Source organism: Pelobates fuscus, chromosome 2 (genome assembly GCF_036172605.1).
Source record: "Pelobates fuscus isolate aPelFus1 chromosome 2, aPelFus1.pri, whole genome shotgun sequence".
Taxonomy (NCBI): Eukaryota; Metazoa; Chordata; class Amphibia; order Anura; family Pelobatidae; genus Pelobates; species Pelobates fuscus.
Window position 1 is genome coordinate 216,981,239 of NC_086318.1, and position 144,179 is coordinate 217,125,417.

General features: G+C 42.0%; 1 protein-coding gene across 1 annotated transcript; it reads right to left on the reverse strand.

Moving 5' to 3' along the window:
• Positions 1-13,691: 13,691 nt before the first annotated feature.
• Positions 13,692-90,091, reverse strand: HEY2 (hes related family bHLH transcription factor with YRPW motif 2). The gene is made up of 5 exons (XM_063443179.1): positions 89,802-90,091; positions 78,077-78,155; positions 46,963-47,046; positions 32,727-32,808; positions 13,692-15,161 (listed from the first exon to the last, which is right to left on the reverse strand). The coding sequence occupies exons 1-5, from the start codon at positions 89,882-89,884 to the stop codon at positions 14,485-14,487; spliced, it is 1,005 nt and encodes a 334-aa protein (XP_063299249.1). The 5' UTR covers positions 89,885-90,091; the 3' UTR covers positions 13,692-14,484.
• Between the last annotated feature and the right edge of the window lie 54,088 nt (positions 90,092-144,179).

Sequence of the window (144,179 nt, forward strand, 5' to 3'; positions counted from 1 at the left end):
ACCAACTACTTGGATTGTACCCTTTCCATACCTGAGTAGGCACATGCGCTAGTTTAACCATATGGCTAGTAAGCTCAGCTATTGCTTGCCCTTCGTCATCTATTTGAAGACAGCAATTGCTCAGGTTAAACTTCCCACATACACCTCCCTCTACTGCCAAAAGGTAATCCAAGGCTAATCTATTTTGGTAGACTGCTGTCCTCATCCTGGTATTATGCTTCGCTAGAAGATTGAGCGCTTGTGATGTCTCGTTAGTAATAATCTCAACCACCGCCTGTAATCTTATAATACGGTTGAGCATATAAATAGGGGTTCTATAACCAAAGGTACCATCTTCTGCCCACGTGGCTGGCCCATAATAATCTATAATACGCTGGGGAGGCCATTCATTATCTTCCCAGGCGCCTATCTCTATGGGTCCCCTTTTCTTCCTATGATTCACATCATACACTTTAACACCTAAAGTCTCACCTGTTTCAATAGGTAACAAGAAGAAGGATGGTTTGAGCATACCTAACACACATGCCCCTTCCCAGTCCTGTGGCAACTCCGAATAGGCTTTCTTACCACAGATCCAGTACAAATTTGCTGGGGCTCTCCAGGTAGATGTGATGGATAAATCAAACCACACATCCTTTAAATTGGCGTATCTAGCAAACGGGTTAGATGGTTCTGAGACATTTGAAGCCGACCACCAAGTTGTATTCTTTGTATCATCATCATAAGCTTTTTGCCCTAGACAAGTTAATTCTCCCACAGAAGTATTGTACATTATTCCTTTCCTTGCTATGCAAACATAACCTATGATGGAGGTCTTTAATCTCCACTCAGATTTACCTCTAACACTCATATGATAATCGGCTTGTGTAGATATTAGTTGGTCAACTGCCTCAGAACCGGACATTACCTCCTTTGCTTCCCAAGGCCATTGGTCTCCCATGTTAGTACCTCCACACACATAGCAGTTGGTAACATTAAGACTACCGGCAATACTTTCAGCTAAATCAATGAACAGGTTTTTAGCATTATGGGGGATCTTATTATCTATACTCATCTCTTCATAAAAGGAATGGTATACTTGATGAGTTTGGGAGGATACCGTATCAGTCTCTATCCCTATAAACAATACTGTCCCAGGATCTAAACCCGTCCCATATATTTGAAACCCAAATAAATTGCCATACTTGTCTAAGAACTTGTCGGGGTTATTTATAAGTATATGGACTGGATTGCATTCCATAGACTTATAATATGGGCTGGTAGGCAACTTAGTCACTATCATGTCTTTGTGTACTGTCTGTCCCCAAGTCGCCCACCCCACACAAGACCAATATGGGCAAAAGTTATAGTCTTTATTTGGGCATCTAGGACTCACATATTTATTTTTACTACTGGGACAAATATATTTATCATTAGACCCATACGTCCTCTCCCATCTAAGATCCCCACATACATTCCACGGCTTTCTACCACTTGATATCGCCTTACACGCATCAAATAGCAGAACACCCGAAGAATGTACGGATTCTAACACCGTCTTATTAATTAGGGTCCCCTGAGGATCTCCATTCCTGAGAGTCAACCAAATTGTACGAGGTTGATACTCCGGACTGAAGCACTTAGGTTCTCCTACTCCTAAATGGCACACACTATATTCTATATTAAGGTATCTACATCTTGATACATCTCCTTTACACTCGTACTGTGAATGCCAAATTAGGGTTTGGGAAATATGGTTACCTGTTCTTGTAGTCTTAATGCATACCTCACAGCTAGGAGTGTCGGTACCTCTACCTTCCTGAATATAAAAATACACATAAATAAACATTATCAAAAACACATCTTTCGCCGTCATCCTCAGTCTTCGTCCGTGCGAAGGCACCTCAGCTTCCAGGATGTAAGGGCTGCAGGGAATGGAGTTCTGCTCGTCTTCACAGGAGTCCCTTCAAGACTTTCCCTGGCTTATATACTATACGTCGGTGGGCGGACAGGCTTTATTATGGCCCTCTCACTCACGCACCAAATCCCTGAAACAATAAAATTTTGTAATCCACACAAGTTCCTCGTTACTCCGACTGAGTCGTGCGTTTTAACCGGATCTTGCAGGGATTCTCTGGATCTGCTGTATAAATATTCACAGGTAATCTATCTTGTACCCATTTCTGTACCTCCTCCATAGTCTTACCCAACTCTACAACCTGCTGCCGGCTAATTCCTTCTCCCAACTGACTCAAGTCCCCCCTTAAGTTACCAAGTATGGGAGGTGGTCGCCCATACATGATTTCAAAAGGAGAGAGGCCCATCCTTCTGGTAGGGGTACTGCGGATTCGCAATAAAGCTATGGGTAAGAGAACGTTCCACTTAAGTTGGGTTTCCTGACACATTTTAGCCAACTGATTCTTAATAGTTCTATTCATTCTCTCTACCTTACCAGAACTCTGGGGTCTATATGCCGTATGAAGCCTCCACTTTATACCAAGCATATGAGTCAGTTGTTGTAGGCACTGATGAACAAAAGCTGGACCATTGTCCGATCCTATAGAGCAGGGTAGTCCATATCGGGGTATTATTTCTCGTAACAGGAATCTCACAACTTCTCCTGCTTTCTCTGTACGAGTAGGACATGCTTCTACCCAGCCTGAATAGGTGCACACAATTACCAACAGGTAACGATGTCCACCCGATTTAGGCATCACTGTATAGTCAATTTGTAAATCGGACATGGGGAGTCCCCCCATAAACTGGACTCCTGGTGGCTTTACTGGTCCTTGTCTTGCATTATTTTTAGCACACGTTACACATCTTCGTACAATGGCCTGAGTCAAGTTGGACAATCTTGGTATGTAGAAATGTTTCCTGAGCGATTCTTCTGTACTGTCTCTCCCAGAATGTGTCCCGTTGTGATAATTTTGGACAATTTCTACCGCTAGTGATGCTGGAATGACTATTCTTCCATCTTCTAACTGATACCATTTGTTCTCCAAATACTTTCCTGGTTCAGTCTTTAACCACTCCTCTTCTTGAGCTGTATAAACTGGAGTCCATTGAGACAGTGGAGTTGGTATAAGGGCAGCTATATGCCCCACATATTCCTGTCTTCCTGATTCAGCGGCACGCTTAGCTGCACTATCTACCATCCGATTTCCCTTGGTTACATCACCATCTCCTCTCAGATGCGCTCGACAATGTATGATACCGACTTCTTTCGGCTCCCACACTGCTTCCAATAGTTGTAGGATTTCAGCTGCGTACTTGATTTCTTTGCCTTCTGAATTCAATAGTCCGCTTTCTTTATACAAAGCTCCGTGGGCATGAGTGGTTAAAAACGCATATTTGGAGTCCGTGTAGATATTCACTCTTAAACCTTCAGCCAATTGTAACGCTCGTGTCAGTGCTATCAATTCTGCCTTTTGTGCTGATGTTCCTTTCGCCAGTGGCCGAGCTTCTATCACCTTGTCTATTGTTGTTACTGCATATCCTGCATAGCGGATCCCTTCTTTCACATAACTACTGCCGTCGGTGTAATATTGAACATCGGGGTTCTGGATGGGAAAATCACGAAGATCTGGTCTACTTGAGAATACTTCATCCATTACTTCCAAACAATCATGTTGACTTTCAGTAGGTTGTGGCAAAAGGGTAGCTGGATTTAAGGTGTTTACAGTCTCTAAATGCACTCTTGGGTTTTCACACAACATTGCTTGATACTTGGTCATACGGCTATTACTAAACCAATGATTTCCTTTGTAATCCAACAACGTCTGTACTGCATGTGGGACTCGTACATAAAGTTTTTGACCCAGAGTGAGTTTATCGGCTTCAGCTACTAGCAGGGCGGCTGCAGCTAAGGCTCTTAGACAAGGTGGAAGTCCGCTGGCCACTGCATCCAATTGCTTAGACATGTAGGCAACAGGTCTTTGCCATGATCCCAAGTACTGTGTCAATACTCCCACAGCCATTCTTCTTTGCTCATGTACATACAGGTAGAATGGTCGTGTGTGATCAGGTAGACCTAATGCTGGGGCACTCATCAAAGCCTTCTTCACATCTTCAAATGCCGTTTGCTGTTCTTGAGTCCATAAGAAGGGGTCGTGCTCTGTACCTTTGATAGCTGCATACAGAGGTTTTGCCAGTATCGCGTAGCTGGGAATCCATATCCTACAGAAGCCTGCTGCCCCCAAGAATTCTCGCACTTGTCTTCTATTCTTGGGTATCGGTATTTGGCACACAGCTTCTTTTCTCTCTGGCCCCATAATTCTTTGACCTTCAGAGATATGGAATCCCAGATATTTGACAGTTGGCAAACACAACTGAGCCTTCTTTCTAGACACCTTGTATCCTGCCTTCCAGAGAATGTGTAGTAGATCGTGCGTTGCTTGCTGACATATTTCCTTTGTAACTGCTGCTATCAACAAGTCATCTACATACTGTAACAATACACACTCTCACAATACACACTCTCCTGGGATGGACTCGAAATCCAGTAGATCTTGACTTAGAGCTGAACCAAATAGGGTAGGTGAATTTTAGGTAAACCCTTGGGGCAGTCTTGTCCAGGTCATTTGGCGTTTTGAGCCCGTTACAGCATTTTCCCATTGGAAAGCGAAAATACATTGACTTTCTGCGGCAATTCGGAGGCAAAAGAAGGCATCTTTGAGGTCTAAGACTGTAAAGTAAGTAGCCCCGCCCGGAATTAAAGCAAGCAGGTTATATGGATTGGGTACAACTGGATGTATACTAACAACCGCATCATTGACTGCTCTCAAGTCCTGCACAGGTCGATACTCATCTGTACCGGGCTTTTGAACAGGCAGCAATGGGGTGTTCCAGGGGGAAGTACAGAATTTTAGGATACCATACCGTATGAACTTATCCAGATAAGATTGGATGTTCTTCTTAGCCTTCTGCGGGATGTGGTATTGTCTTAGGCTCACTGGATAAACCCCAAGTTTTAGTTCAATTTTAATAGGTGGAATATTGCGGGCCAGTCCTGGTGGGTTTTTCTCTGCCCAAACTCCTGGTATGTTGAATAAGGACTCATCACTCCTAGGGTTTTGGCTAGTCAACGCTGTATAAAGTCGCCACTCTTCTTCCTTTGGTACGGATAATGTCATAATACCTGAAGGTCCATTAAACTTTAAGGATGTTGTTCCATTTGGTAGGAACGTAATCTGCGCTTGTAATTTAGATAGCATATCACGTCCCAGCAATTGGACTGGACATTCAGGCATATAAAGGAATTGATGTTTTACTACGTGGCCTCCCAATGTACAGAGTCGACTTTTAAGAACCGGTTTTTCAGCACTTCTTCCAGTTGCTCCTATTACAGTAATAGTCCTTCCAGATGGAGGAGCAACTAGATTAGTCACCACTGAATGTTCAGCACCAGTGTCGATCATGAACGCACTCCTTTTTCCCCCTATTGATACATCGACCATAGGCTCCGCTCGACCAAGGGGGATGGAGCCCGGTCGGTATCAATAGTCCTCCATGACCGTGTCAGCCAATCCTACAAAGTCCCTGCCTTCTCTATCGCGGGACCTTTGCGCTGCTGGGAAATACCTATCTTCCCTAACACTTCCTCTGTTCCCATTGCTCCCTCTATTACCATTACTCCCTCCGGGGCCTCCTCTACCTCTCGCTCTGCCTCTAAAGTTTCCATAACCTATCCTAGGTCTGTCTCTCTCACACTGTTCTCTTCGAGGACACTCATTTCTCCAATGCCCTTCTTCCCTACAGTATGCGCACTGATTTCTACTTAGAGGTTCCTCATTCCACTTACTATCGCCTCTATCTGGGCCCCGTCTATCTACGCCTGCGATCGCTACCGCTAGCATATCTGCCTTTCTACGCATCTTGCGCTCTTCCTCTTTCTTACTTTCTGTTTCCCTGTTCATGTATACCTTATTCGCTACCTCCATTAGTTGGGTGATAGACATACCTGCAAACCCTTCTAACTTCTGTAGCTTGCGCTTAATATCTCCGTAAGCTTGGCTGACAAAGGCGGAGTTCACCATTCGGGAATTATCTGCGTCTTCCGGATTAAAGGGGGTATACAAGCGGTATGCCTCCAATAATCGGTCATAAAAGACACTGGGCGCTTCATCACTTTTCTGAATCACCTCAACTGTCTTCGACATATTAATGGCTTTCTTTCCTCCAGCTTTCATGCCAGCAATTATAGCGTCTCTATAGGCTCTGAGTTGAACCATATCAGCACCATTTACATTCCAATCGGGATCGGTGTTGGGATAATGTGTTGCGGCCCATGCTGATGGATTGGCTTGATTCAAAGTACGGGCTTTATCCTCTAGCGCTTTAATGGCCGCTTGATTAATTCTTGTCCTTTCCTCATTGTTAAACAAAGTCATTAATAACTGCTGGCAATCAGCCCATGTCGGGTTATGTGTCTGTACTATTGAGGTGAACAGATCAGTCATAGCTTGTGGTTTCTCAGTATACGAGGAATTGTGGGTCTTCCAATTCAAGAGATCGGTTGTCGTGAACGGGACATATACGAAGACTGGGTCAGCATGTGCCATTTGACCTGCGGCATCGATATAAGCTGACCCGGGATTCAGACGAAGAGGCATCTGATAATGTTTTAATTGTTGGGTACCAGTCAGTTGTCGGGTTAGTATGGGGCTACGTAGAGGGGCGTCAGTTAGAGGTTCCGGTCGGGGGGTATTAGAACATGAGGATGTGGGAGCTTGGTTTTGGGAAAAGGTAGTAAATAAAACACTTCGAGCCGAGCTAGAAGAAGCTTGACCGGAAGTCTGAAGTGGCGCCAAATCAGGATATTCGGATCTAATGGGGGTTGGCTCTGGTTCCGGAAGGGGAGATTCAGTACGAGAGGGGGTGGATTCTGTACTGGAGGAGGAAGCGGAAGTGGATGAGGGCAATGAGGGAAGGGTTGCAGGACTTCCTGCATTTGCGTCACTTCCTCTTAACGGAAAGTAAGGGGGCGGCAAAGGGATCTCGGACTCAGGGGGCGTGTCCAAAATGGGCCTAACACCAGTCCTAGTGGACAAACAAGTCCTAGCCACCATGAGGCGACATTGCTCCTCGTGGCATGTCTGAATCCATTTTGGCGAGTCATTTACGGCCTGTCTCCAACAATCAATATAAGGAAACTGCCCGTAAAGTTCAGGCCTACCTGATACAGCCACGTGTAAGCGCTGTACCAGAGTTGGATCCAAACTGCCACGTGGCGGCCATGCCGCAACCAAAGTAGGCCACTCCCTAGTACACAAAGTGACCAAACGTACAGGAGACATTTTAACCCCAAAATCACAAGTTTTGAATCCCTTTTTAAAATTCTTCACCATACAACCTAAGGGATCCGGAATCGTTGACTGCGACGCGCCCATACTTATCAATGGAACGTCGTTGACAACGAATACTATGCACGCGTACTATTCAACAGTCACACCCGTTTCCTCTGGCAACAGCACCACGTGGTACGGTTACCAAGTGAAACGTACACAATAACACAATAAACACTCAGGGAATTCCCGTACACACACAGCTGTTACACCAGTCACTAGATAATCAATATTATGCCCTTTGGCGAAACTATACAGTCACCCACGCTATAATTCTCTATATACGAATTACCCGTCTATAACACACCCCAGTAACATCGTCTTTTACAAATAGCGGTTACAGTACGGTTAGCATAGGTCAAAGCACAAGTTAAGGTCACAATACAATTATTAGTGGTTATGGTGTTAAACATGCAATAGACGACAATGATTAGTACTTATATACAGTGTCAGTAAATATACAGGGTTATGGTACCGTGCACTATAATACAGCAACACACTATTAACACTCTCGCTAGACGGCTGAGCTCGCGCTATCTAACAAGATATACACTTTACTAAACAATCTTTATCACATTTACAATTCCCAACTAAACTATTGGCCAGTACCTTGAATGGACTACCAAAAACAATCTACATACGTTTTGGTTAGCCACACTGCCCAAGCACCACATATAGCGAGCTAGAGGACCGAATTTACACAGACGCCTCTTAGTCGATTACTATCAAAAATCTAGTGGGTTCCAAATTTACACGCCTTCCCACTTAGCCAAGATAGGTTGAGAGCTAGCGAACCGAATTTACACAGACGCCGCTTAGTCTCCCGGTCCCTCCGACCTAGCGAACAAAATATACACCCTAGAACGCTAGTCTAGACAAGACACCGGTGTCCTGCTAGGGCTATTTACACCAGAGCCCCGCCTGACTAACAAAATCAAACGGTCTGACTAAAGAGCGTTCGATCGAGCGGTGCGCCTTCGCTCCTTCCCTCCGACAGAGGGGGCAGATTCCATACACAATTCAAACCCCTGATGGGCCTACCGCACAATCGGTATACCCCTAGTGGGTCTGCCGTCTAAAACAGCAGTTGTCTTACCTCCTCGTTCCTGAACCTGAGTTCACACTCATCGACGGGGACACCCCAGCACTTCTTACGTAGAGGCCGATGATCTCCTGGACAACAGACCAGTTGCGCCGAGACGAAGGGAGGTCCACGCAGAAGTTCAGGGGTGCAGCCGTAGAGAACGTGGGCAAAGATAGACCGTCTCACGCCTCTGCCTCTCAGCTACCGTTGAACGATGAGTTTCCCGGCCAATGCACCAAATGATACCGGAGAAACTGACGGAAGCGAAGCACAGAGAGATGGACACAGGTTTCTTCAGGAAGGAAGAGATTCTTTATTGGATCACCGATCGGGACTCAGAGGGACTAACGTCACCAAAATACAACAAGTTCTGAGCCCCGGACAATAGTGCAGGCTTCTTATATAGGCACATAACTCCTCCCATATTAAGCTCCACCCGCACATTCTCTTGACCAATCAATACAAATAAGAATTAACTTCCTGCTTGACCGCATGGCTTGTCCAGCACAATGGAGGAGGGGAATACTACATCCTGTATTCTTGCACATGCTCCGTACACTACTGATCGTATCTTGCCTCGTGCAACCAACTGATCGATACGTCAGCATATGCACGTACACATGCCACGTGGTAATCTCGGCCTACTAAATTTATTTTTACCGAGATTCCACCACAGAACAGATAATTGTTATGTCCTGGTATGTAAAACCATAACATTTAAAGAGTGTGTACTTTATTTTTCGCATGACTGTATAATCTCCATATATAGTCTCAAATGAGTAAGGCTTACTCCACCAGTGTCTATCTTTGTGTCTCTATTTCCCGAAGGTGTCTCTTTAAGACTCTGTCTATCTCCATGTTTATGTATTTATCTATTTCTTTTCTTGCAAGGCTATTTTAACCCTAATTCTCTGTATATTTCTCCATCTCCCCATCCTCTTATTTTTATGTCTCTTCCCCCTTTTTGACTTTCATCACTAACAATGTCTCTCTATAAACCCTACGGTTTCTATTTTTTCCCCTTGCATGTTGCTCTTCTTTTTTTGGTTTTCTTCTCCTAGAGTGTCTCTATCTTCCCTACATTGTTCCCTATATTTCCATGTTTATATATCTCTCCTTCCTAAATAAATATATTTAAAATAATCATAAAGTCCCTTACTACATAGACATATCATACTAATGGTAATGCTGGCTGCAACGTCTCAGTTGAGTAAACCTACTCCATGTTTAATAAGTGATTCTGAGATTATTTTTCAACTACACTGGCATTACACAATGTGTAAATTACCGTTGGTATTTTTAAGTGCTTAGAGATACAGTTTTGAGATGTGCCAATTGCTACCGGAGAAACCTACATGACAAAAAAAAAATGCCACCAAAGTAAAATATACAATTCAAACGGAAAAGGAAACCGCTAAAGGATTTTGTGGTCAATTAACCATTTGTTGTTGAAATTGGTATGTGTCTAGCATCATTGTCTAAACAGAAGATGCAATGGTCAATCTCCTGGCAGATATATTTACATCCCAGAAAGTATAACTTTTTTTTTTTTACTGCATATACATTTTTTTTAAAACACAAAATCTACTTTGATTCCATCTAACAGCAAGTATCACGCATATAATGGCATGGACCACACTGTTGGTTGCTTCCATTAAATACTTTTTCTTGGAGATCCTCTGAAATTGGCTGTTGAGAGTGAGATGGGATTACATTGTTGCATTGAGACATGGTGATCCAATGATTCTAAAACTGGCCTTGCTCCTTCTTTGCCTCATAAGCCATGTTCCTCACTTTCGTGGCAAGATGTACCTGGGTACTCTACCAGATATTTTTACCACTGCAGTTAATTATGGTCATTAACTACCTTAAGGTAGCATATGAAACGGGAATTAATGGAAAGCTACAATACAGTTTCTTTAACAAAGAGATGCTCTTAAACATAATTACATATGTGTTAACATTTTACTGTTACAAGTGTTTTCATATTAATCCTTAAGGTACCAATAATTTTGCATTACTAAGGATTTGTGAAAAGTTAAGTGTACCAAATCTTTGGCCAAAGTATGGTAATAATGTAAATCTTGCCAAATGAAAATGGCAATATTTTTTTCCAACTGTACTAAAGCCCAGAGATGCCATGTATTTTAAAAATAAACTACTTATCTTGAGAAAACTAAGAAAATGTACTTGTTTACCTGATATAACAAGCTGATTTCTCAACATAACAAGTGGTTTTATGAAGAAGAATTCTTAAATTTGCCTGACAAGATTTCAATCAGGTAGCACACACATTTAAAGAGAGAATAGGTTCCGAGACTGTCACATGAGTCTGAAACCTGCTACCTAATATCTTCAGCAGTGTGCAGGCAAATGTAAGATTTTGAGTGGAAAAAAATATTCTTCATAAATCAAATTGTTATGTTTAGAAAACAAGCTTGTTGTGTTTGTTCTTTTTGTTTTAAAGAAAACAAGTAGTATTTTCATCATAACAAGTCAGAATAATAATAAAAATACATGGCCTCCCTGGGCTTTCGTACACCACTGATATTCTGGCATATTGCAACTGATATTCTGGCATATTAACAGACTGTCATTTGGAACTAATTTCTTAAGAAATAACTCAAACACACAAACATCACAACAAACAGAAACAAAAGCTTAAGCACAATCAAATTTAGTCAGAAAACACTTCCTTTAATTAGTTATATGTAAATATTTTTTTGCATAGAAAATAGGTTACAAAGTAAAGAACAAATGAAACAACTAATTACTAGTGTACTGTATTTATAAAACAAATATTTTTAAAATATCGCTTGCATAATGTTTAACATTCTCAAAACATTTATTGCTTTCTCCACACAGTAGAGAAATTACATGTGCATAATGATACGTGCTGTGTTTTTAAATGTAAAAAAAACAAAAACAAAACAAAACTAAAATAAAAACACAAACTCCGAGTAAAATAAACCATAGCTTGCTTGATTACTGCATCCACATTACCCAGGCATTTGGCAAACAGAGTCAAAGTAAATCTCCCACTTAAGAGACCTTTCCAATAATCAGTAGAAAAAGCTCTAAAAATCAGTAGAAAAAGTTATTATATTGTGGATTAGCAGATTTTAATACTTTACCTGCCCTGGTAGAAAAGAGTCCATGTGTTTGTCAATTATAAAATACAAGTTTCCTACTGCCCTCTAGCTCTGTCTGGGTTTAGCTATAGGATTATTTTTATATTTCAAATCCATCCCAGCATGTATTAAGCATTGAATGGCGACCTGTGAACTACTAAGGACAACATTTCCAGGTACACTCTACTGAACAAGGAACTTGGGGCAATTGATTAAATCTTACATACAGGTACATCAGAATTTCATTAACAGTGTGCATTTCATTGTATGTTTGTGATTTTTGTTGATTTCTTTTTTCTTTCCTTTAAGAACCAAGTCTGAATTACTCCACAATGAATGAAGAGACTGTAGGGCTGAGCTGCAAAACATTGTAAGTGTAGTATATTTAATGAATTTGAACATTACTTGCAGCGTATACCAGTGTCAGATGGTTATCTGTTTGGAAAATGTAGTTTTTTTGCGAAGCATAATACAATATTTATTGTGTGATTTCACTATTAAGATCTAAATGTGGTACCATGGAAACAAATGGAATTATCCCAAATTACTAGTCCAAATATACAATTTTTATCCCAGATTTACACTTGCTTACGGTCTTTATGTTTAAGAAAATATAGTCTCACATTCCATTTATAGCAAACAGAAAAAATATTGTGATATCTTTTCTAAACCGTTGTCCCCTTAGGTTGGCTAATGGTTTAACAATGGCTATTGGAAATTATCTCAACAACCATCCCAATTTGGTTTAGGAGCCATGCGATTGCACTAAGATTAGGAAGACCCAGGTCAGCATGTGAACTATAATAGAAAAAAAATTATATATTTGCTTTTCTACTTACACCTCATCTGAGGGCAGCCCATGTCATCACATTACAGTCCTGAGAGCCTTCACAAAAGCAAGTTTTATCCAACTTATTTAGCAAATCTATGAAGCCCTGATAATACTGAATGAAAAGGACATTCCACATTAGTGCATGGTCTCTTACCGTAAATAATCAGTGGTGGTGATGTTACTATGGTCACATGACTACCACTGTTCCTAAGCAGGTGAATGAAGACCTTTTTGAGTGCATCATATTTGTCCATTAATTTCAGATTTTGTTGGCACAATATATTTAGGTTTAATATAAAAGTGTTAATAGTCTGATTTAGTTTTTTACTCAAAAACTTATACTCATTGTAAGGTATTCTATATATAATCTGGTTCTATGCAGATTTGTTTTCATTCCAGAGGCTAGTAACAAGGTTGTAAGCATGTAATAGAAAAAACACACATTTGTCATACTAAAGGACAATATAGTCAAGTTAAAAATAACAAGTAAAGTTAATTGACCCCCCAAGCCTGCTGGCTAGCATATTAACCCCTTAAGGACCAAACTTCTGGAATAAAAGGGAGTCATGACATGTCACACATGTCATGTGTCCTTAAGGGGTTAAGGGAATAAGTTATATATTTATTTTATATGCTAGTGGGACAAACACATATATTAAATGATGTAATAAAGAAGTTAAGGAACAAATCAATTACATAATTCAAGATGCCAATGTATCTATTTAATGGCTATAAATTAGTTTTCCAGTGTAAAGGGGACAGGCACAGCCATAGATGCGTGTACATACCAATCCTAGGTTGCAATTAGTATAGGATGGCTGTTGGTGTTTGTCAAGCTCTGATGTAATTACAATGACTGTATTTGTAGATCTAAGCAAATGTAGGGTAATAACATGTCTTCTGACACTCCAGTGGCATTGGCGGCATTGAAATGACTGGAGAGAAAAAGGACTTTTGGTATTGCCGGGTAGATGTGTTAGATGGTAAAAGTAAAGTGAATAACAATATTTTATACAATCTGGGACTCATATAAAACAGAATGAAACAGACACCATTTAAAGCTGTGTTTTACATAAATAGAAGAGGACTGATTCTCTAGAATGCAAAATTGCTACCAAATGTATAGATCATAAGTTATGCTTTTAAATATACATGCCAACGCACCAAGATCATCTGCAATGCAGTTTGGATGAGATTAGGGCAAAACCTTAAGACTATAACAACTTTAAAAAAAAACTTATGTACAGTTTTGTGTACCACAGAGTTCAGAGCAAAGAACCATGAGTTATTTTAAATAGAATTTATTGAGATAAAGTTCTATCTGTAGGAACGTTCCATTTGTTTCTACGTTGATCACTCTGCTTTTTTCAGGTTTGTCCAGGAATTGCACTTTATACATAAGCCCTCTGTGCCCAAACTACAGATAACAGACTGTGGTCGTATCCAGCTTCTCATAAACAGTAGGAAATCTTGACAATCTGTGTAGTCTACATCAAACCACTAACTTATCATAGACTACCCCAAAAAATCACCCAATTAAGGGAGTTTTTTTTTTTTTTTTTTTAAACAAATACTTGAGAAAACCAAAACAATATAGAACTTTAAATAAAAGTGGGTTGGCAAAATCTTAGGGAGTATCTCCTTAAGTTTGGCCACCATATCAATCGATAGGCCATTGCCCGTCAAATTTCTTTGATGCGCACACATATAAGAGTCAAGTATAACTCGGTTAATACTGGTCTGCGTACATCCTTATCAAACTGCAGAAACGTTACCATGTCAAAGAGAGATCGCACCAGAAGTCGTATTAATTCAGTTGTAACTGGGTCTCCCTGTGGATCTTTTCAGGTATAAATATTACATTTGTTCAACTGAAGCTTGCCAAAGGTGACTGTAGATGCATCCATATATTCTGTATACTTTAGCATGGATGCAGTGATCTGACAACCCACGTGTACAAACAATATAATTAAAGATAGAGTTCTGACATTCTCAAAATCCACTTGTATATTTTTCAGCATGAAGTTTTATATATCTTTACAAGGTATGCACGTCCCGCACACCGTTTAAAAACAGACAACAAATAAAATGAGTTCTCTTAAAGACAGCAGCTTAGAATGCTCCTACTTCAGTTCCCCATGGCCTGTAAGGCTTACTGTTTGCACCACTGCCAGCCTGCCGAGGACTGGAAGAGACGGACAAAGGAGATGCAATGGCTGTGGCTGCAGATGCTGCCATTGCTGCTGCTGCCCCTGGTGGTATGACTGGGAAAGCTCCAGCAAAGGATAAGGGAAATCTCTGTGCAGCGGCAGCAGCTGCAGCATGTACTGTGGCTGAAAGGGAGAGCAAAGAGGTAGAGAGAGGCGGAACAGCAGGAGCAATGCTACCAGCTGAGGGCACTCTAAGTGCAGCATCTGCATGAGCAAACTTAGCGGTGAGCAAGGCTGAGCCATGCTGTGGTGGCAATTCTGTAGCAGTGGAAAGTCTGCAAGGAATGCTGTCAGAGGATGTAAGTCCATTCTGCTGCAGCAATGCTGTAGGTAGATGGTGGAAAGCGGCTGCCCAGTGATGAGGATGCAGAGAATGCTGATGTTGAGCCACCGAAGAGGTCATAGCTACTGCTTCCCTTTGTGAGGCACATGTGCTAAGGTGCGAAACCAGGCGCACCCGCAGAGGATCTGACGTGTCCATGCCTTCAACGGAACTGAGGTATCTGGCAACTTCGGTTAAACACTCGCGGAAACCAATGCTCATGAAATCCATAGCTAGAGCATGTGCATCAAAATAACCTTCAAAAGAAAGATAGAAAAACTGTGGTTAATGCCAACCAGAATCTTTTGTATAGATTGCTATTCAGGGATACTTAAAAAATACACAATTACAACTACGAATGCAGCCATTAACTTTTAGTTACAAAGGATGCTATAGAGTATGGAAGAATAGCGAATGAGTGGTAGCCATTTACAGTAAAGCAGAGGGGCAAAATGTCAAAGAACGTTACCAAATCAACTAATTTGTGACTAAAATCTTCATCTTAGCTTTCCCTTTAATAAACGCTATTTTGTTTCGGTAAAGTATTACTAAAACTATATATTTGATTATTTATACAACTAACATGGAATGTCACTTCTATAATCAAGTTCAAGTGTTCATACTACCACAATACTGTAATAGTACAGTCATTTGTCTATGTTGTGTTTTCTGCTCAATTATAAGAAAGAATTATGAATAAGTGCTTCATTGACACTCATCTCTAATTAGCCTTTACTGCCTTCTTTTTTTAGATTTTTTTTCTTATTTCTAATGAGCTTCTTGCCCATTTCCTGTCATTTTTCAACAACGTGGCCATTTTATTCTCTGCTAATTCTCTTTTACTTTCGGGTGGATGCTGGGTCACTCAAAAATGAGTTCATGTAAAACTAATGGTCTCCCTTTATAATTATTTTGTTGGCAAACACATAGCAGCATTTTTTCCAACACCATGCTTTTCATTACACACTTTGACACCACCAATCCTTATAGTTTGTAGTAACAACAAAGTCTCCTCTGCTGATCCCCCGTGTTGCGTTCTCAATCCTGAATATCTTATAGCTGCATGAAATGTAACTGGGCTTATCACCAATTTTCACTACTCTATTTCTAAAATTCTACAGGCATAATGCCATCAGTATATAATGGCATTATAACCATTTCAACTTATAGAATTGGTTGTAGTGTTTGGAGTCCTGTTGCACTGTTCCTCCATTCAGTGTTAAACAATTTTCAAGCAGTTTAACGGTGCATGACAGTCCCTGGCTGCCCACAGTGAATAACTCTGATAGTGTAGTTTTTGAAGTTAAATTTAAGCACGACTTTCCACCTCTTGGTTTCTAATCTTCTTTTGTTATGTTTTTGTAAGTTTCATTTTCATTTTTTCTCTAATGAATTTCAATTTAATCTGGGACAAGATGGAAACACAAGCAGCAACTACTTACATTGTGGTAAGTATGAAAATATATTTCATTTAAAATGATTTTAATCAATTCATCATTGTACCAGGTACAAATAAATATTTAAAATGCCAACATATGTCTAACTTCATGATTAAAAATAGTTCATATCTGTTATGAGCGCTGGTATTTTAGATACCCATTTGCTTTCGGTTCCTTTCGGGTGTTGAATCGAATGTTCTCCAGAAGAAAATGCAGCATCCAAGTAAATTCTCCAAGCAATCAGACGCATACCCAAACAACAGACTAAACTAGATGAAGGGTACAACAGGAATGAATTCAGGCCAACTGGCCGGTTTACATGCAAGTCCCCAGGTTTACTGTGACATATTCCAGGGGCATTACTCACTGGAGATAATTATATCTCAATCTCTAAATTGAAGATTAAACACATACAGGAGGCTCTTGCAGGGTCTAGCAAACTATTAACATAGCAGGGGATAAGAAAATGTTAACTAAACAGAACTTGCAATAAAGAAAGCCTAAATAGGGCTCTCTTTACAGGAAGTGTTTATGGAAGGCTGTGCAAGTCCCATGCAGGGAGGTCTGACTAGGGTTCATAAACAAAGGGATTTAACTCCTAAATGGCAGAGGATTGAGCAGTGAGGCTGCAGGGGCATGTTCTATACACCAAAACTGCTTCATTAAGCTAAAGTTGTTCAGGTGACTATAGTGACCCTTTAACTTTCTTGTCCAGTCTTTTTTAGAATCCACTTAGTCACAAACACTGGCCAAAATTGGCGTTCAAATTAGCTTTTTGCATTTTTCACACAGAAACAAATCTTAAAACTAACTTTGGCCAGTGTTTGTGACTAAGTGGCTACTAAAAAAGACTGGACATACCCGATTTGCAATACCTTGGGTTGTCTACTATTGCAAATGGTATGCCATCATGGGGGTAATTCTCATTCCTGGGCTACCATATGGTCTCAAAGGCAATGTAACCAATCTGGCGAATTTCAATGTGAAAAACCTGAAAAATGTAACATGCCAGGTTTAACACTGTAACTTTCCAAAACACCATAAAACCTGTACATAGGGGGTACTGTTTTACACGTGAGACATCGCTGAATACAAATATGTGAATGTTATTGCAGTAAAAGCAAACAGTATTATTACATTCACAGTTAAATGTCATGTAGAACAAAAAAAAAATAACAAAATGTCTTATTTTCGCCCTTTTTTTTTATATTTTATTCATATTAAATTATGTTTCATAGCTAAATATTTGATTTTAAATGAAAGCCCTGTTTCCCCTGAATAAAATGATATATAATAAGTGTGGGTGCACTTAATATGAAAGAGGTGAATTACAGTTGAACAGACAAATAGTCAAATTCCAGGTTTTGTTTACGTTTTGTTTTGATCACAACGTGTATATTTGGCTCAGTCCTTAAGGGGTTAAAGATATACTCTAAGTAAAAATAACAACAAAGTATTTAAGGTACATTCTGATTACTCTGGTTTCCAAGTACGTCCTGGGGATGTTACTTTTGCCCAACATCCAGGTGATGTTACTTTTACCCAATTTAATGGTACTCATTTTATCTACCATGGAGGGTTGTGTGTGGATGTATGTGTAGATGTGCATGTACATATATTTGGGCATTTGGTTGTATTTATATGTATATTGTATGTACAATATCGACTGCGCCCTGCAGCGATTAATCAGCGCTCACTCGTGCCGACCAATCAGGAGAATGGCGCAAACCCAGTTTGAATGGGCGCTCCTTCTCCCATTGGTCACCACGAACTTCCAGGCGGCCAGCACGACCTCTGTGGCTGCGTAGCCAACTCACAGTTCCAGGGATTCCGCTGGGGTTCGCACCTCTCTCCGCTTAGGTAGCACCGGAGAGAGAGCTCCTTGGGCATCTCCGAGCGTGGCCTTGCAGCTCCCGTGGGAGTAGTGATTACAGCTCCATTAGGAGCAGACAGGATAATCCGAACGACCAGTACTCCAACAGTGTTCCACCCAACTTCAGGGATCCGTTCGTGGAGTTTCTGTGTGAAGACCCTGCAAGGGAAGCGTATCCTTTCGGGATACGAATGCTCCCCCGGGTAGCGTGCACCTATACAAAATGGCAGCCACCCAGGGGAGCACTCAATAATTACTTCCCTTGCGGTTTTACACTTATGTTGCAGGTGCGAATGTTCTGATGGATTGGTGTGAACATTCTAATGTGGTACCTGACCTGGTTTGAGGTCCTCTGTTCTCGTGGCGCATCACTTGGAAAAGCCATTTCACACCTCTACCAATACTTGCTGACTAATCCTACCTCGGAAAACAACACCTTCAAACGCCACTGGGAACGGGCCATGGGTGCAACATTCACTTCCGCACAATGGGACAAAGCCTTGATATGGCAACACAAAAGCTCCTCTAGCTCCCATTATCAATAGGTAAACTATAAGTTACTTTCCATGTGGCATAGAACCCCGGCACTGCTCCACAACATTTTTCTCGATACAGCACCAAAATGCTGGAGGTGCCAGGACGACAGAGGGACTCTTCTACACATCTGGTGGGAGTGTTCACATATCGTCCCATACTGGGACCAGATCAAAGCCGACATTCAACTGATTTTGGGGGATGACATATCTTGGTCGAAATAACTAATTTTATTACGCATCTCAACACATTCGTTATCCACATACAAAATGTCCATCCTACGTCTCCTACTAAATGCTGCAAAATCGCTTGTGCCTGTATATTGGAAGAAAGTGGACATTCCCACCCGGGAGGAATGGATCCACCGAGTAGAGGACATCAGAGCAGCTGAAGCCCTGCAGGCAGAACAGGCGGGCAGGGGTCTGAAATGTGCGGAACTTTGGGCTCCGTGGTTTGCCTTCCGCGCGCGGCGGTAGAGGGGTGTCGGTGGGGAGTCAGAGCCGGGCGAAGATACGGGCCTCGTAGCATACTTATCGCATGAGACGCGCCCTATACTGGCCCCCTAGAGGTAGCGGGTACTGGCGGTACGTTCTGCAATCCGCCCATGCTAAAGGGGAAGACAAAGGGACACACCTAGACAAGACGAGCAGACAAACCAATAGACGCGCACGAGAAACATACACGAACAGGAATGACCACCACAACTGAATAGGATACCACTACACGTACCCGTGAAGGGAAGATGGGGAGCAACAAACCCACACACTACAAACAGGGATCACAGACCACACCACCTGGTAGGCGCTACAGTGCCCAAACTCGGACTTACCCTGACTCGAAATAGTATGTCTTCAGTGGTTAGATGCGACACCGACGGAACACATGACGAGAGCAGAACAGGAAACCCCAAATCTGGCCTATGGACATGTACGACGGCAAAGAGACCCCGCACCCCCCCCCCCCCACACACACACATACAATGCCGCTTTACAATGCATATCACAATCCACACTATCCCCACCCCAACTGAGTAGGGTAAAATACCTAACTGCATTTCTTACCCACTGCTCCAGGCACACTGGTCCCTGGCGGCATTACACTGAACTGGGGAAGCAATCTAGACATTACATAGAATAATAGACACAGGAGTGACATTACACACCAGAGAAGGGCGCTGACACGCCTCATCCACTCATAAATGGCGCCCCTCGGTAAGGAGGTAACGACATGTTGGCCCAACCACAACTGACGGCAGATAAAGACAATGGAGACCCGGAACTCAGAAACTCAGTACTACCTACACCATGTCCGGGCTATCACAAAATATGAGACCCTCAGTTCCCTTCTCCCCCACCACCATTAGTCTCATGCAATACTGACACCATACCACGACACATGCATATTACTCTGATTGAGTCACCACACATCTCCACATACAACTCCTCACTGCCACCATTAAAGATTCTTAATGTGTAAGGGTACCGCATGTATACCCACAATCCTTAAATGGCTACAAACTCTGCTATGCCCGCAGTTCCCTGATTAACAATAGACATATCCGTCCACACGGGACCACAATATATCTACACAAAGCAACCATTTGTATGAAACGATTACGATTTTGTTTATTGTTACCGGATGTAAACTGACACGGGAATGTAAATACTACTGTATACCACTGTGTCCTGCATGCGTATATACCCGGTTTCTGTGTTATTATTTTACATCTCTATGTTGAGATGGGCCTGCGTGCCCAAAATGCGCTCCACTTTCTTGATAATAAAAAAATTATTAACAAAAAAAAAACATTCTAATGTGCTACCAGGGTGGTCCACATTCGGGAGATGAACGGGTTCTGTTCGCATGAGCACTCCCGAACGGTCAACAGGGCAAAATACATGAAATACAAGGGGAAACGTACAATACACAGGAGAAAACACATGAATGAGCAGTGGACATGGTACTCAGTGACGGCGGCCTGCCACAGTAGCTAGGGCTGCATAAACAGAAACAAAAGAGGTTTAAATCCTAAATTGCAGAGAACTGAGCAGTGATACTGCAGGGGCATAATCTATACACAAAAACTGCTTTATTAAGCTAAAGTTGTTTTGATGCCTATATTATCCCCTTTAGCAACCCCCATCCAATAATATGGCATAAGAGACAGAGCAGAAGAAGGGGCACACACCAAAATTATTTATCTATTTCAGGACAAGATTGCGAATTCTGAAGTTTCAATTTCTGAGCTAGTGAGCACCAAGTAATGGATAATTTTGATCAAGTCTAAGTTTCTTTTCTCCAGTTGAAATGAACTCAAAGTGTATGGTAGTGTGAATTTTAATGAAAGGCTCTGAAGTTCCCAAAACGTAGTACTGCAAATTCTACTTTTAATCTAACCTTTAAAAAATATCACCCTTAGTGTCTGATTGAATAACATAGAACATATGAAGATTCTATTCAAAGAAATACCACTTGCGTGAATACACCTAGCAACTCCTACTTAATCTATGACTACATGTCAAAATGCCAATCATTGAGACATGTCCTTCACACATTTAAGTGTTTCTGACTAAAAAGGATGGCAGGTTTTACCAGGTGTTACATTATAGTCATTATTCTTATATTATTATATGTAAAACCGAGCAACGATAATCCAAGTATAAAAATGAATGATTAACTCATTAAAGACCAAGGACTGCTCATTTAGACATAATACTATTTCTCCAAGAACCTAGTGTGACATAGAATTGTCTAACCATTCTGCAATAGCAAGGCTTCATGTGACTGCTGAAGGTAAGCCAAACATTTAACGGTCTTTATAGGGTCTGTATGGAGCAGGCTCTTATGACTACATGCACTGCCTTTGGTTTTAAGTTTTTTTTTTTTTAATTTCTGAAAATAATAATCAAAGTAGAAAAGTTGCATCTAATGTGGTTATTTATGAAAACCAACACAATTAAAAGCGGCACTGTCAGTGTTTGGGGACTTCGTTGAATTTGAAAAGACTCCCGACTGTGAACCAAGGGTTGTAGTCAATGGAGGATATTCGAAGCATGGGCTTGTCACCAGTGGGGAATGTCAGAGATCTGTACTTGGACCCATTCTCTTTAATATTTTTATTAGTGATATTGCAGAAGGTCTTGATGGTAAGGTATGTATTTTTGCTGATGATACTAAGATATGTAACAGGGTTGATGTTTCCTGTATACAAAAGCTTTGAAACACAACTCAGGAAGAGATGCAAAGTCAGTGAACCACTCATGGATAGCTGTTTCGTTGTTAATGCAACTCATCAGCATGAGGTGGGTTACTGGCACACAGAAGGTTGAAAGTGTGGATTTGAAAGAAAGGTCAGGAGATACACGCAAAGGGATGAGTGAGTGCGGAGCGACACACTATTTTAAAATTCAGGTGATGGATGCCAACATACCTCAGGTGCCAAGTGACCAAGCTGCCCTGTGGCGTAGTGGTGAGCTTCACACAATATGGCCATATGGTATAACCAAATCTCCATATTTGTTGGTAAGGACAGGAAAAAAAAATTTTGTGTGTGCGCGCTGTTCCTATCTGTATGTTGTAGATATTTTTATCTTTACAGCAGCACCACAGCTGAGAAGAGAATTTTATGAGTGTGCCCCCCCGCCCCCCCAATTACCTTCTTTTGTGTGACTTTTTTGAGATGGCAGTTTGTGTCTGTTTTTGTTGCGGTCACCGGCCCGCCGAGCCTCACGGTCGTGCCCGACCGGCACGACCGCTCCGACTACACGAGCTTACCTGCTCGTCGGCGAGCCGGGAACCGCGCACGTAGTTCTTCCGGGCATCACGCCCAGATCCAAGATGGCGCCGACCGCGTGGTCGCGTCTATTGCTAGCCCCGCCCCCGAGAATTATACCAACGTGTGCGTGACGTCACGACGTCAACGCACACGCACGTTTTGGGGTCAGAGGTCGCCCTCTGACCAATCATAGCCTAGAGAGGGGTATTTAAACCCCTAGCTTTCCCCATTACTTTGCCATGTCGTGGTTTCAGTTTCCTGGTTTCCTGATAGTGCTATTCTCGTGTTTCTGATTTCCTGGTATCCTGATCCTTGGCGTTTCCCTGGTTATTCTGATCTCTGGTTTCCCTGACTTGGCTTGTTTAATCGGTATTGAGTATTTTCTGGCTTCCTTGACCTCGGCTTTCCCTTTGACCATTCTCTGTCTCTAGCGTATTAGTCCGGCCATTCTAAGGTCCGGTTTACGCTCTATCCTATTATTTTCCTTTTCTTACTTATGTATATGTTTACATAGTTTCTGCGTGCTGGACCACATTACTAGTCGTGACATTACGACATGGCCATGGATCCTGCAGAACTATGCAAGCATATGATCGCATGTGAGAGTAGGGTGGAGGATATGGACCACAGGTTAGACCAATTTGCCCAGGCATTTCAGACCTTGCTCCAGAGGACTGCCTATTTAGAGGTCCCTCCGGTACCACCTGTGGTTCCGCCACCTGTAGTGGTTCCCGTACCACATAAACCACCGTCCATAACCTTGTCACCGCCCCCTCGCTATGGAGGTGATTCTAAGGAATTCAGAGGTTTTTTAAACCAAATTGAATACCACTTTGAGGCCTCCCCAGGTTCATTCCCAACAGATAGATCAAAAATAGGCTATCTGATGAACCAATTAACTGGAAAAGCTTTGACCTGGGCTAACCCCTTATGGGAAAGTGGTGACGCAGTAGCCTGTGATTACAATACTTTTCTTACGGCCTTTAAAGCTACATTTGAACCTAAAGGCAGGGAGAAGAACGCTGCCAAAGCCCTTATGCGAATCAAGCAAGGCAGTCGTTCTGTAGCCGATTATGCTATAGAGTTCAGGACATTAGCGTCTGAGGTTGATTGGACCAATAGCGGTCTGGTGGCTGCTTTCTCTGAAGGTTTAGCTGAGAATATACAAGATGAGACTGCAGCTAGAGACCTTCCGGTTAATCTTAACGAGTTTATTGCCTACATGATAGACATTGACAACCGGCTCAGAGAGAGAGAGAAAAACAAACAACGTAACAGACGCTCTAATTTGTCCATAGCTCCTCGTTTCTCTAACCCAGTGGTGAGTAGCCAAACGCCTCTTCCAGAACCTGAACCCATGCAATTGGGTAGTGCTAAACTCACTGAGGCAGAGAGACAACACAGACGTAACGAGGGGTTATGTATGTATTGTGGCAAGAAGGGGCATCTAAGGTCATCATGCCCGGTTCGGCCGGAAAACTTGCACACCTAAGGCACGTACGGGGACCGACCTTAGGTGTGATGTATATGTCCCCTAAATTGACTAAGAACCGTTTCCTTATCAAAGTAACCTTATCTTTCGAGAACACTACTGTTCAATGTGAGGCTATGATTGACTCTGGGGCAGCGGAGAATTTCCTAGACAAAGAATTCTCTGCAAAACATCTCCTGCCCTTAAGACATAAAGAGAAACCTATAGCAGTCGAGGCCATTGATGGAAGGCCTCTTACCCAGCCTTTCATCACACACGAAACTCTGCCAATCACTGTTTCAGTGGGTATTCTCCATTCTGAAGAAATGACCTTTCAAATTATATCTTCACCTACAGTTCCGATAATACTCGGTTTCCCTTGGCTCCTTAAACACAATCCACGTTTGGATTGGATTGAAGGAGAGATTGTGAGTTGGGGTGAGAGATGCAAAGGTGTCTGCTTTAAGCAAATCCCACAACCTATTGGCACCATTAATGTTCCTGTTACACCTCCCTTGACCACACAAATTCCACAACAGTATATGGATTTGAAAGAGGTATTTAACAAGGTCCAGTCAGAAGGGTTACCTCCTCATAGACCTTATGACTGTACTATAAACTTATTACCAGGGACTATGCCTCCCAAGGGAGGAATCTATGCCTTGTCCCCCCAGGAAAATCTTTGTGTAGAGGAATACATTAAGGAGGCTCTCAGAAAGGGTCATATCCGTAGGTCCTCCTCACCAGCCGGGGCTGGATTCTTCTTTGTCTCTAAAAAAGAAGGAGACCTACGCCCTTGTATTGATTATAGGGGTTTGAATAGGATTACCATTAAAAACGCCTACCCTATTCCCCTTATATCAGAGCTATTTGACAGATTGAAGGGAGCTCGAGTCTTTACCAAGCTCGATCTCCGAAGTGCATACAATCTAGTCAGAATTAAGGACGGTCACGAATGGAAGACCGCATTTAACACCAGAATGGGACATTACGAATACCTGGTTATGCCGTTTGGATTATGTAACGCTCCAGCGGTATTCCAGGATTTTATTAACGATGTCCTAAGAGAGTACCTTCACATGTTCGTTCTAGTGTATTTGGACGACATTCTCATCTATTCCCCAGACCTAGAGACACATCACGAACATGTGAGAATTGTACTGAAAACCCTGTTACAAAACGGCCTTTACTGTAAACTGGAGAAATGCCAGTTTGACCAAACGGAGATACAATTCCTTGGATACGTTATATCTCCGTCTGGTTTCCAAATGGATCCTCGCAAACTGGAGGCAGTCTTACAGTGGCCATTACCCAAGGGCCTTAAAGCTACTCAACGCTTTATAGGTTTTGCAAATTACTACCGCAAATTCATAAGGGGATTTTCCGCCGTGATTTCCCCTATAACCAATTTAACAAAAAAAGGAACAAATTGTATATCTTGGCCCAAAGAAGCAAGAGAGGCATTTGAACAATTAAAATTTTTATTTTCCTCAGCACCTGTCCTGACCCATCCTGATCCATCCAAACCATTTATCCTAGAGGTGGATGCATCAGAGACAGGAGTTGGAGCCATTCTGTCTCAAAGAGAAAGTCCTGATACGCCTTTACATCCCTGTGGATTTTACTCTCGCAAACTCACACCTGCAGAGAGGAATTACGACATAGGGAATAGGGAACTTTTGGCCATTGTACTTGCCCTTAAGGAATGGAGGCATCTCTTGGAAGGTTCCAAAGAGCCACTTTTGATCTTTACTGATCATAAGAATTTGGCTTATATTGGGGACGCTAAGAGACTGTCCTCTCGTCAGGCTAGGTGGTCATTGTTCCTCTCCCGATTCAATTTCGTAATTACGTACAGGCCTGGTACTAAAAACACCAAGGCAGATGCACTTTCTCGGCAGTTTGAGACAGATGAAGTACCAGAACAGGAGATATATCCTATTGTACCTCCTGAATGCCTCATTGCCACTACTGTTTCCGAAGTGTCTTCTCCACTCTTCTGTGCCATAATAGCAGATCAAACTCAGGCACCTGTGGGAAAACCTCCGGACAAACTGTATGTGTCACCTCAGTTTCGAAAGAAGGTACTAGATTTGTTCCATGACAACCTCACAGCGGGCCATCCTGGAGTCCATAAAACTCTCTCAGCCGTCTCCAGGAGATTTTGGTGGCCTGCTCTTAGAAACGATATCAAAGATTATGTTGGGGCATGTCAAATATGTGCAGTTTCTAAAGTTCCTCCTAGGTCACCTCCTGGACTGTTACAACCACTGCCCATACCTAGTGCTCCATGGACCCACTTGGCCATGGATTTCATTGTGGATCTACCCAGTTCAAACGGGTTTAATACAGTCCTTATGGTTATTGATAGATTCACGAAGATGGCACATTTCGTCCCACTTAAGAAATTACCATCTGCTCAAGATCTTGTTCAAATATTCTTGAGAGAGATCTTTCGGTTGCACGGTGTACCCAAAAACATAGTATCTGACAGAGGTACCCAGTTTGTTTCTAGGTTTTGGCGTTCCTTTTGCAAACAATTGGGCGTCGAACTCTCCTTTTCGTCAGCATATCACCCTCAAACAAATGGAGCAGCAGAGAGGGCGAATCAGTCTTTAGAAGCCTATTTACGTTGCTTTATAAATGCCAATCAATCTAACTGGTATGAGCTCTTACCCATGGCTGAGTTCGCCAGAAACAACGCCACTCATGAATCTTCTAATCACAGTCCATTCTTTGTTAATCAGGGTTATCACCCCGCTGTTTTACCTTCTGCATTCTCAGACACAGAAATCCCCGCTTTGAACACCCGTTTAGAATCGATTCATGATACCTGGGATTCCGTCCATTCAGCTCTGCAAAAAGCCTCATTCCGAGCAAAGGTCCAAGCTGACAAGAAACGGGGCGCTAATCCTGTCTATCTTCCAGGTGACAGGGTGTGGCTCTCCACAAGACATATCAAGCTTAAGGTCCCATCCATGAAATTTGCCCCTCGGTACATTGGTCCCTTTCGAGTTACCCAACGTATTAATCCAGTGACCTATTCTTTGGCACTACCGGCTCATATGAGAATAGCGAATACTTTCCATGTGTCTCTGCTCAAGCCCCTTACTTGCAATCGCTACACCAGGGTATCCACTCCTCCTCCGCCCTTGGTAGTGGGTGATCAAGAAGAATACGAAGTCCATTCTATCATGGACTCCAAATTATCCAGAGGTGTCTTGTCCTATCTCGTTGACTGGAAGGGTTATGGTCCCGAGGAACGTTGTTGGGTTCCTGCTGACCGGGTCCATGCGCCCCGTCTTATCCGGTCATTTCACAACCGCTTTCCTCTTAAGCCGGGTCCTTCCCGCCCGGTGCGCGGTCTTCGAGTGGGGGGTACTGTTGCGGTCACCGGCCCGCCGAGCCTCACGGTCGTGCCCGACCGCTCCGACTACACGAGCTTACCTGCTCGTCGGCGAGCCGGGAACCGCGCACGTAGTTCTTCCGGGCATCACGCCCAGATCCAAGATGGCGCCGACCGCGTGGTCGCGTCTATTGCTAGCCCCGCCCTCGAGAATTATACCAACGTGTGCGTGACGTCACGACGTCAACGCACACGCACGTTTTGGGGTCAGAGGTCGCCCTCTGACCAATCATAGCCTAGAGAGGGGGGTATTTAAACCCCTAGCTTTCCCCATTACTTTGCCATGTCGTGGTTTCAGTTTCCTGGTTTCCTGATAGTGCTATTCTCGTGTTTCTGATTTCCTGGTATCCTGATCCTTGGCGTTTCCCTGGTTATTCTGATCTCTGGTTTCCCTGACTTGGCTTGTTTAATCGGTATTGAGTATTTTCTGGCTTCCTTGACCTCGGCTTTCCCTTTGACCATTCTCTGTCTCTAGCGTATTAGTCCGGCCATTCTAAGGTCCGGTTTACGCTCTATCCTATTATTTTCCTTTTCTTACTTATGTATATGTTTACATAGTTTCTGCGTGCTGGACCACATTACTAGTCGTGACAGTTTTGTAGTTTAATTCCTAATTCGGGAATTGTGGATAGTAAATGAGCTGCAAATTTTAGGCCAAAGTAGTAAAAAAAAAAAAAAAAAAAAAAATCTACAAGTTAGCTATTCTTTATATCAGCTATTGTGGCCTAAAACGTACAATCCACATTCAATTAAATAAGAGCGACAATTAAGTAAATAAACGCATTTATCTTTTTCTAATGTAGGTCGGTTGCAAAAAGCCTTTTGTGCTAGTCTTAGCTAGTGTCAGTGTAATGTTGAAAGTCAATGTGTGAGTGCCTCTGGTATGGTAATCTAATACTGTACAAGTCTTGGAACCAGATAATCCAGTGGGGAAAAATTAAGAACATCAGTTCTCCAAACTGTTAAAAAAAAAAATATCCAGGACAATGCCTCTCATCTTGTACTGTGGGGTGATGACATGCCTGAGAATCTTTCCCATGGTAATAGTCAATCCGTGTGTGCCCCTCCTTGACTCGCACACAAACATACACACGCACCAAGATTAAAGGCTCTGACCAAAGTTCTACCCCCCTTCTCCCCTCCACTCTATACTGACATTTACAGCGTGGTCTTGATTTCTAATTCCTGACAGTCTGGGGGATTTGAATGTATGATCTGCTTACTGGTATAATGCAGAATCATTTGACATGCCATGTCACTTAAAAGAAAACTATGAACATCCTTTGTTGGCATTTGTTCATTTAAAAAAAAAAAAAAAAAAGACAATGAGAAAAATACATTGACATCTAAAAACACACTTTGAAGATTTCTTTGTACACTTATACTTCTGGGACTGGATGTAAGCACATAAAGAAACCATATAGTGCAACTGGCATGGCGTGACTCACAAGGTAGATCGGAACATTCAAAAATAATGGTGTTACAGATGAGTCCTAAAAGGCCCCAGAAGGTGATACGTAGCTCCATATAGGTTATGTTGTACAGGACAAGAAATTAGAAAAATAAACTGTACATCTAATAAGATTCACCCTTAATTTAACATAGTGTATCACTGAAACAACATTTGAGTTGGTCACATTATTCCCAGTGACCGTATCAATTAAAGTACTGAGTGGATTTGCTTTGGCATTCATAATTAGAAGCCAGTCTTGCATGCCAGACCATTTAAATGACTCGCAAGACATTGCTGTGTATTATTATAATAAATCTAAATATGAAGTGCAGACATTCTGAAGTGCTGTACAGTACACAGGCACAAACTACTAAGAGCACTGTTTGCTTGGATAAGCTTACACTCTTTATATGTATCCAGCATAAACTTTACTAGGCAGGGGCAGTAAAGATACATTATAGGACTGTGAGTGAGCTAATTTGTGCTTTTAGATTGTGAGCTCATTTGAGCATTGCCCTCTCACCTCGTCTCTGTCCTCACTAATTTTAATGTGAATATTGTTTTATATCCCCAAAGTATTATTGCAAAGCGCTACATAATATTTTAGTGCTATATGAATACTAATAACAATAATAGTGCATGGGATGTATTGATGGCCATGGATACACACTGAGATTTTTTCCTCTTTTCACCAACTCATTCAGATCAACTCTCAATGCTGTCAGGCACCAGTTGCGACCAAACAAAAACAAATTTATATCAGCACGGGTCTGATCTGTTTCTATAATCTGTGCAAAAGAACAGTAAATGAGATCAACCTCTTCCCCCTCCTACAGGATTAATATGGCAATTATGGCAATTTATGGTAATGTATAAAATGTAGAGCCTGCAGTAGGTAGCAATGGCCTGAATAATACAGAGGCGCATTTTAAAACCTAACTGTATTTATAATATTTACATTCTCCATGCACTGTGTCCATGCTCACCGAAAAGCAGCACCTTTTACCCATTATCCCCTTCAGGACAGAGTCAATAGTACACGTTCTGATCAAAACAAAACCTGGAATTTGCGCTATATTTCTGTTCAACCGTAATTCATCTCTTTCATATTAAGTGCACCCACACTTATTATATATCATTTTCCTAACGGGGTTAACAGAGTATTTGACATTTTCAAAATTATATTTGATTATCTCACCTACTCTATGCTATAAAAATGGAATAGGTACTTCTGCTTGTAAACTGTATAAAGTACTTGGAGACAATGGTTCCACACAATTTCTATCACTTTACATCCAGTACAATCACTATTTTAAATCCAGAATAACTCTGCAGCTGATGAACAAATAAATGTAATTTCAATAAATAGAATAATCAGGGCTAGATTTCCACCAGTGTCTGTGTGTGAAGCTTCACAGGAAGTGAAAGGAATCACTACCGATCTGCCCAAGAATAGTCTCTCACACATGAAATGCCTTGGGGACAGCACTGAGAGACACACACAGTATGATACCTCCTGCATCTCTGTTAACAATCATAGGAGGCAGACTGTACTACAGAAGACATGGAAGGGTGAGTACTTTGCAAATAACCTTTCAGACTCCACATACTCTAAGCACTGCCTTTCCCTTACCCCCTCCCAAAACATAAACAAACTCTTTACTTAGTTCTACATTTAAGAACATTGAAAACCCTTTAAGTTAATCCTAGGTTTAACCCATCTTAAACATCCCAGGGACCCCATTACTAAACTTAAAGGGACACTCCAGGCGCCCAGACCACTTCTGCTCATTGGAGTGGTCTGGGTGCCAACTCCCACTACTCCTAACCCTGCAAGTGTAATTATTCCAGTTTTCTATAAAGATTACTTAGTATTAGTCAATTCTGCCCCTACTCGCTATACTGCGAGTAGGGGCATGCCTAGTAAACAGTGGGCAGCCTGTGGCTGTATCCCTCCTCCCGAGCCCCCACCCATGCCACGCGAGTGGGTGCTGTTAAACTGAAGGGGGGACCTAGCGTTCCCCCCCGGCTACCACCCCTGAGCGGCGGGTGGGGGCCCTAAATAACAGTGAGGGGGAGACCTATTGTTCTCCCCCCCAGCCCTTTGCCCTGAGTGGTGGGTGGGGGCCCTAAATGAGAATGTGGGGGGGGACCTATTGTCCTCCCCCCAACCTCCAACCCTGAGCAGAGCAGGGAATCCCTTAAATCTTTTTTTGGTGAACGTTCCCCGAACATAGATTACATGGATTCCCTGCTCTGGTGCGTTTTTCTATGTTCGGGGTAATTTCCCCGAGCATAGACATATGCACCAGAGGAGGGAATCCCTCTAATCTATGCTCGGGGGAAAATTCCCTGAACATAGGGGAATTCCCACGCTAGAGAGCTGGTCGGAAGTGCGAACCGGTGCAAAACAGGTAGGTTGCAAAGTAACGACCACCTGTAAATGTCACTTAATAAAAGCACGAAGTGAGCTCATGGCAAGATGGAACAAATATTTTTCATCAAATTAAATAAAAGTCAGTATTTTCATACTATTTAACATTTCAAATGGACAAAGAGGGACACTTTAATTTAGGGGTGTGAGTGGGGTGTGGCCAAGGTTGGGACTGCTCTGAGATGGTTTAGGTGACTTACTGAACAATTTATGCAACTAAAATATAATTTAGAATGTTTAGACAGACAGATTTCAAACCACATTTATCTATGTAGTTCAAAGACACATTACTGTGAGTATTATTGCTGTGGAGCTCTGTTACATATTCAGACACACCAACAATATGGAGCTCCTATAATAGAGGTATACTGAGATATAAAAGAAGGACTGAGGGATTTGGGCTTAAAATAGTGACTGTCCCTCCTAAATAGGGCACTTGGGAGGTATGCTTTTTGGACTCCAAATTGTGTGGACATTGACTTTCAACATTCAGTGCTGGAATTGAAGGCCGTGTTAGATGAAGAGACTGAGCTTTCCCTCAAACATGTACATTCCTGTTTAGATGTTCTGTATATGAGTGACACTGATGATAAAAAGGGGGATTGACCAGCTTACACCAAACAACTTAAGTCATGTTGTGCATAAGTTGCAGACTTCCGTTGCGAACAAAGTGTGTTATAATTTTTTATGGCCTAGAATCCAGCAAGACATTAATGAATAATGTAGGTGAAAAGAAGAGTTAAGAAGACCTTTAACCCCTTAAGGACCCATGACATGTCCTTCTTTTATTCCAGAAGTTTGGTCCTTAAGGGGTTAAATGTGTACATGCAACTCAAAGGATAAAAGTTTTGGAAGTTAAAAAGAAGAAGCCTTCTCAGTGACAGAAAAATCATCAGGAAGTTAATTCCAAGCTGCGGTAAGCACAGGAACAATTATTCTTTCAATTTCCTTTATAAGCATTGTGCATGCATCATGAATCATTGTTCCTTCACTTTTTTTTTTTTTGTGTGTGAACACCGTGTGGGTTATAATAAATGAATAGTCTCCCTCCTGTACTTCCTCTGCTAAAAGCAGACATTACGTCGGGGTTCTGCAAAACTTCATTGTGGGTTCCTGTCCGGTTTATTTTTTCCTGAATGTTTGTGTGTTTGTTTTGTCTCCTTGCACAGATATGTCGTTTTTGTAAAAACCCCAAACAAATCCATGGCTGGACCGTCTGTGAATGAAGCTTTTACTCTCCCAGTGTTGTGAAAGCAAACACAAGCCCAGGGTCAAGTGCTCCTTTTGTGAATACGGTTCTTTCCCACGAGTTCAATCCTACCATTAGCATTGATTTCCACTCCTTTTATCTGGATCAGCCTACCAGCCTACCAGTATTTCTTAAAAGAGATGTTTACTTAGTTTTCCGTGCAGCATTACAGACAATTAAAGCCTTACCTTTACCCCCGGTTGCCTGCAGCATCTTCAGATGATCTACCGTCATTTGAAGAATTTCAGCCTTTTCCAACTTTGCTGATCCCTGTAATATAAAAAAATAGGGCTTTTTTGTAAGATCTCTGATGTGGATTTTCATTATGCTTTTTTTTTTTCATTTCATTACCGTATGCTGAATTTTCTTCGTAGATGCAATATTTACATTAATAATCCCAGGATACAGTCTGCTTGTTAATGTATATATTCCAATAATGTCTCAATGAAAAATTATTAATAATGTAACTGTAATGATGCTACAATGCAAATCTAACAATTAGTTTTCACCCCATCAAGACCAATAAGATGTTAGTACAGTCACAATTACACATTTTTAATATTTAATTATGAATTGAATTAAATGTACTGTAGCCCGTGTGAGAATTATTTACCAATCTAGTGAATTTCTATTTATACTTATTTACATGTTTATAGCTATTTATGTAATTAAGCCATTAAAAATCAGGTCCAATAATTATGTACACCTTTATAATTAAATATACATTAAAGGCAACAAGAGATCTATCTCGTCCACCACTAATTGACAACAAGTGAGAAACTTTGCTTCACCACTTTGTCAATCGGTTTGAACCCTGTAATTGTACTACTAAAATAAATTAGTGTGGTGTGAGCACTTTAAAATATAACTTTTATTGATTGACATTAAAATATCCCCAAAAAGGGGGGTATTGAACTGTAGATAAATACGTAGAAAGAAATAGTATATAAAGTAGAACAAGGGGGTGAAAAAAATAATACACGGGAGCTTTCCGAGTGGGGGGTCTTTTCACACTGATGACTTATATTTAACTTTACTACTCCCCCCTCCTGGGGTTCCTTCTATATTTGATCTCTCTAAGAATTAGACGTATTTTGGAACAGAGGCATTTTTCACAAATTTGTACACCAACTTTTATTTGGGAACATGGAGGGGACATGAGCCGGTTGTAAAATATGTAGTGATTAGAAATCTATATTTAACGAGACTAGGGATCACCTGGCATGCACTCTCACTGTAAATCCCATTTTGATATGCACAGATATTATTTAGCAAGTTTAACCATTTCTGCCTATATTACCATTACTTTAAGGCAAATACTCTAAACTTGTTGGACACATTACTATTAGCTTTCTGCATAAAGCTATGTGATACATGGTTGCAACAGTTAACTGTGAAGGTATAAGTGGTGTATTTGATATTTTTTTTATCCACTATCCTACCAGGAAATATCTGTGCCTAAATGTGTACTATTAACTTTTGACTCCTTTGTATCCCATCTACTTAGAGAGATACTTGGATTTTTATCATCATTTTATATTATTATATTTTTTACTACTACTTTATATACTATTTCTTTCTATGTATTTATCTACACACTACACAGTCCAATACCCCCTTTTTTGGGATATTTTAACGTCAATCAATAAAAGTTATATTTTAAAGTGCTCACACCACATTAATTTATTTTGGTTATAGATAAAAGGCACTTCAAACTGCCTTTCTTTCAGAAGAATAGAAAGGCAGTGGAAGAGTGAGGGATTTAAATCCAAAGTAACATGTCCCATTAGAATAGACAGACACTTGAATTATTTAACAATTGTACCCAGGGGCAGCTAAGCTTGGTGCAAAGCGTGCCATGAACCTTTTCATTTTCTCTCTCAAGGTAGGCGAGAACTTTTCAGTCTATGGCTTTATATTATTTGTCATTCTCAATCACTTTTTATTGCAGGCTCTAGCTGCCTACAAGTATGGGAAGTGGGTGACTGCTTCAGGCAGGCTGGGGGAGGGTGAGCCTCACATTCACACATTGCATATGTTAGAACACGTATTATAAACACAGAATTTCATGGAGGGGGCTATTCACTAAAAAAAAAACTAATTGTATTGAATTGAAAACTGAATTGCAAAAAAATAGGCAAAAATAGACAAGCTTTGATTATACAGTTGTAACATTTTGGCAAAAGAAAATATTCCCCCCCACAATTTTGACAATTCAGCATATGGTTTACAAATAAGGTTACATATAATCAGTACACATACAAACACAGTCAGACACAAAGGACGAAGACAGAAACATGTCAGGTGAGAGAACAAAGAGAATATTTGTGAACTACATTCCTGTGATGCTCAGCCAATCAGTAACCTAGCTGACAAACAATAGTCCACAAACAACTCCTATGCCGGGTTAGCCTTTATTTGTGCTCTCAGATCATGTGACTTTTGTTGGTTCGGCATGTTGGGATACAGGGTCCACAAATATCAGACATGCTATGGTTAGTCATCATTATTATTGACATGATTTCTTTTAATGTCCATGGACTGTATTTCCGACGATGCTCACACAGCAGTCAGAAATGTTGTGCACTTAAAAGGAGTGTGTAAAAGAGAGTGACTTATTAAACCACACCCAGACGGGCAACAATAAAATCTCTCACCCAGAAACCGCTGACTCTTGGCTCACCCCTATATATCCTACAGTATATGAATCTATCAAATATTTCAGTTTCATTGCCAAATCTAAATGGTAGTCAGAAAAACTGAACGTCATGTGCTACCAGAAATGTCCTGTTATGCATGTCATTTATTTTAGATGAAATACAGGAATATCACATTTTTACAGTTGCCACTGTTTGACATTTAAGGGTTAAATACCTGCAGCTTATAACAGTCTCGATTCTCAGCAGCAGGAGAATTAGCGGAGATCCTTTTGACTAAAACATACTCAATCATTCTCTCAAAATAACCCATTTACATCTAAGCATAATATTATTAACAGCCTCATTACTTCTGCAGGTCCTGAACAGGTCTACAAGCATAATAGGGTTATTTTCACCAGGTATCATTAACTCTTATCTTGTAACCTTTCAACATGCAACTAAAAATAAAGTATTAAAAAGTTGAATTACCTTTTAGCAGAAGAAACTATGAACAACAAACACCTTTTTGATTGTGGCATTTAGTAGACAGTTTTTTCACTCAAGTGCCAATAGACAAAAATTCAAAGTAAAGTCAGCTAGATATGTCTATTCGGACTTTTAAATTTTGTCTATTTTGGACCTAAATTTAGAAATTTTGAGTTGCTTACAATTCACACTTTAGAGCAGCGTTTCACAATTGGGGTTCCGCCAAAATTTATAAAAACGGCAGCGGGAGCAGTGGGCAGTGATCTCCCTGCTCAGCTCTCTTGTGCGCACAGAAGTGATGCCGGAGCCGCCAGAATATGACATAGCTCCGGCATCACTAAGAAGCACATCACTTCAACTAAAAACCATAACACTGATACTCGCCATCTAATATTGACATATTATCACCTGCAATAAGGTGAGAAGTCCAACAAGACTTTTTACTCCAAATACATATTTTTAAGAACAGACGAAAAATAGTTGTGAACATGCTAAGGTCAAGGAGGACAGATTGATACAAAATCGAGGGACTAGCCAAAATCAGGAGTACAGAGGAAAAAAGTAGTCAAACAAGCCGAAGTCAGTAACCAAACAAAAAGAGAACACAAGGAACACACTGTTAGATATACAGGAATGACAACAGGGCACAGGGCTTCTAGTTGGGTGACTTTACATTACTCTAGCGCCTGCCATCACCAAAGCGGCACCAAAAAGTCATTGACCTGTGAATTCAAAATTATCCCGAGCTTGCATCATTATTGAAAGAAGATTGACGCTGGGATTTTAACTAAAGTATTTCACCTTGCGTTGATTTTGATGCAGGATCAGAGTATAGTTTTACATTGGGCATTAGAACGACACTGCGAGGAGAAAGTGTGACAGTAATACGCTAAGCTGTGCTACATAGAAGTTATTTAATTGAACAGAAGTCACTTCCTTTTTAGGAAAGCTTGGCACACATGATGCACTTTTTAAGGATCTGTGAAACAATACATGTAGAACCCTCAAATAGAGAAAATACAGACAATTCAAATGTATAATTTTTGTAAAAAAATAAAAAAAAAAAATTAAGTGTTAATCTAGTCTGCAGTGTTTCTTCAGGTAAAATGTGACCTATATTGTTTTTTAATTTACTTGTTTACCTAAGTGTCGCATGGTGCACAGCTTGGCCGCATACCTCCCAAATCTAGTGTCCATAGAAGCAGCACACTGGTGGGAGAGGTGTAAAGGGAGCGTGCCAATAATGCAGGTGTGTCACTAGATCCATCCAAAGGCTACTTGCCAATCAATTATGGAATAACCTCAGGGACGCAGTCAAATCTTCATTGAATCTAAAATCTTTTAAGAGATCTATGGCAATATACCTCAGCACATAATGCACCTGTCATGGTTGAATATATTTAATACCAGTTATGTATTAAATTTATGTATGTATTGTTTTAGTAATATTGTCAAACCACATTTCCATATCCTATCATGAAACACCTGTATAGCTCTTGCAATTTAAATACCTGTAAATTAGCGTTTTGTGATGTACAAACAGAGCAAAGTGGATGTGGACCCTGTACTCACAACTAACCACCTGTCTGTACGTTTTTAGAAAAATATTTTATACGGTAGTGTGTGCGCGCGTGTGTGTGTATGTGTGTTCTACAAATCTACTGGTATAAAAACATTATGATTGCATGTGAGCAAATATCAAAATGCCAGCCAGCTCCTCTACCTTTTATAACATTGACTACTATAGGTTACAATTGTTACTGGCACACATGCCATACTGAATGCCGGAGAGAATGTCTATACTTTAGAGCTATAAATGCTCCTGTACAGTGTTAGGAGGGCAACAGTCACAAATAATTAATTAATAGAATGCATCAAAGTTGTCTGGAGCCTGCCACACAAATGAGATTCTCTGCTAAGTGAAAATCAGCACTGGAGCACAGGGAATTGTAAGCAGGTTTTATTTTCCATTACTTAGCAAAGCAAAACAAAACTAATATGGTATATACGTGGAGATGAGATGGAAGGATTTACGTATTGTTAATTACGGTAAATGATAATACTCATATATATTCAGAGCCCACCCAAGACATTGTGCTGCCTGAATCCAAGTATGAAATGCTGACTCCCACCGCCCAAACCTCCCACCCCCCAAAAAAACTAGCAAAAAACATATATGCTTATGTAATGGTAGTGTCTCTGTGTGGGTGTTCTGGGGATGAAATGTGAGTCTGTGTGTGTGCTGGGAGTGAAGTGTGTGCCTGTGTGTGCTGGGGATGTAGCGTGTGTCTGTGTGTATGCTGGGGATGTAGCTTGTGTCTGTGTGTGCACTGCAGCCAATACACTTACCTATATACATGTGTCAGTGTTTGTGTCTGTGTGTCTGTATCTGTAAGTGTGTCAGTGATTGTATCGTTTTTTTAATGTACCTGCATGTGTTGCAGTGTTTGTGTCTGTATATCTGCATGTGTATCAGTGTGTCTGTGCAACTGTATGTGTGTCATGTATCAAAAACATGCAGTTTACTGACACACGCATGCAGATACTGACAGATGTACAGACACACTGATACACCTGCACACTTGCACATACACAGACATACATACATACAGACACTGCCACATACAGATACACGCACTGCCACCACACATTCAGATGCACAGATATACAGATACACACACACACACACACACACACACACTATACACACATATATACATTACACACATACAGTATACACACATGCAGACACACACACTACACATACACAGAGACACACAAACACACACTACAAACATTACACACATATGAACACACATACCCACACTACATACACACACACACACACACACATTCAAAAAAGTAAGCCACCAAACATACCCACTACCAGACACAAACATACCCACTCCCAAACACACAATTACAAACATACCCACTACCAGACAGAAACATACCCACTCCCACTCACACATAAAAACATACCCACTCCCAAACACACATACAAATGTACCCACTTCCAGACAGAAACATACCTACTCACACTCACACATACAAACAAACCCATATCAGACAAACACATGCAAACAAGTCAACTCCAAGACACAAACATAGAACAATACCCCATCCCACAGGCACACATACAAACATACCCCATGATCAGATACACATTTCCAGATACATAGGGATATTAATACTTCCAGGTTAATAAATTAAATGAGGATAAAATATATACGACCCATATATAGTATTTAAGCCACTCTCCTGTTTTGCCTAACTTTAGGCTTTAGAATGGGATCTGGTGTCTGGTGGAATTCTTATGTTCCTCCTGTAGTGGTCTTAGACCCCAGGAAGAAGCCATAACACATAAAGGGTTTACACTTTACCCTGATTCATTGATTCAATGCAATCCAGTAATGGGCAATACTTCCATCTCCCCACGCTGACCACATGCTCCATATTCCAGCCAGGCTGACACATTGTAGGTATTTCTACCCAAGACCCCAGTCCCAATTGTTGGGAGGGATAGTAACATATCATACTGACACAAATTAAATCAATCATAAGGCAACAAGAGTGTTCTATGATTTGCACGAATTTGCAAGATTAACACCTCAAAATGTTTTCAGCACGGTGTGATTATTTTTTTGCTATTATTTTAATTGTTATAGTCCAGCTGTGGAATAAAACAAGACTCACATAACCAAAGTTCTGTTTTTGCAAGATGCTTTCTGGATTTTCTGTAAATGGGAATAAAATATACAGATGCATGTGACCCAGCAGGTTCTTACCTTCTGCTGGCTGTGGCTGGTGGTAGTTAGGGGCTCTACCGATCCGGCCCCATCCTCGCGGCTCCCTCCTCCTCCTCCCGCACAGCTGGCTCTGTGTGAGCAAAATGCCGCCCCTGTCAGAGTGCCGCCTGGAGCCATGGCTCCACCGGGGCCTATGGACAGGCCGGCCCTGAATATATTCTGTAGTGCTGTACAATTGTTGACAAGCAACAAGGGTCTCATGATCACTGCATACAACAGAAATGGTTTACTCTGAAACACAAGCCTATTCTGTAGCACTTTGTAATGTGTAAATAAAAAGGCATGTAATTGCAAACTAACAAATTAAGTCAAACGTTGAAATGTTGAAGAGGGCAATGCTCAAACAAGATTTCTGCCTTAAAGCGGCACAGTCATGCCGAACTTATCTTTCCCTTGATAATGCAACTTGTACTAATAATGACGAAAAATAAAGTCATAGGAAGAAAAACCAAAATAATATTAATTTTAATTTTGTTAACAATTAAGGATGAACTTATCATGTACTGTACAAATAAATCGTGCAGATTCTGCATGGAAGATTATCATATAGAAGTGCCTGCTTGGGTTTAAAAAAAACCCATCAAATTTGATGATCTCAGCCAAGGAGGCGGAGCGAGGTGGAGAAAGGCATGGTGAGACCGGCGGGGACTTAAACAGCGATTTTAAAACTTTTGTGTCAGGAATACATGTTTGCATTCCTGACACTATAGTGTTCCTTTAAAGTCGCTTTGTCACTATTGGCATGTCCTAAATCACCTCCCCCCGCCCCCCACCCCTTTTTGAAAAAATAAATGACAAAAATGCTTTAAAGCATGCGTGTGAATTTTCTTGTAGTCATGTTTTGTGTCTTTGCTATTTCCATGTGCTGTGTTGGTTGTGTAGAACTCTGGGTAACCACATCAAGCATGCTCAGCTAGAAACAGACTTCCTATGTGCATTAGATGAGCTTTTAACTTGTGGCTTCTAAAGACTTTCATTGTACGTGTCATGTTGTATATCGTTGATTTCTATGTGTCACCAGAGGGAATATACATCTTATACTGGAGTTCCTATTTATACTTGAAGTGTGGTATTGAAGTTTAATGGTGATCATATGTCTCTTTGGCAAACATACAGTGTATTAACAAAAATGGAAAAAATACCGATGAATTAAAACAGTACAAGAAGGATTTGTGTAATTTGTGTGGTTTTATGAAGAACAATCTAACTTGCAATATAGAAATTATTACATAGACTATTTTTATACTTCTAAGGAACATTGTTTTTTATTTTTCAATTAAGGGCCTGTATTCTGTTTTCCAAAATGGTGAGTATTCCACATATTTAAACAGATCTGTGCCATGAATGAATGCCATTATTCCAGGATTTCAGCAGATTGCACTGCATATCGTATTTAAAACCTCAACAAGAAACCTTTCTATCCAAATATTCACAAGACAACGTAAAGATAAGAATGTTTAAGCTTCAGAGTGGCAAAACACCCCTTGGCAGTGACATGGCTACAAAAAAAATCTTGCAAATTATGTACTACTCAGTATACAGAAGACTGTTTAGTCTGGGTTACACTGTGCCTGCTATGCTAAAATATGAAATCTTTACAATTGTCATAAGAAAAAAACACTTTAAAAAAGCCTTTGGGATACTAGACGAGACAATAATTATATGAACTATACCTGGAAACCTGAGATATTCTGACAGCATGCTGCAACAGACACACACAGTGCTGTGAGTAAGGGAAACATTTCGACAGACCTGCTAAGTCCTGGTATTGGAGGACACATTTTCAAACAGACGCATGGTGCTGATATAGAAAGTGAACTTTAGTGGTTATGGTGCTTGGAGTCTTCCTTTAAGATTTGTAATGCATGTATATAAGAATGCATTCTAGTGCATGGAGAAAATCTATTTCAAAGCCCTGTTGCCCATGCATTAATGCGCTATAAATCTAGCCTTTAGGAGAGGCAGTATTCCACAATGGCCACAATCCACAGCTTTACACATAGCTGTAATCAAAAGTATTCATCCCCCATTGAAAATAAGTGTTGTCAAATTTACAGACTTTTGACTGATATTTTTTCAATTTCCAAGTGCACAAAAAAGAAAAATGTACAACAACCAACTGAGTAGACACACGACTGCCAATATGACTATTGTAAGGATGCACATTTTCTTCCACCTTCTGGCCTCCTTTTACTTATTGCATTTGATACATTTAAAAGTTGACTTTTTGTTTCAACACAAGACGAGGCTGCGTGTTGAGGGTGAAGAGAACTGACTTTAATGGTGCCACACTTGGCCTTTTATGACAATCCCCATGCAAGGGGTACTCCCATTTGGACCTTGTGGGGAACTAAAATATGAAGTCACAGACCAATTACAACAGTGTTTAAATGCATGACACTCCCATATACATACAATCCCTCCCACCTGTCTAGTAGATAATTGAGTCAGATACTGTATTAACTCAATTAATAATTGCAAAAAGGTTTCTCCCATTGCCAGGAGAGGCCACCAGGATACACCTAACATTATAACCACTACAGTGGGTTGTAGTGGATATAATGCTTGCAGTAACCCTTTCATTTAGAACTTCAATATCTATCAAATAATATCAAATAACTCTGGTAACAGTTAAAGGACCACTATAGTGCCAGGAAAACAAACTTGTTTTCCTGGCTCTTTAGGTCCCCCCACCCTCATGGCCCCCATCCCGCCGTGCTGATTGTCACAGTAAGAAGCGCGCAAGCGCCTCTAGCGGCTGTCTGTGAGACAGCCACTAGAGGCTTGATTAACCCTAGTGTAAACATAGCAGTTTCTCTGAAACTGCTATGTTTACAGCTGCAGGGTTAACACTAGGTGGACCTGGCACCCAGACCACTTCATTGAGCTGAAGTGGTCTGGGTGCCTATAGTGGTCCTTTAATGGTTTGGACAAATAGTCGATCTACCAGAAGACCTGTGAGAACACACTGATTTATAGCACGTGTGTAGCTGGCACATTCTGTATACATGCAACCAATGTCTTCATGATTCTAATGGGTGTGGTGAGGAGGTGGGGCAAGTATGGTCGGTCCATTCACTAAGAGCTGTGAGAGGGTTGGTTGCTCCCTCTGGCTGTGTCAGGAGTACAAGTTGATCCAGCACGCAGTACTTTGTCACACCTAGGACTAAGGATAATGTATAACCGGACCTTAGAATGGCCGGACTTAATGTCTCCTAGAATAGTCAAAATACTTGGCGAGGTCAGGGACACAGAATCAGACACAAAGATGAGGGAAAGCCAAAAGTCAAGTATACCAGATATCAGGGAAGTCAAAACAAAGCCAAAGTCAAATACCAGAAAATCAAGATCAGGAACGCACTCTGGGATAACCATAGGCATAAAACCACGACAGTGCAATGAGCAAGAGGAGAATTAGGTTTAAATACCCCTCCTGTGGATCCGATTGGCTGTAACCAGACTTTGACCCCAAAGGCAATTACCAGGTTACCATTTGCATGATTGCTGCTCGGCACAACTTTTCATGTCAGGACGGTAATGTTGCTCGGTGCCATTAACCACATTTTAATGTGCGGATGAATACATGACAGGCTGTATTCAAATGCCAGCTTTAAGCTAGAGTGCTGTGTGAGAGGTGGGGACTGTATTGAGCACACAGCAGCTTGCACCACAACTACATAGTTTGAAGAGATCAAACAGCCATGGGAGGGAAATCAGAGGATAATCAGAGGAGGTTCCAGCACTCTGCAGTCATGGGATGGAACCTCAGTGATGGGGCTGGTCCTAACTGAGATGAACTTTACAGAAATAGCACTTGCAGTGGTATTGAGAGAAGCATTCTGCTACAACCTACAAACACTTGCTATTTCCATAATGAAATTGGCATGGTGATAAGATAAGTACAAAGGGTTATTAGAAAATAAGCACTTGCAGGTGTTATTACTCTCTCAGCATGTTATACTGGACATGTTATAATGTGACAACTATAATAGGACCGGACTTAAAACTACACTAGAGTCAGCAAAACAACTTTGGCGTAATGATGCAGTTTTGGTGTGCAGATCATGCCCTTGCAGTCTCACTGCTGAATTTTTTGCCATTAAGGAGTTAAATCACTTTGTTTATGCAGCCCTAGGCACATCTTCCTGCATGTGACTTACACAGCCTTTCTAAACACTTCCTGTAAAGAGTTGTCTTATGTTTACACTTCCTTTATTGCAAATCCTTTTTAATTTAGAATTTCTTATCTCCTGCTATGTTAATAGCTTGCCAGCACCTGCAGGTACCTCCTGTTTGTAGTCAATGCTTAATTTACAGAGCAGGAGATAAAAACTTTTAAAGTAAGTTACATCTGAATGAAAATGAAATAATTTTGTTTTCATGCAGGCTGTGTCAATCACAGCCAGGGGTGGTGTGGCTAGGGCTGCATTAACAGAAACAAAATGATTTAACTGCTAAATGGCAGAGAATTGAGCGGTGAGACTGCATGGGGCACAATCTTTACACCAAAACTGCTTCATTCAGCTAAAGTTATTTTCGTGTCTATAATGTCCCTTTAAGTAAATACATAACCAAACAATCTTACATTTACTTACCATATGTTTTATAGAATAATTTATTAAATATTATAAATACAATAATGACATCATTTTGGCGCCAAATTTAAAATTTGCCCTGCTTATATTCCCTATAAAACCCTTACTTGTCAGGTTAGATGTTTTATTTCCACCTGATAAAGCCTTGATGGTGAAACGCATTGTGGATATTTTATATTGTTTATTTTAATATTGTTCATGAATTTAACTTTTTATTTGTTATCATTTTATTTTTTTATCTTCTACCTGGCATCCGTTTTTACTGTTCCAGTGAGGACTACTCCTAAGGAATCCAAGGTGGGGATTATACCACTTACACTTTATACTTTGAGCAGTCTATCTGCTCAATCAAATGTGAGTAACCTATCATTATTTTATACTCCTGGCATCTTTTATACGGTGACCACTATTGCTGTTTCTTTTAACCCTTTATGGTCTCATATTGAGCAAACACCTGCCTTTCAACATCTCCTCACGTATCTTATAAATGGGGATTATACCAGTGTACGCTATTCATACTAGAGCTGGTTTTAATCTCTAAAAAACATGAGTAGGACTATATAGGACTTGTTTTATTGATATTGTCTTCTTCTGGGATATATAGTCTTTTTTCTCTGTTTTTATATACAGCTTCTAAAACTACCTTGATCTGTCTCTCTATAGAATAATTTCCCTGGCAGAACTGAGGCTATATCTTCAGGCAAGTTTTTATGGGAACTTTATATTGGAAATTTTATTACTATTACTTTTTAAACCTATTTTGTTTTTTTATCCTTTGGTTTTGTATCCTTTTGTTGTTATCTCTACTCATATACTGGTTTTCACTTCTTGGCGCATCCTCCATTCCCTCTTTTGTTTGTTTGAAGGGACACTCCAGGCACCCAGACCACTTCTGCCCATATGAGTGGTCTGGGTGCCAACTCCCACCACCCTTAACCCTGCAAGTATAATTATTGCAGTTTTATAAACTGCAATAATTACCTTGCAGGATTAAGTAATCCTGCAGTGTTTAACCAACGCTGAACGTCTTCACGCTATGTGAGGACCTCCAGCTTTGCTGAAATCCACATAGGAAAGCATTGAATAATGCTTTCCTACGGGGAAGTCTAATGCAAATTAGGTCTCCCCCACCGGCTGACGTCGGTGGGGGAAGAGAGTAGGCGGAGCCTGACCCAGTGCCGAGGGACATCAGCGCTGGACTCAGGTAAGTCACTGAAGCGGTTTTAACCCCTTCAGCAACATGGGATGGGGTGTGAGAGGGAGGGGGCACTGCAGGGTCCTGCATTGCCATGAAAACTAATATGTTTTCCTGGCACTGGAGAGTCCCTTTAAGTCAATATATGTCTAATGGCCCACAAAATTCACTCTCAGGTTGAAACACCTAGTCATTTTGCTACATAGCAAGTCCCATTCATATACATACACCAACACATTCCCATACATCTTAAACTGTATGTCTTATACAGCATACAGATGACAGGATGTGAGTATGACCATCCGTATGTATCAGAGAATGTGGGTATGCATGTATGGGAGAATGTGGAATGACTAAATAGGCACGTAAAGTGTAGATATGCCTGTATTCATGTATGCATGGGAGAGTTTGGACATAGCTGTATATATTTATCTTTGTACCAGAGTGTATATATATATGGGGTCATTTATGTAGTGTTAATAATGGTAGATCATGGTAACCTGACTACCAAAAAGTAGATCCCTTGTCACTAAATTTGACCCCTATTTGAAAGTATACACCTGAAGTGGATCTATAACTTTTGTGAATCTTTGCATATTTAGACAAATCCCCTGAATAGGACATCTTTGCTTAGGTACCAGGGCTGAGAGATGCACTGGAAGATAAATTTTACTTACCTGAAGCTGTCCTATGTTCTTCCTCTTGGTCTTCTTCAGCTCCTGAAGCTTAGTTTGCATGCGGGAAAGTACAACACTGAGGTCTATGGAGGATACCGAGAGAACTTGTGAGTCTCCACAGATGACATCTTGTGTTGAACGAGATCATAAATGAATCCCACAGCCATTACTGGTCAGCTCTGCTTTTTTGTCAACTTATTTCAACGTCCAGTTTGCTATCATACCAAGACGTGCCTACTATGTCTTATGGTATCTTTGGAATGGGTTGGAATTTTAATGAAATTCCAACGTAGTCAAGAATAGTATTATAAAATAGTGAAAAGTGCTCTGTGCAGAATTCTAAACAAAATCTAAATGTGGGCCTTAAAAGACAAGGACAAGGTAAACAGGAAATATGTAATTGTCATCTATCCTGGATGGATAGGAAGGGAGCTGTGTATCGACTCCACAGACTTCTAAAATGCATACCCGAACCATCCTTGTGTAACTTAATGAAACTAAGTACTAGAACATGACATCATAATCCAGTGCCCTGCTCAAGGGCTGAGAGGAAGCACATTATCAATTTCTGGGCTTTAATTGACTGTTCTTCATTCCAAGCAACAGAAAACATTCCCTCTTGCCCCCACACATGGAAGACCATGATTAAAGAGTCTGCAAGCATTTCTTTCACTGGAATAAAATATCTCCTACTTTTCTCATTTTAATATTTTTTGCCCATTATGTTTATTTCTGTTACAAAGCAGCCATAACATTTCTTTAAGATGATCTGAGACAAAATGAATGACTATGTCCCTAGGGGAAAAGCACAGGCAACCAAAATGGAATTTTTTTTTTTTACCCACTTTCATGATCAGGTTACATATTAACAGTTTTGCCACAACAAAGCATTTAATTGAAAAGCATATTCAGTGCCAGATAAGGCCACATGCAATATTACTTTAATGAGCCTAGAAGAGAACCAGCAATTCCCAGATCCTAGGCGTAGAGAATAAAAAAAAAAAGAATTTAGTGAAAACTTACTTGTTTTTCAAAAGCGGTCGGCACAAGTCGTCTTAATTCAGACAGGCTGTTATTGATACGATCACGCCGGCGTTTTTCTATGATCTGTTGAGAGAGAAACAATCAGTGACAAACTTAACTCATTACACATTTATAGCGGAAAGCATCTTAAATGGTATGCGCCAGTCTCACATACATGCACGTACCACAGAACAGAGCTGTAATTAAAAGGGAAAATAGACTGAAAGAAAAAAAAGGCCAAGCTTCATTTCCTCACATCATTTGTTGCCAACTATTGTTTTTGCTGTGATGAGCTGCAATTTTGTCATATTTGAGACGTTGGGGTGCACTCACAACAGTTTATTGTGAGTTGTTGACAACTAATTTGCAAAAACATAGGCTGATGTAGCTTGAATTAGGAAAACTGGCATTTCTATTTTGTCATTCATCTCTTAACTATTTTAATGGATAATCCTCTAAATTTCTGCTTGTTTCAAGTAAGGGTTACTTATATGATATTTTTTTTTAAATGTTGTGTGAATGGCTAAATCAGACATTAGAATGAAAAGTTCAAACAACTGGTAAACAGAAAATCTCAGGCATTTATTTTAGCACAAATAGATCAGAAAACTTATTTTATATGTTTAACTCCATGGTTAAAATTTAAATAAATAAAATAAACTTTTTAAAAAAGTTTTTAGCTTTACAATGTTTTTATTTGATTATTGTATACTGTGAATTGGTCTTGTTGAACTACAGGTTTCATCACCCACAGCAGGACAGGTTTGACAAATTGTGGGACATTAAAACCTCTACAGAGCATCCAATACGTCATCCCTTATTAAATGTGATCTCTTCAGTCATAACAGAGTGCATTTTGTAACTCTGCTGATATACAGATCTTTACAGATATGACAAATTTAATGCAACCATTTAAAAAATATATTCCTTGTTGAGGACTATCCTCTGAAACAAGTGTTTAGTAAAAAAAACTCTACATTTCACCACACTCATATTACACTTTTTCGGTTTCTATACGCACTGAGTTTCAAATTCTGCACTGATGAGATGATCTGTTGAAATCTTCTATCACTGGACTGTGTTCACTAAACCGTGAGTTGGGGTATGTTCATAATAGACAGCATTTAGACTAGAACAGTTTGGAAAAAAGTCACACAGTTCTCAGAAGCAGAGAAATTGTAAAAAAAAAAAAAAAATCGGTCACGCTGTAGATGTTTTCAGTATCTGTCATTTAACATTTTGGAGTAATTAAAAAAAAAATGTAGATCTTTTAAAAGATACCATACATTTTTGTTTCAATGCATAGACCTAGCTATCATAATAATTATACAATTACCATTTTAAGAAATTTAGGTTATTGCATTGTAAATAAACTTTGCTAAGGAAATATGAAACTGAAACAGAAATGTATATCTCTTAAACATGATGTAAATACAATTTTATTAGGGATGAAGTGAAATGCAATTTTCCCCATTTTGTCCACCTACTTTTTTATGCAGTACAGGCTATATGGAAGTTGTAATGCATTAAAGTAATAGAAATTAATGTCTTTTTTATTACATTCTAATTGGGCTAATTTAATAGGGGGAATATGTATATACACATATAAAAAATATAAATATAAAAAATTGCCATATTATTGTATTTGTTATGGAAGTGCATTCATGTTTAACATTAATTAGTCTGTAAAAACTTTAAATAAATGAAAATATTTTTAAAATATTTTTAAATCTGTTTTTCAAGCAAAAAAATATTAATTAAAGCACTTTGAAAAAAACATAAATTACATTTTTGTTTTGCCCATTACATCATTCTGGGAGATATTTTATAAAAAGGACAGTACTAAAATCACTTTAAGGATTTTTTCACTTTTTGGGACAAACATGCTGCTTTGGTGCTGTAAATAGTGCGGTGTCTAAAAAACAGAATTGTTTGCATTTCGCAATTTCCCCACCTATTAGGGCTGCCAGACAGCCATTAGGAACTTTTGACTAAAACAGAGCCAGTTACTGAATCTATTTCATGTCTGGTGTCAGCATGCAAAGTATGACGATGCCATTCTCTGTGCGAAGTCAATGTTTCTCTATGAGAATCATCTGACTGGGAAAAAGTCATCAGCCTTGACTTCATCAGAGGAGAATCGGAAAGCAGTGAGGAGACAGACTTATTTTAGTTATTAATTGGGGGTTAGTTTATGGCTTCTTTTACGATTTTTAAAAAAAAAACAAAAAACAAGTTAGCCTAGTGTTTTAAAAAAGTATAATTTTTTTTTTTGATTTTTTAGTATTCCTTTAAACCATGCTTAAAGGCTTAAGCCTGCCACCTTGAACAAATTCTGCTTCCATTTGTGTCTAGCAAAGAATGTCGATGAATGAGAAATTAAAATAAACAAAAATAATCAGTAGTAGAAAAACAATACACTACATAAATATAGACTATCCTATAATCTAGATTGAAAATGCTCATAGAAAAGAAGTGTCAAGAACGAAGTCTCATTGAGCATATGAAACCAGATGTTACTATCTGAAATCTAACTCTAATCCACCATTCCCTCTATGTCAGGTAAGATAGCACTGGGAACACCACAATATAATGACTGGATATATTACACCTAACCAATCACCAATCAGTTTTAATTTTTTTTGGATATTTTTTCTTTTCATTGGACAATAAGAGATCAAGATGGGGCAATTTCATGCTTATAAATATTGTCTAAATCTAGAGCAAGTCAAAAACGTTCTCTGTTCACGCTCCTATTTAGTTAATAGGCAGGGCAAAATGTTCTTCAAGGGTAACATTTTAGTTTTTGCGCAACCCTTCATCATATAAATATACATGTGAAATGTAATACTGTAGGCATCATTGAGCAAGGCCCCAGCTAAATGTAGCATTTGGTTTGGATAAACATCAATAGAAGTTTACATTAACCCGTTCACTAGCACATTTTAGAATAATAAATAATGCACAACAAAAATGCAGACTTGTGCTCAAGGAGCTGTTAAACCCTTTGCTACCAATATTGAATATAGATGAGATATTACTGATACACCAACATTGTATACATTTTATTGAAGTAACACAGCAGCAGCCGGGACATAATGTGAGCATAAACTCAGAAAGCAAAAAGTACATGTATGAATTCCAAAACTTGCCTGATTGCTGGACTAACAGACACTTATTCAATATGTCCAGCATGCTTCAGGACATTCTGCTTGATGTGTGCCTAGCACTCAGACATCTACCGGGGTATGCAGTTAGATTACTGCTTGTTTGAGTGAGTGAGTAAGTCTGTGAGTGGGTGGGTGAGTGAGAGAGAATGAGTGAGATTGTGTGTGTGTTTGTGTGTTTATGGCAGAATATGTAGACAATGGAGCTAATAAATATCAGATGGCATTGGGAGGTGGAAGGGCTACAATGAAGGAGGGTGGAAGGAGTAGCAATCTTCTCCTTGCAGGCACTCTGCCTGCAAGGGGAAGATTACCACGTCTGTCGGCAGCGTGCAGTGTCTGCTGACAACAGTTGTATTTTATGACCAGAATTGACATTAGCAGCCTGGAACAGAGTTGCTGGGTTTGCAAATAGTCCACATACAATTAACAACAAATCAGCATGTGTAGTGTTTGAAACAGTAACACTGCAGGTACTGACTCTTACCATGATCCAATCACTAATGTTTAACCCCTTAACGCCGTTACGGAATTCTGTACTGTCCCTATTATAATGGGCTTTAAAGCCGTTGCGGTGGCATAGAACGCCGTAACGACTTTCAGCCCTTGGTGGTCCGCGGTACTTACCTTCACCGCGATCCTCTTCGGGAGGACTGCCTGACAGCCCAGGCAGCCCTCCCATGGCAAATCAGGCCCCCGGGGGCCATGTGATCGCTCAAAGAGCGATCACATGGCCCCCTATAGCTGGCTGTGTATCTGCCTGCAGGGGGACTTTCTGTGCTGTCAGACAGTCCACCTGCTGGTGGGAAAGTATAAAATATATATTATTACACATGTTAAAATTAATTAAAATATATATATATTATTAATATAAGTACATTTGTGTTAAGGGCTCATGATAGTACAGAAGATACAAACACTGATAAGTGTAGGATGGTATTAAAAGAGCAAGTCGGTTGTGGTGTGCCGGAACCGACGATGAGGTAGGCCTGTAAATAAAGAGGGCCCACCAAGAAGAAATGTAAAGAGAAAAGGAGTTAATAATGAGGAGTGGGTGGGAGGGTGATGCAGCGCTGACCTTGAACGATATGGAGCCAGGTAAGGGGTGTCCCTTAAGTAGGGAAGAGGTGTGTCATACGCCCCTCCCACAATTACAGGCCAAAAGGCCTTAATACTTGTGTTAAGGGCTCATGATAGTACAGAAGATACAAACACTGATAAGTGTAGGATGGTATTAAAAGAGCAAGTCGGTTGTGGTGTGCCGGAACCGACGATGAGGTAGGCCTGTAAATAAAGAGGGCAAAAGTAGAAAATCAAATTTATTACATACCAGCAATATACATACTTTAACCAGACATGTCTTGAAAGGCATTTCTTACTTCTTGTACCGGGTTAGGTATGTATCTAGAGTAAGCCGATGATTTCCAGCGCCCTAGTGACTTGATAACATGAACTGGAATGTTTGCACTGGATGCTGTGGAGGCCGCTCCTATGCGGAAGGAGTGGCCCAAATAGTTAGCCGATTTGAGGCCCAGCTGTGTAAGTAAAGACCTGACGTGTGTCATAAAGGTGGTGGTAGTGAGTACCGAACCTTGTAGACTGAAAGTGGTTGAGATGGTGGTTCGTTGTTATGCTGGGTATATGAATCCAGTAGTTTGACGGGGCTCCACCTGTTGTGAGTAGGATAGTACTTAACCTCTACTGAAAGTGCATGTTGACTGGTTTTGGAGTGAGGCAGAGTCAAGATATAATAGTCCATGTGTTTTGTTAAGTGTGAATGAAGTAGGATGTGAGTGGACTGTGTTGTGCTGATGGCGGTAAATTCTCTTGGTCTCAAGAAACCATAAACAAGGCTACGTATATGGCGGTTTTAACAATGAGGTTTGTGTTGTTGGCAAAGGGTTTAAATCTAGTGAATTGTATAAGTCTTCAAAAATATGGAAATCTATGGGTAGCCTCTGGGCCGTACGTGGGGGTTCGGATCTCTGAATACCCCTAAGGATGTTCTTAATTGGTAGGAGGACACTTGATTTGTCTGGTTGTAAAGTTAGCATGTGATGTTGGATGCCTGTCAGATATGGTTTGATTGTGTTGTATGATAGTTTGAGGTGGCAAAAAGAAGCAAAGCCCAACCAGGATGTCACGATGAAAGGTTGTAAGATGTGTTCAGAAAGGAATCTTTAAATCAAATGAAAGCTCTATCGTAAGTTTCCCGGGTATTAGTAGACAGTGCTAATTGGGACAATGTTCTGCTATGTTGCATAATAGCATCTAGTCCATTACTAGATGGTGGAATAGTGGGGTGTTCGTGGCTTTGAGTGCGGCTGACGGGAGTATTTGACGAAAAGCCTGGAAATTAAAGCGAGACAAATTGTCAGCAGCAGTGTTACATACACCTGGAACATGAATACAAAACAAGAGAAAATTATGACATGCAGCCAGCCAAGTGAGTTTCCTCAAGAATCTCATAATAGTCAGTGATTTGGATCGGCCTTGTTTATAATGTGACAAGTTACTTGGTTGTCTGAGTAGCAACGTACAGACGAACCTGCCCATAAATGCACCCATGCCACGGCAACCGTCACGATGGGATATATATCTCAAACAGAGCTGAGGTAGTGGAAAAACCCTCCAGGTCCTGAACTTCTGAAGGCCAGCTGCCCCAAAGCCATTCGTTCCTGAAAAATTGCTGCAAAACCTGTGGTAGACGCCGCGTCTGACCAAATGGTAGGTGAGGAGTCAGACAATTTTGGAAGGAACATGCTTTTACCATTCAAGGTGGTTAAAAATTTTCTCCACATAATTACGCCTGCCGTGGCTTGGGTATCCAGGGGTGACCTGTGTCCATCATGTCTAAAAGTGGGAAACATGTAAAGGAGTTGTGAGATGAAAGCCCGGCCTTGAGGTATGATGCGAATGGCAAAATTCAGTGACCCAAGCAGAGACTGTAATTCTTGCGGTTGCAAGTACCGAGTTGTATGTAGAGATTATGTTGATCAGAATGTTTTCTACCTTGGGCGTGGCAGGCTAGCTTGCATGGTGGCTGAGTCTAGTATGATACCCAGGAATGTGATGAAGGTATCTGGTCCTTCAGTCTTGGTGGAGGAGACTGGGACACCCACCTGTTCGAATAGACTGATGGTTTCTTTTAGGCTACTGGGAGGGGAAATATTCTCCTCGACCAGTAAGAAATCATCCAGATAATGTATAACTGTAGGGCATCTGGCTATATTTAATAAAACCAGCATAGGGTTTTGGCGAATACGTCGAAAATGGCCGGACTACTTTGGAACCTAAATGTTAAACGTGAGCAAAATAGTAGTTCCCTGCCCACTTGATACCATGCAGGTGACACAGAGTAGGGTGGATAGGCAGTAACTTGAAAGCATTGAGAGATCAGTCTTACTGAGCCATGCTCCGGCCCCTGCCTGCATGATAGCCGTAATGGTGGAATATTGCAGTGAAAATTCCTCAGAGGGTATGAGGGAGTTCAGACTAGGAGTGGCAGAGGTGTGAGGTGTTGATAGATCAATGATAAGTCTCTGTTTGTGAGAAGATTTCCCCGTGACAATACCGATGGGGTTTGTCCGCCATGTGGTGAACGGAGGGGACTGGAAGGGCCCCCATAGGAAGTCCTCTGCCACTTCCTGGCTGAGTGTCTCCACCGCTGTAGGGTTTGTTGTGCGGATTGTAAATTAGGACATTCCAGGATTCCGGAAGGCATGTGTATGAGGCCTGTGTGAATCCTTCTGATAGACCCGAGATAATGAATTCCACCAAATGTCTAGATGGATGATGTGGCAGTAATGTCGTAAGTACAGAAATGTTTATTGATGTTAAGTATAGTTTTGGGATACATTTTATTTGGACACAGATTTAGCATGTGCCCTGAAACAGATGGCTGGAGAAAGTGATTGCAACTCAACCAGTGCTGGAGGGGTCGCAGCGGCCGACCCAGCCATGGTAAGGGGTGTAGTGACCGATTCCCCAGGGGTGATACTGGCAGGCTAACTAGGCCTGAAAGGCGAAAAATTTATCTTGTTTTGTGACAGGTGAGGCCCTGCTAGTTGCCAAGTGGCTATGAGAGGCTCTGTCTATGAGTTGGCGCGAGGGGTTATTGAGGCCACCCGTCGTAGTGGCAGGAATCGTAGGCCTCTCGGTGATAGTAAAAGAAAACAGGGGGAGGGAGTGACAGGTGAGGCCCTCTCTATAATATTGCGAGGCGGCTAACTCACGTGTGGCCCGATGGCGTTTGCCTCCGAAACGTTGAGGCGGGGTGTTGGCCTCGCGGACCACTAAACGATAGGCAGAAATGCCAAGAAGGGAGGTACCTATTTGGGCCTATACCCCTAACTTGCCAGTACTCTATGGCCTAGAAGAATGAAACGTATGTGAATTACAACGTGAGCAGGCTTACGTACCTGGTAGTATGTATGAAGTTTTGAGATTCGACAGGTATGAAAACCTGGATAAACCTAAAAAGGGATAGAGTGAGAATGGATCCTGTGAGACCTGTGTAATCTGTATAGGCTGGGATTAGGGCTTCTAGCAGTATGTGTGGGAGGTGTAAAATCTATGAGTATGATAGTGACATGACTGCCCATGCTTGGTGACAAGCGTTACGCTGAGTCCTATACCTGGCAGCAGGGGATTGGCCGTGTAATGTGTATATATGGAAGGTGATCAGATGATATGCATGTCACTAAACTGATCTGGGAATGCAAGGGACTTTTTAATGTGAAGTGACAATATGCAGAATCATAAATGTTGCTGTAAAGTGACGTTTGAATGTATGAACCAGAACGTGTGATTCAAAAACCGAAAGTCTTGTGAGACGTATATGCCGTGTTCTTGAATACTCGTGTTACGTCGTCTGAGTGTGTCAAGAAAAGGCCTGAGTTTGTAAATGCCATGTGAAATTATGTGAAATGACAATCTATGCAGAAAATGTTGTAACGTGACGTATGAGTGGTTGAACCAATGCGTGTGATTCAACCCGAAACCCTCTGTGGAAGGTAGGACCGTGTTCTTATATACTCGTGGTATATCGTATGAGTATGATAAGAAATGGCCTGAATAGTTAGTGCCATGTAATCGTAATAACATCATATCTCCATTATACTCTTTGAAAATAGGACCGTGTCCTTGAACTCGTGGTATGTCGTACGAGCATGACAGAAAAAGGAGCCGTAATGTAGGCTAACCATAACAGTAATATACATGTAATATCTGCATTGTAAAATAAAATAACTATTATTATTAAAACCATATATATATAATAAGCAAACTGAAACAAAATAGACAACCTAAGATCGTGTAAAATAAGTATTTGAAAGTTTAACCGATTACTGTGCAGGAAACGTATGATTGGTTGGATCAGTACGTGTGATTCAACCCGAGTATGCATGAAAAGGAATTAAATCCTTGTGTCATGGTTAACAATAAAGAAATGAGGCCGGTAACGTAGGCTGATTTAATTGTAATGAAATGGATAATTATAAATAAAAAAAATAAAAAACTCCAGTAAGCATGGGAATCCAATGTCTATACAGAAATGTTAGCTGGTTTCATACCCTGATGTAATAAGTGATACCTTAAAAATAGCATGAAAATGGTCTGTCTATTTAACCAAGCAACTTTTTTACCAAATGTAAATACATGAAATGATGAAATGTAACTCACGAAAAAGATCTATGTGAATACATAGCAGAATAACCGAATCTTAGTATGAAGTATGCATTTTAATGCGAACAGCAATCGTGCATAGAATATACTATGAATAAGTGCCGACCAGAAAACACAAACCGACATGACAATCGTTTAAATGAAGCAAGGTTGGTTTTTACATGAAATGCAATAATGTCTGAGAAGCCTGTAGTACACTGAATGACCGGTAGGGGTCAGTGTGTAGGCGAAAATGCAGTGGTTCAATGGTTTGTACATGAAATGCAATAATGTCTGAGAAGCCTGTAGTACACCGAATGAACATGCAATGGTTTTAGAACAGACTTAGACAAAATGCAGCCGTAAAGTGAGGACCTGACCCGTGCATGGTGCCGTGGGACTGATGCCTGGCATAACGGGTAGGTTGACTTACAGTTTGTGAATCACTTGGACACCATCCACGGCGATGGATTGAAGAAAGAAGGTGGTAGGCCGGAAAAGCCTGTGGCTGGATTCCTGACACAGCTCTGCTTAAAAAACCTCATGGAGTAATCAGGTAAAATGGCGTCTGGATGACCCGGAAGTGGAAATGATGCAGCGCTGACCTTGAACGATATGGAGCCAGGTAAGGGGTGTCCCTTAAGTAGGGAAGAGGTGTGTCATACGCCCCTCCCACAATTACAGGCCAAAAGGCCTTAATACATATTAGTATTAAAATACACTTAGAATGAAGTTACATATATATATCTATATATATATATATTATGTTTATATATATATATATATATATATATATATATATATATATATATATATAAAAACTTGATTTTTTTGTTACCCTGAGGAAAGTCCCGAGCGGGGACTGAAACGTTGGTCTCTTTTTTAAACTTTATTGAATCAATTTTGGACTTTTACAAGACCGGAGAGAGCGGCTGTTCTTTGCTACAATATATATATATATATATATATATATATATATATATATATATATACACACACATATAATTACAATATTAAATAAATAAAATATTTGTTAAAAAATTTTAAGAAATTATTTATGCATATGTAATTTCATTCTAACTGTATTTTTTATTAATATATATTGGTAACAAAATACACTTAGAATGACATTCTATATATATCTATCTATATATAAAATACGAATAACCGCAAATATATATATACATAATTCAATAAATGTTTACATAAGTATACAGGTAGAATTTAAATACATATATATGTATATATATTAAAATTCTACGTGTATATTTAAGTAATCTTTTAACATAATTATGTGATATAATTCATTAAAATTTGATTGATGTGCCTGACAACCCAAGCAGAAAGTGCAGAGAATTTAATTCGCAAGCACTATATTTAACTTTCCAAGACACCATAAAACCTGTACATGTGGGGGTACTGTTTTACTAGGGAAACTTCGCTGAACACAACTATTAGTGTTTCAAAATGAGAAATTGTATTACAACGATGATATTTTCAGTAACAGTGAATTTGTTTGCATTTTGTTTTTTAACTCTTTATTTAATCATGCATGTAAAGTACAAATATGCAAGCAATGCCCTTACAGCTATCACTAGCATAATTTTCAACATTTAGTGCACAGTTGTCGGCATCTGTTAACATAGCACATTTTATGTTTTATAAATACATTATACAAGACAATATGAAGAAAAATCAACTAGTGAGCCCCTTGCGGATGTGTTAAAAGTGTGAGTCAGCTTGGTAAGATCCATGATGGGGTTCTACCTCCTTCCCCTATGTGTGGAGTACCTTAGAGGTGGTTATCCGGAAGGAGGGGGAGGGGGGTGGATTGGTGAGCAATAGTGGTTACTAGGTGGTGTAGTAGGTGTAGCAGCCTATACTGAGTGCCAGTGTTATGCATTTGCAGCATTTGTTTGAGCAACTGCTTGGGTGGTCACATACAGGCTGTTAGGCTTGACAAGTCAATTAAGGATACAAATATAAGAACCAATAACTTATTTACATTTAACATAAAGCATTTTTAAAACTTTTAAAAGTAAAGCATTTTTTTTTTCAACTGTGGTGGGTACAGTGCAAAATAATAGCGGCATACAAAGTCCTCTTGGGTGGTTCAGCCTTCGTTTACTCAGGTTGGTGGTTTGTTAGGCGAGGCCCGCTGTTTCCCTCTTGGGGTAAATTCCGGAATGGTAGCTGGGTTTAGCCTGGACAGTCCTGTTCCTGTCGGCAGTGGGGCACACCAAACACCCGTTGATTTCAGGTGCGCTTCTAATTCCTGGCATCCCTGTGCTCTGAGGGTAGATCCGTTATGCGTGAATAGGACCACTTGCGGTGTTCCCCATCTGTAGGGAGTTTCGTTGGCACGGAGGTGTTGCAGGAGGGGTTGTAGAGACTTCCGCCATGTGAGGGTGATGTGGGATTATTAAAAATCCTTGTTATACTTGTATTGAATTATTGTACTAACTCCATTTTAACTTTATACTGTGATGATCCTCCATTTTGTCCTTTTAACCTGACTTCTTCAATCCTCCATTTTGTCCTCATGACTTAACTTGTTCATTTTAAAACTACATTACGTGACTGAACTTCTCAACCCAATTAGTACAGTAGACAAAAGACTGTGTTTTCCTGCAAGGACAAATACCAGGAGGTGCTGGTTACTCCTTAAGACTTGCTGGCTACTCCTTAGAACTTGTAAGATAGTATAGTTTGAAGGCCACAGAACACAGTAGTAATGAAATGTTCTATTCATAAGAGACCTTGCACCTGGACATGAAGCCTGATATTATTGACCGTGTAAAATGACACTTAGGACCCCCTTATCCCCACCCGTGTCCAGAATAATCCCACCTCTGATGGGTGGGCACGGGACTAACCTTTTTATTTTTGAACCAATAGGTAAGACACTAACACCGACACTTAACAATTAATCCAATTGATGATGTTTATTTGCTGATATTCTAATAATCAATGATGACGCAAAATGCCTCTTAAAAGGGCCTGCGCGCCCGCTTTTACTTCACTTGCCAATAAACTTTCTCGAAGTTATTTTAACCTGAACCTCGTGTGTCAGACTTAATTACTTCAGCGTATATACGCAATTTAATTCTATTGATTTGGACAGGAACAGATAGACATTTGAACATTTTGGTTTACTTTCAAAAAGTACCATAACAACTTGGCGCCCAACGTGGGGCATCGGGCTATGTCCGGCCGGTGAGCCGTCCTAAGGAAGACAAGGGTGGACGGAGGAATCCGGGGGGAAGGAAAGGAGACTGATCACCTCCAGGTACACGGTAGAGACTTCTGCAGAGCCACCGGTATGTTCCGGCCCCTTTGATTGACCCGTCCACGTGTCTGTGACTGCTTCCCGGGAGGACATCAAAGACAGGTAATATCTTGCCCGGTGCCTCGTTACTCATTTGTTTACCTGCATTTTAGTCTATCTGTTGCCTGGGTGTGTTTGAATTGTTTGCCTGTTTCCCCATTTTGGGATAAAGGGGGGTGGACCTGAGGGGATTTGCTTGGGTCTTCAGTGTGTCTGTCTATCTGTTTGTATTTTACCTCTTTTGGGATAAAGGGGGGTGGACCTAAGGGGATTTGCCTGGGTCTTCTGTTGCCTGTTTTACTCCTTTTAGGAACCACGGTGCTGTGGTTGTAGGGAAAAAGGGGGGTTGACCTGTGGATGTGTTCCTGGGGGTCATCTTTTCCTGTTTAACTCTTTTAGGAGCCTCGTGGCTGGGGCTGTAGGGAAAAAGAAGTTTGTGGAACTGTGGGATCTGTGTAGAATCATAGTTTCCTGTGATCCAATTTTGTGTCACTTTGATAGCCTAGCTAGCTTCACTGTGCGCTTTCGGACCATCCAGCTCTAGTTGAGTTGGGGACGTCCTGACCCGGACCATCCAGCTCTAGGTGAGTTGGGGACGTCCTGACCCGGACCATCCAGCTCTAGTTGAGTTGGGGACGTCCTGACCCGGACCATCCAGCTCTAGTTGAGTTGGGGACGTCCTGACCCGGACCCTTCGGCTCTAGTTGAGTTGAAGGTCCACTGATTATTTAATTGTGATAGTGAGACTTGAGGAAGTCATTCTCCGAGCGGGGACACTACGAGGTTGAGGGAGGTGACTTTGGAGTAAGCACATGTAAAAGGAAAAGGGATTATTGTTGATTTCATTTGAACTGTGATGCATGCACTGTATTTCAATTGTATTGTTGTCTTGTTTGTCTAATTAGGAGTCTTATGAACTCCTGTATCTGTCTCTAAGGATTTTCCTTGCCTTTCATCTTTTCTGTACTTCCTATATTATTATACTATCCACTCCCATTCCTCTTGAAAGAGAAGTGATTGGTCACACACTTCTCACCTCGCTCCAATCCGTGTCTACCACCTCGGGTAGGCGGATTCAGTGACTAGTCTACGTTTTGGGAAGACACATCTGAGAAAGTCCCACGGTTCTCAGGTGGCAGTCGAGCATTGTAGACGTTCTTGTTCAGTTTTCCCTCTCTCTCTCTATATCTAGGACGCTGGTATAGGGGTAGGGGGATTATGGGGCAGGATTTAGGTAAGCCCAGTAAGGGCTGGTTAGCATGTGATTTGGTAGAAAACAGAGAGGGTGAGGAGATGGTTAAAGGTGTTGTAAAGATTGCAAAAGTATGTAAAATTACTGTACCAACGGGTGGAAGATTGCAACCAGAAAGTTGGCGTAAGTTACTGGCAGAAATGAAAGGCAAGCTTACGGATAATGGTTTATTAAAGACTGCTGAAGCATGGTACAGAGTAGCGAAGGCTATTCAGCTAGAAGGTTGGGTTGAGGAAGAAATAAATCACAAAGGTGTGAAATTGTTTGTGTATCATCAGAATTGTGTTGCTGGGGTCTACCCTCAGCCAGCGCCCCAAAGTGGCGCCCAGGGGACGTCTATCCCCAAGGTTCAGTCAGCAGTAGGTGATAGCCAGCTGACTATGTTCCCCACTCCCAATCCTCCTAACCCCCATCCCGCCACCTCCCCTGTTTGCCCGGTCCTGAATTCTGATGGATCTTTCTTTTCCCCCTCCCCGTCCCTAACATTCCCATCATCCTCATCCATCCCTACGCTACCTGCTGTACCTCTCCCTAACATTTCATCTGCCATTCCTTCCCTACGCTCCCTCTCCGTTCATGATCCCCTCCCCTCCTCATCCGCCCAACTAACCACCTCTTCCACCCTCGCCCCAACTCCTCCCCCTCCACCCACCCCTACCAATCCCTCTCCGTCCCCTCCCATCTCCACCCCAGTCCAATATCCCACCTCCTTCCCCTCCCCAGCCTGGCCCTACCCCTTCCCATATCCCATGACCCTGCCCTATCCCGGATATCCACTACCCCTTCCCCAAGCCACTCCCCAGGTTCCGGTCATGCCCAGTCCGGCACAGTCTGCCTCGGATGTGCCCTCATCCAATATGGCCGCCACTTCTTCCCTCAATCCTAATACATTACCCTTTCCGGCCACTAATATGGCGGCCCCCAGTACAGCCCTGATGCCGGTAATTCCCGGTGACTACCTATCCCCCGGTTATGACTCGCTAGCCACCCCCGCATCTGGGACCCCCTGCTCATCCTCCGGTCCTGTCACCTTACCCGGGCCCTGCACGAAAGAAAGCTCAGATCATAGAATTAGATGAGAGAGATGAGGATAGTTCATCCCAGGACTCGTCGGAGGCCGCAGGAGCCGCTGCAGGAGCCTCAACTCATCGTTCCATCGATGATCCCTTTGGACACAAGGGCCGGGGTGAACGGACCCCTCCTAAATATGTTGCCTTTAACCCCACTCAAGCTAGCGCATTAATGAAATCGCTCCCCGACCCAGAAAAACAGCCTATGCCTTTTTACCGAGGGATAGTTCAAATTCAAAAGACCTATTCCGCCGCATGGCGTGATTTGCTGAGCATTTGTGCTATTAAAGCAGGAGATGCATACTGGCCGAGCATGGCCCGTCACCTCAGTACAGATCTGCTTTCCAGTGATGTTGATTACCCCTCCGGGGTAACCTTTTGCACCCAATTAAGAGAATGGGCTAAAGACAAACTTGCAGATCAGGCTGCTGGCCTCACTGATGTTATTCAAGATAAAGGAGAATCAGTAGAAAGGTTCCATGCAAGACTGTATCAAATGTTCACAGATTTAGGATTTGATCTCACTGACAAAATTCATTCACAAATGCTGTCAGGTGCGTTTGTCCAAGGTGTTAAAGACTCTATACGTAAAGGAATCATTGCTGCACGCCCTGAATATAAGGTTGTTCCCCTGGATACCCTACTTTTAGTTGCTAGAGGTTTGGAATCTGTTCAGACCCCAAGGAGATCCAATCCAGCTCCCCTCATGGTGGCCCGCGCTACCCCCATCACCTCCGGCACCAAGGGTGTCAAGTTAGAGGATGTAATTTGTTTTAATTGTGGGGCTCAGGGACACTACCGAAGTGACTGTCCGGAACCTAAAAGGGAACCAGGGGCACCCAAAAAGTTCTCCAAGCCTGCCCCAGGCCCCAAGACCGAGAAAAAGGTTCCAATTGTTGAAGAACCAGATGATTAGGAAGCTGGCAAGCCTGTGTCTGTAACCCCTGTAATGGCAGTGTCTACAGGGGATAAAGGGGGGCCACTTGCCACAGTGACTTTGCCCATTGAAGGCCACCCCACCACATTTCTTGTTGACACAGGTGCAGCCCGTAGTGTTCTGCGAGAACAAGACCTGCCGGACCCATCTTTTCTGTCAAATATTGATGTCTCTTGTGTTGGAGTGGATGGCCAGCCGAGACATAGCCCTTTAACAACTCCACTACGAGTTGGTTCTAGCCTGCTCGCTCGCTTTGTAGTATCCTCCACATGCCCAATTAACCTGTTAGGTGCTGATGTCCTCTCACGCCTGCAAGCATCCATCACCTTCACCCCAGACGGGCAAGTAGAAATGTTCACACCTTTATCTGTATCAGACACCTCAGCCCTGTGCTCCCTGCCTTTGATGCTGCATTTAGAAAAGCCCCGTGAGGAAGCAGCAGAATTAAGGTCCAATTTCCCAGAGGAATTAAAAACACAGGTGCCCGCCAAGTTATGGTCCTCAGGCCCAGAGGACATAGGTCACCTAAATGTTCCCCCTGTGGTGGTAAAGCTTATTCCAGGAGCTAAGTTACCAAGGAAACCACAATACCCATTAAAACCAGCACAGTCTGCTGCAATCTCTGTCCACATCAAGGCACTCCTGGAGAAGGGTGCCCTGGTAAAATGTAAATCTGAATGCAACACCCCGTTATTTCCTGTAAAAAAGAAAACTCCAAAGGGTGAGCCAGAGAAGTACAGGATGGTCCAGGATCTCCGTGCTGTTAATGAAGCTACCGTCCTGGATACCCCTCTTGTACCAAATCCCCATACTCTGCTCTCTGGAGTCCCACCATCTGCAAAATTCTTCACAGTCATTGACCTGGCCAATGCCTTTTTCAGTGTCCCCCTGGACCCTTCCTGTCAATACCTATTTGCTTTCACTCATGAGATGCAACAGTATACCTGGACTGTCATGCCCCAAGGGGCACAAAATTCTCCAAGTCAATTTGCAAAGGCCATGGGTACCATTCTTGATCCATGGCAAGCCGAGCACCCAGAAGTTGTTCTGCTCCAGTATGTGGATGATTTGTTACTCTGTGGAGCTGATGTACCTACTACTGAAAATTGCTCACTTAGTCTCCTTTGCTATTTGGCAGAACAAGGATGCAAAGCTTCGCTCATCAAGCTACAATTCTGTCAATCTTCAGTGATCTTCCTTGGACATTGCCTATCTCAAGGTACCAGACATCTTACTCGGGACCGGGTAAGAGCTGCTCTGGACATTCCGCCTCCAAGGACTTCAAAGTCTCTTCATGCCTTCCTAGGCCTCATTTCCTACTGCAGAGCATGGATCCCAGAAGCCTCTCTGCTTATGCAACCTCTCTATGATGCTCTTAAGTCTGACCCATTCTGTCTGACCAATGAAGCTCTGGACAATTTCGGTGCTTTAAAACGTGCCATTGCTTCTGCTCCTGCCTTGGGCCTACCTGACTACTCCAAACCCTTCAAATTATTTGTCTCTGAAAGACAGGGCCACGCAACAGGAGTTCTCACCCAAACGAATGACTTAAGAGGCCGCCAGAGGCCTATTGGATATTTCTCATGTCAACTAGACATTGTGGCCAGAGGGACTCCTTCCTGTCTCAGGGCTGTTTTTGCCGCAAGAGAGCTCATAGAAAGAACCTCGGACCTGGTCCTTGGCCACCCTCTGGTTGTTTTGGCCCCTCATGACATTTCTGCTATTGTCAACCAAGTCCAGCTCAAGCACGTGTCTCCAGCCAGACACCTGCGCCTACAGTGTCATCTTCTTTTGCCTGACAACATTTCCATCCAAAGATGTCAAGTGCTTAATCCGTCCACTCTTCTTCCACTCCCTGAGGGGGGTATCTATTATGGATTTATCACGGATGAAACCTACATTTACCTGCTCTGTGGATGTATCAAGAAAGTCATGCATCCACATTTGTCATTTTATGAAGATGAGACACCTCTTTGTGAAGGCCCGGATTACGCCTTCTGTACCATGTGGTACAAGCCAAACATTACTCCCGAACCTTGCTATGAAGATGAGCTTTACCACTGGACCGATGTAAAGCTCACTGCACAAGACTTCTATTGTGACTCTGAAGGTAATAGCATGGTCTTGGTCCAGCTACCTCAACAACTCAACTACCTCTACCGCCATTGGGATACCGCTATCCCACATATTCCTGTTACCAAGTTGAAGACAAGGTCATGGAATGATCTTGGGCCCATGGCAAAACTATGGGCCACCATGAACGAAGAACAGCTACAGGAAAATGGTATTGCCAAATACCCAACAACTGACCTTCTGGAAGCATGGCCACGCCATTTCCTGGAAAAGGAATTTCAAGACCTGGTCATAAAGAATGATTATGACCCAGAAACACCTCATGACTGTTTTGAACAGATGAAAATGGAAACAGTACACTTACCAACTGTGCATGAGAATCCATTACCAGATCCGGATTTTACCCTGTTTGTGGACGGATCAAGATATGCCGATGAAGGAGGAACATATCACACAGGATATGCCGTAACCACAACAGACGAAGTCATCAAATCATCATCCTTACCGCCAGCAATGTCTGCGCAAGAAGCTGAATTACAGGCTCTGACTTCAGCATGCAAAATTTCCGAAGGAAAACGTGCCAACATCTATACAGATTCAAGATATGCTTTGGGTGTGGCACATGACTTCGGCCTAATTTGGAAGACAAGAGGATTTCTTACCACCGCCGGTACACCAGTCAAACACAGCACTGCAATTAAGGAGCTAATGGATGCCCTCCTACTTCCCGAAGAAGTGGCCGTTTTGAAAGTCAAGGCCCATGGGAAATTGGATACAGATGAAGCAAAAGGCAACCATCTAGCTGATCAGGCTGCTAAGCTAGCGGCCAGGGATCTGCAGGAAGTGGATGAAGAAGTGTCCGGACAAGAAGAAGAAGAAGTTCCTATTTTTGCTCTGCAAACTCTTCCTACTGATTTGCGAATTTTACAAGAACAGCAAGCTGCAGTCACCCCTGAAGAAATCCAGAAATGGAAAAAGAAAGGAGCTGTCCAAAAGGACGGAATATATTACAACAACTTCAAATTTTGTCTTCCCAGAAATTTGTATCCAGCAGTTGTCCAATGGGCACATGGGCCTGCACACCTGTCAAAAGAATTGATGGCCGCCCTCATACAGAAGTATTATGAAGCACCTGGAATCACAACATTGATCAATAGCTTCTGCAAGGCCTGTGTCATTTGTGCAAAATGCAATCCTGGGAGACCAGTAAAAGTACCTGCGAAACACCTGGCAAAGCCCATGTACCCCTTCCAGCGGATTCAAATTGACCACATCCAAATGCCCAAGAGTGGGCCCCATGAATATGCACTAGTAATAGTGGACATGTTCTCAGGCTGGCCAGAAGCCTACCCAGTGGCCAATATCACTGCAAAAACAACCGCAAGGCGCCTACTTACAGATATTGTATGTAGATTCGGACTCCCAGAAGTCATTGAGAGTGATCAAGGCCCAGCCTTTACAGCAACTGTGACTAAAGAAATTTGGACCGCCCTAGGGGTGACTCTAGCCTTCCATACCCCTTACCACCCACAAAGTAGTGGTAAAGTGGAGCGCATGAATGGCACTCTAAAAACCAGAATGTTAAAAATGTCACAAGAAACAAAGATGCCCTGGCCAGAAAGCCTACCAATAGCTTTATTTAGTGTTAGGCACACACCTAGAGGGAAGCATTCACTGTCCCCATATGAGGTTCTATTTGGGACAGCACCCAGACTAGGTTGTTATTATCCGCAGCAGTTGCAACTCCAATCAGATGTTTTAGTAGACTATGTAACTGAACTTGCAAGTGTCCTAAACAAAATACATGCCCAAGTTTTCTCTTCAATTCCAGATCCCGAATTGGATACAGGTTCCCATAACCTACTTCCCGGAGATTGGGTCCTGGTCAAGAAGTTTGTGCGGAAAAATACCCTAGAACCGAGATTTGACGGTCCATTCCAAGTTCTCCTGATTACCGCAACCTCCGTTAAATTGGCCGGTAGGCCAAATTGGATCCACGCTTCCCACTGCAAGAAATCTCCTGCCCCAGAGGAAGCGAATATCGCACAAACATGTATCTCTGGTACATCTTCTCCTTAATTAGCCTTATGAAGGCCCAGCAAGTAGCCATTACCAAAGATATTAGTGGGTACACCTTCTGGTATAATTCATCGTGCACCCAGGTGGCTACTTATACCTTTGACTACTGTGATATTGTAGAATGCCCATTTCCCACACCACAAATCCAGAGCATCTATAGAGATATCCCTCATTCGAAAGACCCATATGTTTGTGTAGTTGACAAGCAATGGGGGCACAATTGTGACCATTGGGGGGCGGCGGGATGGAATGCCGGGCCTGCCTGGGGTTACAAACCAAAAAGTGCCGTATCTAAAGTAGATGATCATGGTAGATCCCTCCTCCAGAGGATGACTTTGAGAAAGCCTGCGGGGAGTACACCAATGAAATTAATTCTTAACATTGAGCATCCAAGCCCAACAGATGCGGACCAGTATGTGATGGGAATGTATTGGAAAAAGGGTTCCTATAAAAAGTTAGGGCATTTCTACCTTAAAGATATGTGCAACTCTTCTGAGTGGCACGGGGCCACCCATATGGTCCCTAACCCATTAAAACCTCATATCCAGACCTTTCAAGACATGATGGCCATTGCTAACCCCACTTTTGAAGATACCATGGCCGCTGAAACAGGTTTTAATGATGTAAATCTATGGTTAGAATGGATGAAATATAATGCTAATAAGCATAATAGAACTGCATGTTATGTGTGTGGCGGTGCCCGGCCTCACTTGGGTACCGTGCCTTTAATCCTACCAGTAGATATAGAAGAATGTGTTTTAAGCCTTTTTGCCTACCACTATAATTTTAACAGGTCCATATGTATTGCATGGACAAAGGAGTATCCTCTCCTAACCCAGGATGTCAAACCCCCAGATGGTATTACAATATATAAAGGTAATTACACTTGCTATGCCATGCACGATGGGATTGGTAAATTTGTGGGTAACTTTCCCGAAGGATATTGTGCTACATATCGAACTGTTCCTGTACGTTTACTGCAGCATCACACTAGGTCATTAGGAGATATTTACTGGTTGTGTGGGGATTTACAGTTAAGATCCAGAATGGACACAGAGTGGTGGGGGAAGTGTACTTTGACTAAGGCCATTATGCCTATACACATTATCTCTGACACACACCTCAACACCCATGGGCCCAGCCACACTAAGGTTAAACGTGAAGCCCCAGTAAAAGGAAGTTTTGACCCTCACATTTACATTGATGCCATTGGGGTGCCTAGGGGGGTACCCAATGAGTTTAAAGCAAGAGATGAGGTTGCTGCAGGATTTGAATCAATTTTTACCATAGTTACCGCAAACAAGAATTTAAACTGGATAAATTATATTTATTACAACCAACAGCGTTTCGTTAATTACACCAGAGACGCCCTCCAGGGGTTGGCCGAACAGCTGCAGGCCACATCCCAAATGACTTTCCAGAATAGAATGGCCCTAGATATGATCTTAGCCGAGAAAGGAGGGGTTTGTAAAATTTTGCCCGACACCATGACATGTTGTACATATATCCCAGAAAACACAGGCCCTAATGGTAAAGTTACATTAGCCATAGAAAAATTAAATGACCTGTCTGAAGAATTAAAAAGGAATTCTGGGATAAAAGATCCCTGGGAAAGATGGTTTGGTTGGATGACAGGATGGCAAAAGGCTTTAATGCAGATTGGTATGGCTATACTAATTTTTCTTTTTATTTTTGCTCTTCTCTTTTGTTGTATCCTCCCATGTCTGAGAAAATCCCTCATGAAGACTGTTGACCAAGCGGCACCCACTTTCACCCATCTCGAAGTTGATGACCAAGATTTCCAAGACGTCAACTCACCCTGTCTGCCGCTGCAAACAATCCCTTTCGTTGATAAAGTGCAGGAATTCTAGGAAGGGACTAGTTTAGGGACAGCATCTGTCAGTGAATGGTAAAGGCCCCGTGCGGAGAAGTGGTGGGTTAGCTGCCATGGGACACCCATGGGTGTGAAGTGTTCGAGAGCCATACTGATGGATGAGTTAGCCTATTAGGGTCAGCTCTAGGGACAGACTTGCACTTTGCATTAACACCTAGCTAGCGGCCACGGGGTTTCTGTGCCTTTGGGTTAACACGTCTTCTGATACTAACATAATAAAGTTTTTATCTCTTAGAATCTAACATTTCATAGGGGGGACTGATGTGGGATTATTAAAAATCCTTGTTATACTTGTATTGAATTATTGTACTAACTCCATTTTAACTTTATACTGTGATGATCCTCCATTTTGTCCTTTTAACCTGACTTCTTCAATCCTCCATTTTGTCCTCATGACTTAACTTGTTCATTTTAAAACTACATTACGTGACTGAACTTCTCAACCCAATTAGTACAGTAGACAAAAGACTGTGTTTTCCTGCAAGGACAAATACCAGGAGGTGCTGGTTACTCCTTAAGACTTGCTGGCTACTCCTTAGAACTTGTAAGATAGTATAGTTTGAAGGCCACAGAACACAGTAGTAATGAAATGTTCTATTCATAAGAGACCTTGCACCTGGACATGAAGCCTGATATTATTGACCGTGTAAAATGACGCTTAGGACCCCCTTATCCCCACCCGTGTCCAGAATAATCCCACCTCTGATGGGTGGGCACGGGACTAACCTTTTTATTTTTGAACCAATAGGTAAGACACTAACACCGACACTTAACAATTAATCCAATTGATGATGTTTATTTGCTGATATTCTAATAATCAATGATGACGCAAAATGCCTCTTAAAAGGGCCTGCGCGCCCGCTTTTACTTCACTTGCCAATAAACTTTCTCGAAGTTATTTTAACCTGAACCTCGTGTGTCAGACTTAATTACTTCAGCGTATATACGCAATTTAATTTTATTGATTTGGACAGGAACAGATAGACATTTGAACATTTTGGTTTACTTTCAAAAAGTACCATAACAAGGGTACTCCTGGTTAGGTCTGGGAAGACTGTGATGGAGGAGCCCTCGAACGGTATAGGAGTTTTCCCTCGCAAAGCTGCTAGAAGTGTGGCTTTGTCCGAGAGGGTCTGGAATCTGAGGATCAAATCGGCCGTTGCCGGCGCTCTAGGTGGCTTTGGTAGCTGGAACAGACCATCTAGTTTTAGGGCTTTTGCCTGCTTTGGTGGGAGCAAGCCTCCGATTAAACGGCGTATGTAGTGGGGTAAGTCAGTGATGTCGATTGAGTCAGGGATCCCCCTGACTTTTAAGTTATAGCGCTGTCTCTGATCCTAAATGGCGTCCAGCTTATCCGTCGTGGTTAGTTGCTGCTGTGCCAGATCTGCTACTTGCTGTTCCACCTTGCTGATTCTAGCTTCATGGTTAGTCGAGCAGGTCTCTAAGTGTGAGATTTTCAATGCGGCCCCTTCAATAGCCTCTTTATAGCAGGCCATGTCAGTTGCTAGGTCTTTACGGAGTTCCGCCAGCATCATTTTGAGTTGGTCTGCAGTGACCGGGTCCCCAGTTCTCTGCAGTACCGTTTTGCGGTCTGGCAAGGACCCAGAGGGTGTTCCATCCAGGAGGTCTGATGTGAACTTGCATTTAATTTTTTTCACACTGAAATTTGCCAGTTTGGTAATGTTGCCTTTGAGACCGAATTACTCCCATGATTGCATACCATTTGCAAAAGTAAGGAACCCAAGGTATTGCAAGTGGGGTATGTCCAGTCATTTTTAGTAGTTACTTAGTCACAAACACTGGGCAAATATTAGTCTTTTGCTTTTTTCACACAAAAACAAATATGAATGCTAAATTTGGCAAGGGGAACGATCACCCAGCGGCCCGGCAGTGAGAGGGGGTATTGCACGATGCCTCGACATCAAGCCATCCCTGCAACACCATTAGAGCGGCTGGAAGCGATCATGATTGCTTCCAGCACACTAATTTGCCGTGGACGTATCAGGTACATGCGCGGTCCTTAAGGACCGTTTTTTGGCGGACGTACCTGATACGTCCGCGGTTGTGATGGGGTTAATCAAACACAGGAGCCTCCTGCATGGTTTAGAATGCTGTTAAAGCAGGAGATAATAAATTCTAAATCAAACAGAATGTGCAATAAAGGAAGTTTAGATATCTCTTTGTAGGAAGTGTTTAGTAAGGCTGTGCAAGATACATGCAGGGGGGTGTCACTTGGGCTGTATAAATAAAGTGGTTTAACTCCTAAATGGCAGAGAAAACTGTGAAATGGCACCAAACTGCTTCATTAAACTAAAGTTGCATTGGTGACTATAGTGTTCCTCTAAAGTGACATAATGGCGAATGTAGCAGTGTAAGTGCTCGTTCACATAATTCAGTTGGCAATACATGTGCCTGAGAATGGGCTAAGACACACGAGGAGGAAATTAAACGTTTTGTGTATTAGCCACAATCACCTCTGCATATACTTCAGAGTGGTGAATCACTTGTATATGAACTTTCTAAAATGGTATTATTCTGCTTAACAAAAATCGATATTGTTTAAATCTTACTGCGTTTTATTGAAAAGTGAATAGCCATTCAGAGAGACCTAAAGCAATACCCAGTTACAGTATTATTTTAGGCTGGAGTTGACCGTTTTAATATATATATAAAATTTCTGGATATATTTAAAAATGATTATATATTTTGCATTCTAAACAATATAAAACATTATGGAAATAAAAAATTACTCTCCAACTCTCCATACACTGTCCCTCAATGCAGCTTTTACAAATTTACCGTATATACTCAAGTATAGGCTGACCCGAATATAAGCCGAGGCCCCTAATTTTACCCCAAAAAACTGGGAAAACTTATTGACTCGAGTATAAGACTAGGGTGGGAAATGCAGCAGCTACTGGTAAATTTCTAAATAAAATTAGATCCTAAAAAAATTATATTCATTGAATATTTATTTACAGTGTGTGTATATAATGAATGCAGTGTGTGTATATGAGTGCAGTGTGTGTGTATGAGTGCAGTGTGTGTGTATGAGTGCAGTGTGTGTGTATAAGTGCAGTGTGTGTGTATGAATGCAGTGTGTGTATGAATGCAGTGTGTGTGTATGAGTGCAGTGTGTATGAGTGCAGTGTGTGTGTGTGTGTGTGTGTTGCAGAGCCTTGGTGGGGGGTGGGCATTTTTATTTTTATTATTATTATTTTAATAATTTTTTTGTTAAATTATTTATTATTTTTTTTTATTATTATTATTTATATTTTTATGAATTTTTTCGTCCCCCCTCCCTGCTTGATACATGGCAGGGAGGGGGGCTCTCACTCCCTGGTGATCCAGTGGATGGGCACTGTGTAGGAGGGGGCTGGCAGAGCTGTTACTTACCTCTCCTGCAGCTCCTGTCAGCTCCCTCCTCCTCCGAGCCGGTCCAGTCAGCTCCCTCTGCCAGCTCACACTGTAAGTCTCGCGAGAGCCGCACTATGACCCCGCGGCTCTCGCGAGATTTACACTGGGAGCTGACAGAGGTGCTGACCGGACCGGCTCGGAGGAGGAGGGAGCTGACAGGAGCTGCAGGAGAGGTAAGTAAACTCTCTGCAGCCCCCACAGCCCCATGTCTGTATTATGGCAGTGCAAATTGCCATAATACAGACAGTGACTCGAGTATAAGTCGAGTTGGGTTTTTTCAGCACAAAAAATGTGCTGAAAAACTCGGCTTATACTTGAGTATATACGGTACCTGATTCATCTCCTCTCCAGGCTGAGGATTGGCCAAGAATGATTGGCCGCCTCTAATAAAATCCTATAGACCTTAGAGGACATGTGTGCTCATGGCTGTTCAGAGAAGCGCTATTACAGTTGCATGTGTGCAATTTGTCTGTGAACTGGCATAAAATGTATTGAATGAGTAACCTGTAATTTAAGTGGAGCTAGCCGCAGATTCGGCTCACGCATTGTTGATTTTTTTTTATTGAAGGTAAATGCCGGGTACTAAGTGATCTACTCATTTTGAGCATCACAGGCATTCAAATTTGGGATGTTAGACAATGGGATGGTGGGTCTGAAGCAAATTACCACATTCCTATGCAGTTTCTATTACATTCCCTTGGAAGCGAGACAGCAAGGGATTAGAGTTAGGGTTAAAACAAATTATCTTCACTCAGCAGGACCCTGGCAATTCAGACCAGGCATAATCAGCTCAGGTACTTCATTTTATCGTGTGCTCTAACAAGTAAAAAGAAAGAAATACCCTCCGCCCCCAAAAAAGCATTTGAAATAATATTTATTTTCATTTAGTGAGATTATGGCTGCTCCTGTTCTGTTCTCAGATGTGCTGCAGTGTTTTGGGCTTTATGAGAAATTAAGAGAAGGGGATTATGAACCAAAATAGCTTTAGGTTAAAAGAGTGTCCCTTTTAAGTCACTTTATAAAGGTGGAGACTATCTAAAGTGACAAGATTGCACCCTATTAGATGCCAATCCCAGATCCGATAGGAAAATGAAAGGTTCTGCTTCTAATAGAGAAGCAATGTAAGCACGGTACGGTGATTACTCTGCATGTGCCTTGCTTCCAATTGCTTCTCTGTGGAGGGCCAACACTCCAGCTTTGAAAGTAGACATATTGTAGAGTTCTTTTAAAAGTGGTTCAAGTACCTTTTATGACCCTTGACTCTTATCCTCTATATCAGTGGTTCTCAACCTAGAGGTCGCGACCCTTTTGGGAGTCGAATGACCCTTTTCACAGGGGTCGCCTAACAGGGCTGAACAGAGGCGGCTCTCTGAACAGAGGCGGCTCTCTGATACGCCTAAATCGTATCATTAGAGAGCTGCAGGCTGCTGTGATTAAAAATATGTCAGCAGCCATTCCCGGTCAAAATTTTTAATTGTTTAGCCCCTTTCTCGCCACCCGATTGCATCTGCGGTATATTACTGTTCGTTTCATCATGTTTCATGATGATGCTGGAGTGAGTCCCCTCCGCTCCGCCTTCTGACCTGGCAATCCACCAATCCGCATTCCGCAATGCCGATTACGTCATGACGCAACGTAACCCCCTGCATTCCCCCGCCCGCGGTACCAAGAAGAAGAAGAGAAGAGGAAGAAAGAAGACTAGCTGCTGCTGCAGGAAAGCGAGCAGAGCACAAGAGAGAAAAAAATAAGCAGAACAGAGATAAGGGGAGAAGAGCAGAGGAAATGGGAAGGTTGAGCAAAGAAAAGGGATATTAGAGCAGCAGATAAGAGGAAGGAGAACAGCAGGAGAGCAAATAAAATGGGAAGGATAGCAAAGAAAATGGGAAGGAGAGCAAAGAAAAGGGAAGGAGAGCAAAGAAAAGGGAAGGATAGCAGAGAAAAGGGGAAGGAGAGCAAAAAAAGGAAGGATAGCAAAGAAAAGAGGAAGGAGAGCAAAGAAAAGGGAAGGATAGCAGAGAAAAGGGGAAGGAGAGCAAAAAAAGGGGAAGAGTAGCAGATAAAATGGGAAGGAAAGCAAAGAAAATGGAAGGAGAGCAAAGAAAATGGAAGGATAGCAGAGAAAAGGGGAAGGAGAGCAGAAGGAGAGCAAAAAAAAGGAAGGATAGCAAAGAAAAGAGGAAGGAGAGCAAAGAAAATGGAAGGATAGCAGAGAAAAGGGGAAGGAGAGCAAAACAAATAGGAAGAGTAGCAGATAAAATGGGAAGGAAAGCAAAGAAAATGGGAAGGAGAGCAAAAAAAACAAGGAAGAAAAGGGAAGGAGAGAAAAGAAAAGGGAAGGATAGGAGAGAAAAGGGGAAGGGGAGCAGAAGGAGAGCAAAAAAAGGAAGGATAGCAAAGAAAAGAGGAAGGAGAGCAAAGGAAAGGGAAGGATAGCAGAGAAAAGGGGAATGAGAGAAAAAAAAAAGAGGAAGAGTAGCAGATAAAATGGGAAGGAAAGCAAAGAAAATGGGAAGGAGAGCAAAGAAAATGGGAAGGAGAGCAAAAAGAAAAGAGGAAGGAGAGCAGAGAAAAAAGGGAAAGAGAAAAAAAGGGAAAGAGAGCAGTACCCCCAATTTTTCCACAGTATAGTGTAGTATAAATACATATTGTTTTTGTTCTTAATCACTATACTTTATGTTCAAAACAATGAAAATACATCCTGCATATCAGATATTTACATTACGATTCATAACAGTAGCAAAATTACAGTTATGAAGTAGCAACGGAAATAATTTTATGGTTGGGGGTCACCACAACATGAGGAACTGCATTAAAGGGTCGAGGCATTAGGAAGGTTGAGAACCACTGCTCTATATCTTTCTATAAGGTGAATATCTAAATTTTACAATGCTGAACTATATCATATGTATCTGAAGTTTGTTTTAAATTTTGAAACCACAAATGTTCTAACACTGTCCATTAAATAAATAAAATTAAAAAAAAAGAACACACATACACTCACACACAAGCACCATGCAATATCCATATTAACTAAAGGAGCACCCATGCAACAAAACAACTTCATCTAAAGGCAGCACCCAGCTCCTGAATCTCAGTTTCAGGAAGTGCGAAGTGCTGCTGGGCAGAAACACTGCTTATTGGCTGAGAGCAAGACACTCTCAGCCAATCAAGAATTCCCTATTCATAAAACGGACTTGAAAGGAAATATACCCTTTTCAACCAAGTTTAATGTATTTTGGTACAATGCCTATTTTATTTTAGTCAATAGACAATATATTAATTATGTTTAATTTGGGGTATATTATTTATTTAAATGAAATATGTTAATATAAATCCATGCATGAATGTGCCACACATGCTCATCAGGTCCCCAGTGCTCATGTATGAGGAGCATTGGATTCAGGGCCACATTAAGAGCCCAGTGGGCCTGGTGCTGACAATTATGATGGGGTCTAATTACTGAATTTATTGAAAAAAAAATCACAAATTGTCATACCTCTCAAGCGTCATGTATCTGATGGTGTTGGTGTTGGAGGGAAACTCAAAGGATGCAGCTATAAGAAACACATACTCTATGCTAATCTCTCTCTAATGTATGCTTTCATCTTTCAAGTAAATCCATACACCTAATAGCAGTGTCCAGTGAAGCAGGAAGTCAATGGGTGGGGTAAAAGGGTAGGCCACTGACGCGAATCACGTGACCAGAACTGCCAAAAGGGGCGAACATGCCCAAAAAGGGGGCATGTCCAAATAATTGGAAGGCCAGCCTGGCATCAGTGTCCCTATGTATCAGTGTCAGGGTCCCCATGTCGCCCAGTCCTCTTGTCACCCAGTGTCTGCATCCCCATTTCTTCCAGTGTCCAAATGTCTCAGTATGTCCCGTGTCATTAGGATACTAGGGGACACAGAGAGACATGGGGACACAGTGAGACATGTGGACACTGAGAGACCCAGGGACACCGAGACACTTGGGAACACTGGGAGACATGGGGGCACTTGTGGATACAGATATGGGGACACTGGGAGATTTGGAGACACTGGGAGACATGGGGACACTGAGACATTTGGGAACACTGGGAGAAATGGGGTCACAGACACTAGGGACACAGAGACATGGGGACACAGACACTGGGAGACATGGGAACACATACATTTGTGGAAACTAAGACACTAGGGACACTGAGAGACATGGGAACACAGACACTGGGAGACTAGGGGACACATGGGGACACGGAGACACTAGGGACACTGACTGGGAGGCACTGGGAGACATGGGGGCACTAGAGACATGGAGACATGGTGACACAGACACTGGGAGACATGGGGACACTAGGGACACTGGCTGGGAGACATAGGGACACTGGGAGACATGGGGACACTGAGACACTAGGGACACTGGCTGGGAGACATGTGGATGCTGGGAGACATGTGGACGCTGGGAGACATGGGGACACTGGGAGCCATGGGGACACTGAGACACTAGGGACACAGGCTGGGAGACATGGGGACACTGAAACATGGAGATACTGTGTCCCAATGTCTCCGCCTATGTCTCACAGCATCCCCATGTGTCTCAGCTGTCTGGACTCCCTGTGCTGTATAGCTGCTCCCACGCGGATCAGTGAGTAGAGAGAGGCAGGGAGATGCTGTAACTTCCTATCCCTGCCTCTGTCCATACAGAGTGACTCCTACTGGATGGTGCTGGTATTGCAGAGTAATCTCTGTTTATACTGAGAAAAATATTTGCATTTGTATTGCCGGTATTACTGCAATACCGTCACTGCCAGGCAGGCTTAAATATCGGCTGTGCCTTAAAATACTCTTAGGCAAACCTAAGAGTAGTGGAAACACTGAACTTCCCCCATAGAGATTCAATACATCTCTATAAGGAGATACTGACTGGCCAGGGTGACATTTGACCACGCCCCGGCCCTGCCTCCTTGGCTGAGATCATCAGGGGAAGTATTATACTTGGATGAGATCATCATTTATGATTATGTTGGCGAAGGAGGTGGATCAGGGGCGGAGCTAGCATTGGCTGACTGGAATAAAGGTAAGATTTTGCTATTTTTAGATGTTTTGTTTAACACTTTAGGGTCAGGAATACATGCTTGTGTTCCTGACCTTATACAGTTCCTTTAATTTTTATGGCAAACGGGCAGACAGGACACCATAATATAACTAGGACAGGGACATGCTTTTATTCCTAAGGCTAAAGTGTCCCTTTAAATGAATACAATTTGACAGTGGAGTTTTTTTTAACATTAGGACCACTGTTGAATATAGTTTAGGGACACTTTAACAACTGTAACAATGTTATATTATCAGATTATAATACAGAGAATTCACTGCACCCTGTATCACAGTACTGTTTGACTTATAAATGTAGTCTTGCAAAAATAATTCCAGGTTTTAATTCTGCCACTAGGAGCAGTGGTGTCAAAAAAGGAAAAGTACTTCTTCCTCTGCTGTCCAAATATCATCCAGATGCAATGGGAGACATGAGAGATGTCTGCTCGCTGTCTGGCTCACAAAAGTTTGAACCTGGCCCAGAATAAAGAGATAGCAGCCACGTAACGGCTGCTATCAACTTATTTTGCTTTTCCACTCATCTTGTGTGATGAGTGGAAGTATGACTGGGGGCTAAGCTACAATTCCTATAAACATATAGTTGGTAAGGATCATTTTCTTTTATGTTTTGAATGTATTTTTAAATCGTTGTCTATACAGCACATTAAATATGGAGAGGGAGGTCACCTTCTGCATATTGTGTCGCTAAATCTATAAACCAAGTTCATTTTCAGGTGTACATCTCCACTATACTCTTAAAAGAGTTGATAGGATATATCCTGGGACAAATAATGTGTCTGAAAAATCTATTTGTAAACATGATTATTTTAAATTATTTATTTCGGGTCAAGAAAAGGTGAGACGGTTCAAGTAAGTTTCAAAATTGGTGATTCTGCATGCATAGTAGCTAAACACAGTAGCTGCTTAGAATGTTTGAATCATGCTGTACCAAAAAATACGTATATGCAACTTAACATCGTAATGAAACGCAAGATAGTATTAACATAAATATTGTTTTGTTTTGTTTTTTTAAGAAAAAAAAAGTGATGGGGTAGGTGAGATGGGGTTTACATATTAGAAAATTAGGTTAAAATAAAATAAAAAATATATTGTTCAATTTGTATGTGTATATATAAATATTTACATAAAAAATATAAACTTACCCCTCTTCTTTTCTTCCTGGCCATGATTTGTGAGGTTGTAGTAGGGGAATTTGAACGAATTAGTGATCCACTACTGTGCCTGTCATACAAAAAAAGCAATTTGTCAGATGTGCCAGAATAAAAAATTATAGATATGTGTCCAAATTTGCACAAATCTATTATTCCCAGCTCAACTGTGCATGTATCAGCTCATCTGATATCAAGCCTTAAACATAAAAGGAAAAAAAAACATTTTACTGATTTCTGATGGATGGCAGACAAAGATGAACCTCTGGGAATTTAATCCTTAACAGTGAGGTATGTCAGACAATTAATTTAAAGTAGCAGATATAAATCTGAACACAGTGGGATAAGTTGCTAATACTTTGCTGTATATAAAAACAATGTGATTATATGCAGCTATCAACTTTATAATGTGGCTCTACATAATAACACTGGAATTGTTGTACTCTAAGCCAAAATGAAAACTGATAAGTAAAAAAAAAGCAATGTTCTACACTTTTCTATTGTTTTATGCTTTGTGTGCCATGTGACGTCTAACAATCTATTACATCAATTTTATAATTTTATCCTAGCACAGAGTTCGGAAACCTTTTCAATGTAATAGTTATGAAACGCATCCTGGAATTACATGGTAAAATAATTATATGCATTTTAAAGCTCGTCTTAAATATGTTCAGCATTCAAGTGCCCTGTTACTCCGAAATATTGTGCATAACACAAAAATGCATTTAACAAGGGATATTTGTCTGAGATATCTTTTCGTGGATGCCTAAAATGCTTAATATTGCACAGATACGTTCAAAGAAAAGGCAAAATTACAAAAAGTATAAATTAAATTCATAGAGCTCATGTAGTGCAAAAAACAAAAAAACTTGTTATCAATATTTTGGTCCTCGAAAGTGACTTTGCACTTGATAAATGCCTTTTTGAGGGCTGAAACAATTCACCATTATCAATTATTAATTAATTCCTGTCCCTGTTGAAGTAAAGTACCACTTCTCCTTTCTATCCGTCTATAATAGAGGTGTTTAGGAAATACTAACGTTTACTAGTGTAGCGGTACTTACCTTATCCGGGGGCCGGCCGCGGTCCTCTCTTCAAGCCGCGCGCGGCTCATCCGACTGCTCAAACAGGAAGGCGGGCAGTGACCGCGAGAAGCGGTCACGTGTCCCGCCTGCAGCTAAGAGCGCGCCGCGAATCTCGGGCGCGCTCTTAAAGAGACAGTGGGAGCCTAAATTGCAAAAAGGCTCCCATTGGCTCCTGTCACGCCAATCACCCCATACACTTACCTGTTGGGGGAGTGGAAGAGACAGGAACCAATCACGTTAGTTTGAAGGCTACTTATACTTACCCTTTTCCCTTAGTTCCTTGCCCTATCGTGGTTTCTGCTACAGTTCCCTTTAGTGCTTGTTGTATTCAGTTGTGTTTCTCCGTATTTGACCTTGGCTTTGTATTCTGACTTCGTTTTCGCTTTATCCTTGTCTGTACTGTTTGCCGGCTTGCTGATTCCTGTGTACCAGACCCCGGCTAGTTCTCGTTTACGCTGTCTCTTTGTGCCCTTGACCTCGGATCGCTCCTGACTCTGTACTTCTCCTTTACGTCGAGTCCGGCCACTCTAAGGTCCGGTAGACGTATCTCTCCTCTGTGCTGTCTTCTGTTTTGCTGGATCCTGCGTGTAGGGGTATATACACGTTACATTACGATAGGGCCATGGACCCCGCAGATTTAGCTCAACAGATGGCGACCCATGAGGCTAGATTTGTAGAGCAGGATCACCGTATGGATCAAATAGCTCAGGCTCTCCAGACGCTCTTAGCTAGAACCATTCCAGCAACCGCACCTAACCCTCCTGCACCCCTGCTTCCTGAAGTATCGACTATGCCTAACGCTACAGCACATTTAACGCCTCCTCCTAGGTATGGAGGGGATTCTAAGACATGCAGAGGGTTCATTAACCAAATAGAGTTTCATTTTGAAATGTATCCACGTTCATTTCCCACAGAGAGGTCTAAAGTTGGGTTCTTTATGCACCAACTTACCGACAAAGCACTTGAATGGGCAAACCCTATTTGGGAGGCTAATGGACCTATGGTGCATAACTTTCACAGTTTCCTAACAGCTTTTCGTAGAACTTTTGATACTATGAAAAGGTCTAAGAATGCCGCTAGAGCATTAATGAGGGTTAAACAGGGTTCTAGGTCTGTGGCTGATTACGCTATACAGTTTCGTACCCTTGCCTCACAGGTCGATTGGACCAATAATGGGTTAACTACGGCCTTCATGGAAGGTTTATCAGACTCTATATTGGATGAGGTAGCAGCTAAGGAGCTTCCTATTGCCTTAGAGGACCTTATTGACTACCTCATCGATATAGATAATAGGATTCGTGACAGGCTCTATACTAAGAACAGGAATAGACGTTTTGTTACACCTATTCAACCCAGAGTTAATATACCGGAGAGTGTTAAAGTACCTGAAGAGGAACCTATGCAATTAGGGGTTGCCAAACTCTCAGATACTGAGAAATTACATAGGAGAAGGGAGGGACTCTGCCTATATTGTGGTAAGAGAGACCATATGGTAAAGGAGTGTCCTCTGCTCCCGGAAAACTCTCGCACCTAAGACCTTATAGGGGACTGGCCTTGGGTGTGATTTCTAAGTCTCCTACTTTGCCTCCTAACCGACTGCTTCTCCCTGTTTCTTTACATATGGGAGAGAGTTGTATAGTTGAAAACATAGACGCCCTGGTTGATTCTGGGGCAGCTGAGAATTTTATAGACTCTGGTTTTGTAAAGAAAAACAATATTCCCATCAGGGAGAAGGAGATACCCTTGGCCGTTGAGGCCATAGATGGTAGACCATTGATATCTCCAGTTGTTACTCACGAGACTGCACCGCTACACATGTACACAGGGGTTCTACACTATGAAACCATTCGGTTCCAGGTCATCACCTCTCCCTCTTCACAGTTGGTATTAGGGTATCCATGGTTACGTGCCCACAATCCCATTTTTGACTGGGAGACAGGGCAGATAAAATCATGGAGTGAAGCCTGCCATGAGTCATGTACTATTGAAGTCACGCCTGTGAATTCTATTAACGTTCCTACTGTTCCTCCTTTATCTACGGCTATACCCTCTCAGTATTTAACTTTAAAGACTGTCTTTGATAAAAGAGAGGCTGACAAATTACCGCCTCACAGACCCTACGATTGTGCTATTGATTTGTTGCCTGGTACTATACCTCCCAAGGGCAGGGTGTACCCCCTATCGGTTCAAGAAAACCGTGTCATGGAGGAGTACATTAAAGAATCATTAGAAAAGGGATTTATTAGGAGATCCTCTTCTCCGGCTGGAGCGGGGTTCTTCTTTGTATCGAAGAAAGAAGGTGATTTAAGACCTTGCATTGATTATAGAGGTCTTAATAAAATCACCATCAAAAATGCTTACCCTATACCGTTAATAACAGAATTGTTTGACAGGCTCAAACATGCTACGGTATTCACCAAATTAGATCTTAGAGGAGCATACAATTTGATACGTATAAAAAAGGACCACGAATGGAAAACAGCCTTTAACACTCGGTCAGGTCATTATGAGTATACCGTCATGCCATTTGGGCTTTGCAATGCCCCAGCAGTGTTCCAAGAATTTATTAATGATGTCTTAAGGGACTTTATTCACTCATTTGTTATTGTGTACTTGGATGACATTTTAATATATTCTACAGACATTCACACTCATCACAGACATGTTACGACAGTTCTGAAGACCCTTCTTGCTAATGGTCTTTATTGCAAATTAGAAAAATGTCTATTCGACCAATCCGAGGTCCAGTTTTTAGGGTATTTGATTTCCGCTGAGGGTTTTCGGATGGATCCCCAGAAGCTCGCTGCGGTCATAGAATGGCCTCTGCCACAAGGTCTGAAAGCCATCCAGCGTTTTCTGGGTTTCTCTAATTATTATAGACGTTTTATCAAAGGTTTTTCGTCTATAGTAGCGCCTATTACTCGTATGACTAAAAAGGATGGCAATACACGTGTCTGGTCTACTGAGGCACTTCAGGCTTTTGACTTTCTTAAGACTACGTTCGCCTCTGCCCCTATTTTACAGCATCCTGTCCCCTCATTGCCATATATACTTGAGGTTGATGCTTCCGATATAGGGGTAGGTGCTGTCTTATCCCAAAGAGAGTCTCCTGACAAGCCATTGCATCCTTGTGGCTTCTTTTCTAAACAAATGTCCAAAGCAGAAAGGAATTATGATGTGGGTAATCGCGAACTCCTTGCTATCATTTTAGCACTTAAAGAATGGAGACATTTGTTAGAAGGCACTAAGGATCCCATCCTCATATTTACGGATCATAAGAACCTGTCCTACCTTAGCGAAGCTAAAAGATTGTCTTCCAGGCAGGCTAGGTGGTCACTGTTCTTGTCTCATTTTAATTATATAATAACCTATAGGCCAGGCGACCGGAACACTAAAGCGGACGCTCTGTCCAGACAATTCGAGACTATTGACAAACAGGAGATTGATGTCACTCCTGTCATTCCCCCAGACAGGATAATAGCAACTACTATATTGTCTATTTCCTCGTCCCTCTTGCAGGCCATACAAGCGAAACAGAGCATGGCACCTGGCGAGAGGCCTAATGATAAATTGTTCGTTGACGTTCCCGAGAGACGGGATATTCTGTCACTGTATCACGATACTAAGACTGCTGGACATCCTGGTATTTCCAAAACAGTGTCAGCCGTTTCTCGGTATTTCTGGTGGGATACCTTACGTAAGGATGTTACTGACTATATAAGTGCTTGTTCTACTTGTGCATGTATGAAAACCTCTCGTAGAGTTCCTTGTGGGCTGTTGCATCCGTTACCCGTTCCCGAGAGACCTTGGTCTAATCTATCAATGGATTTTATTGTTGAATTACCCCCTTCGAATGGTAACACAGTCATCCTAATGATAGTAGATCGGTTTTCCAAAATGGCTCACTTTGTGTCTCTTCGCAAGTTGCCCACTTCCAAGGAACTGGCTCTTATCTTCGCTAAAGAAGTGTTTCGATTACATGGTATTCCCTTATCTATTGTATCCGATAGGGGTAGCCAATTTATTTCCAGGTTCTGGAAAGCCTTTTGTTCGGAGATGGATATTTCCCTCTCATTTTCTTCCGCTTACCATCCCCAGTCTAATGGAGCTGCTGAACGTGCCAACCAGTCTCTGGAGCAGTACCTCCGTTGTTTTGTGTCTCACCATCAGGACAATTGGTCTGACCTGCTTCCTTGGGCTGAATTTGCTCGGAATAACGCCACTCATGATTCTTCCGGCAAAAGCCCTTTTTACGTTGTCTATGGCCAGCATCCCGTTGTTCTTCCGGCTGCATTCTCCTCACAGGGCATGCCAGTTCTGGATGAGCATTTGGCTGGTTTGCGTAATACTTGGGAGCAGGTTCAGCGTTCTTTGGTGGACTCTGCTGCCCGCCAGAAGGCTCAGGCTGACAAGCATCGCAGAGCGGCTCCTTCCTATGTTGTGGGGGACAGGGTTTTGCTTTCCACACGGAATATTCGCCTCCGGGTGCCTTCTATGAAATTGGCTCCCCGCTTCATTGGTCCTTATCGCATTATACATAAGGTTAATCCCGTTTCTTATGCCTTGGGTCTGCCTAAAAATCTGCGTATACCCAATGTATTTCACACCTCGTTGTTGAAGCCTTACGTACGCAACCGCTATACCCGGAGTACACCCCCTCCCCCTCCTGTCTCTGTGGAGGGTCATGAGGAGTTCGAAGTGTCTGCTGTTATTGACTCTCGTTTCCTCAGGGGTCGGCTTCAGTACTTGGTACATTGGAAGGGTTATGGGCCTGAGGAGCGCAGTTGGATTTCTGCGGATGCTGTTCATGCTCCCCGCCTTGTACGTTCTTTCCATTCGCGTTTTCCTGCCAGACCTGGTCCTGCCCGCCCGGAGGGCGTGTCCTCAGGGGGGGGTACTGTAGCGGTACTTACCTTATCCGGGGGCCGGCCGCGGTCCTCTCTTCAAGCCGCGCGCGGCTCATCCGACTGCTCAAACAGGAAGGCGGGCAGTGACCGCGAGAAGCGGTCACGTGTCCCGCCTGCAGCTAAGAGCGCGCCGCGAATCTCGGGCGCGCTCTTAAAGAGACAGTGGGAGCCTAAATTGCAAAAAGGCTCCCATTGGCTCCTGTCACGCCAATCACCCCATACACTTACCTGTTGGGGGAGTGGAAGAGACAGGAACCAATCACGTTAGTTTGAAGGCTACTTATACTTACCCTTTTCCCTTAGTTCCTTGCCCTATCGTGGTTTCTGCTACAGTTCCCTTTAGTGCTTGTTGTATTCAGTTGTGTTTCTCCGTATTTGACCTTGGCTTTGTATTCTGACTTCGTTTTCGCTTTATCCTTGTCTGTACTGTTTGCCGGCTTGCTGATTCCTGTGTACCAGACCCCGGCTAGTTCTCGTTTACGCTGTCTCTTTGTGCCCTTGACCTCGGATCGCTCCTGACTCTGTACTTCTCCTTTACGTCGAGTCCGGCCACTCTAAGGTCCGGTAGACGTATCTCTCCTCTGTGCTGTCTTCTGTTTTGCTGGATCCTGCGTGTAGGGGTATATACACGTTACAACTAGGCAGGATAAAAGTTACTAATTAATAAAGAAAAGTTGTAAGTACACTCAATGATATGCAAAAAGAAAGAACATAAAAAATAATTTTGCACAGTTATTAGAATTATCACAATCATTAAAGAAATGGTGTTATTACTACGACCGTAATGAAAGAGTAGGCATTTCAGAAAATAAATTAATTCCACTATGTGCATTAGAAATTAGATATTAATTTGTTGTAACACCAGGGAATGTTTATAACTGTTTGTTATAAAAAAAAGGAGGGCAATTATAAATTATATTTATTTTTATTCTATTCATCATACAAACGAAAACGAATTATCAACTAAACGTAACTGTATTATCAAATAAACTTTACTTAAAAATACAAGCAGAAAAATAAGACACAAAATTAGAAAATTCTTTGTGTAGTAATAATCATAATAATCTATAAAATAGATACATAGACAAAGATCGGTTTCATGACCATCATTTTCTACCATATTATGAGCATCCAATACTGATACAAATATGCAGGTAAGGATCTAAATGGGGGTCAGGAAGGACATAAGACACACTTCATGCCCTAGTGCCATTTTGACCCGACTTCTCAAGTTCATGCATCATTGACAACAGGGAGCTCAGTACATATGATTACATTTATCAGTGCAGTGTTAATGACTATTGACTGCCATACCTGAATTGGGAAAACATTTTTTTTTTTTTTTTTTTATACTATTTTGACTAACATGCTGCAATCCACTAATCTGCAACAACTCATTGTCTTTGGAGATTCAGGCATAATAGGATTACTTTATCTTAAGATAAAATATTAATATTGCATAGGTTTATTGTCTCTGTATATATAATATATAAGGAGCACGGCACCTAATGAGCATTTAATACTAATATCGCTATTGGAACAAAAGTGGCTAATACTCTTATGATTACATATTAACTAGAACCTATTATAAGCCTTGATAATTATTTCAACTAATTTAAGATATAATTGGGTTTAATCACCAAACTTGGAACGTGAGGAATTCACAAGACTATTGCGAAATTAAGGCAAAAATAGCCAATTGGAAATTCCAAAGTAACTAAACGGCAATTTCCTTGTCAGTTACCCACAACAATCCATTATTAGCTGAATAAGCCCTAATGCAGAAAACCAAGTCTTATTATTCATTCCTAGTTATGTCAGAACCACTTGTCAGTCTCTTGTTGAATAATTAAATAATTAAATATTTAAGTGCATTAGAGCCTGCAATAACCTATTTGCAGAAATCTGTATTTAAAATTTACATTCACATGGTCTGTATTGAACAGAATGTCTACAAAACCTGCCATTAACGCTTTGAGTGCCACTGGTTGATGAGCAAACTACTGACCTGCAGTCGTCAAAAAATTGTTTCTTGAAAAAGGCCAGACATAGATACTAACAGTGTAAGGCCATGCATACCAATTTATATGATGTACAAAGACTTGGAAACAAATGCTCCTGTCAATAGGGTTTGTTTTTTCTACTTCAAAAAGGGAAAGAAGGGGATTTGATGATTTGCTAACACATATTTAGAAGTAATTTACACATCTTGTAGTAGAAGACGAGGTGACATTAGGAATTTCTCCACTGGGCATGTTAACACAATCTGACAGGCACAAATCACAACAATGATAAAATCCTACTTATATGCAACAGAAAGAGACACTTTTCTGTCACAATGTGAAGGAAGATGACAACAGATCCAACACATAAAGGACTCAACAAAAATGACAGTTTATTAACTGGCTTTGTCTATAAACTTCCACCATAAAAATGTGGTTAGGTTTAAACACATAACTCTAGATTATTCTATCCAGACAAATCACACAATCAGGTAACATTGATACAAATAATGGAACCTTATTGTATTTGAGTGTGGCAACCCATACAGTTATGTAGCATGTACTTTTGTAGTCTGTTTAGGATTGGAAATACTCCTGTTCGTTGGTGTCCCAGCATACATTCTTTTAAATAACTCAGTTGATTAGAGCTCTAGCTGTAATGCCTCTATTGCCTGTTCCAACCTCAAGGATGCAGGTCCAAATTCAGTAAGGGCAATGAAAATACAGTGCTAAATGACAACGTCAATCAGGCATCATAAGTAAGCTCATTGAGCATCAACCCCTCTGTTCCTGTGCGTCCAACGTGTCTGGTTACAATTACGTGTTTGTTAGTCCACCCATTGTGCAGCGCTGCGGAATTTGTTGGCGCTACATAAATATTAATAACAAATCATGTAGGGAATATAGCATTTCTTCACATTTGTAAGGATGTTTAGTGAGAATACATGCTACCTTCATTCTGGTCCTTCAGTTTGTAATTTAACAATTGTTTTGAGAACACAAAGGCCAGTGTGACATTTTTAACAGTATATCAAAACAGGCAGATCTCAGTCGTATTGTCTAAAGCTAAGTAACCGATCAATGAAGCAACCCCTGCTACAATAACTCCCTATGGAACAAGAGGGTAAAAGATGCACTTACAAAAACACCAGAACAAGGAAGTATCTATCTGTAAAACAAACAGGCTTCAGAATAGAGACTACATATTGTGCTAGATCTGCTTTGTCATTTAACACTTCAACAGCTAAAGCTATGCAATATTAGGCTTAGTTGCAGCTCTATTTGCTAAAGAGTTGGGGTGAAATGGCACAATTTAGGCCAAAATAGTCAAGATGGAAAAATTCTCCAGCTGGGTTATTTATCCAACTTGAGTATTTGAGCCTACATTTTGCAATTACAATTCAAATTAGCTCACTTTTAAGTGAACAATCCACAGGTATTGTACAGCACTGCAAATATGTTGGCTCTATATAATTAATGGAAATTGTAACAATGTTAATTGCAAATTTGGAGTGATAGCCAGCAATACACCGCCTTTTGCATTGTTTCACAATAACTCTGTCTGTATATTACCATTTTGGAATTATTCAAGTTCGGGATTGCTTGTCTTATAATGTCTGCTCGACCAGCGCGTAGACGTTTATATTAATACTAGGTAAGTTAAAATACTTTTCTTCCATTTAAGCACCAGAGACGCATAAAACGCTGTATACTACATACTCGGACAATTTAGGCAAACATTGATTATTTTAAAGAATTCTCCAACTCCACTATAGTCACAGCCTGGCTGCAATTTACTATTCAATCCACCCCAATTTAGTGCTTAGCAAGTAAGCCTCATAACATCTGATGCATAGTATATGTTGTAATGATCATTGCAGTAGAGAAAGTAAAGTAATCTTTTAATCCTCTTTTATCACATTTGTAAACCCAATGTCAACATCCACTGTCCACAATTACTTGAGAATGGAAATATTTTTCCACAATAATCTCATCAACTATAAAAGGCTTGTAATTTGCTAAGAGGATCACAAGCAAATCTCTATCAGAGAGCTGATACAAATCTCTACATCAAAACCAGGAAGGTCTCCAACCAGTCTCCAGCAAATATACAATAGAATAAAACTTTATTCACATTGCTAACTGCCATTTAAGCTTACACACTCCACGGCAGATATCATTATAGAAAAATCACTTTCTATAAAGCGTTAGGATTCGACCAGGGCAAAAAGTTTATGAGGTACAACAAAAAATTAATAACTTTATTACATATAGGAGATATTAACTAAAGGGTAAATAATATAATGCTTTAGAAAACACCCCTCAATATACCCCTCAACACAAGATGATACAAAATACCTATTAAATGCATATCAGTGTGTCCAAATATGTACTAATGTTAGTGCACAAAGTTCCTATGGTTTGATTCTGTATTGACATACATTCTGCTAAAAAAAAGTCACTCTAAAAATATGTATTTTTTGATGGCATATTGGAACTATGGAACTAACTTTTTTAAGAGTAATTAAGGTGCAAGGTTCTAAGAGTGAATCATGTAGCAGTAACATTCCATTGGTTTCCACGTTTACTGCTTCACTTTTAGCAAGTTATCCTAGAATTACAGTATAATGCAAAACTCAATTAAAGTAATGCAGCTCTGTAGGAGGAATGGTTCGTAAAGTTCACAAATTAAAGAGACACCTTGCATAATGTTTCTGATAAGGTGCCAGTCTATAGTAAGAACCTATACTACAGTTATTTCAGTCTCAATAAAGGATTTATGAATGTTTAACACTGACGAATAAATATACTTTTGGCTTTTATATCGTTACAGACTGTAACTTAGAAACATAGAATGTGATGGCAGATAAGAACCATATCGGCCCATCTAGTCTGCCCAATTTTCTAAATACTTTCATTAGTCCCTGGCCTTATCTTATATTTAGGATAGCCTTATGCCTATCCCACGCATGCTTAAACTCCTTTACTGTGTTAACCTCTACCACTTCAGCCGGAAGGCTATTCCATGCATCCACTACCCTCTCAGTAAAGTAATACTTCCTGATATTATTTTTAAACCTTTGCTCCTCTAATTTCAGACTATGTCCTCTTGTTGTGGTAGTTTTTCTTCTTTTAAATATGGTCTCCTCCTTTATGTATTTAAATGTTTCTATCATATGCATGAAAAGAAAATATTTGAAGAAAATCAGCCACATGCATTTCAGTATTTCCAAAATTAAATATTTGAGCTACCATTTTTATTATTAGTAGTATTTGTATAGCGCCAACATATTCTGTAGCGCTTTACAATTATATAAAAGAGGATAATTTGAAAGTCCTGCTTAATCACGCGGACACTGTGTATGTTTCACACTGTTTGTTGTTTAGTGTCTCAAGAATTATTGCCATATCAATTAATTTAACTCTATAGTTAATGGCATTGCTTCAGTGTCTATAAGTCACTATTACTTGATCAGGCCACTTAGAATGACACCCCAGATTTCAGTGTCAGTGTAAATATATATTGAGCAATGTCGAAAAAAAAAGTAGGAGAGAGTAGGTCACATTCCCCAATTCAGCTTTCAAGCTTTAAAACGTGACGTGGAGGCATTAAAACACATTACAGTAAAGTTAATTCATCCAGCCTCCAGGGGAAGATTTTCACTTCTACCCATGAGAAACTTTGCTTCCTACCTTTTGAGCTACATGAAATGACAAAACTCACCCAGAATAATTATTCTCACTTCCTACATCAATGGTCTCATCCATGTCACTGTCAGAACTGGTGTCATCACAGGGTCTCTTCATCGTTACAGGTGGCAGATAGATCCCAACAAATCAATAGACTGTTAAATATCCTCCTCCAGCCCCAGAGCAATCACAGAGCAAGGCAGATTCCACCAGGATAAGAGATATGGCATCCAAATGATGAGCAATGCAGTGTACATAGAGTGAGGATTGCAAGTTCCAGAGGTTTCAGTCTGTGCGTTGGACGTACATTCACAGCAGCATCTATTCCTCAGGTCTGCAATGCTTTCCCACGCTGCAGTTCACAGCCTCTATCCAGCTCGGAGACAGGCACTCCCCCTCCCAAACACACCCACCCCTTCCTCAAACTCAGCAGGGCAATCCTTCTATAAACTAATAAACTACCAGAGACACTCCTTCCCCGCTCACTGAATCCTACTTGGTAAACTGTCCAGGAAGAAATTGTGTCAAGAGTGGGTGACTGTTACTCTGCCACAATATCTGGAGGGCTGCTGTCTAAAATAGAACATTCTAGATATTATTATTCCACACCACTGCTAAATAGTGTTAACCCCTTCTCCTCGGGTAACTGGCCCTTAAATGGCTGAAGAAAACGAATATCATCATTATTTTCATATAATGTCTCATTTTATTTATATTGCATTACATTATTACATGTATTGATTTAGAACTATGTTACTCATGAAGGACTATAAGACACCATTTTATAAAGACAGCCTGTTAGGAATGTTCCCACAATAATAACAAACTGTTTGCCTAAATCTCTTATAATTCTAGAACTTTTTGCGATAAACTGCAGAGTTTGTGCCGATTTCGTAAACCGAAGGTCTCTGAAAGTACTTTGCAGAGTCAGGAAGAGGAGTTATCACTAAACTGGTGTTTTAATTTTTTGCAAAGTCCCCCTCCGGGGACATATCTGCTGCATTGGAGAATGTGTGGGTAGAAAGTAGATATGCTTACCTGAAGTTCTCCTTCCTCAGCAACAGCATTTTTATTATGTTATATTATTAACCGAGGCCAATGCTCTGTCAGTTATATGATTAGTAACAATCCAAAAAGACCGTAAGCTGCAGATTAACCCCTTACGGACCGGACTGTTTTTGCGATGTTGTACATTTGCGACCAGGCATCTTTTTACACTTTTGTGGTGTATGTGTTTAGCTGTAATTTTCCGCTCTCTCATTTACTGTTCCCATACAAATTATATATTGTTTTTTTCAGGACAAAAGGGGCTTTCTTTAAATACCATTATTTATATAATCTCATGTAATTTAATTCTTAAAAAAATGAAAAAATATGATGAAAAATTGAAAAAAATACATGTTTTTTGACTTTTATGTGAAAAATATTTTACTTATCTACAAAAGCGAATGAACAAAACTGCTAAATAGATTCAAAATTTTGTCCTGAGTTTAAAAATACCCAGTGTTTACATGCTTTTTGCTATTTTTTTGCATGTTATAGGGCTTTAAGTACAAGTAGGATATTGCGTTTCAAAACATACATTTTTAAAATGTATCAATAGTGACATTGTAACACTATTATCTGTCATAAATCGCTGAATAACACCCCACATGAACATATTTTTTTTAAAGTAGACAACCCAGGGTATTCAATATGGGGTATGTCCAGACTTTTTTAGTAGCCAGTTAGTCGCAAACACTGGCCAAAGTTAGCGTTCATATTTGTTTGTGTGTGAAAAAAGTAAAAAACTAAATTGAATGCTAATTTTGGCCAGTGTTTGTGACTAAGTGGTTACTAAAAAAGACTGGACATACCCCATTTGCAATACCTTGGGTTGTCTTATTTTGCAAATGGTATGCCATCATGGGGGTAATTATCATTCCTGGGCTACCATACGCTCTCAAAGGCAACGTAACCAACCTGTCCATTTTCAATGTAAAAATATTTGACCCATATATTTGACCCTGTAACTTTCAAAAACGCTATAAAACCTGTACATGGGGGGTACTGTTATACTCAGGAGACTTTGCTGAACACAAATATTAGTGTTTCAAAACTGGAAAATGTATCACAACAATTATATCATCAGTAAAAGTGCTGTTTGTGTGTGAAAAATGCAAAAAAAGTCACTTTCACTGACAATATCATCGCTGTGATATGTTTTACTGTTTTGAATCACTAATATTTGTGTTCAGCGAAGTCTCCCGAGTAAAACAGTACCCCCCATGTACAGGTTTTAGGGTGTCGTAGAACGTTACAGGGTAAAATACAGTGATAGCAAATTAAATTCTCTGGACTTTCGGCCTGGGTTGGCAGGCATGTCCCTTAAATTGCAATCAATAAAATAACTTAATTATGTAAAAATATTACATAAATACGCACATAGAATTTAAATATATATGCATATTTATATATTTGAAGTCTACGTGTATATTTATATAATTATTTATGTAATTTTGTATATGGACATATGAATAGTTCGTATTCTTTTTATTTATTTATATATACATAGATATATATACAATTTCATTCTAAGTGTATTTTGATATAAATATATATATATTAATATCGAAATACAGTTAGAATAAAATTTCGTATAGATATATAATTTTTTTTTAAATTTTTATTATTATTTTTACATGTTTCATTTAATTTACTTATTATTTGTATTTTATAATATATATATATATACAATATATATAGTTATTATATATATTATATATACGTGTGTAATTTAATTATAAGTGTATTTTTATATTAATATATGTACATATTAATATAAAAATACACTTAGCATGACATTATATATATGATTTATAGACATATATTATATAGGTATAATATATGTCTATATATCATATATATATACACATATATAATAATAATTTTTGTTTTATTAACTTTAACTTGAATTTTTTTTCTGATTTTACACTGGCAGGGAGACTGCCTGTCAGCACAGACAATCTCCCTGCAGGCAGAGACTAGGACACCTATTGTGACCAAGTGGTCGCCCTGTTGGGCGATCACATGGCCACAGGGGTCCTAATTCGCCATGGGGAGACTGTCTGGGCTGCAGGCAGTCTCCCCACAACGGGAGCACCGCCGATCGCCGCCGGGGGAACGACGGTGATCGGGTAAGTACATCTTAAATTTAGGACGGTTCAGGACCGTCGTCGGTCGGCAATGAAAAAATGCCGATGACGGTCCTGAACCGTCCTACGTCCTTAAGGGGTTAAGGACTGAGCCAAATGTACACGTTGTGATCAAATCAAAACGTAAACAAAAACTTGAATTTGCGCTATATGTCTGTTCAGGCGTAATTCGCCTCTTTCATATTATATGCACCCACACTTATTATATATCATTTTATTCAGGGGAAACAGGCGTTATATTTAACATCAAATATTTAGGTATGAAACATAATTTAACATGAATAAAATATAAAAAAAATGGGAGAAAATAAGAATTGTAAAACATTTGTTTAGTTCTACATGACATTTTAACTGTGAATGTCATAATACTGTTTGCTTTTACAGCAATAAAATACACATTTGTATTCAGCGATGTCTCATGTGTAAAACAGTAACCCCTATGTACAGGTTTTATGTTTTTTTGGGAAGTTACAGGGTCAAATATAGCAGGTTACATTTTTCAGTTTTTTCACATTGAAATTTGCTAGATTGGTGACATTGCCTTTGAGACCGTATGGTAGCCCAGGAATGAGAATTACCCCCATGATGGCATATCATTTGCAATAGTAGACAACCCAACGTATTGCAAATGGGGTATGTCCAGTCTTTTTAAGTTGCCACTTGGTCACAAACACTAGCCAAAGTTAGCGTTAATATTTGTTTGTGCGTGAAAAATGCAAAAAACTAATTTGAACGCCAGTTTTGGCCAGTGTTTGTGATTAAGTGGCTATTAAAAAAGACTGAACATATCCCATTTGCAATACCCTGGGTTGTCTACTATTGAAAATGGTATGCCAACATAATTTTCATTCCTGGGCTACCATACAGTCTCAAAGGCGACATAACCAACCTGGCGAATTTCAATGTGAAAAAACTGAAATGCAAGCCTTATATTTGACTCTGTAACTTTTGAAAATAACATAAAACCTGTACATGAGGGGTACTGTTATACTCGGGAGACTTCGCTGAACACAAATATTAGTGTTTCAAAACAGTAAAACGTATCACAACAATTATATCGTCCGTGTTAGGGCCATTTGTGTGTAAAAAAAATGCAAAAAATTTCACTTTCACTGACGATATCGTTGTAATACATTTTACTGTTTTGAAACACTAATATTTGTATTCAGCGAAGTATACCGAGTAAAACAGTTCCCCCCCATGTACAGGTTTTATGGTGTCTTGGAAAGCTACAGTGTTAAATATAGTGATAACAAATTAAATTCCCTGGACTTTTGGCCTGGGTTGTCAGGCAGGTCCCGCATATTGTAATTAATAAAATGACCTAATTATGTAAAATTATAACATAAATATATACGTGAAATTTTTTGCATTTTTTTTACACACAAATGGCCCTAACACGGACGATATAATTGTTGTGATACGTTTTACTGTTTTGAAACACTAATATTTGTGTTCAGCGAAGTCTCCCGAGTATAACAGTACCCCTCATGTACAGGTTTTATGTTATTTTCAAAAGTTACAGAGTCAAATATAAGGCTTGCATTTCAGTTTTTTCACATTGAAATTCGCCAGGTTGGTTATGTCGCCTTTGAGACTGTATGGTAGCCCAGGAATGAAAATTATGTTGGCATACCATTTTCAATAGTAGACAACCCAGGGTATTGCAAATGGGATATGTTCAGTCTTTTCACTTTCACTGACGATACTGACGATATCGTTGTAATACATTTTACTGTTTTGAAACACTAATATTTGTATTCAGCGAAGTATACCGAGTAAAACAGTTCCCCCCCATGTACAGGTTTTATGGTGTCTTGGAAAGCTACAGTGTTAAATATAGTGCTAACAAATTAAATTCCCTGGACTTTTGGCCTGGGTTGTCAGGCAGGTCCCGCATATTGTAATTAATAAAATGACCTAATTATGTAAAATTATAACATAAATATATACGTAGAATTATTATATATATATATATATACACACACGTGTGTATATATACACGTGTGTATAAGTATATATATATATATATATATATATATATATATGTATATAATTTTTAAAAATTATTTTTATTTATACATAGGTATATATATAGTGATATACAGGGAGTGCAGAATTATTGGGCAAGTTGTATTTTTGAGGATTAATTTTATTATTGAACAACAACCATATTCTCAATGAACCCAAAAAACTCATTAATATCAAAGCTGAATATTTTTGGAAGTAGTTTTTAGTTTGTTTTTAGTTATAGCTATTTTAGGGGGATATCTGTGTGTGCAGGTGACTATTACTGTGCATAATTATTAGGCAACTTAACAAAAACAAATATATACCCATTTCAATTATTTATTTTTACCAGTGAAACCAATATAACATCTCAACATTCACAAATATCCATTTCTTACATTCAAAAACATAACAAAAACAAATCAGTGACCAATATATCCACCTTTCTTTGCAAGGACACTCAAAAGCCTGCCATCCATGGATTCTGTCAGTGTTTTGATCTGTTCACCATCAACATTGCGTGCAGCAGCAACCACAGCCTCCCAGACACTGTTCAGAGAGGTGTACTGTTTTCCCTCCTTGTAAATCTCACATTTGATGATGGACCACAGGTTCTCAATGGGGTTCAGATCAGGTGAACAAGGAGGCCATGTCATTAGATTTTCTTGTTTTATACCCTTTCTTGCCAGCCACGCTGTGGAGTACTTGGACGCGTGTGATGGAGCATTGTCCTGCATGAAAATCATGTTTTTCTTGAAGGATGCAGACTTCTTCCTGTACTACTGCTTGAAGAAGGTGTCTTCCAGAAACTGGGAGTTGAGCTTGACTCCATCCTCAACCCGAAAAGGCCCCACAAGCTCATCTTTGATGATACCAGCCCAAACCAGTACTCCACCTCCACCTTGCTGGCGTCTGAGTCGGACTGGAGCTCTCTGCCCTTTACCAATCCATCCATCTGGCCCATCAAGACTCACTCTCATTTCATCAGTCCATAAAACCTTAGAAAAATCAGTCTTGAGATATTTCTTGGCCCAGTCTTGACGTTTCAGCTTGTGTATCTTGTTCAGTGGTGGTCGTCTTTCAGCCTTTCTTACCTTGGCCATGTCTCTGAGTATTGCACACCTTGTGCTTTTGGGCACTCCAGTGATGTTGCAGCTCTGAAATATGGCCAAACTGGTGGCAAGTGGCATCTTGGCAGCTGCACGCTTGACTTTTCTCAGTTCATGGGCAGTTATTTTGCGCCTTGGTTTCTCCACACGCTTCTTGCGACCCTGTTGACTATTTTGAATGAAACGCTTGATTGTTCGATGATCACGCTTCAGAAGCTTTGCAATTTTAAGAGTGCTGCATCCCTCTGCAAGATATCTCACTATTTTTGACTTTTCTGAGCCTGTCAAGTCCTTCTTTTGACCCATTTTGCCAAAGGAAAGGAAGTTGCCTAATAATTATGCACACCTGATATAGGGTGTTGATGTCATTAGACCACACCCCTTCTCATTACAGAGATGCACATCACCTAATATGCTTAATTGGTAGTAGGCTTTCGAGCCTATACAGCTTGGAGTAAGACAACATGCATAAAGAGGATGATGTGGTCAAAATACTCATTTGCCTAATAATTCTGCACACAGTGTACACATGTATACTTAGGTATATAGATATATATATTATTTCGTTCTACATGTATTTTGATATCAATATATATATATTCATTTTAAAATACAGTTAGAACGAATTTACACATATATATTATTTATTTATCATTTTTTAAAATCATATTTTATATTATATATAAATATATATATAATGAAAATGATATATATATTTAATCAATATCATTGTACGTGTACTGTCTAAGTGTAACGTCTAAGTGTAATATTAAAATACACTTAGACAGCGTATGTGTATGAATGTATATGTGTATATATATACTAAGATCATATATATAATAAATATATAGATGATCTAAGTATATATTTTATTTTAAACTGTATCTTTAACATTTATTTTATCTTTTTCAGGCAGCAGGGGGAGTACCTGTCATTACATGACCTAGCGATCACATGGCCCAGGGGGGGCCAAAGAGGAAGGAGGGGGACTCCCTGGGCTCCCTGGTGAGTCCCCACACTGTGATCGCCAGCATGGGTTCGCCAGCGACCGGGTAAGTACATAGGACGGCTTGGGCATTCTATGCCGCCCCCCCGGCATTTAGAGCCGGGTCCCCAAGGACGTCATAGAACGCCCACCGTCCTTAAGGGGTTAAAATATGTGTAGCTTTGAACTAAGAAACATCTAAGCTATTCTGGTTTTCCTTCAAAACTTAGGGAAAGTGATAGATCAGGAGGAGTTCCCCTAGCAATAACCAGCAATGGCCTTATATTCATGCTGTACATTTCCTTACATTCAAATCTCTATATTTTTGTTAAAAAAAAGGGAAATATTTTTTCATTTTCTGCAGCATAACCCCATACCTTTAGTCACACTCGTTTACACAAAGCAGCTTATTTGTGTATGCATTTTGAGTACGTACTCATGAGCTGAGCTGCTGACATCACTCGGTCCCATAGCCAATAAGTGTTCTTTTATTATTTGTAACCTATTCTTGTAGCACATCTTTGAAATAATACACAGATTATAAGAGGACAATGATGCTGTGGGGGCTGAGTCAAGTCAGCAGATCAGCTCACACTGATCTCTCATTGGCTGAGCTGAGTAGGTACCCGGAATATAAAAGTAGCTTTGTGAAAAGAGGGAGCCTGGCTAAATGTACAGCAGGATGCTTCTAATACCTGCAATTTTTTAAAAGCAAAACTAAAAACATTTCTACAAACGCTCTTATTTAATCAGCATAGACATTGCTGGGGGGGCTTTAAGACCCCTGATGTGTGTCCCTATAGGCTTAGATCTCTACAAATCATGGAGGGGGTTGGAGGGTATTAGTGTTTCTTTTATTTTTAATTGTACAACCGACAGCTGATGGAACAGAGAGACAGGGATAGGTCACCCATTGCACAACGCTACGGAATTTGATGGCGCTATATAAATAATAAAATAATAATAACTAATCCGCACCTCTTTGTTAGTGTATGGATCATCAAGATTTTCTTTGAGTCAATCCCAAGATGTTTCTGGTACCAAGCAATGGCCCTGGCTCCTAGTGCTAATTTACCTAAATACATATAACTTGTAAGAGAAGGAATAAACACAAATTAAGGCAACTTGGAACAGTAGACATGTCAGTCTGGACAGCAAACAAGGGATAAACCAGAAATACAGTCAGAAATCAGAATGTTCAGAATTAAACAATGCAACATCAAGAACTCATAAGTACAACAGATTCAGAAAGGATAAAACATAACTGGGTACCATCGGCTATCTGACTATTTATAGCCAGGGCCGGCGCGTCCATAAGGCGGCACAGGCGGCCGCCTTAGGGCGCACCGGCTCTGGGGGCGCAAAATTCCAGTGACCGGCAGGAGGGAAGTGCTCCCTCCTGCCTGGTCACCTCCTGGATCCCCGGAGCTGCTGCGCGGCGTGCAGCTGAAGTTGATTAGGAGGAGGCGAGGGAGCTCTCTGATCTCTCTGACCGGCTCCCTCGCGCGCCTTTTGCTGATGCCGCGGGAGCCGGAATATGACGTCATATTCCGGCTCCCGCGGCATCAGAAAACAGCCTGCGAGGGAGCCGGTCAGAGAGATCAGAGAGCTCCCTCGCCGCCTCCTAATCAACTTCAGCCGCACGCCGCGCAGCAGCCTCACTGGACCACCAATGAGAGACCCACGCCAGCACTCCAGGTAGGGAGGCTGGGTGGGACATTTAAATGTAATTTATTATTAATTACTTTATTAATTACTGTGTGTGTGCATGGGAGTGTGAGTGTCTGTCAGTGTGTGTGTAAGTGTGTCTATGAGTTTGTGTGTGAGTGTGTATGTCAGTGTGTATGTGTGTGTCTGTCAGTGTGTCTATGAGTTTGTGTGTGAGTGAGTGTGTCTGTCGATGTGTGTGAGTATGTCAGTGTGTGTGCGCATGTGAGTATGTGTGTGTGTGTTCGAGTATCTGTCTGTGAGTTTGTGTGCGTGTGTGTGTGTGTGTGTGAGTATGTATTTTTCTGTATGCCTGTCTGTATGTATGTATCTGTATGATGGTATGCCTCTGTATATATGTATGTGTCCGTATGCCTGTATGTCTTGTACGTATGTTTCTGTATGTCTCTGTATGCATGTATGTAACTGGATGTATGTTTGTCTCTGAATGTCTGTATATATGTCTCTGTATGCATGTATGTAACTGTATGCCTTTATGTCTCTGTATGTACGTATGTGTGTGTCTGTGTGTCTCTGTATGCCTGTATGTCTCTGTATGTATGTTTCTTTATGCCTGTATGTCTGTATGTATGTGCCTGAATGTCTTTGTATGTATGTTTCTGTATGCCTGTCTGTATGTATGTGTCTGTATGACGGTATGCCTGCATGTCTCTGTATGCATGTATGTCTCTGCTTGTATGTCTCTGACTGTATGTGTCTGTATGTCTCTGTATGATTATTGCTGTCTTTGTATGACAGTGTACCTGTATGACTTTGACTGTGTGACTGAAAAATGATGCCTGTGTGCCTGTGGCTTGGGAGGAAAGACACACAGGTGAAGATGCATTTTTTTTTTTTTTTTTTTAAATGAGGGTTGGGGGCGCCAAAATGCATCTTCGCCTGTGTAACTAAAAATCCTAGCACCGGCCCTGTTTATAGCTCTTCCTCAAGGGTACCTAATGATCTACTAGATAACCTGGGAATAATGATGAATAAATTACCGCCATAAAGGTACAGACCATTAAGGTCTTTTAGGGGTCTATTCCTAGTATATTATATATTTTTTTATATTTCCTTTGAAGTCCCTCTTCAAAACAGCTTTCCATATCTAACTCCACAATATCTAATCAGTATGGACAGTAAATGCTGAATTCACATGTTTCTGTAGAAAAACTTTAAATGTTTAACATTGATTTATATGTTATTAGTTTAAAACATAGATATTAACTTAGGAAAATACTGTAAGCAGGAGATTTTCATCTCTGCATTTCATAGAATTGCTGATGCAACAGTTACTTTTGTTATTTTCGTCTGAAACATCATCCTTTCTCATGACAGGTCTATAGTCGCCATTTGGGCAGTCGGAATCCAGGACAAACCACCCCCATAACCTAACCCAATAATACACAGACACTAAGTAGTATGGGGAAATTTGTCCACAGCTTTATTAACCAATAATTATAATAATAATAATAATAATAATGATAATAATAATAATAATAATATCGATAATAAATTAACAGGTAAACATGGGTCATTGCCCCCCATACTCCGCCCCCTCGCATCCTGTTCCTTCGGCTACCATACAAAAGGCAATGACCCCCATATAATAACACATATACATAATTATAACATACACCAACTTTATATCAAAGTGCCAACCACCATTAACCACGGCAGGGGTATACCCGGATACCCCTGCCCCACCAGGTTCTGAGCCACCTCCAGGACTCGAAACCTCTCAACCACCGATGACCACAATCTGTTTATTCCACCTCACGTTCATCCAGGGGAGCCTATTTCCTCTCCTTCAGCTCCCCGTCCCGCCGCTGTGAAAGAAACGGGTTAAATAAACACAAAACAAACAAAGGGAGGGTGGGTGGGACAAACTCGACCAGGTAGGAAGTTAGAATGACTCACCTAAAATGGCTGCTCATTTAAATAGCCAATCCCACTTACCCATAATTCCAACCCTCGCTTACTTCCTCCTAAGCCCGCCTCCTAACCCCTGTCAAGGCCTTTTTCCGCTTAGCTGCGCTCTAGCTACATGGGGCTACATGACAGGTCTATAGTCGCCATTTGGGCAGTCGGAATCCAGGACAAACCACCCCCATAACCTAACCCAATAATACACAGACACTAAGTAGTATGGGGAAATTTGTCCACAGCTTTATTAACCAATAATTATAATAATAATAATAATAATAATGATAATAATAATAATAATAATATCGATAATAAATTAACAGGTAAACATGGGTCATTGCCCCCCATACTCCGCCCCCTCGCATCCTGTTCCTTCGGCTACCATACAAAAGGCAATGACCCCCATATAATAACACATATACATAATTATAACATACACCAACTTTATATCAAAGTGCCAACCACCATTAACCACGGCAGGGGTATACCCGGATACCCCTGCCCCACCAGGTTCTGAGCCACCTCCAGGACTCGAAACCTCTCAACCACCGATGACCACAATCTGTTTATTCCACCTCACGTTCATCCAGGGGAGCCTATTTCCTCTCCTTCAGCTCCCCGTCCCGCCACAAGCTCAGACCTTGACCCCTTAAGCTGTCTGAGCTCCGCCACCCCGAAGAAACAGAGCCATCCTTATACCATCCTGCCAACCCAAGTTGAGCAGGTCCAAACCCACATCCGAGAGGTGAACACCATCCGAGCGGTAGTATCCTGGCAACCCTTCCTCCAACTCCAGGTGCCGTACCACTACACCCCCTACTTTCCGCACAAAGCTTGCCATCAAGCTATTCACCTTCTTCCTGCACCTCTCCATAGCCCCCGTATCCCGAGCGTGCCGCCACCGGCGCCGCGGGACAATCTCAGACCAGACCAACATTACCCCCGGAAGCAGGCCCCTCAACTTATTAATGTCCTGCTTCATCCACTTCACCAGCCGGCGCTGCGGCGTAAGGCCCAGGTCATTACCCCCCACATGTAATACCAGCACGTCTGGCGTGTACCCTGCTGCCAGCATCCCAAACAGTTTCCCACAAACATCCCCCCAGCAAAAACCCCGATACCCAAACCAACGAACTGCCACCTGGCCTCTCGGAAAACCCAGCTGCTGGCCTTGCGCTCGAGCTGCGTCCCTCCTCTCGGCCCAGAAGACAAACGAATGGCCCACGATCCATGCCACACGCCCTGGGGGGAGAAAACAAATGATGAGGGAAGTCCAACAGAGACCCCTACCCCATCCCCAACCAACACAGCGAAACATCCCAACCTAGCCATTAACCCCTCATATCATAACACAAAACCTTTTAAATTTGATGGTTATCATTTTTTTTTTTTTTTTTTTTAAATACAAAACAGTCCCATGCCATTAATCCAATAGACCCAACCGGACATAGGAACGGAATCTTACCGATTCCCACCTCCCGATCCTCTTCACCACCTCGTCCCCCAATCCCAACCGTGCAGCCTCCGTGGCCGCCCCAATACGGAACGAGTGCGTCCCAAATCGTGCAGCTTGAAGCCCCAACCTGCCCAAGCCCAACCGAAAAACTTTCGTGAACTGGAACCGAGAAAGGGACGATCCGTCAGCATGTACCAATAAGGAGCCCCCTACCGCTGGCCTCCGCGCCAGATACTCCACCGTAGCAGCCACCGGGCACAAAGCCGAGCCCGGCAAGGCCCCCAGTGTCACGTCCCGGCCCACGCCGCGGACGTCCGTTTTGGACCTGCCAAGGTGCACCACTACCTTCCTATCCAAGATACGGACCCCCGAAAATTGCAGGCCCCCCTGCGCCAGTTTACTAGCACTCACCAATTCCCCTACTCGGAATGCCCCAAAAAACGCCAAAACAAACGCTACTTTGAACAGTAAAGCCTCAAACCCATCAAAACAAACCTCAGGCAATATACCCACCAAATCCCCCAGCAGCCGCACCGACACCGGGCGCCTGGTATCCGGCGCCCTGCGCCCCTTGCGATAACCCTTCAGGGCTTGCCTGATGACGAAGGTCTTGGTAAAGTCCTCCTTCCCATGCCACCGAAACCAAAACGCCATCGCCGCCATGGATCTGTCCACCACGGCAGGGGACGGCCCTTTTGTCAGCAACTGACAGGTGTACCACAAGAAAGCGTCCCGCAGGGCCTCCCCGCTGTCCATGGCCAACCCATCCAGTGATCGTTCCCACAAGCCCCAAACCTTACTGTACGAGGCCCAAGTGGCCGGTGCCAGAGAAGCCTTCACGAGTCCTCCAAGCAGGACGCCCCCAGCTGCCAAATCTCGTCCGGGCAAGCCAGCCCTTCCTTCGATGCCCCCGGCGCCGCCAGCCAGAAACGGGACCACTGAAAACGAGATAGAGCATCAGCCACCTCATTCAAATAGCCGGGAACATGGCGCGCGCGAAAAACAACATTTCGGGACATACACAGCAATACCAGTCGCCTAAGCAGCTGAACCACCGGCCTTGAGGCCGCCGACTGGCGATTCACCGCGTGAACCACCGCCATGTTATCCGAGAAAAATACCACTTTCCGATCGCGCAGCCTGTCACCCCATAACGCTACTGCAACGACCAACGGGAACAACTCCAAGAAAGCCAAGTTGCGCATAAGAGGGCTCGAACCCCAAGAGTCCGGCCACCGCTCCGCACACCAGGAGCCCCCGAAATATGCCCCAAAGCCTACACTGCCCGAAGCATCCGTAAAAAGCTCCAGCTCGGCCGATGACTGGCCCTCCTGCCGGAACAACACCGTCCCATTAAAATCACGCAAGAAGGCATCCCAGATGCCCAAGTCCGCTCGCATGGCCGCCGACACCCGTACGAAATGGTGCGGGGACCTAACCCCCGCGGTAGCGGCCGACAAGCTGCGACTAAACACCCTTCCCATCGGGATGACCCGACACGCAAAATTGAGCAACCCAATCAAAGATTGTAGCTGCACCAGAGTCACCTTGCGCGCCCCAGCAACAGCAGCCACCGCCCCTCGAAGCCTTGCCAGCTTATCCCGGGGCAGCCGGCATTCGCCCCTCCCAGAGTCACTCTCCAGACCTAGAAAACTCAGACACGTGGTCGGGCCCTCGGTCTTGTCCGCCGCCAGCGGGACCCCGAATTGGCCCGCCACCCACTCAACCGTCCGCAGCAGGCGCAGGCAATCCAGGGAACCAGCCGGTCCCACACACAGAAAATCATCTAGATAATGTACAATAAGACGACTCCCCGCTTCCACCCGTATCACCCATTCGAGAAAAGTGCTGAATTTCTCAAAATAGGAGCACGAAATGGAACAGCCCATGGGCAGGCACAAGTCCACGAAGTAGGCCCCTTCAAAGAAACACCCCAGTAGGTGATGACAGTCCCGGTGGACCGGCAGCAGCCGGAACGCGGCCTCGATGTCCGCCTTAGCCATCAGGGCCCCATGCCCGGCCCGCCGGACCAAATCGACCACCCGGTCGAAAGATGCATATGACACCGAGCACAATTCCTTATGAATACCGTCATTCACCGACTCCCCTTTTGGGTATGAGAGATGGTGAATGAGTCTAAATTTACCCGGCTCCTTCTTGGGGACCACCCCAAGTGGGGAAACCCGCAGGCCCTCCAGCGGAGGCGCCACAAACGGGCCTGCCATGCGGCCCAGTCCGACTTCTTTGCCCAGCTTTTCCCTAACCACATCCGGGAAGTCAGCCACAGACTTCAGGTTGCGCAGCCTCCCTTGACCCCCTCGTCGCTCCTGAAACGGAATAAAGAACCCCGCCGCAAAACCCGCCAGGAGCACCGCAGCGTCCGCCCTGTTACCGTAGCGGCCTAGCCACGGCTCCATCGCGCTTAGCTTCACTGGGGTTAGGCCCAGGGGAAGCGGATGCACCCCCTCCCCCCGGCGCGACAGCCGCACCGGCGCCTCCGGACTTACCCTTCTTAAAGCAGCGGTTGAGCCCATGAGCTCTCCCGCAGCCGGAGCACTCATGCTTGAAACGACAGGAGGCTCCCCATTTGCATTGGCCCTCGTTATAGAGCCAGCATAAGCCCTTTTGTAAGGTGGCCGACGAGGCGGACTGCCCCCTGGCGCCGGCCAAGCTCTGAAAGGGCTGCGCCTTTTGCGCCATCATTAGCTTCATCCAGAGCGGCAGATCCATTTGGTCCCACCGCATACCCGGGTTAGCCGCCAGCCGCTGCCGAAACTGCTCGTCGTACCTCCACCAGGCCAACCCCCCGTAAGTCCGGTACGCCTCCCAAATGCCATCCAAATAGCAGAACAAAGACGAGCACAACCCCGGCGATTTTTCGCCGAGCACGCTAGCCAGCACACAAAAAGCCCGCAACCAATTACCAAAGGACTTCGGTATCTTGCGGTACCGCTTCCTCTTCTCCTCCTCCTCCTTTTTCTCATCCTTCTTATCCTCCTCCTTGAGGTCAATAAAGTCCTCTAACGGGAGGAGGGAGAAAATCTCACAGAACTCGCCCTTCCATATCTTATCCTTCACGTCCTGTTTCAAATGGACCCCCAGCGGGCCCGCAAAAGATACGTACGCGTGCTGCCTAACCGCGTCGGGGATACCCCCGGACAACTCAGCCCTTTCACTCCCAACCTCCCCTACATCCTGCGGCACCACCAATTCCCCGCCCGTACTAGGCCCCGCGGAATCCCTGATCCGAGAACCTGAAGCCACTGCACCCGGAGCCCACACCTGACCAACGCCGCTAGTGTCACCCCCCGCCCCCAATGAGTGGAGTAGTGCCTGAAGTGTGGTAACTAGTGCGCTAGAGTGTAGTGACCCACTGGACTCACCGGCCAAGCCCCCCGACACCGGAGCGGTGGGGGCTGCAGTACAGATCGCCTGACGTCCGGGAAGAGGAACTTCCGCCGCCATCTCGCCGACCGGGGAGCCCACCCGGTGCCCAGCCTGTGAGGAAGCAGAACGGCTCCGAAATCTAGGACAAGGAGAAGAAGTCCTGGGTAGGGGGTAACGAACATCCACGCCCCTCCCGTCCCGACCCCGGGAGCGCCTGCTCTGCACCGAAGCCTCCCGCTGACCTCTACCACCACGTGGCACCCGGGAACCCCTGGGGCTACGACTCCTCCCGTCTCTACCAGCATGCCGCCCCTGCTGCCCATACCGAGGGGCTGCCGCACCTTCCCCTGCTGAGCTATCCGAGGGGGAGCAGTGCCGACCCGACCGCCCCCGAGCATCCCGGGACCCCAGAGATCTAACGGGCGAGGGACTGTCGCCACTACTCCTGGAACCCGGGCCCCCCCTGCGCCCCTCCACTACGGAAAGACCCGGCTCCCGGCCTACCCTACGCCCTTGCCTAGCTACCTCCGAAACTCCCTCCCCCACCCCCTTACCTCTGACCCCCTGCTTACCAGACCCCGATGGCCCCGAACTACCCACCACCCCTACGGGAGACCCTCTGTCCGACCTGGCCCCCTCCCGGGAACCCCTACCACCCTTAGAACTCACTCCTTTAGAGCCACATTTTCTCTTCGGGGCCCCAGGGCCCTCCCCCTTTCCCACTAAGGCCTGTGCACCCCCATCCGGCTTACTCCCGCCCCCCCCAATGGCAGAGCTCCCCCGAACAACCTTCCCGCCAAGAGGGCCCCGACCTGAGCCCTCTGCACTTGCCTGATGCCTGCCAGGCCTGCCATGCGGTCTCCCGGATCCAGCCTCCTCATTGTCTCCGCTGTCCGATGGGGGGGAAGCCCTCCTGGGCCTCCCCTCCGTGGGTCCCGAAGCACCAGGGGGCCGCCCGGCCGCCTCCGACCTGCTAGCAGCCGCGCCCCCGTCCACGATATCCCTTTGCCGCCTAGTGCACATCCGAGGCTCCGTCCGCACGCGGGGAGGCAAGGCCTCGACCACGCGGCTCCCGGGCCTGCTGCCGGTCGCAACTGGAACTCCACTGCTACCGGGTACAACTTCACCGGGCCCCGCGCCCGGGCTTAGCCTCCTCGGGGGCCTCCGGGCCCGGACCGGTCTCCCGCCCTCGCCGTCCCGATCTGCCGCCTCCGCCAGGGCAGGGCCAAGCTGTGCCCGTAGCCAGTCCACACCCTGATGCCGTGCTGCCGACCTGATCCCTTCCAGCAAACGCTCCACGTCGTCCATTGTTCCTGCAGAGGAGACAAAAGAAATCCGACCAAGCAAAGTCCGCGCACACCGAGGCGAACACAAACTCGACCAGGTAGGAAGTTAGAATGACTCACCTAAAATGGCTGCTCATTTAAATAGCCAATCCCACTTACCCATAATTCCAACCCTCGCTTACTTCCTCCTAAGCCCGCCTCCTAACCCCTGTCAAGGCCTTTTTCCGCTTAGCTGCGCTCTAGCTACATGGGGCTACAATATAATGAACTCTCTGTGTTAAGCTTACCAAAATGCGGAAATACAGCTCTTTCTCTTTTTAAGAAATAAAGCAAGCCAGATCCCTATCGAGAATGCCAACAAAGGGAGCCACATTCAGTGAAATAGTTTTAGCAAGAGGCTTTATTATATCATTAAAAGCTGGAAGAAGTAGTGAGAGCACATGACAAAAAAGGCCAACTGTCTAACACATTTTGTGCCCATAGGCACTCTATGAAAGGCTTCACCAAAATACCTACACAAAGCGGATTGGAAAGTTGGTGTTTTAGCTTGTTTTATTTCTGAACTACTAAGGAGGAGATCCTATCTGTGTACCCCTCAGATCTCCAGTTTGCATTCAGGTATGACCCCAACAACACTGTATGCTATGCTGAGTCTAACTATGTTTCCATTAGAATAAGGTGGCTTGTTGTGTCTTGGAGTGGCTTCTGGTAATAGGATAAAAGTCCAGAAAATTAAAATTGGATTTCCTTGTAACAATGCAGTTATTTCATTCATAACACAATGAATGTCATTAAACTGCTGTTATCAACTTTGGTATTTATAATGATACAGATAATGTACATTATAGTGTTAGGGTAAGACTGGGTTTTGGGTAGTTTGGGTTTAGAGGTAGTTAATGTTAGAGCTAGGGGGCTTAATATTAAGTGGTCTTTATGGCCTGGGGCTTAGAAAAGTTTTGTTGTCGAATGATATAACTTACAGTCCACAGTATCATAAAGGAAGGTATCCTCTAAACATAAGTCCTTCTTAACCCTAACAGTCCTCTCTGACCCAAAAACTCTTAAAAATATTTATTATGGGGTATTCTGATGTGCACTGTATCTCTATCAATAGATCACCAGCATTCCACCCAGTGCTGTTTGGATCCAATACCAATGCTCAGAAATGATTTTAAATGAATTTGAAGGAAAACATTGCACATTGTAAAGTTCTTGTAGTTCAATTGTCGCGACAAATGACACATCGATTTACATTTTAAGATACATATGTACATATGAGAACTTTATCTTTTTTATCTAGTCACTCTTCAATACTTTAATAATAACATATTTTTGACAAAATTTTGCTTTGCTGTGCAACAAACATGTTTTAAAATTCCTCACACCAACAGTGTGATGACGATATGTTTCACATTAAACAGCAACATCCTACAGATGAAGAATAGATCTACATCACTTCCTTTGCTAAGGATGTTCTTCCAGAGAAATTGAATATTTACTTGGCATCAGCTTCCCTACTCTTTTCTTTGGCTGTCCTTTATAGGAAGACAGCATAAGATGTACCAGTCATCTAGAGTGTCACATGAACCATAGAAGGAAGATGCTTTTAAACAACTTCCTGTAACATTGTTGTTTATTATTTTTCCTCATTGTAGACATTCATTGCAATTAGTGCACATCCTACCCGTGACCTCCCATCAGCATAAACTACCAGTGTTTGTACTTCAACTAATTTGGATATGCTTACTAACAAGTGATGCCCTTACTGATATAGGCATGTGAATAGCTGACATAAAAAAATATATGATTTTTCATTCAAGAAATCTCTTTTCCTAATAACGTATTTTTAACGATATGCTCATCTATAGAGGTATTCAGTTTTATATTTTCTACTGCTATAGCATGGATAAAAGTAGAAATATATACAACAAATGTAGCTTATATATGTGAAAACAATTTAACTAGAATTATAGTGTGCATTTAATTCTTTGTATCATTACACCATAACAATGCATGAAAAATACATTTTAAATGTGATTAGATTGCCCTCCTGCCTCCTTAGCCCTTGCTATTTGCATGACAGAACGTATTGTCTTGCAGTAGAACTCACATTATTTATATATGTTGAGGGTCATGTATTAAGAACAACTCTGAGACAAAAGTATAAAAATGTAAGAATTTTGTGAAATATTGTCACCAGCCACAGAGCCAATTTGAAGCAGCAACATCAGTACTCTAAATCCAAACTAACTTAAATGATGTAAGCGGAAACATTGCATCATTTATAATTTATCTCATTATCTCTATTGGAGGAGTGCAATTTTATTGTAAATGTGTTGCTCGGACCTGAGCCTATATAAACTATTTTCATCATTGGCTTAGTGACCTTTCATGTTTTCCTGACTCCAGTATACCTCACCCAGCTAGTTTTAACTCTGAGTTACTATGAGTTATTTTATTATACCCTTTACCTGACCTGGCTAGCCCTGACTATGAGTTTAGTTTATTCCTGTCCTCCCATTAACAGACCCAACTTTGTCTTTGACACTCTCTAGTTCCTGACAATATTTTGTGTACAGATTTAGCTTTTCCTGGCTCTGATTTTGGATTATCCTTTGTTTTTGAGACCTTTGGTCCATTTTGATTGTCTGGCCAATTTAGTTAGGGTAGTTATATTATTTCCTGTTTTCATCTAAGTTTTAAGCCTGGCCACTCTAAGGTCTGGCAATACTATGTTAGGCTGCTGTCTTATATCTTGCTGAGGATCCTTAGCACTCATGAAATTACGAAAGGGCTATTATGGATCCTGTGGGTGTATGCACCATAGTTACATAGGCTGAAAAGAGCCATGTGTCCATCAATTTCATTTTTTCTTTTTTTTTTCTTTATTTTGGTTGTGCATTTATGAAAGATTACAGACAAGCTTTCTATAAGTCATATCATCATGAAGAGGCATCAATACAACATGTTTAAAATTTCAAGTGACTTATGATGAACATGCACATTTTCTATAGTTTATATTTAAACAAGCTTTAACCATTTAGGTACATCTGAAAAAAGTTGCAAGATAGGGGAGTTTGTTAGATGAGGAAAGGCTCCTAGGTATTAGGTTTTTGGTATATTCAGGTCAGTCCCGACTGTCTAAAGCAAATGAGTACAACTGATTGTTAATATTAGCGGGGCTTGTTAGGTTTATACGTTAGTTGCATAGGAATTAACACATGAGTGCCTTTATTGACTTTGCAATGTGGATACTTTAAGATTGGCTTGTAATCAGGTTTAATGAATATTCCCACTTCTATAGCACTCTATTATGAGGGTGGGATAAGGTTTAGAGGCTCAGGGGAGATTGTGAGCACAGGCATTGGGCTAACAACAAGAAAGTGCTGGGACACATGTGAGAGGGGTTAACTTTAGGTAACTTAGCGGAGAGTTAATTATGGGTCTGTCGGGTTGAACCTGTTTCCGTATACATCGGAGCACTATTAGTCCCTGTGCACGATTAGTCCAAATTAATCACCCCACTCCGGTTCTGGAGGCTTGGTGCCGGAGCCCGGTGTGTGGGTCATAGTTTGACCATCGCTGGTCACTCTCCTGGTTTGAGGCCGCCATTGCCCCCATATTGCCGTCTTTCTGGTCGTCCGCAGCTGTGATCTGGGATGGAGTGGGACATTTTAGGCTTCTGTTTGCCATGTGGGGCGGTTGAGCACTTCGGGTCCTGCTTCTTCTCTGTACCGTGTGTCCTCGGTGGTGTCTCACGTGGCGTTTCCGCCTCTCTTGCAGCTTGATCCGCCATCGTGGAGTGGCCGGTCCAGCAGGTGAGGCCTTCAGAGCCTTCCTCCAAGTTGGAGGCTATGCGTAGGATAGAGGCAAATTCTTAGAGAGATTTACCAAATAGAGCAATGCTGAAAAACCTCCACACTGTATTTCCACTAGTATCTACTACTGTGCATCTGTTTTTGCTGTTGAGCCAAAAGAAGGAAAAAAAAGACCCAACAGTTTTAAGCGCTTTCCAATTTTGCAACAAACTTGGAAAAATTTCCTTTTTGACCTCCGAATTGCAGTCAGATCTCTACTTGGATCAAGAAGCGGTTATCCCGCTAATTAAAAATTCTATCTCTGAATATTATGTTTTTGCAAGTATTCATTCAGTTGCTGTTTAAATATCTGTATAGACTCTGATAGAACCACCTCTTCAGGCAGAAATCTCCACATCTTTATTATTCTTACTGTAAAAAAAAAAAACATTTACTTGCCTTAAACTACATATTCTTTCTTCCAGTCTAAATGTGTGAAATTGTGTCCCATATGTAGTCCTGTTTATGAATAGATTTCCAGACAATGGTTTGTATTGGCCCCAAATATATTTGTATAATGCTATCATATCCCCTCCGGGCACCATTTTTCTAATCTAAACATATTTAAATGTATCTTTCTTCAGAACTAAAATGCTAAATTCCTTTTATAAATGTTGTATCCTGTCTCTGAACTTTTTTCTAGTACCATAATATTCTTCTCTAGAACAGGTGCCCGAAATTGCACAGCATATTCAAGGTGTGGTCCTATCATTGATTAATAAGGAGGCCACATTATATTTTCATCCTGAGATTTAATGCCCCTGTTTATACATGACAATACCTTACTGGCCTTAGTCATAGCTGATTGACATTGCACTATGTTGCCTAGTTTATTACCTACAATAATTCCCAAGTCCTTTTCGTGTGTTGTTATCTCTAATTCGCTTCCATTAAGGGTATAAGTTGCTTGTGCATTCTTTATGCCGAAGTGCATACAATTGCATTTTTCAACATTACATTTCATCTGCCATTTGAGTGCCCAGTCCCCCAGTCTATCTAAATTCTTCTGCAGCAAAGTCATATATACAATAATTCCCAAATAGAAACATTGAAACATAGAATTTGATGGCAGATAAGAACAAATCGGTGCATCTAGTCTGCCCAATTTTCTAAATACTTTTATTAGTCCCTTGCCTTATCTTATAGTTAGGATAGCCTTATGCCTATCCCACGCATACTTAAAATCCTTTACTGTGTTAATCTCTACCACTTCCGCTAGAAAGGCTATTCCAAATCCTTCTCATTTGTTGTTATCCCTAATTCACTGCAATTTAGGGTGTAAGTTGCTTGTGTATTCTTTACCCTGAAGTGCATAATTTTGCATTTATCAACAATTTAGATTTAAATCTATATTTAGTTTTCCTTTTGAGTACCCAGTCCCCCAATCTACAGTATTTAAATCTCTCTGCAGCAAAGCAATATCTTGCTCATATTGTATTGCTTTACAAAGTTTTGTGTCATCCGCAAACACTGAAGCATGACTTTCAATGTCTATACCAAGATAAGCAGTTAGCTCATTTCTAGTTCCAATTGGAGCAACAAGACCACAGGTTGGAACAAATTGCTCAAACCCTCTAGACATTGGCTTCAATTTAACAAGCGTTTTAAATAATTAAATACTCATAGAAAGCTTTTCTAATGAGTTAACTGTGAGCTTATCAGAACTTATCAGCTTATCACAGTGCCCGTTCAAGTATGAATTGGTATGGCTTTAGGGAAACATGTAATCTCTGCCTTAGCCACACCTCCAGTGGGGACATCCCTTTAAGATTAAATGATTTGGGTATTGAGACTGTCCCTTTAGATGACACTATATGTGAAATGTTAAATGAACACAATATAGTGTTATTTACTAAAATGTATTTATACACTTATTTTTAAATTTACTTTATTCACATATAAATTCATTTGTTTCAAGTAGCCAAACATTTGGTACATTTTCACATTGTTGCAGTTCTAAGTTGTGGTGATCTTCACATTCACTGTGATGTGGTATCTCATTCATTCACAAATTACAAGTAATTCCTTAAGGTTCTTCATCTGAACAGAGATTGTGTGCATGACAGAATCCCCTCTAATAGCAGATATTTTGTTGCGCTTATTATGTGATGGCACCCATGAAAGAAGACCTATTACCTATACATGCAAACAACACTTAACTGTTCATATCTAGCCAGGTTATTTGATGCATCATTCAAAGGAAATTATCAACCCCTTATTAATACATTTGTTCTATTATATTTTCCAGATTTATATAACTTCTCTGTTACAACTTACAGCTCTTGTAATGCGAGCAACATTTTATTCTTTATTTCTTTCATACATTTCTCACTGGTCTCATTCAATTGTATTTCTGTCCTTTTTTAATTATTTCCACTACTTCCCTCTTTTCCACACCATTCTTGGCACAATTGCTGAGCAGACAATGTGCTATGAATTACTTGCCATATTAAGTCATGCTTCACGGGTTGAAATATATCTGTGAGGTAATTTCCCCACACATACAAATACTAGACATGGGAGCGCCTTCAGAACAATACCATGGGTGCTGCTTTGCAAGATAAAACACAAGTTTATCTGCAATATGTCTGAACGTAACTCTTAAATTCTTAAAATTAGGTAAATACAAACTCAGATGAACACATGACATATTACACATATTCCGTGTCATGATATAACATTTATTTATTGGACTTGCATGATACTTAAAAGACAAGCTTTCAAGAGTTTTCCTCTCTTCCTCAGGTCTGATGAGGAAGAGAGGAAATCTTTTGAGCATGTCTTTTTAGTATTATGTTAGTCAAATAAAAACTATAATATTGCATACAGCAATACTCTGATATCGTGTCATCTTGTCTACTGGACTAATAGGCTAATTCAAAATAGTCAAGGGGAAAAAGAAAGCACACCCTCTTTGAATTCTATGAACTCTATGTACGTGTGTGTGTGTGTGTGTGTGTGTGTTAATTAAATCTTGTTATAAGTTTGGATAGTTGGCTACATGGTTAAAATTCTTTGAGGAAAGAAACGGCCTTTCTCTATAACAAAATTATATAATATAACATTTCCCAAAGATAATATTAAAGTGTTTAGGGGCCTGTTTTGGATTCCAGTATCCTTATTTTGTTTTTCATCATGTTCTTCAAGTGCACTGGGTTCCTGCTTTGCATGTTAATGTTTGAATACAAAAATATCTTCATGTGAGGGAATCTCATAAATGTTAAAATGTTATGAGCTAGAAGATTAAGCCTCCAATCGTTAAAAGAGTAAGACAACAAGGCTTGAATTCTCTCAGTATTTTAGAGTATTCATCAGCTCTAATGGGCAAGCATCCAACAAGTAGATGTTGAGAAGAAATCCATGAAAAGAAAAGATCTAAAAAATCTAGATATATTTCTTCCTTTTCCTTACACAAAACTTTCTTCACTGGAGAGAAGAAATGTGGATTTGGAGAATTATTTCTTACAGCAGAGGTGCCATTTTTATGGTAAATAGTTTCTATTTGTGACTATAATGCTTCTGGGGCCTCTGTGAGCCAGACGTGATGGAATGAAAGCTGTAGCACTACTAAGACAGCAAATAAACCAGTACAATCCTTTTTAAAAATTGTCTTAGTATAATAATATCTATTGATGTCCACCATGAATAAAAACATAAACTCAATTCCAGAAGCCTCAATGTATGCCTTACCCACACTCCCTGAAAGTTTAGAACCTAGAGAGTTTGACTGTGAGGGTGACTATGAGGGTCACAGTAAAGGATTACATCTGTATTTTTATATGCTTATAAAACTTTATTTCTTGTTCTGTGTTTTAAAATTGGATTTTGACAGAGTACTGTGTGTAAATTAAGCCATTCTTTAAACTGTTTGTGCAGATTAAGAGTACTCAGACCACCCAAGTCAATGATATCATATTGTGACCCACTCTTACTCTCAAGTCTTATGTTGTATAATTGAACAGAGCCTTTCTCTGTTATTCTGTTATCTTTGGCAAAAGCGGTTCTAGACGTGACTTCAGTGCAAGGGACTGGCATCCATAGAATAGCTTACCATGGGTAAGTGTTTGATAAAGTAGAGACATTACTTTAAATGGGATTCAAATATTATACCTAGTCTTAACCTATCATACTTAATTTTTTAACATTTAAAAAAAAAAAAAAAACTTTTGTCAGTGCTTTTATTTTAATTTCCTACTCCAGATGTCCTTAAACATACCCTACTATTTTTTATTTTTCCTACTTTCCTTCTTCTTCTTGGATTTAATTTGTTGTATGCACATCTAGTTCAGTTTCAATAACTACAGTGCCTTAGTAACAGCTGGTGGCTTCCATAGGAGTTAGCTTAAGATGATTCAAGTCATGCAAGATGCATTTTATTGTGAATATTATATTTTTACAATCTATAGTACGTTTTTACATAGTTACAGAGCTGAAAAGAGACTTGCGTTCATCAAGTTCAGCCTTCCTCACATTTGTTTTTTGCTGTTGATCCAAAAGAAGGCAAGAAAGACTGTTTGAAGCACTTGCAATTTTGCAACAAACTAGGAAAATAATTCCTTCTTGACCCCAGAATAGCAGTCAGATTAATCCTTGGATCAAGAAGCTATTACCCTACATTGAAAAATTATATCCTTGAATATTCTATTTATGCAAGTATGCAACTACTTGCTGTTTGAACATCTGTATGGACTCTGATAAAACCACTTCTTTAGGCAGAGAATTTCATATCCTTATTGTTCTTACAGTAAAAAAAATGAAAAAACTTTTCTTTGCCTTACACAAAATCTTCTTTCTTCCAGTCTAAACGCATGTCCTCGTGTCCCAGGGGTCAAGTCCTGGGGAATAAAATGTGGGAACTCTCCCAAGATTCCCTCTCCCCCCCCCAAAAAAAATAATAAAATACACTCGTGTATTCGTGTATATACACACACGCGTGCACACACACACACACACACACACTCAGACACTCACACTCAGACACTCACACACTCAGACACACACACTCACAGACACACACACTCACAGACACACACACTCACAGACACATGCACAGACACACACATGCATTCACAGACACACACTTACATTCAGTCACACACACACATACATTCATTCACAGACACAGACACACATTCACAGACACACACATACATTCACCGACACACACATACATTCACCGACACACACATACATTCACAGACACACACATACATTCACAGTCACACACATACATTCACAGTCACACACACACATACACTCACAGACACACACAGAAATTGTTTGTTTGTTTTTTATCTAAAAAATGTCCACCCAGCCTCCCTACCTGGAGAGCTGGCGTGAACGTGTTCCTGGGGTCCAGTGGGGCAGGCTTCTGTCTCCATATCACACGCGACGAGGGAGCTGTGTCCTCTCTGCTCCCTCGCACCGCGCAGGCTGTCTGCTGATGCTGGGAGCCGGAATATGACATCATATTCCGGCTCCCAGCATCAGCAAACGGCGCGCGGCGAAAGGGAGCAGAGAGGACACAGCTCCCTCGCCGCGTGTGACAGAGAGAGAGCCGCCCGCCGGGGGGGGTCCAGCAGGTGGCCATTAGGCCACCTCTTGGGCCCCCCCATGACAGGGGGAACACGGGGGGCATTTGGGAGCGGCATGAGACCTGCAGCAACAGCGGGAACGGCGTTCCTGCTCAAAAGAAAGTGCAGGAACGCCGTTCCCACGCGTTCCTGCAGGATTCGAGCCCTGTCGTGTGCTATGTAAAGTCCGGTTTGTGAATAGATTTCCACACAATGGTTTGCATTGGCCCCGGATATATTTGTATAATGTTATCATATCCCCTCTGAGGCGATGTTTTTCTAAACTAAAGAAGTTTAAATTTGTTAACCTTTCTTCATAGCGGATATGTTCAATTCCTTTTATTGATTTTGTAGCCCGCCTCTAGCCCGCCTATGATTTTCTAGTGCCATAATATCCTTCTTCAGAACAGGTGCCCAAAATTGCACAGCATATTCAAGATGTGGTCAAACCATTGACTTCTAAAGAGGCAAAATGATATTCTCATCCCGAGAATGAATGCCCTTTTTCATGCATGACAATACCTTCCTGGCCTTAGCCACTACCGATTGACATTGTTGCATAGTTTGTTGTCTATAGTCCTTTTCGCGTGTTGTTATCTCTAATTCGCTTCCATTAAGGGTATACGTTGCTAGTGCATTCTTTGCATTCTAGTGCATTCTTTGCAACTTTGCATTTTTCAACATTGAATTTCATCTGCCATTTGAGTGCCCAGTCCATCTAAATCTCTCTGCAGCAAAGTAATATGTTGCTCACATTGTATTACTTTACAGAGTTTTGTGTCATCTGCAAACACTGAAACATGACTTTCAATGCTTTTTTCAAGATCATTTACAAACAGGTTAAATAGAAGGGGTCACAGAACAGAACCCATTTACTATTAATGACAACTTTTTGTACTCTATTTTTAAACCAATGTTCTACCCAAGAACAAGAATTTTCATCTACACTGATTTCTTTGAGTTTGAACACTAATCTATTGTGTGGAACTGTATCAAATGTCTTGGCAAAATCCAAATAGATCACATCCACTGCAACACCCTGATCTATACTTCTACTTACTTTTTCGTAGAATGCAATCAAGTTAGTTTGACATGACATGTGCTTCATTAAACGATGCTGATTTTTGCTGATAGTCATGTTCTTCTATAGATCAACAGGTCTATAATTTCCAGTCAAGGATTTTGAACACTTTTTGAATATAGGAACCACATCTGCCTTCCTCCAATCCTCCGGAACACTTCCTGAAAGAAAAGAATCTTGAATACTTATTTCTACACTTAGTTCCTTAAGTACTCGTGGATGAATACGTCAGGCCCTGGAGCTTTGTTTATATTAACTTTCTTTAGTTGCTGCAGCAACTTGTCTTGAGTTAACCAATTACAATTTTTCTGCAAGTTTTTAGCAGCAATACTTTGCACCACTATTGCCATGGGTTTTTCCTTAATATATACAGAGGAGAAATAGTTATTTACAATTTCTGCCTTTTCCTGTTTTTTTTTTTTTTTTTTTTTAGAATTGATGTACTTAAAAATGCTTTGGAGTTGGTTTTGCTCTCTTTGGCTATCATTTTTTCATTTAGCAAATCTAAATCGCTGTTTTGCACCTTATTGGCTTTGTTATATCTTTTATAGGTTGCCTCTGATTTGTCCAATTTAGATGCTTTAAATGCCATTTTCTTATTTTGAATCTCTTGTTTTACTTCTCTTCTAAGCCACATTGGTTTCAATGTGTTTCTTTTATATTTATTACCCAATGGTACATACTGAGAAATGTACCTTTCTAATATTTGTTGGAAGATGTTCCATTTATCCTCAGTGTTCTTTTTACTAAAGAGTTTATACCAGTTAATATATTGTAAAGCTGCCCTTAACATAGAAATTGGCCTTTTTAAAATTTTATGTTTTAGTATACCCCATATGCTTTTATTTTTTTTGAGTTTATGTCAAAGGACACTATGTTGTGATCACCATTTCCCAAGTGCTCACCTACTTGAATGTTGGTCAAAAGATCAATGTTGTTTGTTAGAACCAGAGCCAGACAAGCGGCCTTTCTAGTTGGTGCTTGTACAAGTTGTGACATGAAGGTGTCATTTAACAAGTTCAAAAACCTAATTCCCTTTGCTGAACTACTAGTCACTCTGTCCCAATTTATGCCTGGGTAATTAAAATCTCCAATACGTAACGTGTTACCCAGATTTGCAGCTTTTTCAATTTGCTCAAACAGCTGTTGTTCCTCATCAATATTAACATTAGGTGGTTTATAACATATCCCAACCAATAGTTGATTTTACTTATTTTGCCCAAGCAGATATTTACCCATAAAGCTTCCACATCTTGCTCATCATATTCCACTTGCGTAAGATTTGGCTTTAACTCATAGACATACAAACATACCCCACCACCTTTTCTGTCCTTCCTAAATAGTGTCGGGATCCCGCGGGCGGCTGCGAGGGGAGGCTGCACTCCGCTCGCAGTACTCACCCTCCAGCCGTCCGCAGTCCCTTCCTCCACGTGGGCTCGGCGAGCGGCATCCCTCCAGCCTCGGATACCGCCCGCGTCTTCCTCCACGTCCCCCAGCGGCAGCATGCATGATGCTGCACGCTGAGAGACCGCCCAATATATGACACGCCGGGGTCAGTCACCTGACCCGGCGTTAAAGGCACAGTGCCTCAATCACAGTGGGAGGTTTAGATATCTCCCACGTGTGATTGTTAATTCTGATTGGAAATTATGCAATCAAAATTAACCTTATGGTTTAAATACTTACCTTTCCTGTTCCTCCCTGCCCTGTTGTGGTCTTTGCTTGCTAGTATTGCTACTGAACTTGTGTTTCTGGTTACATACTCTCTGGCTTGTTTAGCTGACTTTATGACTTTCTCCTAGCCTTTGACCTCGGCTTGTTTCTCGTTATTCTGTCTTCTGGTTCCCCTTACTCGGCTTGTCTCCTGACTATTCTTTGTGTGCTTAGCCCGGCCACTCTAAGGTCCGGTACTGCACCTTTTCTGTGTGTGTGTGTTAGCATGTTGGGTTCCCCGAATTGTGACATTACAACAGGGCCATAATGGAACCTGCCGACATACCACAGCTCCTAGTTAATCAGGAGGCGAGAATGGATGGCTTGGACCACCGTATGGATCAGTTTGCTCAAGCTTTGCAAACCATACTGGCTCGTACTGCACACTTGCAGTCTGCCGTTCAGGAGGCTGCTGCTGCGGTGCCCGAACCCATTCCCACTCCAGTACCCGTTCCTGCTCATGTAGTTCATATGACGCCGCCACAGCGCTACAGCGGTGACCCAGCATTGTGTTGTGGTTTCCTCAACCAAATTGACATCCATTTGGTGATGAATCCACGTTCCTATCCCACTGACAGATCTAAAAATCGCCTTTTTGATAAACCACTTGTCCGGGAGAGCTTTAGCATGGGCCAACCCCATGTGGGAGAATACGTCTCCTATGTCCTTTGCAGATTTTCTGACAGCTTTCAAACGCACGTTTGATCAACCCGGTAGGGTTGCTTCTGCTGACAAAGCTCTGCTTAGGGTCCGACAGGGTAACAGATCTGTAGCGGATTACACTATTGAATTCCGCACTCTAGCAGCTGAAGTGGTTTGGAATAATGACGCCCTCGTAACAGCCTTTCAGGAGGGTTTGGCTGCTTATATACTGGATGAAATAGCATCCAGGGAATGACCTGTTCTTCTAGATGATGTTATAGACTATATGATTCTTATTGATAACCATATTAGAGAGAGGCGTAGTCAAAGACGGCTGGATACACGGGTGTTACCTGCTCTACCCAGTACTGCACTACTAGCGTTACCCGCTCCTAGGCAGCCATCCCCTGTACCCATGCAATTGGGTGCTACGCGGTTAACTGAGGCCTAAAGAGCGTACCGTAGAAGGGAGGGGTATGCCTTTATTGTGGGAAGAGGGGGCACCACTGTAATGCCTGCCCTAAAGTACAGGGAAACTGCAGCACCTAAGGCCTAGAGAGGGGTCGGCCTCGGGTGTTATGACTTTGTCCCCTCACGTGTCCATCTCCAGACCGTTTATTACGGTTTCTCTTTTGGTCAATAAAACCACTATAACAACCAAAGCCTTGATCGATTCAGGTGCGGCAGACAACCTTATGGATGAGAACTTTGCCAAAACCGCAGCCCTGACTTTGATCCGAAAGGCCACACCCTTGGCCGTTGAGGCCATAGATGGTAGAACACTTGAGAAACCTCTGATGACCCATGAAACCCAGGAAATAGTTATGTCTGTGGGTGCTTTGCACAAGGAAAGGTTAACCTTCCAAATTATTGACTCTCCTACTGCCTCCATCGTTCTGGGTTTTCCCTGGTTAGTTAAACACAACCCTGTAGTTGATTGGGGTTGTTTAGATATACTCTCCTGGGGGGAATCTTGTCAACGAGACTGTATGGCTCATGTACGTCCTGTTTGTTTACTCAACGTGCCCACGGCTAAACCACTTTCGGTTTCTGTCCCTTCTGTATATGCAGACCTTGCATTGGTTTTTGAAAAAAGGGAGGCAGATAAGCTACCTCCACATCGTGAATATGACTGTGCCATAAACCTGTTACCGGGTACTATGCCTCCTAGGGGCAAGGTCTACCCTCTTTCTGAGAAAGAAAACCAGATCATGGAGGAGTACATACGGGAATACTTAAGTAAAGGTTTTATTAGAAGGTCCTCCTCCCCTGCTGGTGCTGGTTTCTTCTTTGTGGCAAAGAAGGAGGGCGATTTGAGGCCATGTATAGACTACAGGGGTCTAAACAATATAACGATTAAAAACGCCTACCCTATCCCCCTCATCACTGAGTTGTTTGATCGTGTTAAAGGTTCTAAGTACTTCACCAAATTAGACCTCAGGGGGGCTTCTAACCTTGTCCGTATAAAGGAGAATGACGAGTGGAAGACAGTGTTCAATACGCGCAGTGGGCATTACGAATATCTGGTCATGCCTTTTGGACTGTGTAATGCTCCTGCTGTGTTTCAGGACCTCATAAATGATGTCCTTAGGGATCTATTGCATGTCTGTGCCGTGGTGTACATTGACGGCATACTTGTGTATTCTCCTGATTTGAAGTCACACCATAACCATGTTAGGATGGTGCTCAAAAAGTTATTACAGAACGGACTTTATTGTAAGTTAGAAAAATGTTTATTCGATCAGACCTCTGTGCAATTCCTTGGATATATAATTACTGAACAGGGTTTCAGTATGGATCCTGCTAAATTGGAAGCCATACTGTCCTGGCCACTTCCCCAAGGACTGAAGGCTATCCAGCGTTTTATAGGATTTGCCAACTATTATAGGAAATTTATAAAAAACTTTTCACCACTTATCTCTCCTATAACGAAGCTGACAAAAAAAGGTCTACACCCTAGGGTTTGGACTCCTGAAGCCCTTAAGGGCTTCAAAACTCTCAAGAAGGCATTTGCCTCTGCTCCAGTGCTGCACCACCCTAATCCTTCTCTTCCCTTTGTTATGGAAGTAGACGCTTCTGAGTCGCGTGTGGGAGCAGTCATGTCACAGAGGTTGTCGTATGACAAACCCCTCCATCCCTGTTGTTACTTTTCTAAGAGGTTGTCTGATCCAGAAAAGAATTACGATGTTGGAAACAGGGAACTATTAGCTATTGTGTTAGCTTTTAAGGAATGGAGGTACTTATTAGAGGGTTCTAGACACAAAATTATGGTTATAACAGATCATAAGAACCTCTCCTATATAGCTGATGCTAGAAGGTTATCTGCCCGGCAGGCTAGATGGTCTCCTGGTTGCCGTAATGCCAAAGCTGACGCTATCTCTCGACAGCATGAACCATTAGAATCTGTTAACCCGACTCCTGTACCTATTGTACCTGCGTCTCAGATAATAGCTGCTACCCGTTTGGTTGTTTCGTCTCCTTTCCTAGATAGCATCAAGACATACCAAACCCAAGCACCCCCTGAGACACCGGTTGGTAAACTATACGTTAAAGCAAATGACAGAAAAAAGTTGTTAACTTTATTTCACACCGCCAAAACTGCTGGTCATCCGGGGGTTACCAAAACCTATAAGGGCCTCCTTCAACAGTTCTGGTGGCCTTCACTTAAGCGAGACGTAGTGGATTTTGTACAGGCTTGTCGGGTCTGTACACAGTGTAAGTTCCCTAATGTGAGACCCCAGGGTCTACTGATGCCTCTATCTATACCCAAGAAACCGTGGACCCACTTATCCATGGATTTCATTGTAGACCTTCCTCTTTCTGATGGTCAGACAGTGATATTGACTGTGACGGATAAGTTCTCTAAAATGGCGCACTTTATTCCGCTTAAGAAACTGCCTTCTGCGGTTCAGCTAGCTCACATGTTTGCCAAAGAAGTGTTCCGCTTGCATGGGGTACCTCAGGATATCGTATCTGACAGGGGCCCTCAATTTGTCTCTCGGTTTTGGAGGGGCTTTTGTGCGGAGATGGGGGTCTCCTTGTCGTTCACTTCCTCCTATCACCCACAATCCAATGGTGCGGCCGAACGTGCTAATCAGTCTGTGGAATTGTATTTGCGCTGCTTCACTAATGCGCACCAAGACGACTGGTCCCGCCTCCTTCCGTGGGCTGAATTTGCCAGGAATACGGTTTCCTCCAAGAACCTCCCTCTCAAGGTTCCCTCGATGAAATTTGCTCCCAGATTTCTTGGTCCCTAGAAGGTGTTACGTAGGGTTAACCCCGTTTCCTACTCCCTTGACCTGCCTCCTTCCATGCGTATTCCGAACACGTTTCACGTCTCGCTTTTGAAGCCCTTGCTGTGTAACCGGTTCTCTCGTCCCCTCGGGCAGCCCGTTTCCCCTCGCGCCGTCTCTAGTGACGTGTACGAGGTGGCTTCTCGACTCTCGTGTTTCTAGGGGTCGGCTGCAATATCTGGTGGACTGGAAGGGGTACGGCTCTGAGGAGCGGTCTTGGGTTTCGAGCTCTGATCTGCACGCTCCCTCTTTGGTCCGCTCCTTTCATGCCCGGTTTCCTTTGAAGCCTTCTGCTTCCCGCCCTCCGTGCGGTCTTCGAGGGGGGGGTAATGTCGGGACCCCGCGGGCGGCTGCGAGGGGAGGCTGCACTCCGCTCGCAGTACTCACCCTCCAGCCGTCCGCGGTCCCTTCCTCCACGTGGGCTCGGCGAGCGGCATCCCTCCAGCCTCGGATACCGCCCGCGTCTTCCTCCACGTCCCCCAGCGGCAGCATGCATGACGCTGCACGCTGGGAGACCGCCCAATATATGACACGCCGGGGTCAGTCACCTGACCCGGCGTTAAAGGCACAGTGCCTCAATCACAGTGGGAGGTTTAGATATCTCCCACGTGTGATTGTTAATTCTGATTGGAAATTATGCAATCAAAATTAACCTTATGGTTTAAATACTTACCTTTCCTGTTCCTCCCTGCCCTGTTGTGGTCTTTGCTTGCTAGTATTGCTACTGAACTTGTGTTTCTGGTTACGTACTCTCTGGCTTGTTAATCTGACTTTATGACTTTCTCCTACCCTTTGACCTCGGCTTGTTTCTCGTTATTCTGTCTTCTGGTTCACCTTACTCGGCTTGTCTCCTGACTATTCTTTGTGTGCTTAGCCCAGCCACTTGAAGGTCCGGTACTGCACCTTTTCTGTGTGTGTGTGTTGTGTGTTAGCTTCGTGACAAATCGTGACAAATAGTGTGTACCCATTTAAGTTAACTGTCCAGTCATGTGTCTCATCCCACCATATTTTAGTTATTCCTATTATGTCATTGTTTAGTGTATGCTATTGCCTCTAGTCCCCCTATTATGTTATTTAGGCTCCTTGCATTAGTAAGCATACATTTAATATTATCATGAATCATTTGTACTTTTTGTAAATGATCAACATTACATACCTTCTCTGTTCTGAGGTTGCCCCTCCCCCCATCTCCATCCCCCTTACACTGAGCTAAAGCTCATCTCCTTTCTGTCCTATCTTCATTTTGTAGATTGTCATGACGCTCCCCCCCTACTACTAGTTTAAAATCTCCTCCAACCTTCTAGCCATCCTATCCCCCAGCCCTGCAGACCCTCTCCCGTTTAGGTGCAACCCATCACTGCTATAAAGGTTGTACCTAAGCGCAAAGTCAGCCCAGGGCTCTAAAACCTCAAAACCCTCCTTCCTGCACCAAGACTTCAGCCACGCATTGACCTCTCTAATCTCCTGATTCCTTTCCACTGTAGCACGTGGCACAGGTAAAATCTCAGAGAATACCACCTTGGAGGTACTTTTCTTAAGTTTGCTATCTAATTCCCTGAAATCATTCTGTAGGACCTTCCATCTTCCGTTCCTCTTACTTTGTCCTTGGTACCAACATGGACCATGACCGCTGGGTCATCCCCAGCCCCTCCCAATAATCCATCTACTTATTTCAATATTCTTTTCATCAGTATTTTTTTGTAGTGTTTTTTCCTATTATAGAAATCAATTTTTAGTAAATATTTTAAAGTATATTAAAAGTTACGTTTTATTGAGGTTACTTTTTGCACAGAAGGGTTTATCTTTTAAACTGTTCACTCTTCTGTTTTCTTTTGTCTATAGTATTTTGTCAAATGGCATGGTGGGAGACATGACAGTCAACAAACTTTATTTCTAACTGAAGTGGCAAAAAATCTTGCCCATTGCTTGATTTGCAGTCCCAGCTTTTGACAATCTAGTACAAGCAGTCACAGTTACTTGGTATGCACAGCTTTTAAAAATATATTTTGAAGCATTTCCAGATAAAAATCTGTATATTTGCTTCATTTAACCACTCAGGTCAAGAGTAGGTCAAGTGGAGACAAAAATCTAGAGAGTCTTGTTGTCAGCATTACTTGGAAGTGAATGAAAGGTAGACCAGAGCCATTTTAGATGCTGCTTTTGCATCGCTTAACTTATTGAAAATTACAACTTTACTTGTAATTGTTTGGGTTCATGTTTAAACATGCATATTAAATATTTAATATTGCATAAATTAAAGCTAACACATATCACACACACATCTTCTGTATGTGAAGTAGTTTCAAAATCATGGATTTATTATATAAACTTTCTATTGCTATTTCATGAAAACTACTCATGTTTTAAGGCTGGATTGGTTAAGAGATCTAAATTCTCTGATCTTCTACGGCAGAATTGGATTGTCTTTAATTTAATAATTACTTAATTGAAATTATTTCTAGATAGTAGAACAATCCTCACTGGATGGACAAGTGTTGTATGCATATCATCATATTCCATGTCTAAATTCTCTAATAGTTGGATATGTTAGCCTAAGCCAAATCAAAGAGAGTTTAGTCAAAAGGGATTTTTTTTAATTTTTTTTACTGAACTGAAGATCCATATCGAAAAATATAAGACCAAACCGCTATTTTACAAAATAAATATCCAACTTAGCAATAGATAAATATGGCTGTCTTAGCCGGAATTGCACCATTCATTTTCACTTCAGCACAGCTCACTATTTAGTGAATAAATCTTTAAAGGGACATTCCAGACTCCGAACGCACTTTAGCTTGCTGAAAAGCTTTATGTGTAAAGAGTGTGTCCTATTTTTTTATTTTGGGAAAAGTGCAGATTTCAATAGAAATTAACTTGGATAGACCGCCCCTGGCTTTTCAAGCGGATAGTATGTACTGCTACTTCCTCGTTTAGTTTGTTAGTTGCACTGAACTCAACGGGCAGCAATTGCTCAGAGCACCTGCCTTGCAAAGACCTCTCATTGAGCTGTACTGGGAAGACTGTGATTGAACAGTCACATAAAGTCTGTTCTAGGTTAGAAGAGAAGGGCTTGCAAAGTCAGCAGACAAGAGATCTGCAGTTTATGCAAGCTGTTTTTAGATATATCCCAATGAAAAAATGCATAATAAAATTGCAAGTTTCATTTTAGGTATATATAGTAAATTGTGATTTATATTGTATTTGGGCAGTGGAGTGTTCCTTTAAGCAATATGTTTTTTGCATAGGATATATTTTATTGCGAATTCCAGAATACAAACATGGATTTCTAACGCTATTGGGGCCTGTTCACTACTTACATACTCCACACAGTGTTCTCTCCACAGACCACTCTGCCTCCTTGGTTGAGGTCATGAATCTTGATGATCTCAGCCAACCAAATGCTTTCCCTTAGGAAAGCATTAAAAGGCTAGTGCACATGCATGGCAAAACTCAGTGATGAGACGATTAAATGGTTGCATCTGATTGATTAACCAAGTTTATCTCGGCTATTGGGGCAGAAATGCCTCTAGTGGCTGTCAGTGTGTAAGCCACTAGAGGCATATTAACTCTGCAATGTAAACATTTCTGTTCCTTTAAAACAGCAATGGTTTCTCATTTGCAAGGTTAAAGCAACCGGGGTATTGCACCCATACTACTTTATTTAGATCATAGGTTCCAAAAAGGTAGATCCAGGGCCGGACTGAGAATAAAGAGCAGTCCTGGAAAACATTTTTTTACCAGCCCTATAATGCATTGCTTCAGTATAGCACACAAATACAGAAGTGGAAAGAAAGGCTTAACATTGAAAATTCTTTCTGCGACTTGAAGGACCCCTAAAGCCCCCTTCAGTTTGCTAAAGTTCTTTAGGTGTTAAAGGGAAACTCCAGTGCCAGAAAAACGATCCGTTTGTCTGGCACTGGAGGGTCCCTCTCCCTCCCACCCACCAATCCCCGGTTACTGAAGGGGTGAAAACCCCTTCAGTCACTTACCTGGGACAGCGGCGATGTCCCTCGCCGCTGTCTCCGCCTCCGCGACGCTCCTCCTAGTGATTACGTCGGCCGGTGGGCGAGACTAATCTCACTCACCGGCCGAGGAGACCTAATGCGCATGCGCGGAAATGCCGCGCATGCGCATTACGTCTCCCCATAGGAAAGCATTGAAAAATCATTTCAATGCTTTCCTATGGGGTTTTGAGCGACGCTGGAGGTCCTCACACAGCGTGAGGATGTCCAGCGACGCTCTAGCACAGGAAACCTGTGCTAGAAACAAGGAAGTGACCTCTAGTGGCTGTCTAATAGACAGCCACTAGAGGTGGAGTTAACCCTGCAATGTAAATATTGCAGTTTATGAAAAACTGCAATAATTACACTTGCAGGGTTAAGGGTAGTGGGAGTTGGCACCCAGACCACTCCAATGAGCAGAAGTGGTCTGGGTGCCTGGAGTGTCCCTTTAACTGCATGCCCCCCAGTTCATACAACCCTTGCAGTCTGATAGCCAAATAAGGGAGCTATCTGCTAAATAGATCCCTAGTTTGGTATCCTTAAGGGGTACCAATTTAGGGAGTTTTCTATTAAACCAGGGGTCCTCAAACTGTGGCCTTCCAGATGTTGCTGAACTACAACTCCCATGATTCTTTGAATTACATAGATAGCCAGAGAATCATGGGAGTTGTAGTTCAGCAACATCTTTGGGGCCGGAGTTTGAGGACCCCTGGATTAAACAGATGAAATGTTAAAAGTAAGAAAAGTAATTCTTTATGTGATCTTTCAGCTGTTTAGTAGAAAGCTGCTAATTTGCTATCCTTGTGTGGGTTTGCCATATTTAAAGATACCAAATTAGGGAGTTATTTACTAAACCCATACACATTCTTATACAAACATTTAATCACAGACATTCTTAGCTTCCCTACCTGTGCCTGGGAGAGCTGGGTTGGATCCTCTCACTGGGGTTCAATGGGGCTGCTGGGCAGGGATGTATCGTCTGCACGGCAAACAAGGCATTTGCCTTGGGCAGCACTTTGCAGGGGGCGGCAAAAAAAAGCCACCCCCAAACACCCAGGCAGATCCCTTGTTTGCCTTGTGTCCTGGGGGGGCTCAAAAGCTGGCCAGTTTTGAGCCCCCCCCGAGGCAGGCGGCGGGGGGCGAGCGAGCATGCTCACCTGAGCTCTTCTTGCTCAGTACCCTTGCGCGCCACTTAATCAAGCCGGGATCCGGAATGTGACATCAGATCGGCTCCCAGCATCACTAAGCAGCACGCGAGGGAGCTGAGCAGGAAGATTAAAGCTCCCTCACCGCCTACTCTGCTTGTCCGCCCCCTGCATGCCCACGCAGCAGCCCCAGTGGACTGCAGGTAAGCATTCCACTCCAGCTCTCCCAGGGAGACTGGGTGGATTTAAAAGAAACAAACAAAAAAAAAAAACAATTTGTCAGTATTGGTGGAAATGTGTGTGTCGGTCAGTGAGTGCGTATGTGTCGGTCAGTGAGTGCGTATGTCAGTGAGAGTGTGCGTCTGTCAGTGAGTGTCCGAGTAATAGTGTGTGTCTGTCTATCAGTGTGTCAAATCAGTGAGTGTGTGTGTATATGTAATTGTATATGAGAGTGTGTGTCTGTCAATGAGTGTATGCATCTATCAGTCAGTGTGTGCGTCCGTCAGTGAGTGTGCATCTGTCAGTCAAAGTGCGGCCTTGACAGGAAGGGGTGGGGACAATTTAAATTGGGGGTGGGGGGGGGGGGGGGTTGCACTGTCCTGCCTAGGGCAGCACAAATCCTAAATACACCACTGCTGCTGGGTTCACGGTGCTCTTCCTGCACAGTTCCCATCCTCAGCTTGGACTGATACTGGGATGACTTCACATACTGGCTGCTAAGAAACTACAGGGTGAGCAAGGGAACTGTGCAGTACATATCTCCCTTGCTGCCCATTCATCCTCCTATCAGTATATTTGTGCACCTGCCAAGTAAAAGCCCCCAAAGTGCAGGGCAATGGCATCCACTTAGTTGCCCTAGGCTAGGGCTGGCAGTTCTTTAGACTGTATGCCCATGATTTTAACATCTAGATTAAGTAATATGGGTCAGTGTCAGGACTAAGTAATTCCAATTGTAATTTAATTTTTATTCAGTACAATTTATTTTATGCATATATACATGTATATTAAAGCATTTGTTTTATATTAATATTTGTGTATAAATTATAAGCATAACTCTCATACAAATTGTGCTTATAGTATATATATTCATTTAAATACTAATGTATATATTATACATGCATATGCCCCTCAAATATTCTGTAAATAAAGTAAAACCTTCACACCGACAACACAGACACACATAAAGTGATCCATACACACATTGACAAAAACACAGACAGACACACACACACACACACACTAAGACATATTGACCCATCCACACATTAACACATTCAATGACCCAACACACATACATAAATCCATAAACAACCGCAGACCCATAAACAAACAGACATACTGACACACATACACTGACCATAAACAAACAGACACAATCCCAAACATATACTGACCAATAAACACAGACAGACACACATACACTGACCCATAAACACAGACACTGATACATATACACTGACTCACAAGCAAACAGACACATCGACTAGACATGTGCACCAGTGAAATTTTCGTTTCGCACATTCTGAGCCCAAGTGCAGGGTGTGGGAAGGCTTCATAAGTCCTTCCCCGCCCTGCAGAGCTCATTCTGCGCTGTGCCCTCCATGGGTGAAGATGTATTATTTTTTTACCATCTGTATTATTTTTTTCGTCATTTTTTTGGGGGGGGGGGGCTCTTTTTTTATTTGTTTTTTTTTTACAGTTGCGACAAGTATAATGGATTTTTATTTGTCCTTCTTTGGGGCTGAAAAAAAGAAGAGCAAAGAAGAAAGATGACATCAAATGGTAAGTATGCAATTTTATTAAACAGGTTTAGTTTATTGACCCCCCCTCACTATTATTAGGGTGAGCGGAGATGGTAGGATATTTTTTATTGCGGGGGGGAGGGGGGAGTGAGGGGAGGGGGGCAGATTACTAGGTGATCACTAGTCACTTTATTATTTGTAGTCCCCACCCACCGGTCATGGGTGGGGACCTGGGCGGGACATTAGGTCCCCCCCATTATTTATTTATTTAGGGTCCCCACCCGTCGCTCATGGGTAGGGACCAGTGGGGCACTATGTACCCCCTCATTTTAGGTATTTGTGTTCCCCACCTTGGGGTAATGGGGGGACATGTGCCAGTAATTTTAAATTTGTTTAGGTGACATGCCCCTACTTGTGGCATGATGCGAGTAGGGGCACGCAGGAGGAATTAAACCTCCCTTTTATCAATATGGGGGTCAGCTAATTCCTAAGGGGGGGTAGGAATAGTTATTTATTACAAGGAGGGAGCTGGTAGCAGCGGCTCCCTCCTTGTTTTTCCCACGCACATGCGCACTGCTTCTCAATGCTGTGGGGGTTAATTCCCTTGCAGCACGGAGTCTATTAAACGAATGAAATGAAACAGTAATGCATTTGGCTAGTGGCGTACATACAATCCATGGGGCCCCGGTGCGATAACTGATTTTTATTTACCATCCTTTTTCCTTTGCCTCTACCATGACAATTATTGTACAATTGGACTAAGAAAAAAAAAATACTTTCAACTTACTAAAATTCTCCAATGGTTCAAAACAATATTTTATTTGCTACTGCAAGATGGATGAATTTTGAACCTGCAGAAATAAGAAACAGCAATAACTTACAACCATTAGCACTTTTTAGTAACGATACAGCAAGATAGAAAGAATAAACTGTTAAATCACTTTGTTAGTACAACAATTTAAAACCATGCAACAAAAGTTAGTAAAAACTCAGAACTGCAAGCCAAACGAAAGGCCGAACAAAATGCACAACTGAAAACTTACGAATCCCATTAAAATGGACACTGTTGTGCTTTCATTTCAGCAAAGTTATCCACAATGGTATCAATGTTTTCTAGCTCTCTCATTTTCAATGCTTAACAGAGCTGCGACAGAAAGTCTGTTGTGACATGGTGCTTATCAAGTAATTTTTTATTAACTGCAACTGGAATGGTGAGGAACAGTAGCAACGCTATGCACACATCTTGTAGATTGGATGACAAGGCACAGTTTTCAACAAATAGAAGGTGAGAAAGGTCCTTTACAGTGGAGCATCTCCGAATCTCTTCCTGAAATGTTGAACGGAAGTTCAGAAGCTGTTCTGGGAAAGCTGGGGGTAGCATTCCTGTAGCTGTGAAGCAGCTTTGAACAAATCATCATCAGTTTCAGAGGCAAGGACTGTAGGCTGAATTATATTAAATCTCTGCATGACATTGCTCATGGAAGCAAATCGGTTAGACAGCTGATTGGTCCCAATGTCTAAACACCTATAAAACAGCGGTTTTAAAGCATTGTTCAAGATCCTGAAACCTTTCATCTATTGAAAGTTCAAAGTGACACTTCACTTTTCTTACTCTTATTTTTTAACTTAGCCTGGATGCCCCACTTTTCTTCCAATTCTACTGCTGTTTGTTTTGCTGCATCAAAATTATTCCTATATTTTGAAAGGGCTTGAGCTGCCGTTTGTATCAGATGTGCTGCACTGGATAAATCCAGATTTTTTGACTGCGATGGTGTCCAAAATCTTGCTTTGCAGGACAACAAGACAAACAAATTGAAAAGATCCTATTTTTGTTCTAAGGTGAGCAGAATCATCTATTTCTTTAGGCTTGGGTGACATCAAGTTTATTTTTGTTAAAGATTGTATAATGTCTACAACATGAAAGCGTGAATCATTGCGAGATGACCACCGAGTGCAGCAAAGTTTTTTCAATGTAAGTGCGGACTCCGTAGAGAATGATGAAAGAATGTTCCATCTGTGTATGCTTTCCCCCCCAAAAATATACAATTCCTGCACCACTTAAAAAAACAAAAAACGAGAAATTTCTGCTATGTTCCCAACATCATCCTGAGGTGCCAGGTTCAGATTGTGAGCTGCAGATTGTGAGCTGCACAATGTACATTTTTTTCTCTCTGTGCAATTCGAGCCTTCACACCAGAATACACCCCACTCATTGTCGCTGCACCATCATACCCCTGGCCACAACATTTTGTTATATTGAGGCCGTTGCTCTCTATGTAAGAGACAATGTCATGTTCATGTTCAAAGCCTGCAGCACTCTGGTCCTCAATGGCATGAAACCCTAGAAAACCTCTTTGCTCTCAACACTAGTTGCTCTCTGGCTTTCATCTCTTTCCACAGAAACATATCTGAATATTTGAATCATTTGGTCAACTTTTGATATATCCTGTGTAGTATCAATTATAATAAAAACAAAAAACAAAAAAAAAAAACGGTGTCTGTTTTATTTCTGACACAATGATGTTCCGGACCTTATTTGAAAGTATGTGTATAATTTCATTTTGTATTCTAGGACTTAAGTATTTTACTGATTTTTGGGGTAACTGGAGGAGTTGCTTTAGAACAGAGTCATACTCTGCGAGCAGCTCTATAATAGAGAGAAAATTCCCATTGTTTATCTTGCCCACTTTTTCTCCATGACCACGGACGGCAAGATTAGCCATTGACATTGTCAATGTTACATTAACAATTCTATGTAATACTTGTCTCCAATAGTTTTTTCCTGTCTGATTTGCTTTTCATTTTCCTCATCAATTGTTTTGTTCTTCCTCCACTGTTCATATTCTACACAGGCCTCTATATGAGTTTGGGACTCATGAACCTGAATTCTGGCAGAAAGCCTTTGAAATTTCTGGATTCCTTTTGCCCATTCAGGTTCAAATCCTGCCTTTTTACGGTCCCCAAACAGCCAGCATGGTTCACAGTATGTTACATTCAGTTTAGGTGAGTAGCATAGCCTCATCACAGGGATCTTAAGGCCTGTTTTTGTAATCCGTTCATAATAGCTTTCAGAAAAGCACCTTCTTTCTTGATCTCGTGGAAAAGGTCCTGTAGGTCAGCATGGGCCATGATCTATTATAAATCTCTTTATATTTGAATCTATTATTGTGATAGGGTAATGTCCCCTATCAGCTACATGTTTCCCTCCCACAACACTACTTTCTATGGCACTAATGGAAGCCTCTGTAGATTTCAACAATTCAAAATCATCACCTAATTTGGTGCTTTCTGTTGATTGCACTATTTCTAGTTGGTAGACTTGTGCTACTGCCTTCATCAGGGTTATCATCGCCCGCTATATCTAAAGAACATGAGTAAGTGCACTCGCTGATTTGCACCTTAGACATCAACAGCACTTTCCACAGACATTTCACTTTCAGTGTTACTCTGTACAGGAGGAACACTAGCAGTTGTTGGAGTAGAAAAGTAGCTGCTTATTTTTGGAAGTTTCCCAGTTCTCAATTTCTCTTCCCTTTTCTGTTTACGTGTCTGAGGACCACTCTTATGTTGATAGGATTACACACTTGGAAAAACTAGTTTTCTGTAAAAAAAACAAACAAAAAAAACTTAACCTAACATTACATGCTAATTATTATTATAATTCCATAAACTGCATCCCTGAATACATGTCCCCAGCTCCTCCATGTGTCTCTCCACCCTCCCCTTCACTTCTTTGTAGCATGGCCAAACAGACTGATGTACGCGTTCTAAAAAGAAGTGCTTGTTGCTCTCAGTGAGCCCTTCCTGTCAGACAACAGTCTACTTGGCCAATCTACATGCAGTGACTAGCAAGAGGGGAGCATTGTGCCGTATGTTCCCTCCTGTCGGTCACCCAGCGACTGCTCAACCCGGGCTGTTGCGGCTGTGCACCAGCCCTGAAGTTATGCAAGCCTACCGGGATTTCCTGTGCCAGTCTGGCCGTGTGCATCAGCAGGGGTCGATGGGGAGCGACGGTGGTAGTTCCACCACTGTGTACAGATACACACACTAATACGGACACACATGCACAAATGCATACAATGGCACTGTCTACTACAACTCATTATACTCAGTCATTATAGGTACCAATTTTGTCATCCGAGTTACATACATAGCTATGGCCAGAGTGCAGCCTCAACGACTTATTTATTAAACTCAAAATTTTAGTGCATTAAATGTCAATTGCAAATTGAAGATGGAATAAGCATGTGACTAGATCCAAGTTGGAGATTTTTTCCTAAGCTGCTACTTCTGCCTAAATGTTGCAATTCTGATTTAAAGCGGCACTGTCATGCCGAACTTACCTTTCCTCAATCTCTTCCTCTTCTCCCCCTCTTGGGATCTGTTATTCTTTTCTTCCTGTCTTCTTTAGTTTTCTTTAAAATCATAGGGACATAGGGAAAATCAAGTAGGGACTCTATGCCTTATGGAGGATTCCTCCGCTTGACCAGCTCTGACTAGCGGAGGAGCAAAGTGTGCTTCATTTCCGCTGGTCAGAGCAATTTTTCCACAATCCTTAGCTTTCCACCCTGTTCCCACAATGCTTCCTGTCAGTATTGCTGAACGTCCTGTCACTTAGACAGAACACCGGCAAAACTGCCGAATTGCATCCTAACAGAATGAGAAGAGTTTCTCCATTCGTGTTAGGATGCAATTCGGTACTTTGTTCGTATCGGAATTTCATTCTAATGAATGAAACTCCGATCCTATTCATTGCCATGGCTGCATCTTGCAGCCGCTTAGTAGATAACTCCCTAATTCCCACGGTATTAGGGAGCTATCCACTAAAAGGCTGAAAGACCTAAATTGGTCTTTCAGACAAATTTACTAATACTAAGTAAAGATGACTTAGTATTAGTAAATAATATGCCCCTACTCGCTATACCGCGAGAAGGGGCATGTGTAGTAAGCAGTGAGCAGCCTATAGCTGCTCACTGTAAAAAACTAAAAACCTAATAACCCCCCCCCTGTGCGGCTGGTGTCCTGCCCTAAATAAAGATGGGGGGGACCTACTGTCCTCCCCCCTGGCCCCCACCCCTGCGCGGTGGGTGGGGGCCCTAATAAAACAATAAGGGGGGTCGACCTACTGTCCTCCCCCCCTGGCCCCCACCCCTGTGCGGTGGGTGGGGGCCCTAATAAAACAATAAGGGGGGGGGACCTACTGTCCTCCCTCCTGGCCCCCACCCCTGAGCGGTGGGTGGGGGCCCTGAATGAAACACCTCCCCCAATCAAGGTGACTAGGGGTCCCAAGCCCCTAGTCACCCCCCCCACCCAAAACAAACTATCCCCTACCTACCCCCCTCACCCTAAAAATAGTGAGGGGGGAATAAAATAACTAACCTGTAAAAAAAAAAAATTAAACTTACCATTTGACGTCTTCTTTTTTCTAAATTCTTCTTTCTTCAGCCCCCAAAAAGGCCAAATAAAAATCCATCATACCCGTCGCACTTTAAAAAAAAAAAAAAAAACGAGCGCAAAAAAAATAATGAATCCTTGTTCGCCCCTAGAGGGCACACCGCGCACTGAGCTCCGCAGGGCGGGTCAAGGCTTATAAAGCCTTGCCCCGCAATTAGGCTTAGAACACTCTGATTGGTTGGTTTAAGCCAATCAGAGTGCTCTGTGTAATTTTACACAGCGTGGGAAAATTCCAAAGAACTTTCCCACGCTGTGTAAAATGACAGAGCACTGATTGGATGGATTTCAAGCCATCCAATCACAGTACTCTGTGTCATTTTACAAGCGTGGGAAAGTTCTTTGGAATTTTCCCACGCTTGTAAAATGACACAGAGCACTGATTGGATGGCTTGAAAACCATCCAATCACAGTGCTCTGTGTCATTTTACACACCGTGGGAAAGTTCTTTGGAATTTTGTTCACTGTTTAGGGGCGATTTTAATCTCCCTTATGCTATTATGGGGGTCATATTGACCCCCATAGAGTGAGGGGGGGACCTGGGGGGCTTATGAAGTGGTGGGGAGCACAGCTCCCTGCCGCTTCTGTCTTTACATATTACAAGGAGGGAGCTGCATGCCGGTAGCTCCCTCCTTGTAATAAACCGAACGAGCAAACGAACACTGATATTCGTGGGTTTGTTTGTTCGTTTGATTTTTTCTATTCATTCATTCGTCTGTCTGACGAATGAATGAATAGATGAAATTCCCGTTCGCATGTCCAGGTGTTTCACTGGGCATGTGCGGGAATCTCATAGGCTCATCTAGTGTGGGCAGATGACGTGTCCCACAGGGATTTCATCTGCCCACACAAAGATGGCGGCGCCCTGAATAAAGATCGGGGCAGAAAATAAAGAATAAAAAATAGGTAATGTGGGGGGCTTAGGGGCATTTGGGGTGACTAGGGGGTCAATTGGATGTAGTGGAGGCGGGGGGGGGGGTTAAAAAAAAAAAACGGGATTCGGCATGACAGTGCCGCTTTAATACGCCAACAGAGTTAGTAAGAACTGTCAGGAATTCAAAGTGAATTTCAAATTTAATGCCACAAAAGCTGAACTGAAACATTTCGCAAAGTCAGGTATGGGCTTTAATTAGAAATACATTTTGAATTTAACAATTCTCATGTTAGTGAATAAACCTGTTAAATACATAGTTTACTAATTAACTGTCAGGTAGTTGTAAATAACATACCGTAGGTAGCAAATTAAAACATATAAATCACCAGCAAATGTGGGCAGAAACTCCTACTATGCCCAGCCATACAACTGATATTGGCATCATTCTATCAGAGACACAAGCAGGAATGCAGTGAATGCGAGCTTTAAAGTACTAGTGGTGATATGTTTTCACTCCTTTTTGTAATATATCCCATGCTATAATTCTCATTTGAGTGTTTCCTGTAATTGAAATAGCTATGAACTGAGGACAGAAGGTGAATTTAAAGGGACACTGTAGGCACCCAGACCACTTCAGCCCATTAAAGTGGTCTGGGTGCCAACTCCCATCACCCTTAAGCCTGCAAGTGTAATTATTGCAATTTTTATAAACTGCAATAATTACGTTACATGGTTAAGTCCTCCTCTAGTGGCTGTCTTTGGGCGCTTAAATGACGCTGGACGTCCTCACTCTATGCACGAGGACCTCCATCATCGCCGGAATCCCCATAGGAAAGCATTAAATAATTAAATTTATTTGTTGCCCCCCTCCCTTTGGCTTACCTTGTTGGGCCAGAGAGGGGAGACAATGATGCGGACCCACGCAGAGTCACGCGCTCTGTCCCTTCTTGGGGAGGTTTTCCTATTGGCCGCCGCGAGGCACCACATGCCCCACCCCCAGTTAAGAGCAGGCAGGCGGGCACTGCGGCAGCATTTGAATGGGGCCTGGCCCCAGCTTACCAATGTAAGTTACCATTAGTTTAACACAGACTGAGACACACACCACTACTGCATGGGCTAGGGGTCCACAGGCGGCCTGGCCCCCTGGAGTGCCGATCCTGGTCACAACTGCGACCCCTGTATGTATGCCACTGCATTTGGCATTTGCCCTTTCGTTTAATTTATATTGTGTTTGTAGGGCTTTCGTTTATGTTTTAGTAAACAAACACGAAAAAAAAACTGTTTTCAGACAAAATCGTATTAGTACGAAAACGAATGCACATGTCTAAAATCTACACATACATAAACAAATTACAGATTCTCCCTCTGCACAGTACCATTACCCGCTGCTTCCAAATGATTTCCTGGGTCATCATTAGGTCTGCATGTCTGGAGCTTGGTAAGAGCAGTCACTGGGCTCCTCTCCTGCTTGCACTGATTGCCGGCTGCCGGGATATGACGTCACGTGTTATCCCGGTGGCTTGCTGCGTGTTTGTTCATTGCGAGCAGCGACCACGTGGTGCCGCTCCTCGCAGCTACCCAGCAATTTATAAAAAACAAAAACACACCTTTTACAGCTGCTGCAGCCCCTGGCCAGCCCAAGCTTAACCGGCCACCGGGAAATTTCCCGGTCTCCCGGTGAGCCAGTCCAGCCCTGGGTAGATACCCAGATTTTGAAGAACTACAACTCCCATGATGCTTTGCGTGTCTTTGCATACCTTTATAATGACAAGGCATCATGGATGTCAGTTTTAAAACAACATCTGGGGATCTACCTTTTGGGCACCCGTGATTTAGATAATGTGGTGTGGGTGCCTATAGTGTCCCTTTAATAAAGTATGAAGTGTCACAAAAGTGAATTCAAACTTTCAGCCTTTAGGCAGAAATAACATGAATAGAAAAAAAAATCTTAATTCGTTTGGCTTGCTTGGTCTAAATCTTGAAATTAACTTGAATTCTAAACAATTAAAGCCCCGTTTAATATTTTTGCATAAGCTTTTCAAATGATTTTACTTTTCTGGCTAAACTTTTAAAATAGCTTTATCAAAATATTAATATATATATATGTATATATTTTTTTAATAAATAATTATATTTCAATAGATCTATAAAAAATAGCAATATAGTAAAATATTTTTTCAATATATTAAATAATTTGAAAAGTTTATCTAAAGCTACTATATCATTTGAAAAGGTTATTCACAAATATTAAATTGTTGCAAAGACGTAAATGAATATACCTGTATGTATACTTTTCAATAACTAGATTAAAGCTTCTCTGAACATATTTTTATTCTAGATTCTTTCATAATATTTTAATAGAAGTACAATTTCCCTTAAAATGCATGCATTTATAATCCTTACCTCACATGCTCTGAGATGTGCTAATATGTTCTGTACAAAGAAATAAAACATCCATCCCCCCGTTCCTTGTACCTTTATAGCATGCTCTTCCAGCTGTTTGGAACCAGTGCCAATCACCTACTTATTACCTTCACATGCAATCAGCTGCTGCAGTAATACCATTTACTCTCTATGCCTTCTCATACAAATTCCTCTGCTACCTTTTGTCTCATGTCCACAGTTTAACCTTTAGATTGAAAGCTCACGAGCAGGACCCTCTACCTGTTGTATCGGACTGTTCTTATCGTATTGTCTTTTTCCCAATTGTGCAGTGCTGCGGAATATGTTTGGCGCTTTATACATACCAGTAATAAATACAAATAAATAAATGTGTTGTTACTAAATAGCCTGAGACTATGCTCCTACAGTTGTTCACATTAGCTGAAATTGTATTTTTCCCATTGTGTTTTTCCTTCCAATATTTCCTTTCTGTTCAGCATTATCTATTTATTATAGGGCATTGTAAGAAGTGTGACAATTTGTTTTCCTGGCATATGTTACGTTATGAGGTATATTGTTACCTAAAAAAATAAATAAAGTATTTTACCCCTTCACTACAGCACTCGTGTATGCACAGTTGCCAGGGTCTGAACCCAAACGCCCCAATCGTGCAAACACAATTGCTCCTATTGCAAATGAAATGAGTTAATTGAAAACAAATTTCACTTGTAATGATTTTATTGAGAGGAGAAGCCCCCCACAGCCCTCCCGTGCATCACGGTCATTAGGGAGATCTTCAATCATGACACTGAGCTGCTCACCTTGCCAACTGCCATCTGGCTGAGACCAGCACTCGGCACATGCTTCCTCCCAGTCTGAGACCAGAAGGGGTCACTCCGAAGATCTGCTCTAAGCCACAGGGTATATTTCACAGGCAGCCCACCGGACCACCAGAGAATAAGGATCCATGCCCCCTCACTACACAAAGGTGGGCAGGAGGGAGTGCCCCTTTAAATAAATAATAATTTTTAAAAAGCAAATAGCCCTGAGTGGGGAGACTGAGCCGGAAAAAAAACACCCTTCCAACATTGAAACTACAACCCACAAATAGTCACCCGTTACATTTTCCCATCCCCCACGCACAGGCAATTTTTTCGCCCTGTCACAACAACCCCCTTCCCACACACTCTACCAGTAACCTGTCAAATCATCCCCTCCCCTCACACATAGTCACCGTTTCACATCACCCCCTCCCCACACACATGCAGTCACCATGTCACAAAATCCCTTCCCACACAGACATACAGTCATTCTGTCATATCACCCCCTCCCCCTCACACACCCACCACATCACATCACCCCCCACACATCTATACTCACCATGCCCCATCACACCCACATACAGTCACCTTGTCACACCATCCCTTCTCCCACACAAACATAGAGTCACCATGTCACATCACCTTCTCCCCCACACACATACAGTCACCCTGTAACATCAATCCCTCCCCCACACATACACCTTCAGTCGTGTCAATACCAGACATGCACACACAGGTACCAATACACACTGACAAACACACACTGTGATTTTGTGACTGTATCTGTCAATGTATGTGTGTGCATTGTGTGTCCCTGTACATCAGTGTGTTTGTGTGAGCGTATATTGAGGGTATATGATTGCATGTATCAAAGTGTATATATGCGTGCGTATATCAGTGTGTGTATGAGTGTGCATATATTTGTGTGCAGGGCCGGTGCAAGGATTTTTGCCGCCCTAGGCAAACAAAAATTTGCCGCTCCCCCATCACAATGCCCCACCCATATGATCTGCCATATGAACCAACCCCAGTGCTGCACGCAGTGTCTTTTCTCTAAAACCACTACATTAAGATGTAGAGGGTTCTGGTGACTATAGTGACCCTTTAATGTGAGGTAAATTAGGGATTAGTGCCACTAATAATATACTGGATTGCCTACCTACCACCAGATGAGGACACATGATGGGCTCAGGCTGCAGTCTGGTGTTAAAACTGGCTCCTGGAGGCATAGCTCACAAAAACAATGAACGTCAAGCAGCTCCATTTTTTTGGACCCCTTACACAGATCACGGTCTGGGCCCCCAGAGCCTGACCGTGAGTATGCCTACAAGGCCTGCCCACAAGCCTGATGCCTACAAGGCCCACCAATGAGTTCGCTCACAGGGAGTGGAGTGTATGTGTGTAGGGGATGTGTTACGTGTTATTGTAGAGGATGTAATGTGTGTGCGTTCTTATGGAATGCAATGAATAGGGATACCAGTTTGTGTAAGGGATGTAGTGTGTGTTTGTATGTAAGGAATACATTGTGTATTTCTGTGTGTGTGAGTGTGTGTATAAGGGATGCATTGTGTGAATCTGTGTTTGTATTATGTGTAAGGGATGCAAGGTGTGTTTCTGTATATGTAATGTAATGCAGTGTGTGTTCCTGTAAGGGGTGCATTGAGTGTGTGTAAGAGATGCATTAAGAGAAGCAGTGTGAGTGTGTAAGGGATGCATTGTGTGCTTCTGTGTATGTGTGCAAGGGCTGCATGTGTGGAGTGCAGTGTGTGTGTAGTGTGTGTGTAGATTGCACTTTGTACTGGTTATGGTGCCAGTAGTGCCATAGTGCCCTTCCAGGGTAAGTAGTCAAACTGTTTCAAAGAACAACCTGGGATCTGCCGGGATAGGGTCTGTAGTCGAGTGTGTGAGTGGTGGAGTGTGTATGTGGGGTGCAGTGTGTGTGTGTGTGTTTATGAGGTATGTATTGTGTGTGTTTTTGTAAAGGTATGCATTGTGTGTGTGTGTGTGTGTGTAAGGGATGCATTGTGTGTGTGTAATGGGATGCATTGTAGTGCTCTCCCATCCCCTCCTGTCTCTTAGTGCTCTCCCATCCCCTCCTGTCCCTTAGTAGGACTGGCAGGAGGGAGCGCAGTGCACTTCCCTCCTGCCGGGTCACTCGAATCTTGCGCCCCCCGGGCCGGTGCGCCCTAGGCGACTACCTAAGTCGCCTAGAGAACGCGCCGGCCCTGTTTGTGTGTGCCCAAAATGAGGGTGATATGGTATGGGCAATATCATGGTAATGACATTTGACCATGTATAGGCAAGAAGATTATAGACTATGTGAGGCAAAAGGCTATGTTACATATTGAGAAATTTTATTTATATCCAACTCTGTTTTCCTATCTGTAACCTCATTAAATGATAAATGATTTTTTAAAAGTTTTTCTGTCCAGACAAATGTTTTTGTTTCCATTAAATAGTGCACTATCTAGGCATACTGAAACGAAAAATAAATCTAAACATTACTTTCCAGGACACCTAAAATACTTGGATACTGGTGGATGGTTTTTCTGCAAACCACTTGGTATTGAACGGGCTAATGTATTACAAAATGTAAGACTCGTTTTATTTTTTCTGCACAGAATAATGGTTTAATAACAATGCAATCAATGACAAACAGGCTGTCCTGTGTCCTACCCTGGTTCTTCAATTTTTTTTTCCTAATTTCTGTATCACATTTAAAGCGGCACCCAATTACTAAAAAGATAGACAGGGTTGTTCACTAAATTCCGAAAGCACCATACCGAAAGGGGCAAAATCATTCGTCTGCATCTGGGGCCTAAGTTTGTTTCAGATATCCAGCCAGACCAAATGCCTCCAGACTGCTGAAATCTGGACTGAATGCTTTAAATCCAGGTCCAGATTTTTTTCTGCTAATACTAGGCATGTGCATGGGAAAATTTTTCGGTTCGGTTCGGCATTCCGAAATTGGGAGTCGGCAATTCGGCACTACGCCACTTCGGAATTTCGGTAACTTCGGCACTTCAGCAACTTCGGCACTTCAGCAACTTCGGCACTTCGACACTTCGGAACTTCTATTGCAGTCGCTTGGTAGATAACTCCCTAATTCCCACGGTATTAGGGAGTTATCTACCAAAAGGCTGAAAGATCTAAATTGGTCTTTTAGCCAAATTTACTAATACTAAGTAAAGATTACTTAGTATTAGTAAATTGTGCCCCTACTCGCTATACCGCGAGTAGGGGCATCTCTAGTAAACAGTGAGCAGCCAGTGGCGGTAGGGGGCCCTAGAGTAAAATAATGAGGGGGACCTAATGTCCTCCCCCCAGGGCAGTGGGTGGGGCCCTAAATACTAATTGAGGGGGACCTAATGTCCTCCCCCTGGCCCCCACCCCTGAGCGGTGGGTGGGGGCCCTAAATACTAATTAGGGGGGGAACTAATGTCCTCCCCCCTGGCCCCCACCCCTGAGTGGTGGGTGTGGGCCCTAAATTAGAATGAGGGGGAAGACCTAGTGTCCTCCCCCCTGGTCCCCACCCCTGAGCGTCGGGTGGTGGCCCTAAATAAAAAAATAACCCCCCCCCGCAGGTGACTAGGGGTCCCCAAACCTCAAGTCAACCCCCTCCCCCCAAAAATAATGAGGGGGGACCATTTAACTAAGTACCTGTAAAAAAATTAAAATAAACTTACCATTTGATGTTTTCTTTCTTCTAAAATTTTCTTTTTTCAGCCCCAAAAAAGGCCAAATAAAAAGCCATAATAACGATGCAATAAAAAAAACAAAAAAAAAACTGAGCGCCCAAAAAAATAATCCATGTTCACCCGGTGAGGGCTCCGTGCAGACTGAGCTCTGCAGGGCGGGGGAAGGCTTATAAAGCCTTCCCCCGCCCTGCAATTAGGCTCAGAGCACTCTGATTGGTGGGTTTAAGCCATCCAATCAGATTGCTCTGACAGGTAAATGAATAGACTGACAGGTAAGTCTCTACATTTACCTGTCACAGCACTCTGATTGGTTGGCTTGAAATCCACCAATCAGAGTGCTCTGTGTCATTTTACACAGCGTGGGAAAGTTCTTTGGAATTTTCCCACGCTGTGTAATTTGACTCATAACACTCTGATTGGTGGATTAAGTAACCAATCAGAGAGTTAGTATTAGTAAATTTGGCTGAAAGACCAATTTAGGCCTTTTAGAAGCCAGGATTCAGCTGTAAGCATTTGCAACACTTACAACAATCACGTAACACACATTCATATAAAATGTAAGTTACTTGGCCAGTCAATGTAATGACAGGAATGAATAAGTACATAACTCCTTAATTCCCACAGTATTAGGGAGTTATCTACTTATTCATTCCTGTCATTACATTGACTGGCCAAGTAACTTACATTTTATATGAATGTGTGTTACTTGATTGTTGTAAGTGTTGCAAATGCTTACAGCTGAATCCTGGCTATGTTTGTATACTTTTTATTTAAAATTGTATACAGTGTAACATTCTTGTTCTTCCACTGGGTAAGTATATTAGTACGGCAAAACCGTGCTTCGGCAATTTGGCACTTCGGAACTTCGGCAACTTCGGAACTTCGGCAACTTTGGAAATTCGGTAATTTCGGAACTTCGGTAATTCGGCACTTTGGCAATTCGGCACTTCGGCAATTCGAACATTCGGAAGTACCCGAATGTCCGAATTGCCCAAAATTCGTCCAAATACATATTCAGCCCGAAACGAATTGCACATGTCTAGCTAATACCCTGCGATCAAATAACTGCCCGTCTCCAG

Excerpts from the sequence above, each read along its gene's own strand:
- HEY2 (XM_063443179.1), bottom strand. The coding sequence starts at position 89,884 with ATGAAGAGACCCTGTGATGACACCAGTTCTGACAGTGACATGGATGAG. Across the intron at positions 78,156-89,801 it reads AGTGAGAATAATTATTCTGG|GCACAGTAGTGGATCACTAA; the intron begins GTGAGTTTTGTC and ends TTTGTATGACAG. Across the intron at positions 32,809-46,962 it reads CGACCGCTTTTGAAAAACAA|GGATCAGCAAAGTTGGAAAA; the intron begins GTAAGTTTTCAC and ends TTTATATTACAG.